Genomic DNA, 121,896 nt, shown 5'->3' with positions numbered 1-121,896 from the left:
ATAACTGGTAAATCAATCTCTTCCAGGCGGGAAAATGCGTCCGCCACTATATTTTCATTGCCTGAAACATGTTCAATGTTAGTGGAAAATTGTGAAATGAAGTCCAATTGTCGTTGTTGACGAGGAGAAGCTTTTTCAGCTCGTTTGCTGAAAGCATAAATAAAAGGCTTGTGATCTGTAAGAATTGTGAATTGACGGCCTTCGAGAAAATGTCTGAAATGCCTGATCGAATCATAAATTGCCAGCAGTTCCCTGTCGTAGGCGCTGTAACGTAGTTCTGAACTGTGAAGCTTGCGAGAATAAAAACCCAGAGGACGCCAGTGATTATTTTCGAGTTGTTCAACGACTGCTCCTATGGCTGAGTCTGAAGCGTCGGTTTTTAACCTCAGTGAAGCACAAGGAAGAGGATGAACAAGTAAAGTTGCTGTTGCCAAACTGCTTTTGCAATCTTCGACGACGCAATTAGACGACGTGGACGTTCTACAGTAGGAGGACCTTTCGTAACGATGTGATGATCAACTTGATGAACAGGTTGTGTAGTAACACGTCTAGGTGCGGTTATTTCAGGGAATTGAGAAAGGATTTTGCCGAAAGGATTATCTTTTTCCACTGAAGATAAATTAGCAGCGGTAACAGTAGGAATACCTGGTGAAGTAAGTTTGGTCAAACTATCACGCAGACATTGATGTTTAAGATCAATAAGAAGTCCGAAATGTCTCAGGAAATCTGCACCGAGAATTGGGCGTTGAACTTTGGCTACGCAAAATTGCCATTTGAAAACTCTACGAAGTCCTAGATCGACTGATCTAGTAATTACACCGTAAGTATCGATTGCTGAATTATTTGCCGCATAAAGTTTGTAATCAGTTGGATGAAGAGGTCCCTTACATTCTGCTCTAGGTAAAACTGATACGTGTTCCAGAAGTGCGATCAGTGATGAAAAGACGGCTTTTGTAACTAGGACCATCGTCCACCGTCTCTGCGACGGTCATCGGAGTTTTCCTGTGGTTTAACGAAATTACAAGATTGTTTGCAACGACGAGCTAAATTTCCAAATCTCCTGTGATAATAGCACATTTGGTGAGAATTCTGCGAATAATTTCTTGAAAATCGGCTTCTAGACGTGGAACGTTCTCTGCGCCTACCAAAAGGTTTATTACGAAATTGATTGCGACAAACATTGACGGTGAGAGCTTCGACCAAACGACGCAATTCAGCAACTTCATCTGACAAAGTATCTGGGGGGAGATTTTGACCAGAAGTTGTTGGCTTTGTATCAATAGCTGCAACGCTATTTGAGTGAGCCATCTTCAGAATTTTATCTGCTTGAAGCGCTAATTTTGTCAAATCCGTCATTTCACTTATCGCCAAAATTGTGCGAACATTTGACGGCGTCTGCTCCAAAAAAAGGCTACGTAAAATTGAGTCATTACACTGACCTGCACTGAGGTGCTTCATCTTCTGTAGAAAGACCGATGGCTTTTCATCACCTAGTTCATGACCATGCAGCAGTCTTCTAAGTCTAGATTCCGTGGTCTCAGCAAAGACAGTAGTAATCCTGTTCTTTATGGCTTCATATTTCCCGTTTTCAGGTGGCGATTCCAAGTTGTCAGAGAGTACAGGTAAAATTTCCTGCTCTAGATGCATGACCACGTACCTATACTTTGATTCTTCACTAACTATGCGAGCTACCGCGAAGGCTGCTTCCACTTGCTTAAACCAAAGTGAAGGATTTTCTTTCCAGAAAGGCGGTAATTTTACTAGACGGGCTGTTTCTACGTTGGCTTAAGGAGGACTTGGATAAATTGGATTTTGAAAAGTTGGTGGTTGAGGTACTGCCGCCTGTTCATCTGACTCCATCTGTAACTTTCTCTCATGTACCGGCGAATAAAACATTTTCTGAGAAAATTTTGATTTTTCTTCTTCCTTGTTTTCAAAATTGTCGTCGTACGTTTCCTTTTTTTTAATATCACGTCGGTTTTTTCCCTTTTGATCACGTCGGGGTCACCAATATGGAAGACTTATTCCATGTTTAAAATGAATGATTAAAGCTTTAATTGTGAAAATATGTATTTGAAAATATTGATATAAAGGAGGATACGTCTTTAAGTTTGAATTGATTTTTGAGGAATGAATAGTTACAAAAGTTATTCCAATTTGTTTTTAAAATAATAAATGAACAATAAACGAGACAGTAAAAGGTGGCGGTGAGAATTCGACAACAGCTGCAATCTTCCTTATCGACAACGGCCGCCACAGTGCCACACATATATACATATGTATGTGGAAGAATACATACAGTGAAATAACTGAAGTAGGGGAGTCATTGGAACGTTGTGGAGAGGGTAAAAATTTGTCCCACATCTCGCGAATTTGACATTACTGGCCGTAATACAGGGTGTCCCAGTTTTAACCGATCAAACTGAACCAGTATGTTCTATGAGTAAAAATAGGAAAAATATGTTATATAAACATAGATCTGACAACACTTTATAAAAAAGTTATAACCTAAGCTTAATTAACCTATAAATCATCATAACCGTACAGATATTTACACAATTCGATCTCTGCATTATCACGTTCAACTATTCCCAATAGTAAACATAAATAAAAGTAATCATAATAGATTTCATTAATGCCTTCGACTTACTGTTACATTCCGATGTACCAACAATTCTCGCTATTAAGCTTAGTCTATAACTTTTTTACAAAGCGTTTTCAGATCTATGTTTATATAACATTTTTTTTTTAGTTTTACTCATAGAACATACTGGTTCAGTTTGATCGGTTAAAACTGGGACACTCTGTATATATATATTGTGACCCGCAATCGCGTGGGTGCACTCTATATTTTACACACACAATGTTCGATATACAATTTTCGTTGGGCACCAGCCACTGGCTGTGGCAAATAAAGGAAAAGGGAAAATCGAGGGTCAACAGGGAACGGGTTACGCGGCTCAACCGTGGCCTACCGTTAAACTCACTACGCGAGGAAGTTCGCAAGGAGGATCGCTGAGGGAAGGGAGATCTCAAGGTAGGAAGGTGTTCAGGAAGGTTCGTATGTGTTACGCGATCGAGGGAATGACACAAGGGAACCGTACTCCAACGCACTCCTCACACACACTCACGCGCTACACTATAAACCGTTTTGAAAATCGCTATTCACTTTCTCTATATTCGCTAGTCTAACGCGCAAGGCTAATTAATGGCTCGTTGCCGCAGCAGCGATCAGACCGCCCCGTTACAACATTCAGGAAAGATTTCTTCGAAGAACTTTGTGAATGTGATCAGAAATCATTAACTTTAGGAAACAAGCAATCTGTAGAAGTGCGCGGCATTGGAAAAGTGAGAATAAAAAGTTGTGTAAACGGACCGTGGGAGTCAAGTGTAATAAATGGAGTGTTATATGTTCCCATCTGCGAAGAAACTTGTTCTCTGAAGGCACCATTATGCGAAAAGGTTATTCCATTGTCATGAAAGACAACATGACTCTGATTTATAAGGACAGCGACCTGGTTATGAGTACAAAAATGAAAACGAACAATCTGCATGACTTGAACATTAAAATAGTGATCTCAGAAACTTGTAACGTAGTGCAAGACAATCAAAATGACATTAGAAGATGGCATTGAACATGACACTTAAATATCCAGGAAATTAAAAACATGAGTGAGAAAAATGTAGTCGACGGTCTAAAAATCAACGACAGTAATTTTTAGAAGTTTACTTGTGAAGCTTGTGCTTATGGTGGGCAATGTCGTCTTCTCTTTGACAAGTCCAAAAGAGGAAAGCAGCAACCTGGAGATCTGGTATACAGCGATGTCTGTGGGCTTGCAAGTCAAGCACCAATCCGAGGCATGAGATATTTTGTACTGTTCAAAGATGCTACCACAAGCTATCGGCATGTATACTTCATAAAAAATAAGAGTGATGTCCTGGAGTATTTTAAAAGGTATAATGTTATTGTGAAAAATAGATACACGCACAACGTGAGGATCTTACATACAGATAATGGTCGGGAATACGTAAATAAGGAGTTTAAAGATTTCTTAGAGAAGGAGGGTATAGTTCACAAGTGCACAGCCCCGTATACCCCGGGACAGAATGGGCGTGCAGAGAGGGAGATTTGCACAATCGTAGAAAGCGCTCACTTAATGTTATACGTTCGGGACTTGCCACTGAATTTATGGGCTGAAGCCGTAAATTGTGCCGTCTACTTGTTAAATAGATCCGCATCGAGTCAGACTCCGAACATGACACCTTTTGAGTTGTGGACAGGTAACAAACCTCAGTTAGGTCATGCACGAGTTTTTGGCAGTGAGGGGTATGTGCATATTCCTAATCAGTCTAGAGCAAAGCTGGATAAGAAGAGTGAAAAGATGATGTTGGCATGTTATGACAACACCAATTACAGAATGTATGACGGTTGAGTTAGGGTTGACGGGGTAACCTCAGATCGGTCTGATTTTTTTACCATAGATAGCCCTTGAGATGGCGATCCCAACGGTGGTCATCCCATCTCTTAACTCGCGCCCGCCGCCCCGGTAGAGGTCAAAAACTAAAATCTTCCAAAAAGTGGTTTCTGCACTGATCTCAGTTAGCACATTAAGAAAAAAAGAAAGTGAAAAAAAATATAAAAAAATATTTTTAAATGTGAAAAAAATGAAAAAAATGAAAAAAAATGTGAAAAAAAATAAAAAAAAATCTAACCTTTTTTTTTTACCGTGGGGAAATCTTACATAAGATCCCCCGACGACCCTGGAGGAGGGCAGCAGGGAAGTGTCAGATTCCTACTGACTAAAACCCCGCGGCGACCTCCTCTGCGTTTGGCAGAGGCTCCGGGACCTGAGTGATATAACTCCGGAGCCTCCCCCGCCGTGCGCTAAAAGCGCCCCCCATCGGGGTCGCACCCGGTGCCGGCTCTATCGCGTGGGAACTGCGTGCAGTGGCGGCCGGGCCTCCCAGCCCGTACCGCCTGCAGTCCTCGCGCCACGATCTCCTCAGAGGCTACGGGGAGGAGCAACCCCCCGCCCGCCCGCGAGGAAGATCGGGCGTTGACATTCGCTCCGCCGGCTTCCAGGGCCGGCTACACCCCGGGTCCGCGTGCAATGGCGCCCGGGCAGGGCGCCCGCGGCCCGCCAAGTCGTCCCCCTGTGGGCTGCAGTGAGCCGTGGCCGATCACCCTCTAGGGGGACTCTCTTGGCTCTGCTGCCCCCCCCCCCCCCCCGCGGAGGCCAGCGCTACTCCCCACGTGGGAGGGACTGCCACCCTCCGCCCGGAGTCACCCGGCCCCCGGGGGCGGACGGAGAAGGGCTCCCGATTGAGAACGGGTTCTCCACCCGCCCGCCCCCGGATCCGACCGGGGTCCGGGCTCCTTTCGTCTGGGCTGGAAGGGTACACCGCGACCCTCCCACCCCCATAATAACCACCCCCGCGAAAATTACTCCCAGGAGATGGGAGGGCGCGCAGGCCCTCCCGCTCCACTACTCCATCCCGCATCCGTCGCGCCGGGGAGGCAAACAGCGAACGCCGCCATCGCCCCCCCGCAACCCTTACGGCGGCAGATTCCAGCGGCGTTGCGGCCGACGCCCGCGTCCTCTCCTTGAGGGCGATGACCTCCTCGCAAAAGGAGGTCACCGCCCTCCACTCCGTCTCGCCGGCACGTATCTGTCTCACGACGCTTGCCGGCGAGAAATCCTTCCAGATCTCCACCGTCAGTGGGTGGCGGGCCACCGCAAACACAGGACACTCCTCCAGCGTGTGCTGTGCGGTGTCCCGCGCCGCCGGCACAGGAACTCCCCGAACACCCCATGTCCGGAGAGCACCTGCGTGACTCGGAACGACAGGCTACCGTGGCCGCGGTCCCGCCACTCCGATATCACCGGCAGGACCGCCCCGACGGCACGGTTTCCGGCGGCAGCCCCCTCTGCTAGGGAGCTATGCTACCTGTCAAGAATTGAATTGAGGTGTTTTCCCGATCAAGGTTCTGGGGTAAGTGCCATGCCGTTCCTCATGGTCCTCCTACCAGAAGATGCAAGATCTTCCCCACTCCGTGGCCAGATCCTTCTAGATCAACCTTATCTTTTGACACGTGCCGTGCAGCACCATGACTTCGGGTCATCGGCCACACGCGCGTTCCTTCGAGAATCGGCGATCGAACTCTCTATCGCCGTTCCATAACCAAAACATCCGCGACTCTTAGAATTCGTCGCACCTCAAGTATCAACTACCGCCGGCCCAAGTCCGATGACAGACATATGGCTCGGGGTATCGATAACCTAAAGAATCCTAAGAAATCCTTGAAACCCAGGTCAAAGCCCCAAATGCATTGACCCTGCCACGTGTCAACCCTTCAACACGTGCTGACGCTAACATACCTTTCCGCCGCGACCAGCCGGGCCTGGCTCCGATGCTCCTCGACCGTCAGACCCGGCGGGTCCTCCCCGGCGGGTCCTCCCCGGCCTAGGGGAGGGCTCGCGAATACCAGTAAGTACTGAATTCGACCTCCGCCTGATACCGGAGCGAGATGAGACCCGCCAGGACCATCACCACCTCGTAGGAGATCGTGTAGTAACCCCGCACGATCCTGATGGCCAGACGGCCGTCCACCCGCCTCAACAGAGTGCAGCTGCGCCTGCTATCCGCCAGATCGCCGGCCCATATCGGTGCCTCGTATAGGGCTATGGACCGGACGATTCCCACGTATAGGCGGCGAACCCTCACGCCAGGCCCCTGAGGTTGGGCAAAAGGCGGCCAAGATTGCCCGCCACCCATTCCAATCGGGGAGCCAGGCGATCGAAGTGAACATCGAACCGCCAATGGCTGTCGAGATACAGGCCGAGGTACCGAAGACCCCGGCCGATCTCGATCCGGCATTCGTCGATCTCGAGGCAGAGCTGGGTCGGAGGGGCTACCCCACGCCGAGGCTCGAACTACCACATGGCCTCGGTCTTGTGCGGAGCCAGCTCCAGACTCAACCCCCGGATCGCGATGCGCACTAGAGCGACCCCCACCTCTGCACGGCGGCAGGTCCTCATCCAGTCCCGCCCGCTGGCCAGCACGAAATAATCGTCCGCGAAGACGGTGGCCCATACCCCGGGCGGAAGGTTCACCCGCAGCGCCGCGTCGTACCCGAAGTTCCATAAGGGGAGGCTCAGTACGGACCCCTGGGGCACTCCGCGGTCGACCTCCCTCCGGTGCCGCGCACCGGCCCGGCCCGTGAACTGGATTCACCTGCCATCCAGGAAGACCCCGACGATCCTCCGTAGATACGGGGGGACGTTGTGATGAACCAACGCCCCCCGTATAGTCCCGTGGAGCAGGGTGTTGAACGCATTTGTGACGTCCAATAAGACGCCCAGCGCCACCCCACCCCGGGACGTGGCCGACTCGGCGAGGGTGCACACCCGCTGAATAGCGTCTATGGTGCTGCGACTGTGGCGAAACCCGAACTGGGTGTCGACCAGATCGGGGCCCACGCTCGACAGGTGGTGGACGAGGCGGTTGGCGATGACACGCTCGAAGAGTTTGCCCACCTCGTCCAACAGCACGATGGGCCGGTATGCAGAAGGAGAATCTGCGGGTCGTCCGTCCTTACGCAGGAGGACCAGCCGCCCCTCCCTCCATATCGCAGGGAATACGCCCTGCTTCAACGCGGCGCTGAAGAGGCGGCGCAGCCTCGGACCCAGGACGCCGGACGCGATCACCCAGGCGCGGTTGGGTATGCCGTCCGGGTCCGGGGCGGTGTTCTTGGCCCCGAGCCTTCTGACGGCGTTGTCGAGCTCCTCCTCCGTGACCCCCAGGAAACCGCCCCATATAAGGGAGCAGAGGGGAGGAGTTACATTAGGTTAGGTTAGGTTAGGTTTTTTATTTTTTTTTCATTTTTTTATTTCTTTTTTCACTTTTTTTCATTTTCTCATATATTTTTTTCGTTTGTTAATTTTTTCATTTTTTTACTAAACAAACTTTTTTGTTTTTTCTTAATGTGCTCACTAAAATCAGTGCAGAAACCACTTTTTGGAAGATTTTAGTTTTTGACCTCTACCGGGACGGCGGGTGGGAGTTAAGAGATGGGATGACCACCGTTGGAATGGCCATCTCAAGGGCTATCTATGGAAAGAAAATCAGACCGATCTGAGGTTACCCCGTCATCACGAACCCAACCCCTGGAGGAAAAGATGGAAATCAAAGCTCGGACAGTGAAGACACGATGCTCCGTTATGACAGTAATGATCCTTTCTATGAACCATCCAAGAAGGTGAAAGATATAAGAAGTGAGCCTATCAATTTGAGACCCAGGCGTAATAAAAATCTTGAAGCAAACCTCATAGAATTTGCTATACCTTCAACATATGAAGAAGCAATGGAAAGCACCCAGAAGCAAGAATGGTCTAAAGCTATAGAAGAAGAACTCACCGCGCATGAAGAAAACCACACTTGGACACCAGTCAAGAGGACCAACCAAAGAACAATTACAACTAAATGGGTTTTTGCTATCAAGAAGGAGGAACACGGTAAAATAAAGCGTTATAAAGCTCGTTTATGTGCCCAAGAGGCATATTAATCGATTAAAAGGATTGGACTATCAAGTGACATTTATGCCTACTACTAGATATGATTCCATCAGAACTGTTCTTTCATTTGCAGTGTTACGTCCCTAGGTATAACCCATTTTCGTCTTTCGCCATTCCAATGAGGTCTTGCTCTGGAATCCGCGAAACATCAACGTTTTCTCGTTTAGCGACGGCCGCGATACGAATTCAGGGAACTCGCGGAATGCGATGGCGAAAACTCTTTGCTTGCAGGTTTTCGCAAGCAAAGAGCGTGACCTACTCCCCTTTTGGGAGTATAAGTTATCGGTGCAACGCAAGTACGCCAGTTCCGTGATAGCGTAAAGCAGAGACCGAAGTTCAGTCCGTTCGTGACCCGCAGTAGATCCGCGTTCAAGGCTACTCGAAACCAGGAAGATCATCGACGACGTGCTCGGCCGACGGTTCAACACGAGTGTATCGCCGCAATCTGAGATAGCAGATTCATAATTGGACCAAGTCCAGGAGTGCACCCGTGTGCTGTGCAGGACCACCACCAACCGCTTGTATCTCCAAGGTCGAGTCGTAGCCACGCGCCGCGAGTCTACTGTAACGTCCGAACCGCGAACACAGCGTAAAACGAGACCTCTCGAGTGAATGAACTGTGAGTGAATACAAGAACGAACGAGTGACGTACAACACCTGAAGTCAGCGAAGGGTATGTAACGACAAACGAGAATATATATATTATTGAAAATCCATACACGTATCAACAATTACTAAACGCCCTATCCTGCATCCATTATTACCCGCAAGGAAGGTACGCTTTAGCGTTTAAATCGGCAGAACCCAAAGATCAGAGTAACAGAGTAAGAACCACCCGTAAGGTGGGACGTAACAGAGACGATAACTTTTGGCAAAACAATATGGAGCCAAAATTAATTCAATTTTATTTATTGTGCATGTTACCGGAATTAATAGATAGCCGGTATAATAGGGGAATGGCCATTCGGGAACCTCAATTTATAACAGAGGACAGAGCAAGCTTAGAAAAGCGCAAAAGGTCTCTCTCGGAAAGTAGCACGAATACTGCTACTGTCGGGCGTCGCACTGCACTGTAAAGTGCAGTAACACTGACTCTGTTAGTGGTTCACAATTGCATGAAATAGCAATTGTACTCGCGGATCATACGATCTCGTGAGTTGCTCGACGCAAAAATACTGTTACTGTCCGGCGTCGCACTGCACTGTAAAGTGCGGTAACACTGACTCTGTTAGTGGTTCACAATTGCATGAAATAGCAATTGTACTCGCAGATCATACGGTCTCGTGAGTTACGCGATGCCATACTATATTTCTTAAAATTTGTTACAGATTTTCGAAGAAAGGATTCCCGAGAAGAGGTTTTTTGGAGCGAAGCGAGCGTAGGACTCTAAATTTATTTTTTCAGCTGAAACAATTTTTTTCTTATTTCCTTCATGAAATTATTAATGTCCTATATCATCTGTTTCCGTTAACTTTTTCTTTTTTCACTATTTATCTTCATTCATCTTCATTCATCTTTGCATGAACATTTTTGTCGTTGAGAAATTAAAAACAGTATTTTCCTTTTCTCGAAATAAATTAAAAAATTATATATAGGTATATTCAAGAAAGCATTACCTACCAGGACAAATGGACTGCAAATATGCTGTCTGATCACGTATAATCGGCAAGTATAATCTTACATAATTAATATTACGTTATCTATACATAAATAACTTTCTTCACAGATGGACGAGGAAGAAGAAGAAGAACAGAAAGAGGAAATGAAAAAGAAAGAGGATAGAAGAAACAGGAGAAAGAGGTATAAGGAACGAAGTCGGATAAAAGGGAAGAGAAAGGAGAATCCGAGGCCGTCAGCGTCGCAAGTAAGTAAAAGCGTTGATTCTTCTATGTAATAAATGTGGCAGAATTACATTTTTCGTGAAATGGAAATTATATCTACAACAGTAGCCACTGAATTTCCATGATTGCTTTTTCTTCTTATAAAACATTAATTATTATATTTCAGATAAAAAAAAATTCAATACCATAGCCATGACTGGGATGGCTGTCATGGTAATCGACGATGCAGACGCCGCGGAGAAAGAAGAGGCCGAAGCGAGCGGCGGGCGACGGGCGGCCAATTATTATTTATATACCTATATTGAAAATATTTAAATGAATAAATTGTATATATAGATCAATTTACATCTGTTTATTTTCCATTCCTTTTCTGAAATTATTAATGCCATGTAGTTTTTATTCGTATAAGTTTTATAGCCGCGTACGTTATGTGTACTACAGAGTCTCATCGAATCTGTCGTGGCGTGTGACTCGACATATGTATTTCTGCCGATCGGTACTACGTTGTTTCATTCATGATACTCCTTCTCTTTCTATCGCGCTGTCCTTTTCTATGTCCGTCTGGAATTAAAATCTCGCTAGGCTCGAGTGAATTCATTTTGCTAGATGGTCGGGATTGTCACAGGTGTGGCAACACCGCGACAGAACTCTCAAATGATGTGATTCGACAACTACGCCACCTCACTTTCGTTTATTATTCTGCATAATGACGTTAGATGTCACACCGTCAAATGTCAAATTTCTCAATTAAGTGTTTTCATGATTGGCCGATTCTTTCCAATGGCGCTTACATCGATTCGAAGGAGGCCTCGAAGGAGTCCTGTGCCCTTAAGGTCTTTCTAATAATTTATGTCGATGATGCCCTTGTCATTTTCTCTAATAAGGAAGTAATTAAAGAAATAATTGCTTACTTGAAACAAGCTTTTACAATCAAAGAGTTAAAGTTGTCATATTTTGTGGGCATGGAAATAGTAAGGAAGGATAGTTGTATTTACATTCATCAAAAAAACTACATCGAGCAAATTATTGATAGGTTTAATATGAGTAGTGCTAATCCTGTTGGTACTCCTGCGGACGTCAATATAATCATTACAAAGAACGTTGATGAAGAGACTGTGAACTTTCCTTACAGAGAACTTATAGGTTCATTGTTATTTTTGAATTCTATTTCGCGACCTGATATTTCTTTTGCGGTGAACTTGTTAAGCAGATATGTAAATAACTCTGGTCAACAACATGTCAATGCTGTAAAACGTATAATAAGATATTTAATCAATACCAAAGAATTATGTATAGCGTATGGAGAGAGCAGCGATCTGGTTGGGTACTCTGACTCTGATTTTGCAAGCGATGTAGATACTCGGAAATCTACTACTGGATATATCTTCTTAACCCCTTGCACTATGCGGAAACTCGGAAAAAGCCAGGCCAAACACGGGGCGCCCGAATGGTGGGGATAGCAGCCGAGCGGCGCAGACAGAGTGTCGGATTGCGAGTGAGAGAGAGACTAATTCGCAATCTCGATCACAAGTCAGACTCGTGATATTCAAGTTCGGCCTAAAATTTTCATCACGAGTCAGACTCGTCAAAATAGTGCAAGGGGTTAATGAATGGAGGACCAATTGAGATCCAGTCAGAAACAAAAGACTGTTGCCCTCTCTACAACAGAGGCTGAATTCGTTGCTGCTTGTGAGTCGGCCAAAGAAATACTTTGGTTGCAACGACTATTGACAGACTTGGGTCAAGTTCGTGATTGTACTGTATTACACGTCGATAACCAAAGTGCAATTAAATTGATCAACAATCCTGTTGTCAAAATCAAGTATCTGCAGAGTAACAATCAGTTAGCAAATATTCTAACAAAACCGCTGCCCACCCAAGCCCTTGTTTTTCTCAGGGATCAGCTTCTTGTGCAATTCTAGATAACCTTTGTATACCGCCTATCCCCATAGCGATATATTGTTTCCCGTTATGATCAAATTGTTTTGGTTTTAGAAAGGTAAAATTTTAGTCGGAGTGTTAAATAGAAAATTTTCTCCCTAGACAATACGTCATGTTTTTCAAATGTAAAGTTTAGTTTCTTTTTATTTTCTTTAATCCCCCGCTAGAGCGCCGGTGTGCTGTAACGGAAAAAGCCATGTCCTTCTTTTGTACGTAGTAGCTAATAAAAGCAAGTTATTCAGAAAATCTAAATTTATTTCCAAGCAGAAACCATAACATTTAATAGTAATATTGTCCTTTTTTTCATAATCATACAGGTGATTATGAAATTAACATTGCTCTTTTATGTGCAGCGTAGCATTGATGATAATTGGTATATTGAAATATATTTAGACAATAAAATTTGCTTAATTAAATTAGATTAAATTCATAAATAATTTCATCGATTTTGAAATGTTAATTTATTGAACTTGAAACCCAAGTGACGGTACGAATCACTATGTCAAGTGCAAATGCATGAACCTTTCCTTCGATGCAACGGTAAAGAACAGACAAATTTTTCGGATGGGCCTATAGCGTATCTCCGTATCAAAGGAACAGCGCGCAGCAAACCGAAACTCCTCGCCTATAGTCGCCCAGTCCTATTGCCGAACCGTTTCTTTCAAGAAACAAAGAAATGTTGAACGAGCCAGCTGTAACACGCTGTAACATGCTACGATGCACCGCCTGCCTCTTCGAAAGGATAGGCAACGGTAATACGATACGGGCTTTTGGCATTGGTGGATACCCGACTTAAGGACGCGTCCGCAGCGCGGTTGGCAGATTTTTACGGAACCACGATACGACGATACGCTTACGATTACGATACGATACAAACAGCTTATGAACACAGAATACAATTACGATTACGGATTACGATTTTTATGTACTCTGGCGCGTGAGTGTGTGTGTGTTTTGTCTGAACTCTGTATCGTTTTTTTTCTTGTTTCTCTGTCCTTCTAATAAACGGATAGATAATAAAACATTCTATTTCTATAGTATTGTACGTTTATGCGTAGATGGCACGCAGTATTATTCCGCGGTAAAACGTAAGTATTTAGAATAAGGGAGCCACCTCCGATTTCCGTTCATTAAGGGGGTAGACACGGCACGTGATCTCTCCGATTCGAGACGTCGGTATTACAGCAGTTTTTTCGTTGGGCCTGGTGGAGCCACTTGCGTGGTCTGTTACGAATTTGATAGGTTTAATTCTCAGCTAGCTTGCGCGCAACACGATCTAGGAAGGCAACAGCGCCTCAAGTATTTTTACAAACACATTCAAACGCTCATCTGCATCGCCAGAGGCATCGCGACAATACGGCTGAAGAACAAAATCGAAACATTGACGCGTGTTTAGAGTGAGATGTACGGTAATCATGCTATCCTTCTTTGAACCTAAATGATAGAATTGTCCCGCTCCGGTAAATTCTAACTGACTGAACGCATGGATTTTATATAGCGCACCGTAGCACGCCTCGCTGCTGAAAAATACATACATATATGCCTACTCTGAAGAACCGAAGGAACGTGCAATCTGAGAATTTTTTTAGAAAAAGTTATTAGCTTCTTTAAATAAATGTTTTTTAATTCACAAAAGCATACAGCGTCACGCAATTGGGACAGTTTATATCTTGAATTTGGTAAGAGATAGGAAAAAGCTGTTCATGTAAAAGTTCAATGGTATGATAATGTTTATTTTTCTGACTTCATTTTCTTCGTGAATGCAACGATGCACTAAAAAAATGCAGATGCGCTTTTTATTGATGTAAATAGAATTGCATTTTTTTCTTTACTCGTATCAACTCCTTGAAACATTCTGCATAAAAAAGTACTATTAGAACTAATAAATGGAGAGGCCTCGGCTCCTTCTCTCATCTCCCCTCGCTACTATTCCCTCTCACTATTTTGCTGACGCGCCTATATCTAACAGTACAATGTTTAAAAAACTAATATTTCGTGAGATATCTCATACTTTTCATATGTCTTACCATTCAACTTTTACATCAATAGCTTTTTCCTATCTCTTACCAAATTTAAGATATAACTCGTCCCAATTGCGTGTCGCTTGTATTTCGAGAAACCTATAGTAACTTTGTTTTTACGAAACTAATAAAAAATACAAAGAAGTCAATATTCTGAGTGAATACAAATAATTTAAATAAATAAATATCTCGTATACAACTTATATAAACGTTTGCAGAATTATTGCAAACAGGAGGTATATTCTTCTTTTGTTATACCTCCTCTTTGAGCGAGGTTTGTTATGGGGTGCTGTGAAAAATCCAGGCGGGCGTCAGTCAAAACCTAGCGAAAAGGGACAATCTCAACATTCAGAATGAGAGAAGGACACCATGACTGTAGTGCGTCTCACTCGGCGTTGTTGCCTTTTTCGCTTGCTTTCGCTTGCCTTCAGTCGAGTGACGTAACCAAGCTAACGCCTGATTTTGGCTACGATTCCAAATCGGCAGCCTTCTTAGTTAGACACCACCTTATAACTATTAGCTGAACTGAATTTGTCACATGAATTGCTCTGTATTATCCACAAAATGGCGGAACTGGTCTGTGAGAATGCTTTTACGGGCATCCGTTATTCGTCCTTATTTCGCAACAAATGAAGACAAAATAGATTTTAATTTACAGGTAAGGGTTGTGGCTAGACCGCTCAACTCATGATTTCAATCACCGCACTCTTTTAGTGGCCTAAAAATGCTTCGATTCCGCGAATGCATTTTGTCGATTTTTTACCTCTACTTTAAACACTTATATTACTAAACATCAACATAATCCCACTGAAACATGAGTTGAGCGGTGTGCATTGGACCTTCCTCTTTCGAATAAGCCCTCACCCAGCCCTAAATGTTCTCATGCAAGGACGAATAATGGAAGCGCGTAAACCCATGTTTATGGCCATTTTTGCCGGTAATGTCAACGCGCTACTATTGCCCGTGTCTACCCCCTTAATCCCCACATGTGTTTTCGAAGTATCTAAAAAAGTCCGTCCCAAAGGGGTTTGGGGTTATTGTCGTCGTGGGGGCTGGTGTGTTTAGAGAGCGAAGCCCTCCAAAACAACAGAGGAGATCCTAGTTGCGATTTATTCACTCTTGGAAATATTGACAGTAAAGCGCGTTATTTTCTTAAATATCTCGAAAACTAAAAGAGTCCGACTATTATATGTATACGAAAAAGTTGTTCAGAATGACCACCTTGACAACATATTTCAAGGTGATCGAAATCGGAGGTGGCTCCCTTATTCTAAATATTTTACCCAATGACGATTAGAGAAGGATAGGTTTACGCAATTCAGTCAATAGGACCATCATTTGTTTTTTAATGTAATTTATTCGTAAATCATTATTTTTCATTATAATTAAATGCTATTTAATTTGATTTAAAATAAATTTCAAGTTCTGAACATTTACGTATTTTATTCAAATTTTTTATTTAAAAAAAGGGTTCCTTTCTCCACCCTTCCCCGGTTCACGAGATTTGATAGCCCCAAGACTAAAAAATCTTAACCCCGTTGTACGCTCTTGACGTGTAAATTTCATGTTTATGGAACTTTTTCTATATCATTACAAATAACAGATATATATATATATTCAGGTGTTCTTTTTCTCGTAACTCATTTTATATTTTAGTAACGAAGTCTTATATTAAAAAGTTATCAGTAAAGACTTTGGAGTTTCTTTTGATATGGAAAATTTGCAGTTTCCATAATATATAATACATATTTTCTGAAACATCATGTACAATACAGAATCAAAATGTTTGAACTATCATACAAAAAAAGTATCGGTTCAATCAAGATTTTACAATTAGTATCCATTTGTTTTACAGAGGTTGTAATATAGCGAGTTAAAAACATCACAGATAAAATTATTACGTGTATATATACTTTTTACCAAAGTGTTATAGCCTAACAGTTATGAAAACTGTTACGTATTGTATATTAAAACTATTTCTAAATTTCTTTTACAAAAAGCTAAAAATTTTGTATTCAGGAATGATTTAATTAGATGTTGATTTTCATTACTATAGAAATATGAAATTTTTGTGAATACTTATGTTTCTGTTTCAACGTTTAATGTAATTTTGAACTTTTTACACAAATAAAGATGATAATTTCGTGATCAGTGATATATTAGGAAAATCACTTGGTCGAATAATTAACCGAAGGAGACGTTAGTCCGAAAGAATACTACACACACTGATTCAGAGATCGAAACGATCTATGCATTGAAACTATCTATACTTTAATAGAGTTAAAATTCACCCAGATCTGATGATGGACGGTTAAATATAAACGTACCGAAATGATTAATAAATAATAAGTGTTATTTTATATTATTTATTCTACGCTGTCAACAGCAGCAGTATCATCAAGAGTATGTAACCAGTTAAAAATCATCATATTTCTTTCGTATTTTGATAATTGATTTCCTCGTTCTCTTTCGACATCTTTAATGGTCAAAGCGTGATTTCGTTCCTTTCGCCCCGGTATCGAGGATCCAGTAGCCGCTGTTGCTCCGGGGACCAATAAAGTAGTTCCAGAAGTTGTTTGTGCTGCACTTGCTACAACTTCTAATTGGTCTAAATTGAATTCACTTTGTGAAAGTCGCTCCAAAGCGCGATATGTCGTTAGTAATCTGCAAAATACGAAAAGGCTTTTAATTTTTAACTTTCATTAGAATTAATTGTTTCTTTTATCAATTACATGCAGTAAACCAATAAACTAATTCTTTTTCAGGGTTATCTAAGTTAAGTGTTAACGGATGATCAATGTTGTCTTAAATGTTCTGTTCTACACAATGTCAATTTTTACTTATAGCTCATCCCGGAATTTATTACAATTGATTCTTATCGACAATGTTACTTGAAATGTCCATTAATCTTTTCTATTCATACTTGATTGTATAGCAGTTGCGGGCAGATCAAGTGCCCGCTGAAGATCTCATGAGCACCTGCGTGCAGGATACGAGCTGTGATAGGGTGATGAGATAGATGTGTAGGAAATAATTCAAATTGAGAAAGTGACAATGAGTAGAGGAGAGGGTGCAAATATGGGATAGGGTAGAAATACGAGATCCCAAGGTTTTAACCTGTACACAGTATTGACTCTTTTAACAAGGATTGTTTATCAAGTATTACGACGAGTAAAATATTCTCCTTTAACAACCATTGCTTATAGGTATCACTGTTTTGTTTAACAAACGTTTTAACTTTTGGCCGAAATAGAAAATTTCTATGTCTGCTGTTTAAAGTGAAATTTACTTTGGTTTATTTTGTAAATTTTAAAAAAGCAAAACGGTTAAGTTATACTATAATAATAATAGTATTAGTATATCAAAGTGTAACGTCCCGCCGATAATTTAGTTTAAGAGTAAATTATGATATTGAATTAAATAATGTTTGGTCGATAATTAATGTATTATAGTAAAACCTCGTAGCATTAGATGGCGTGCACGCTCGCGTTAGTAATAAGAGTAGGGAGGCTCGCGTTAGTAATAAGAATAGGGAGGTTTGCATTAGTGATAAGAGTGGGAATGCTTGCGAGGCACGTACTGTGCAGAGGTAAGATGTTGCGGAGGCTAAGGAATGCGGGTACGATTGGTCAGAGTTTTCTAGTCACCGCAAAGTCTAGTGGTGTGTGTGCGTAACAACGTTGGGACTAGGCGGGACAGACCGAGGAGTCACTCCTTAGCCTCCGCAACATCTCATCGGTGTACAGTACTACCCCCTCATTATCATTATTATAATTAAGGGACCATCCCGAAGTGTCAATTTCCGATTTTGATGAAACTTATGTATAATATAGATTTCGATAAAATATTTAACACGTATTTTTTTGTAGCTGCCAACATTCATGTTAAGGGGGTGAAAATAGCCTCCAAAGTGGAGGGTGAGAATCATATTTGGTCGAATATCTCGGAAACCAGCAAGGCTAGAGGGATGGTGTACATTGCAAGATTATGTATTTTTTTATAAGAAATCCAAATATGAAAATGGATTTCAAAAATTCGCATTTGTTTAAATAATATATTAAAAAATGGCACTTTTTTGTTAACTTTTCCGTTCAAAAATTAATGTATCTCCCTGTAAATTTCAATATGAAAAGTATAGTCGCAGGTACAAAATACGGATAAAATGGAATTTTCATTTTTATATTGTAAATATAGTTAACGTGGTCGAATTTTTATTCTTCATGATTTTTCTATTTATGACAATTCTGAGACTCTCTACATTGAAAAATAAAATGGATACCCCATATTCGTAACCTCTCCTTTACTCATCAGTGTCTGAAAGTGCAAGCCACTTGCACTTCCATACACTGCCACCCCTCCCGGGCGCATCACTGTTATACAGAAACGATAGAGACAATTAGAAACTACGATTAAACACATAATTTAGACTAACCTTCGACGTATGTAATTTTGGCGAACCTTTTTGTTCACGGACCTCACGAAATCGGCTCCAGTAAAAGGTGCCGGTGGTGGTGGCGCAGGTGGGGGCTGTGGAACCGATCGTGAATTTGAAGATTGTTGCTGATTTTGTTGTTCTTGTGCAGCTCCTCCGTGAGGACTAGGAAGCTGCGATGTATTGGCTACCGGTTCACCGATAGCAACCCATGTACTACAAGATCTTGAGGTATGATCAAGGCGTGTATGTTCCAAAAGTAAAGTATTTCTTTGAGCAGTATCGAGAGCCAACGCAGACATAGCGGCGCGCAATCCGCTAGGGCCTGATGCATCAGGACTCGGTAGTTGAGATACATCGCTTGTACTAAAACTTTTACGCAGACCGAGTGCCGAGGAAAGTACACCACAGCTTCGAATCAATTCGTTTTCTTCTTCGAACCAAAGAATTTCCGGTATATTCGCAGGCCTAAAAACAAAATTAACAATATGTTATACTACTTAAAAATATCTTGAAAAATTTATCGGTCAACGCATTTAAAAATTATAAGCAATTAAAATTTCCGAAAATCGCGACTTGTCATCTAAGAACGTGACTAGTTATGAAAAGTCGCGATTTTCGAAAATTTTAATTACTTATAACTTTTAAATGTGTTGGCCGATATTGATGAAATTTTCAGCACACACATAACTTATCTGAATCTACAAAAGAAATATTTTAAATTTTCATTATAGACTCACATAAAAAAGTTGAAAAATTACCATTCACTATATTTTTTCACGATTTCAACAAATTGTAATTTTTTAAAACGATGAAAATACATATTTTAGTGAATTAATTTTTATAGCTTCTCAAAAAACCTCAAGTTATTTAGTCCAATTTTAACCGAGGTATTCTATTTTGAATAGTGTTTACTCACTTTTGCCTCTCACTGTATATCGATACTTTGGTTATCGATACAATTCAGAAATATGCCCACCACTATCTGCGAGGAAATGAATTCTGGACGCCTCGCCTCGCATGTAAAAACACCAGCGATAGTCATTTTTTTAACGGTTTAACGGTTTAATTGCGTCGGGACGTTATACAGTTACTATTATATACAGGGTGTCTCATAACTCCTGTAACACCCGGAAATCGGGGATTGCTGAGGCGATTCTGAACGACTTTTTCCTTTACTAAAATGTTGGTTGAAGCTTCGCTTTTGAATTATTAACGAAAAACACTGGCCAATAAGAGTGCGCGTAGAGCGTGCACTCAACCACGAGAGCGTTGGCTCTCAATCGCGCTCGGTCATGGTCGTGAAAAAATGCATTGGCACAACGTGGATATCGAGGGAAACGCGCGACAAATGTTACAATTATTCGGATTATTAAATGTGGAATTATTCGGTATTTATGAATAACCCACTCTGTGCCAATGCGTTTGTTCACGACCACGACCGAGAGCGGTTGAGAGCCAACGCTCTCATGGGCTAGTGTTTTTCGTTAATAATTCAAAAACGAAGCTTCAACCAATATTTTGGTAAAGGAAAAAGTTGTTCAGAATCATCCCAGCAATCCCCCATTTCCTGGTGTTACAGGAGTTATGAGATTCCCTGTATATTTGTTACAATATCGATAATAAACCGAAAGTCTTATTTATTTACTTAAGCGTATCAACGAAACTAATAATAGTTTTTCGAACAGAACAATTGCGCATTTTGCGTCTCTTTGATCGTCTAGTACTTAAACCCCAACAAAGACTTTCGAGGTGTTTGATTTCTCATTCTTTTAGTACAGTTGCACTTATGTTAGGCCCAAACACAAACGTCAGACTCATGTGCAGCTTTATCACTTTATTTCGTTTGCCCTTCGCTGATTTATCTCCGATAGTTTATTCGTTTATTTGACATTATGGTGATCTCAATAACCCTTATGAAGGACGCATGAATATTTTTAAATAATCTTGTAGCTACCATTGAATGGTTTTTAAGACACTACCTATTTGTTTCTTTTGCATAAATCATTCCCGAAATATTAAATTTAAAGTTTAACATGTCGCTGGTACAGGCACCATCCGATGTAGAGTAAATCGAGATTAGAAGTAACAAGGCGTAAAAGTAACAAGTTACGCAGTTTACAGTGTACCGTAGACATTAATGCAAGTATTAATTACACGATGAAAAATTGCAATCAAAATGGCAATATTGAAAAAAGACAGATTTTGGCCTTGACTACGATAGAACAACTCCTTCACAGAACCTGTAATTGAATGAATGTATATCATCAATGAATCGCTGGTTTGCACTTGTGGTCCGTGTAGCAGAATTGGAGAAAAGAAAAATTGCCAAATTTGAAAGTAAGACTGTTTAAAGCATTCTACCTAACATTAGCTTTGTAAGATTGTAAGATTAGCTTTCAACTCGATCAATTGTAAGTTTTCCTCACAAGAAAGTCTTTGTGAATTTTACGAAACAGAGTCGTAAAATCTACGCACATGTTTGCTTTGGAAGCGGATTAATAAATCTGATTTTCAATCTGATAAATGAATTTCGCTGGCGATATTTTGTCCCAAATCGGCGGAATACAGTGCTCGTACCAACACAAGGACGTTCAAACACAAGGGGAAGCAAATATGTAGTATGCGTACGTTCACTAACTAAATTGTAACTTAGCTTCTTTGAATTTTACTTCGAATAAGGGTATTTTATTGAGCTATGTATAATACTATTCAATAGCTTCTCAAAAACACCCGTTGTACATATATCAAGTTTCAACCCTTTAGCTCAACCGGAAGGGTAGTTACAGGATAAGAAAGAAAAACTGGTTTTTGCCATATTTTCCCTATTTAATGGCATTTTAAACATGTTCGCTTATAAGTGTGAATTTTTTCAGACTACGCTAATCCTAGTCGTGAAAAATCAAAAACACAAAAAAAGAAAATCGAAAAATCAAGATTTCGAGTAGAAGCTCTTGAGACACTAGATTTTTACTTTTATAGTAATTAGATATTAGCATGACTGGTATCTTCAGAGTTTTTTAGTCTGGTGCGCCGTGTTTAAAAAAAATCAAAAGCTGATATTTTAGATATATTTCGTTCGATAAGACGAAAAATACTTTCAATTTTTACATTTTCTTTACACACTTATTGTTAGTGTATTATTTGCTTTTTAATATTTCTACACTGGACGAGACTGAAAATTAACTCGAGCGGACTAAAAATCTGCGAAGCTACTATAATATGTGCCTCATGAATAGAAATATCTCTGATTTTTTTCAGAATTTTTCATGCACAAATATAGGAAAAATCAAAATGGCAATATTGAAAAATTGACTACTGAAAAATTACTACACCCCAGGTGAGATACAGACCTGAAACTTGGCACAAATTGTTTTTTCTTGATAAGCTATCGAATGAGCCATCGCAAGTCGCATTTGGTTTGGGGGCACTTTTGCTCAAAATGATCTCAGTTTTAAAGTTAAAGTACTTCATCAACTATTGGTTTTCTGTTAATATTTTACCTTATTACTTTTACATGTTGATTTTCATGGTGGCCAGCGGTAGCTAGTGCCTCAAATTTTTTGAAAATTGAATTATGTACTAGAAAAAGAGTAGAAATGAGTCCTCAGCATTATACTAACAATGTAAAACAACAAATTCCAAATTTGCAAATTAACTGATCGTATGCTTAATAATAATTAGTGCTTTGATATGTCTAACTGCACAAGTTCATTTCTATATACGTAACGTGTTAATTTGGTTATAGAAAAAGTTGGCGGAACACTAACATCACTAAGGTTATAAATCCAATAATAACACATCTTTTATTCAAAATTATACAGGTATTACATGTTACATAACAGCGAAAAAAGGAAGCAATAATTTACAAAATATTATATTTGTAAAAATTGTAGGTACCAAACTAAACTAATTTTTTTATAAAACTTTCTTTGGCTGAAGTTCAGTATGGTGACAACGCCTTACAGGGGTATGACATATATTGTTATAAAGAGGGAGTCGAGGGGAGTAAAGATCCGAAAGTATTATTTTGAGGAAATGAACGCTTACCGAGATATTTGCAAAAAACTGCTACTACCACTGCATCGAGGTCTTACCTGTACGTGCACGTCCCTGGCAGCGCATGCGTAGGCATGGTGCTATCGCTTATGTATGTATGTATGTACACTCACAATCAGTCCCATCGAAGTTGTCGCACTAACCCATTCACGCCGTGTTAGTGAATGTGTAGCAAACTTCACTGCGACAACTTCGATGGGGCTCAGTCTACACTGAGTTGCAATGAACTTGTCGCAGTGAAGTTGGCTCCAGATTTACTGACACATTCACGCCGCGTCGGTGAGACGATGGGCGAGATCGACTCACCGACGCGGCGTGAATGTGTCAGTAAATCTGGAGCCAACTTCACTGCGACAAGTTCATTGCAACTCAGTGTACACTGAGTTGCATTGAACTTGTCGCAGTGAAGTTGGCCACGCATTCACTCACCGACGCGGCGTGAATGCGTTAGTGAATTTGTAGCCAACTTCAAGGCGACAAGTTCAATGCAACTCAGGATACATACTTAATGTCTCTGCACATACAACTCCGGCGGTTATTTCAAATGTTTATAAGGAACGAATCTTAAAATGTTTTAACTACACAAATCTCACATAACTGTTTATGTTCAAGCAAAAATCACAGTTTTTTTTATCTGTCGCAGTTGTTATCACTAAATGTTACTATTACAAGCTGGATATACTGTTTTTATGTCTTCTATTAACTGTTACAATGGATCGAGCCACATATAGGCACACATGTGTTCTGCAAGATCCTCTTTTCTATATCCTGCATTTGTTATCTTGTATTTCAAGTGCTTCCAGGACCCTTCAACCTTTTGTGTATTTGCGCCTGTCTCTTCATTTACAAATCGGCCAGTGCCCATTTGGCTATGATTCACCGTTTTATGCTTATAATTCATGCCGGGAATATTTTCGAGATCATTATATCTTTTCCAGCAATCGGTCCATATTTCCGTACCCGGTGCTACGTGCTTTGTAATTAAATTATTTAAAGTATCCTTATTTCGTTTATTGTCCGGACAGATTTCCAGTCGGTACCCAGCCCCATCCTTTTCAATCATTCCTAAAATCTAGTTGCCTTCTTTCGGGCGTCCTCGATTATACTTCCTTTTACCCACTAGCGATTCGTCGATTTCGACGATCTTTCCTTCGCCGCCGATTCGTCCTGTAACTTCCGAAGTAATATCTGTTTAAAATGTAAGGAGCCTGTGTGATCTGCTTTTCATCGACAGAATGCATTTGTGTGCCGAGTTTGTCATGAGGGTTTGCAGGGATGCACACTGTGTTAGTATCTACCATCCTAAATCTGTCTATGATATAGGGGCCACCGTGCAGGTACGGCTGTCCCTGCGTTTTCCTAGAAACGCACGAATGTTTATAACAAATGAATCAGACGACGCCGATGTACGGCATTCTCGATCGAGCGATTGAATAATAAAGTCTACAAATTTCAGAAATGGGATCAGAATCAGTTTATGTATAATTATTTATGGTTTAGTTCATGGTTTAGTTTATGTGTTTTAGTTCGAATGATTTTATGTGATTTAAAAACTTTACGTAACTTTATGTCTCTTATGCGACTTTATGTGGACATTCGTTTTACATAGTTTTACGTTACGGAAAATAGATATTTTACGGGAAAAGACAATTGTGAAGCGTGAAGTTTATTAAGTGATTTTAAGATGAATTCGAAATTATCGGTTGCTGACTTGAAAGAGAAGCTGCGAGGAATGGACTTGCCCACGTCGGGCACTAAAGCTGAATTAATGAATCGTTTGCTAGAGGCAGGGATTAACCCAGTTGATTTAATGATGGCAACAGTTTCGGGACGAAAAGAAAATGAACGTAACCCAGAATGCGTCCAAGAACACCAACAATTAGGTGAGAGGTCAATTGATTTTACTAATCAGTCAGCGCCGTCGAATTTACAAATATCTGAGATGGAATTGTTACGACGAGAGAGAGACGTAGCCGACCGAGAGATTCAGTTACTTAGAAGAGAATTAGAAATATTACGGTTTATGCTGCGAGAAAATAGTCACTCGCCAACGCATTCCAATTCAACGAAATGGAAAGATGTGAGGGATATGATCGGAATTTATGACGGTAACTCCTATGACCATGACATTTGAGAAAAGCAATTATGGCAATTGATTTATAATTACGCTCTCGACGACTGTCTGCTAAAGCATTGCTGTGCAGCAAGTTGACGGGAAAAGCCCTTAAGTGGTATCATACGCAAAGTGATTGTATCGAGATGAACTATGATCAGCTGTTGAGTGAAATAAAGAAAAGGTTTGGACAACGAGTGAACAGTTTAACCTTGCGACGCAAATTCGAAGCTAGAAGGTGGACGCCGGACGAAATATTCGCCGACTATCTGCACGATAAAATGATGTTAGGAAACAGGGTTCCTGTCCCTGATGACGAACTTATCGATTATATTATAGACGAGATTCCTAATGAGAACTATCGAACTCAGGCTTGCATACAATGCTTCCAGTCCACCGACGCGCTATTAACGGCTTTCGCTAAAGTATCAGATTTATCGAGTGAGCCGGCACGGCGCAAGTTTGTACAACAGAACGAAGTTCCCGCATCAGTAAGACGAACTGGTAAAATTGTGAAGGAGCAGAGGGACACTGCAACACCTCGCTGTTATAATTACAGCTCCGTGGGACATTATACAAAGAACTGCCCAAAACCGAAGAGGGAAAGAGGATCCTGTTATACATGCGACAAGTTTGGGCATCGAGCGCCGGACTGCAGCAAACCGAAGACGTCAGCTGAGAAGGTGAAAAAGACAATGAGTTCCTGCGCACCATGAGATTAGGTTGGAGTGGGAACGATGAATTTTGCATGTCGGTTGCTGCCTTATTGGATTCAGGTAGTCTTATTAGTGTAGGCTTTTTAACGGCGTTTGGAGCCCATGAAGGCACAAGGTTAGAGATAGTCCCTTCCGACCATGTGTTCGGGCTTACAGGTTCGTTACTTTTCGATCGTGGCCGAGTCATAAAATAGCGGGGACTCGCGGCCAGGCGACGACGGCCAGTACCTCTGAGTTTTTAGGGGGTGCAAGGCAGAACGTTTCTTGGGCAGTTACAGCGCAAACACGGAAACGAACGGCCGGCTCTTCAGCGAGCCGTGCTACCTTTTAAAAATATACATATAACCATATTATAGTAGGACTTGAAGTTTTATTTAGATCCTGACAAATTCCTAAAGATCATCCTCTCCTACATTAGCTTTATTAAACAAAACTGTTTATCTGAAGGCGCATGGAAAGCCAATGTACCGACGGCTGAGTTTAGCGGCATAAATAATAGCCCGTTAAAAATTTTGGGAACGGTTGATGCTCGCGTTGCTCTTAACAATTGCGAAAATAATATAACTTTATACGTTGTTACAAATAAAACTATGCGTAGAGGAATAGCGCTAGGACGAGACTTTATGAAAACCGCTAATCTTACGTTGATATGACGCGAAGTTCAGGAGATTATGAATATAGAAGTAGATTCGGAAATTAAGAATTTAGAAAAGCAAAATACAAATATTAATAAAGATTTGCCGATCAAAATAAAGGAACGCGCCAGCGAAAGGGTATAGCCGGATAAGATGGTCAAAAGTGTCCCCAACCCAAATTCGACTTGCGATGAATCATTCGATAGCTGATCAAGAAAAAACAGTCTGTGCCAAGTTTCAGCCCTATATCTCATCTGGGAGGGTACTTACGGGTAAAAATGTAATCGCGAAGTTTTTGGCCAATTTCTCCTATTTAATGACATTCGAAAATTCTGAAAAAAATCAGAGACATTTCTGTTTATGAGGCACATATTACAGAATTTTTTCAGATTTTTAGATTGAAAACTGAAGCCGTGAAAAATCAAAAACGTCAAAAAATGCTGAAAAATGGCGATTTTGTATTGAAGTGTATTTTTTTTTATAAGTGTATATTTATCACCCCCAGTATAAGTGTTATTTATATCACCCCTTCCATAAGCTTTTAGGTAGTTACCATCTCCTACACGAACCCCTGTATCTTTACTTAATGGTTTATACGATATAAACCACCCCTTTTTATTATGTGTCGTGTGGTCTGAAGCTCCGGAATCCATGAACCAAGTATCTACACTTCCTTCTTGCTGCTGCATAGATGCCAATGCTCTGCTAATAACCTCAAAACAAGCCCTGTACCATAGGCACCTTCTTTGGCATTTGCAGTATTGCTTCGGTCACGAAGGGGACACACCCTTATCCAATGACCAGGCTGGTGGCACTTGTGACACATTCCAGGCTTCGCGGAAACCTTATTGTTCTTATTATAGTTTTTCTGTTTCTTCTATTAGCTTGACGAAATTCTTTTATACCCAATCTAGCAATTAGATTCGATTTTATGCGCTCTGCTTTGACAGTAGAGTCCCACGCACTTACAAAATAATCATAGCTGGGTGGCAACCTTAGCAGAATTTTTGTCATTATCATATCGTCTGTGATACTCTGACCTGCAGCATTCAGCTTAAACGCCAGATCTTCCAGTTTGGCAATGTGAGTTCATCAGATCTATTTTTTGTTATTGTATACCACTTTTGGTGTAAAACATGTGTAGATGCATCAGATTTTTGGTCGTAGACACTCTTTAGCTTCTCCCACATGTCCCTGGAATTACTACAATTTATGATGTGAATCATGCAATGATGTGATATCGTCATTACAATAAGTTTCTGAGCTGCAGTATCTGCCTTGTTCCAAGCAACAACTTTCTTTTCATATGCACTTGTCTGAGCATGCGTCGCTTCAGTTCCCAATGTTTCAGGGCTAATATTTTTCCCTTCAACAATGTCCCAGGCATCATAGCCTTTCAAGATGACGCTTATTTGGAATTTCCAAAAATTCCAGTCATCAGCACCTTGCAATTTTATAATCGACGCTATGTCTCTCTCGATCTCCATTATGCTGGATTGAGGTTCATTTTTCCACTATTGCACGTTGCGGAAGAAACCTAATTTTCACTTGCACAAAAGTTCGAGTTCTTGTAATCACCAAAAATGTACATCTCACGACGCTATTGGCTCCATAACCTTTTGCGATTTAATTATTGTAATGAATAATTTAACGAGATGTATGCAGACATAAAAGATTTATTCAAGTACAAACGAGGCATTGACCATCACATAAAAGTAGGAGAAAAAACCGTTATAAACGAAAGAAGATCATAAAGAAGAACGCAGTACAGAAGCTCGATGTGACAAACATACAGTAAATAAAAACAGTTGGTATTACTGCTAGTATCTATGTTCATATGCTATATAAACATTATTCAACACTCGCATTGTTCGAATTTCAAATCCGTATCTGAATTTATTCAAACTTTTATAGCATTAGTATCTACATTGTTTTGGACGTAAACTACATTTTACACGTAAAACATAATAGTATTGTTAGATCAAAATTGATTCGGTGTTAGCTGGGCGAGAGTTAACTAATTGTAAGTGGACACCTTTGGATGAGGTTTTGAATAGAAAAAGGACGCAGCTTTAAAGAAAAGAAGATTTATTATTTTGTAAGAATAAAGAAACATATACCAGACCGGTTGTAAGCCACACATACGTAGTAATGAAACGAAAAATGTTGCAGTTCGCGCTGGTGAGAGAAGCTACCGTTCGGGTTCGCTAGAGTCGCGGGCGCCAAAATTTGATTTATAACCTTTTTCTTTTTCTCGATATCAACACTTTTAATACGTTGAGCGCTAGGGGAGTCACTGATAACCAGCACCGTACAGTAGATAATCCACTTGAGTAATTTAAAAAAAAAAGTAGAAAATGATATTTTGAATAGCATTACTATTAAAATTTGAAATTCAAAAATTAGCTAATTCTATTCTTAATAATTAGAGTTGAAGTATGTCTAAAACAAATTTCGGTACTTATTTACAGAACGGACATTATCGGTTTCGATGATTTTTAAATATTTTGTAGAAAACAGGGCTATATTTCTGAAAATTTGTCGTATACGATGTGGCTGAAATTTTGCAAATAACTTCATTTTACATAAAAATAATGTTCGCGAGAAGCATCTTTGGCGATTTGAAAGTTAAGACCTATAATTTCCCGAACAACATTTTACTACGGTAATCTCATTCTCTGCGTTCTCAATATAACTTAGAATAAAATTACAATACATATTAGTTAAAATAGAATGGGAAGGCTGAGTCTCCATGAGGATACAATAAGTTGACACATTGCACGCCGGTTAAATACCAGCCACTGAAAGCCTGAATGCCGGCCTCGCTTGCTTGTCTTTGAAAAATAAGTAGCTAAAGAAAATATTAAAAACTTTATACATTTTTGTAAAATAGTATATTTTGATTGAGTATTCATCATATACACTTTAACAAAAACGAAATATCCAACAAAACCGAAATGTGCATACACATCGATGTGTAAGACATGCATACATACAGACAAAATGTAATATCACGGGACCGACATGGCGCCGTGTGGCGGTCAAGCATTATTGCGAGGTCGGCGCGCAATGTGTTGATTTACGCTCAAGCTCTTTACAACCGGCCCGGCCGCCGCGCCAGTAGGAAGTCGGCAACATTTTTGGGGCTGAACTTTCTAATCGTTAAAAATCCTTCTCGTAAATATTGTTTTTATGTAAAATGAAGCTATTTATAATTTTTTAACCCAATCCAATTCGACAAGTTTTCGGAAATACGATTTTCAAAATATTTTTGAAAAATTGTCGATATTATTACATTAAATTCGTGGCAGTGTATGCGTCAGTTTGATTGCCAGCCGTCAGCCGTTGACAAACGAGGATCGTAAGTAACTGTATATACATACTTACGTATATGCGTGTAACGAGAATCAGGGGAATGCTTACGATTAGATAAGTAGTGTCACGCGCTCCTCAGACTCTCGGCGCATCCTTCCAGGAATGCTGGGTGTGAGAAGATTTCCCTCCAACTAAAAGTATCTCTAACAAAGAGATGACGCTAATAAAGTTCAGTTTAGACCAGTGTTTCCCAACCTTTCTTGTGCCATGCCCCACCTAAGCCTTTGTAAAATTCTTATGCCTTCTATCATATGTAACATATAATTTTTAACATTAAAAAATTGAATTGTTCACTGAAGAAACTTAAATTATAGGTTTTAGGAAGAAATCACTAGGAAATTGTTAAGGAAACACAGTAAGCATATTTTCAAAACATATCATGAAGAACTGAAATTCGAGTACGAAATAATCTATATATTAAAAACATTTATGAATTATATTCCGAGTTCGTCCGGCAGTTCTATCCGCCCGATTTGCATTATTTTTTTTTTTAAATGAAAGGTATTCTTGCATAGATGATGCAACAAGCATTGGAATACATCTACCTTTCGCCTCTCTTAAGTTATATACTCAAAAGTGATTTTTCTGGAATTTCTCTCCACTCAAAGCTTCTTATCTCCGGTTCTAATTGAGGTACGGTGTTCGTTTTTGTCTAAGAACACTCAGTGAATCAAACTCTTTCATTTGAGCTATTAACCAGTTACATTGGATGACTTGAATTTCAATGTTTCTAATAATCTATATAAAAATTGACGTTTGAATGAGAATTTTTCGCACGGGTCAACTAGTTTTAATGAAAGATTTTACTATATTATTTTAATTATTAGTAATTATTTATTACTTATATTTAGTGAGATCCTTGCGCTTGATGCTTGATGCAAAGTAACGACTGACAAGGAAGGTTTTTTAGGTGTCCGCCTCCGATTGTTCTGATTTTTGGATATGTTTTAAAGGACCGAAAAATAAGGTATACGTATTTTTTTATTTTTGCCCGTTTTCATATTCAGGGGGTGATGAAACGACCCCCTAAAGTTTCGGCTACAATAGGCTATCTCGGAAACTATCATAGATAGAAGAAAACTTTCGAAGGAAAAGTTTCAAGGTTTTTTATGAACATATAACAGCTGGTCATAAATTTTGTAAACAATATTTTGTTTATAACAAAAAATTTAATACATGGTAAACGCCAGATATCGTAATGGAAATTATCCGTACATCCATATCTGGTATAACCGCGACCCGGCGTATGTGCGCGATACATATTTAATGTTAAAATATGCAAAAATGTAAAAGGCAAACATAGCATAGAATACATCAATGGATTCAGAAAGAAATTCATGTTCTTTTTTGTTATTATGTAAAGTGTGATTACTTTTTGAAATAATGTTATAAACAAATTTTTTGTTATAAACAAATGATTTTTTACAAAATTTATGACCAGCTGTTATATATTCATAAAAAACGATGAAACTTTTCCTTAGAAAGTTTTCTTCGGTACAACTTAAGTTTATCCCCCACAAAAAAATGACGATTTTTATGAATGAAATCAATAAAACTAGGTTCAAAATGAATTTTAATCAAAAAAGTAATCCGCGGAAACATGTACAACATTAGTTTTTAGGTAAAGTCAGAACTGGTAATTATATTATATTATATTATATTATATTATGAGTAATTATGCAGATGATTGACGACCTCGCCGATTTTGATGACCTTGAAATATATTGTCAAGGTAATCGAAATCGGTGAGGTTGTCAATCATCCACATAATTGCCTATATTTCTTGGGGCGGGAGGCCCCCGCCTTAGAGTACGAAAATAATTATTTAAAAATAAATTGGTATTAGTTAGGGTAGTTGTTACGGGGGGTCTGGGGGGCGCAGCCTCCCAGTCAGCAAAACGAATTTAATATGTTACTGTTCAAGTCGTGAATGACGGCAGTAAAATTATTTTTGCGAATATCGGGAAAATGAAGAAGTCTAAAGTGGAAATGAGCGATGAGGAGCGGTCAACTGAAATTGATGAAACGGATGAAAACTGCGTAAAAATTAATATTGTATATCTTTCCGCGGATTAGTTTTTTGAATAAAATTCATTTTGAATCTAGTTTTATTGATTTCATTCGTAAAAATCGCCATTTTTTTGTGGGGGGTAAACTTAAGTTATTCCTTTTCTTCTATCTACGATAGTTTCCGAAATAGCCTATTGTAGTCGAAACTTTAGGGGGTCGTTTCACCCCCTAAATATGAAAACGGGCAAAAATAAAAAAATACGTATACCTTATTTTTCGGTCCTTTAAAACATAACCAAAAATCAGAACAATCGGAGGCGGATACCTAAAAAACCTTCCTTGTGAGAGTCGCCATACGGTTAACTTAAACTCTGGACGAGTCCATTTTCGAACTGCCACCCTTAACGATCAAATTGCCTCCCCCCTCCATGAGGCGTGGGCCCCACGTTTGGAAACACTGGTTTAGACCAGAATTACAAGGCGTGCTTTTGGGTGTTTATTCGTTAATAATTTTGTTAAGTTGTGTCGGCAAACCTCGCAACAAGTGTAAAAAATGTCTATTATAACTTATAACTCAATTAAAAGTGTGTATCAACAATGTATTGGATAGGTTAGGTTAGATTTCACTTAAGTTACAATATTCCGAAACTAAAGCTGAACGGCGCGGTGCGGCGATTATATGGAGGTACACTTTCTACATACAGGGTGTCTCATAACTCCTGTAACACCCGGTAATAGGGGGTTACTGGGGTGATTCTGAACAACTTTTTCCTTTACCAAAACGTTGATTGAAGCTTCGTTTTTAAATTATTAACGAAAAACACGAGAGCGCGTGCCTAACCACGAGAGCGTTGGCTCTCAACCACGCTCGGTCGTGGTCGTGAACAAATGCATTCATTATCCATGAATACATTGTTGCACGCTTTCCTCGATATCCACGCTGGGCCAATGCGTTTGTTCACGACCACGACCGAGCGCGGTTGAGAGCCAACGCTCTCGTGGTTGAGCGTGCTCTCTCATTGGCCAGCGTTCTTCGTTAATAATTCAGAAACAAAGCTTCAACCAACATTTTGGTAAAGGAAAAAGTTGTTCAGAATCACCCCAGCAACCCCCCTAGTTCCAAGTGTTACAGGAGTTACGAGACACCCTTTATAATTACCGAAAACAAAGTTATTTAAAATGTTGATTCCTAGAACGTACCTATTTAAATATCATCGAAACTAGTGATGCCATCCGCTTTATAAATAATTACCTAAATGTTTATAAGCTTACAATTAATATATTCAAACAATACAAACCTGTTAGTTTGAATTTGCCGAGAATTTGGTTTCGGTGATGGACCACGCCCAGCGAGATGTACATCAGTGTAAGAATTGAAAGTAACGAGTCTATTTGCTCCTCGTAATTCACTTGCTATCGAGGATACGCTAAAAAGAGAGAGATCTGTTGTGACGCTCTCGTGACTTGGCGATCGCAACATTCGTGATGTCACTTGGAGGCCTGGGCACTGCGTATCGGTTAAGTTATTACAACATTGTGTAGAAGTAACCAGCGGCATTGGCAATACTGATTTTGTTTTGCCTTCAGACATTTTCGTACCTTTCACTGTTTCAATTATTTTAAGAATTTTCCACAAATTATGAAAAATTGTTCATTATCGTCTTCATTATTTAGAATCACCATCATTTCAATCCGATAATATCACAATTATCAGCAAATTTTTCGTAACTTCCAATTAACGTTAGGAGGATCGGCTTTTCTATCAACTTGTAGATTAATACAATAGTTTATAGGTACCAAGGTCATTGATTTTTTTCTTTCTCCATGAATTTGCAACCAATTGCTGACGCAAATTTTAATCAGGTATATCACAAAAGTACTAAAGCCAATATTTCTCTGCAGCCAAGATATTAAACAAATGAGTCAAATGTTATTCTAAAGCCATATACAGGGTGTCTCAACAAAATTATTTATATTAGAGCAAATTTCTTTACCATTTTATAATTTGAACAGCTACATTGTAAAATGGTAAAGAAATCTTCTATTCGTTTTAACATGAAGAGTTTGCAATTTTTAAGTCATACAATTTTTCTGGAGTACCCTGCATATAAGCTTGTAACTTAACCCTAGAAAGACTATAGGGAGGAGGGAAGAGACTGCTTGTCGAATCCATGAGGTAAAAAAATATTAGAAATACATATATTATTTTTAATGTAAAGCAATTTCAAGAAAATATTTATTCTTGTTCATATTCTCAAGAAACGATCTTGATTTAGTAAAAATATTATTGAAAAGAGGAAGTGGTAGGCCGTGTTTCCACACGCGAGAAAACTTCTGTAATAAATGTCTGACAGACTGTCAGACAGCAACTAGCCAATGTAAACAGTACTGCAAGTGAGATTGCGACAGTTCCTATGCGCTCGCAGCAATTTGTCGCGAGAGCCGATTACATATGTACTTGCAGGCCTAAACACGTTCACATCGACTCGCCGCAATTTATTTCTCACACAATAGGACTGGTTTCGAATATCTCGCGCTCGCAGTGACACTTTTTTGTTTTGTCCATGAGTAATTTTGTTTCTTTCTATTACTGTGTAATAAAAGAGCCGAAATAAGTTGCTGATTCTTGTGAGGTTGATGCGACTTTAAAAATGAAATTAAAAAAACGAACCGAAAATACAATTTAATTAAACATTGCGTTTCTATCTGTGTCATGAACCATAAAAGCAAGGGACGCACAGAAATTGTTCTTTAGGCAAATTCATTCCCATTTATTTGTCGCTAGGGCAACAAAAGATGTATTTTACAATGTATTTTATTAGTCGAACGTGTTCCCGGTCGTTAAGATGAGTCTTTCTTTCGGGGATATTGAATCTTGCATCTGATTGTGAGTATCTTCTTTTTTATTTAATTAGGTGACCCATCTTTTATAATAAAATTTCTAAGTCCACAGCAATCATGCGAATTAAATTAAAATACTGTTGTGCGTCTTCCATTTGAAGTTCTCTTGATAAATTGCGGAAACCACCGAATTCAGGTCGTCTCGAGATCCATTGTCGGGTCCAAATAGATCTTTTTCTCTTTTTATTTAGTAATAACATTATTGCTGCTGCTACACATTCATGTGTACACGGTGTGGTATTTGAAACTGAAATGGCGATAAATCTACGATATCTCAAACTATTCTGTGTATACAGTACTGTAAGAACTTGCGACAGTATTCTCTGACAATCTCTCGCGAAACAATTATTTTTGACGATACAGTAAGTATAGACTCGTTATAAGCGAAACGCTCGGGACCGGACTGTTGCCTATTAGGTGTAGTTCCCCCATTGGTTTGTTTTCGCTCCGTCCTCTTTTTCACTCGAGATCCTTTTCTACGTTCGAAGCAGTCGGCAAACATCAAACAATAGCGGAACTACACCTTAAGACTGGTTCAGACACGGCTAGTAGCTTAGTCGAGTGGCGAGTAGTTTAGTATATGGATACTACAGTTTAGTCGAGTAGTTTAGTAAAACGGTTTAGTCGAGTAGATCCGTTTCATTGGATTTTTCTGGTCGAGTAGGCTTCCCCCACCACTAACTAGGCTTCCGAACAGACCTGTCCGGACCCATTTCTTTAGTCAAGCGATATATCTTGTACTCTCGATTTTCAAAGCTCAACTGTACTAGCCCGGACACTTTTCTATGCGCTAAACGGTTTAATAGTAAGTAGCTACTCCCCACTCGACTAAATTACTAGCCGTGTCTGAACCAGCCTTTATAGACAACAACCCAGTCTCCAGCGCAGCGCAGCGCAGCGTTTCGTTTGTATCGAGTCTATACTGTACACGGTAAATATGGTCCGAATTATATCGTGTTTGGTATCATTTTAATCAGAAAAATGTCAGAAATATCATGGCAAAAGTTTTATAAAAAAAAAAATGAAAAATAACAAAGTTAGGTCTTTGTACATATTAGTGTTGCCTCGCCGATATCTGATCCCAGATCATGTTACACTACTCAGCGAGCGAGCTTCACGGCGTCTCGAGGGGTATACATACCCCCCAGTGGTGGGGATGGTTTCTTCGGAAATAGCGTACAGATCTTTTTTTCCCTGATAACAAGTCTATACTATATTGCGGGAATTTACGTGCTAGTGTAAACGGTATTGCAAGTATTTTTTGTAAAACTTTCTCCAGTTTTCTCGCATGTGGAAACACGGCCTTAGAAACGAATGAACATGTACGCAGATAAGTTAAATTCTTAGAACTTTCTAACTATTTGACAATTTGAAAGAATAGTGTGCAAAGCACTGAAACACTGACTACTTTTTCCGCTTTAATAAAAATTAGATGTTTTAGAGGACGAAAATTACGACTGCTCTTTTTATGAACTTATCTTAAAATAATTTACCTTTTAAAAAATGATCTAGATGTTTAAACAAATAATAATGTATTGATGATATAAACATTGTTCAGGGTACATGGTTAAAGAAATTAGAAGCAAAAAGTGTAATAAATTATCTTTTTTTTTTCACAAAACGCGACGAATATACGGCATTAAGTGCATAAAGTTTTAATTAAATTAAAAAGTTATATGAATCCTATGAATCGTTTATCACACCATAGCAAATTACTAACAAATAAAATCAGTTTAAAAAAATTAGTATACAGTATATTAGGTAAATTCGGTTTAAGTATTCAGGGTGTCTCTTAACTCCTATAACACCTTGGAATGGGGGGTTGCTTTTACCAAAATGTTAGTTTAAGCTTCGTATTTGAATTATTAACGAAAAACACCGGCCAATCAGAGCGTGAGTAAAGTATTTCTTTTAACCCATATCAAACAACGAATAAAAGTGTTGGATGAATTCAATTTATTTATTCTATATGAACAACGACTCATTACTTTATTCGTTGTTCATGAACAACCAATAATTCGATAATATTATTCTTTTTTTTTCTTTATTCATTATTCGATACAATTTTTTCCCAACGAGTCCTATTATACCAACGCGTCGCGCCGGTGCACTTGATCACCACCATGCTTCGAACGCAGAGCATACCCAACACTCTCGCCGTTTAGCCCGTGCTATACGCACGCTCTGATTGGACAGTGTTTTTTGTCAATAACTTGGAAACAAACCCTTAACCAACATTTTTGCAAAAGAAAAAGTTGTTTAGAATCACCTCAGCAATCATCCCTCCACAGGATTTCCCCTAATTTTGGGACACCCTGTATATAGTGTCGAACAAAAGTATTGGCTCAAGCCGGAGCTTCGTATAAAATTCTCTGTAAATCTGTAAAATATACGATTTTTTATTTAATTTTTTTGTGAAATATAACTTTGAAGTCTAAGGTTTAAGTATACCATAAATCATAAATCTTAGTTGGAGCGAAGCTCCGCTATTAAACGACTGATCGGGATTTTTGTGACTTTTTAACTCAAAATCTAGATTATCAATCTTGACCATTCTTTGCAAGCCGATCACAGTGGTCACTGTGAGTGTTTACCATATGTAGAATAAAATCAGAGATCGGTGGTGCCCTTGAGGAATGGTCACAGAAACCAATACCCATGTTCAGTCTATGAGATAAATCGGAATTATGCCTTGTTGGATTATTTATTAATAATGCTTCAACAAAAATAAACGTTGAGAGACACTGTGTTTTGTGTACCTACGAAAACCTAACTGACACCATCAAGTCTAAGGGCCTGTGACTGTTTATCGTTAAAGGCCAGGGTAATAAATACGGTGCAAACGTAGTTTCTTTTCTTTAAGTGGACGGCAGATTTTTCTTTCGGGGTTTTGAGCGTTGCTTCAATTCTCGTTTGACTTTCATACAGTAGACATCCTTCTAAGCCAGTAAATAAAATTAAATGATTATAAAAAAGTATAATCATTTACCCCATTTCCAATCTGTTACTTTTTACATGCCACATTATCAACAATTAAACACTACTTTTAATTGCTATATTGTATCCAACTCTGTTAATGTTACTTTTACTGCAAATCAATCGCTTCGCCCCATTATGTCAGCCACGAAGCGGATTGTCGCCTAGTATAATAAAGCAAGATGGTAAGATACACATAAAGATCAGTTTTCAGCGGAACAAAAGTATTGGGACACTTACAATTTTGCAATAAAAATTTATTATAGCATATTAATTTAATACCTTGTATTTAATACCTTTTTTCTCTATTATTGTTTTCAAACGATTAGGTATTGAATGCACTAACTTTTTTGTGATTTCTAGCCCTATTTGCTGCCATTCTTCAAGGAGCACTTGCTTCAGTTCCTATTTCGACGTAATGTGGCGTGTTTTAATCCTTCTTCCTAATTCAGGCCAGAGATATTCAGTCGGATTTAGGTCTGGGAATTGTGGAAGGGTCGGTAACATAAGCGGAATATTGAAAATGATCCACCAACGAACGATATACGCTGTATGTTTGGGATCATTATCGTGTTGGAAGTACTAGTCTGCGTCTAAATTTAGTTTCTCTGTACTTTTTTTCAAATTTTGCTTTAAAATATTCAAATATACATGTTTGTCCATGTTATTTTCTATGAAAACAAGCTCTGCTACACCAGAGGAGCTCTTACACCGCCATACCATTACCCCACCTGTTTCTTTCTTCCAATTCTGTATTGGGAATTCGCCAAACTAAAATCCGACCATCACATTGAAAACTGTTAAATTTGTTTTCATCTAAAAGCAATACTTTGTCCCAGAATGCAATATCGTGGTGTACGTAAGTGTTTGCGAACACTAATCCCTTTTTTTTATTGATTTTGCTGATACATGTTTTTCGCCTTGCAACTCTTGATTTATACCCAGTATTTCTGAGCGATCTCCGAACTGTCAAGGGATGTAGCTCCATATTACATTCGTCTTTTAATATTGCAGCTGCTTCTGACGATGTAGTTTTAGGATCTCTTTTTATTATATTAATCATTTTTCTTTTTCCTCGATCTGTAAGCTTTTGAGGACGTCCGGTCCACTTCTTGTGGCGTTTATTGGATTTTCTTAGCTGAAAACCTGCTTAATTACACTTCTCACATCAAAACGACTTTTAAAAATAATTTCTCCTATTTCCGAATAAGATTTCCCTTGCTAGTCTAAATTTAATATAATTTTTCTTTCAGAAATTGTTGTTTCTCTTGTTCTACTTCCCATATCCACTTTTTCTCTCTTTTTCTGCAAAATGTTCTGACTAATATTGACAAATGACGATCAGTTTGAATGGAGGGACTTCCCGTGATATAACAGGTACACCAACATCGAAAATATTTAACTAGAGTACTGTATAGTAATAAAATTTTTACGAATGCTAATACTATTGTTCCGCTGAAATCTGACTTTTCTGTGTATCTTACCATCTTTATTATTGCCTTATTATATTTATGTTTAATATTTATGATTCATGGTATGTATACTTAAACCTTAGACTTCAAAATTATATTTTACAAAAAAATTAAATAGAAAATAGTATATTTTACAGATTTACAGAGAATTTTATATGAACCTCTGGCCTGTGCAAATACTTTTGTGCGGCACTGTATGTTGTCAAGAATAATATTCTAAATAAGTTTTCCCGATACGTGTACCTATCTGTGGTTCGGTTTTCAGTTTCCGAGAAATTCACGAAGGGTAAAGTTATAGATAATACACGGCCGCTGACGTATATGTACTCGTATAAGCGGAATTCAATGTAGTAGTAGTCACAGTTTTTCGCGAACAACTCGGAAACTAAACGAATCCGATATATAGGTTAGAGGAAAAAAGTTTCTCAAAATATTGACTTTTACAAAATTAATTGACTTTTAAAAAATTATTGAAATCGAAGAGGAAACACCTTTCTTACAACTTCACTTTCCAAAAAACTGCTGTTACTACCCCAATGAATCCTGCGCTGTTTCTCTACTGTTTCTACAAGCAACTGCTCATTTACATATGTATAGTACGTGTATATAACAGATAAACTTAAACATGAAATTCAACCAAGTTCGATGATTTCGAATTTTAATCTGCGTAGTTGGTTAAAATATTCATTTAGGCTAAATTAGCCTAATTCGCTGATTAGGTTAAGTTAGGTTATATTAATATCCTATGTAAGAGTACCGCCAGTTTGTCGCGAATATCTCGAAAACTAAAGCCGAGTGACGGTTGGATTCCTTTTTATAAACATTTACTAAAAATTTTATTGATATTGATACTTCTGCAAATAATAACTGATAAAAGAATTTAGATATTCTATTCAGTTTCTCTGATTAAATCAAACAACTTTCATACGAAACGTGTTCTCCTATTCACAATTAATAATTAATAAAATAATAGCGTGTAGTTATGCTGTTAACCCGGACATAGTGCATAATTTTTTATTCGTATTATTTTTGGTAATTAGGTATGCATAAAAGAGGCTGCCTCACCGATCTTGATGAAATAAAAAAATTTACACCTGATATGGATAATGATAGAACGTTTGTTACGGTGTTTGCAACTGTAATATTACACAAATGTATTTAAAAGAAACCTTTTCATCTTTCTAGGAACCATACTTTTATTATAATTAGAACTACTTTTAACTATTAAAAATGAAACATTGTAACCCCACATGTCCTGACTTTTGGATGGAAAAACATTCTGAATTATAAAAAATATGAACCGTTTGAAAGTACTCATAGGAAGCTATACTTAAGTTTTTGTTACACTAACAGAAGCAACAAGTAGAGACAACAAATAAAGTAAAAATAATTGTAAATCGTTCTCCTGTGAACCTAGCATAAACTAGTTACAATGTTGTTCGTATTAGGTGTCGATATGTTGTAAAATTCAACATTTCGAACAATCCCACCTTAAGAACGTGACGGAGAACTGTGACTTTACTTGTATTTTGTATTGTTACAGGCGTGAAATGCGTCGCGATATTGCGAGTAGCTTACGAGCGATTTTTTTGTCTATCAGTCATACCGGATGTCTTATAACTCCTGTAACACCCGGAAATGTGGTATTGCTGGGGTGATTCTCAACAACTTTTTCCTTTATCAAAATGTTGGTTGAAGCTTTGTTTTTAAATTATTAACGAAAAATATTGGCCAATTAGGACGCGTAGAGCGTGCGCTCAACCACGAGAGCGTTGGTCGTGAACAAATGCACTGGCGCAGCGTGGGCATCGGGGGAAATGTATGACAAATGTTACATCGTCTTAAATTAACAACAATGTGGAATTATTCGTTATTCATGAATAACAAATGCGTTTGTTCATGACCACGACCGAGCGCGGTTGAGAGTCAACACTTTCATGGTTGAACTCACGCTCTCATTGGCCAGTGTTTTTCGTTAATAATTCAAAAACGAAACTTCAACCAACATTTTGGTAAAGGAGAAAGTTGTTCAGAATCACTCCAGCAACCCTCCATTTCCAGGTGTTACAGGTGTTATGAGACACCCTGTATTTCGTCTGTGGCTCACCACTATTTGCGTGTAAACGCTTATTCTTATTTTTAAGTTTACAATACTAAACTTTACAATATTAAATAGTTAAAAGTTATATTATTTTTGTTTCTATACTAGTTTTTAAATATCAGTATCATCAAAATTAAGATTTTGAAAATTTCTGTTTCTTCAACATCGTCAATTTCCCTACAAAAACCTGATTTGATCGCGAGTGTACGCATACATCTGTGGCAATGTGTGCATAAGCACGCAATCATCGTTTATTTACTGTTTCTATAAACAACAGCGTGCCGGTGCTATGCATACTGCCGGTTTTACGTGTTTTTCGCTCGAATCTTTTAATGTTAATAACTAGAAAATAAAGCCGCGAACGCTATTTCGTTATTCTTGATTCTCGTCTCACCTATTATTGATCACCTTGTACAACGGATGAACTTAAAGATTAAACTTGACGGGCTTCAATATCTTTTAATTATGGTTTGCGTGACTGGCCGCCTTGCGCCGGGATATTAGTCTAGCCCAGAGGAGCTCCAGAAATTGCACGCAAGAGAACTTGAGTGCTGATGAACTTGTTATGGGCATCGTTGTCTCTACTACTACGATTTATCGATCTGCGATCGGTAGTGCAATCTCCTCACTTTTAAAAGACTCTCATTGGTCGAGATAAATAGGCTCCTAGAGCAAAGAGTAGGTATAACAAGAGGCGACACTCTGAGAGAGAACCTACTTGTAGAAAGAGACAAACTGATACAATCCATTTAAATGTCCATTCGGTAATCTTCGTTCTTGGTCGTGAACGCTCGACCAGTTTGTGCGAAGGTTTACGTATTGTTCACCGAACACACAAAGTCCCATGAGAATAATGGCCGATGTACACGGTGCAAGAAATCTCGTACGAGAAGCCCTCGAATGCTACTCGCATGCGAGCTTGTATCGTGTATGTAAGCACACGTTTCACGTGCGTGCACGTATATTAGCACGCACGAGCTCGAATCGGTTTCCAACATGTTGGAAATTTGGCGAGCTCTCGTTCGTGACACGCACGAAAATGAATTCGGGAAGAACGACAGGCCGGGCAGGCTATGTGCCTTCTGTCAGCGTGTTTCCCCTTCTTAAGGGAAAGTCCTTTAACTTGGGGGTGTTGTAAACAAAAGGGTATACAGTGGCCGAAAGAATGTTAGGTTCACCTTATTTTTGTGGCATCAAATACATATCTGATGTAACATTTTTGATTTTGTTTATCATAATTTATTTTTCCTAAGATAATTAGGAGAAAACATAATTTAGTTTCATAATATAACATAATAATAAGCTTTTTATTATAAAACATTAAAATTTATGTGGGAAATAAACATAGTTTCACTTTTGAGAATTATGTCCACTCACTCACATTATCGAATCTAAAGTAATCGTTACCACAATTATTGAAACAAACGCTAGTGAAACAATAACAAGCATTGTCATATATTTCCGAGCATGAAAAATAAGAAATTTTTATTCTGTCTGTCGTCGTGCAAGAATGTCAAAGTGGAACAATAATCAAATGATGACTTTTGTGCATCTGTATGAATCACACCCCTGTCTATGGAGATCTGATTTATCAGATTACATAAAAATCGTGACAAACGGCAGAGTGCGTTGGAAAGTATCGTGGCTGAAATGAATATACCGAATTTTACATTCGTCGATTGTAAAAATAAAATTAAAAATCTGCGTTCTCATTATTGTTAAGAATTCAAGAAAAATAAAAAATTCAATAAAAAGTGGTGCTGGAAGCGATGAAGTGTATAAACCTTCGTTACCGTGGTTCGCCGCTCTAGACAGTTTTCTACGACCACTTGTAACACAAAAAACAGTATCAAATTTGGAGGTAAGTAATTTATTATTTCATAAAAATTTATTAACTGACTTAAAAAAAGAGGTTTTCTGTTTCATTTGTTTGTATTGTGACCTTTTCGGGGGTCCACTCTGTGGCAATCGAAATCAAAAAGGGGGAAAGGGGTATTGGGAAATTCACAATAGAGGGGTCTCGGGCACTTTCGTCCGCACAGTTTCGGGGGGGATTACGCGAGGAGGAAATAGTGGGGGACGGGAAGGTGCAGGGTCGGGATGGCTTCTCTACGTTACGCGTGGCTTCCAAAGAAACACAGGGGTCGAAACGAGAAGGGGTAGCCGTTGCCAATACTCGAACAATACGGTTACAATAATTAATGAAAGGGGCTTACCAAACGCCTCACTCACACACAATACTCTCCAATCGCCTCTATAACCTTTCCCTATGACTCTCTACAAAAATAACGCTTTCTACACGGTAGTCTTAGGCTCATTAATGACGAGACCGTCGCGGGATATTTTGGGGAGGGGATAGGACTCGGATGGGGGGGCCTCTTCCGGCCGCGGGATGGATCGATTATCGATCTTCGATATACCGGTGATCGGGGTCGATGGGGCTGACGGACATCCTGCGGTGACGGGTGGGCTGAGGTCTTCAGGCTCAGCGACAGATGGCTCCGGGTGGACGTTTGCGTCAGTTTGGGCCGCTTCATCATAATTTCTGGAAATTCCACGTTGCCCCGTGTTTGTTGGAGGGGTGGATCTGTCGCCGGCCTCGAAGCTCCTGTTGAGGGTGATCCTCGATGGATCTGTCCGTCGCACAGTGGGACAAAACGGCTTTCGGCGATCAAAATTCGATTTTCGTGAATTCAAAAATTGAAAAACTAATTACATACATCGATAGAGAATAAACTGTAATTTAACGTAGTGTAATCCGTTTTTTCATATTTGCTTCCGTTTTGCCGTGGTTCGCACTCAAAGTCAGTAGAAATTCGTCAAGACGAAACGCTGATAATATTACCCGTAACTTCAATGTACGATTCTAATGAATTTTACTCGGAAACATACAATTCAAATGAATGATAAAGTTTACTAGGATAGTATAGATTCTATTCAGTGCATAAAGTAAGTTAAAATGTTAACAACTTTTTAAATAATAGGATCTGATTGAAACGAAGTATATTTAACTAAAATCTCAACTTTGAGTTTGATTTCAAAAAAATGCCACAACTTGCCACATGTTTAATTATTACTACATGAAAGAGTGAACCTTCCTCTATTAGAATCTGAAAAAATCGGTTGCACGTTTTTGCACTTTTTCAAGAAAATGGCGATTGAATGAAATTACACCCATCTTGGCCGATGCGCACGAAGATGGAAAAGCAGTAACAGATACGATTATTAACCAGTTGACTGCATTCCACGTGTATATTCGTCATCCAAAACTTTATTTCCTGCTTGCAATATGCCATAATAAATTTTCATAATTGTCAAAACTGTTTTCACGAATGATTTGGTATCGATCATAATAAATATAAATAAATATATTATAATAACACATGTCTTGTCATTTTTTAATTATTAAATCCGTTTTTCTTATAGTTATTAACAGTTTGGTGGCAAATTTTTGTTAAATGACATAAAATATGTCTAACAAAGTGAAGAATATTGAACGCGTTACAATTTATACGTGAATATTTTGACACCCTGTAGTTCAATATGATTTATATTGGTACAACTTAAGTACCATAATATAGGCAATAACTTCCCAAAATTTCATTAAAATATTTCCAATAGAACCGAAGTTACAGATTTTTGATCGCCGAAAGCCGTTTTGTTCCACTGTGCGTCGCCTCCATCGGCCCGACACCGGTGGGCATCAGGAAAGGGGTGAGGTGAGAGAAGGGTTTAATGTTAACGTTCGTTGGGAGTACGGGTGGGAGAAGCGCAGCGATTGTAACGGGGGGGGGGGGGGGCACGGATGTCACCACGTTACAGTATATATGTATATATACATGTTCGTAATTAACTGAAAATTGATACAAAAAATGGCGAAAGAATAAAAGAAAATAACAATAAATGAATTAACTTTAAATACTAATTTATTATAATCATTAAACAGAAGAAAAACAAAAGCATTATGTATACTGTTAGGTCTTAAGATATCGTTAATTAATAATTCTTAGTTGCCACGGCACTGTACCAACTCCATTAAAATATTCACAATACTCGTTTCGAATATTTATTGCGTGTCTTGTTGGATTATGTGCAAACCGATCTGCATGTACACTTGTTAATCCCCGTGTGATTTGTTTCCAATGACCCGAGATAATTTGTCCAAACTCTGTGTCTTCATCTTTTCAACCTTTTCTGGTTGAAGTTTAATGTCGTTTTCAAATATTCTAATAGTCTGGCTCTGCTAAGTCGATAATTGTAAACCTTTTCCGAGATATTTAAATCTCTTTTTTTGTAAGGCTTCATTATTCGGGTTGTCAACGGGAATGCATCATCTGCAACTATTATTCCATTTTCCGGAATATTCAGACTGTTTTCGGTGAGTGATGTGTAAAAGCTAGAATTCCGAAAAATTCCACCATCTGAAAAGCGACTTTTAGCTCCACCATCTATACATACATATATGTAAATCGATAGTCATCGTCCACAAGCGCCATTAGTACTATACTGTACTTTCCTTTATAATTATAATAATCTGATCCACTGCTGATGGGCATTATATTTACATGTTTTTCATCTAAAGCGCCAATTACATTTGGAAAATTCTAACGATGTTCGAATCCGTGTTGAATACGCTCCAATTTCTCAAAGAGGGTAGAGGGTACCTGTAATAAAGTAACATATTAAACATGATAAGAATATATATTTTTCATTTTTAGATTGTTGTTCACACAAATGTTACTGAAGACGACGAACGAAACCAAATAAAAAACGTTTCAAATCATACTACAATTGTTGATCTAACAGCATTAAATGAAATAGATGATAATGTTTTGGAGGAACTAGTAACCCAAGCTGGGACTATGTTTCAGCAACAATCAACGAGCCATGAATCAACTATTTACTCACAACCAACATTTTCTGGACACTCTAGTTGAAGAAACAAAAAAAGAAAAAGAGATAGTGACGAAGCTGATGAAAAATTTCTATCATCAGCCCTACATAGATTAGAAGCTATTTTAGTCAATGCAATCGCGACGTCGAAAAATACCGAATTTGATATATTCGGACAAAGCGTTGCTGCGCAATTAAATAATATGCCGTTGGAAGATGCGCTTCAATTGCAGTTGGAAATCCAACAGTTAATTACCAGAAAGCGTATACATTATCGTATGCAGCTATGAAGCAGACAATTACAGCGAAATAGTAATAATAGCCCTTCTCAAAACACATTTCACAGTCATTCTCCCGTTCCTAATTATGTAATGAGCAACACACCAGGAACTGCCAACACTACTTCCGATTTTTCTCAAGATTCTATCGATGATTCTATAACCTGCTTTCAATTACTTTAATTTTATATATTTATCAAAATGTTAAGAAATATTAAAATATTAATGTTATTTATATCATAATATTCATCAAATGAAACAATACATAAATATTATCATGTATTTTTTACACTTACCTGTAAATATTCTTTCAAAACTGTTGTCAAGGCATCACAAACTTCAGGTATAAAACGGAATATTGTAGTACTTATATTGTAGTAGAATATTTGAGTCACACGAACATAAATAACGTAAAGTAATTTCTAATTTGAGTTTTGATGATAGAGGCTCACGCATATTGTTCACTTTTTTTCAATAAGTGGGTGCACTTTTTGCAATAAAACATCAAATTGGTCTGGACTAAGTCTAAATATATTTCGAAATACAACCACATCTTTGTTTCGCAATTCTTTCATTAATTGATCAGAAGCTCCAAAATAGGGTCTATCGACCCAGTTTTTTACCCACACTCCTTTTTTTACTTTTTTTTTTGTTTGTATCAACTTTTTAATTATACAATCATTCAACATGACGCTAACTACAGCAACACCTTCATTCACAGAGTCCATTTTAAGTTCTGAGCTCGAAACGCATTGGAACATCCGATTTATTTCTCGAACCGTGTCAACACCTTCGAGCCTCGAATGCTTTTCACGCACGAGATTTCTCGCACCGTGTAGATACATCGGCCATACCGCAAGCTGATTGGACGCGCCCCACTTCAGCTCACACGTACTGTATGCCGATGGGATGTTGGCGAGGCTGAGGAATGCGGGTACGATTGGTCGTCGTCGATAAGCCACACCTCACGCACACGCATTCTAGATAGTCCCGCACTATTGGCCGATGTGATCACACACTAATCGCGTCACCTGACAAAGAAAAAAATGAGACTTCGCGACAAAGCGAGATGGTACGAAGTTAGCGTTGCGGCGAACTTTGAACGGCAAGGATCAAACGTGGGGACCGGGCGGAGCATGCCAAGTGCTCTCTTTGCCCCTGTGCCGTCCCTCTCGCCAACTTCTCATCGGTCTATAGTAAGTACTTTACATCTACTCATTAGTCAGGGGTTAGTATCGAATTTGTAAGTATTGTAATGTCCTTTAAATATATTATCCAAAACCTTCTCTCATCTTATTGTACAATTATGTAATTAATGTTTAAATACATTTCTAATACTATCATTTTATTATATTTCCTATTTTCCCACTTTTCAATTATGTAAAATTAATGTAAATACTTCGATTAATAATATACAAAAAAATTGACGACGCAAAAGGGTTTATAATTATTAGAGTGTAACGTCCCCAGTCATAATCTCATTTTCGTCTTTCGCTATTCCAATGAGGTCTCGCTCTGGAATCCGCGAAGCATCAGCGTTTTCTCGCCCGGCAACACCCGCGGCACGAAGTCAGGAAACTCGCGGAATTCGATGGCGAAAACCTTTTGCTAGCAGATTTCCGCAAGCAACGAGCGTGATCTACTCCCCTTTTGGGAGTACTAGTGGAACGCCCCGTGCTATGCACGGGGAATTAATCAGTTATAATATAAATCAGTTAAAATATAAATTTGATTTTGCCCACCATCCACCCCAAGCTCCAATTCCATGATATTAAACCAAATGAAACTTTTAATTAAAAACTTCGTTGTAAACTACACTGTGTTGTAAAAATGCATCAATTTGATTTGTTGGAAAATTTGTTGCGCAGGATCCGCGATTATCTCATGAAAACCTTGACCCCCTGCGCAGTCCTAAACCGTAAGAGATAGACATGCACAGTAAATTTTTACAGAGAAAGTAATCAAAGAAGAAGCAGCTGCAGCACTTTCAATGATGACGTAATTAATTTTTATGTATCCTTTAAAAAGTGTTCCTCACTTTCAAAAATGCATCAAATTGATTTGTTAGACAATATGTTGCGCAGGATCCGCTATTATCTTATGGAAACGTTGACCCTTGCACAGCTCTAAATCGTAAGAGATAGACATGCGAAGTAAATTTTTATAAAGAAAGTAATCAAAGCAAAAGTAGTCGAAGCACCCACAATGATGACGTAATTAGTTTTTATGTATCCCTTAAAAAGTGTCCCTTAATAAGGGTTTTACTATACTATCATTGTAAGAGTACAACGCTTGTTTTCGAGCATACGTACAACGTCTCAGCGTCACTCACGGACATGTTTCTGCGTTATAATATGATGATTATAATATGATAAGACACCGGTACAACGCAGAACCGGCTCTTCCTTGATAGCGTGAATCAGAGACGAAGTATTGTCCGTTCGCGACCAGCACTAGACGCGCGTCCTTAGCTCTTCGAAACCTGGAAGATCATCAATAGATGTGCTCGGCCGACGGTCAAACACGAGTGTATAGCCGTGGTCTGAACTGCCAGACTCATAATTGGACCAGTTCCAGGAGTGCACCCGTGTGCTGTACACGACCACTACTAACCGCTTGTATCTTCCAAGGTCGAGTCGTAGCCAGGCGCCGCGAGTCTAGTGTCGGTCCCGATCGCGACAGTCAGCAAAGAGCGAGACCTAGTGTGAGTGAACGATAAGTGTAGCCCCTTTTATCCGCAAGATAGGTCAAGGTGCGCTTTAGCGCTTGGAGAAACTTCCAAAAGGCCCTCCCCTCCTCACTAGGGCAGCTAAACTTCGGATTAATAGTAATTGAGGGACGAGAAAAACTAATATCAAAATCAAAGAATAAAAAGCTTTAAAATTTGTGTTGGGTTGCACGTGGGCCTTGATATAGATTATACACTTTCCCAGTTCGTTTTAATAAACATAAAACAGTACTTTATTAATTTTATACATAATGAATTATAACAGAAAATAAACATTGTTTTTATTTTTCACGCGATTCATTTGGATTTGCAATCCTAAACACAAAGCTTCTTTTTGCGCGGTATAATCATTCTTGAAACAAGAACGTATCTAATAATGTAAAAATTACCAACCTATAGAACACCTTATAATCTAGATCTACCAACTAAGGAAGATTACTCCCTAACAATTTGAACTAAAGTTCTGGTGGAAGAATGACGAGTGAGCATTCTGGTTCTGCTGAGGGAGCACGTGAGGAAGCAAGGGACCCTCCGAGGGAGCAAGAGAGCCATTGAGCAGCCTCACTCCCTTCTGCGCATGCGCAATCTGATTTTCAAGCCGAATTTGAGTATATTTCATATATCTCGAGAACGGTTTATTTGCCGGACTTGAAAATGGTCTCGTCCCTCAGTTACTGTAAATCCGAAGTTTGGCTGCCCTAGGGTGGAAGGGGCCTTTCGGGAGTATACCCGAGATTATCATGAAATGAAAGTATTACATCCAATTCATTCAAACTTCTTGCTCGTTGATATAACCCATTTAAAGGGACAACGAATCGACTTCAAAGATGCCGCCGGAAGTGGCGCCTCTTGTTATACCTCCTCTTTGCCTAGAGTTTGTAACAGTACACGCATGCAAATACGGGAGTCAGTTCCTAGTTTGTGAGTCCCTTATCGAGTCTAACTTAAGCTAATTCACTGATCCGCTAATTAACCAGTTTATTGTTTCTACAATGTTACTATGTATGCCATATATTCATATACCATAACAAGCTGGCTAGCTACATGATCATTGGAATAGGTTAGGTTAAATTAGAGCAGTATTTCAATCACCATTAGGCGACCAGTTACACAAGTCATAATTCAAAATCATTGAAATCAGTTGTCTTTCATCTCTAAGTTCACCCGTTATGTAGACTGTTGCTGGTCCTATGCTGTTGTTTATAGCAACACCAGATGAGCGATAGTCGCCCACTAATGTGTATGCACTGTCACGGTCTGGTTTACACGTATACGCGAAATTCGACGTAATAGTATAATAGAATAATAGTATAGTAATAGTATATAGTAATATCGACAACTAATTGTAAGAGTCCGACATTTCTGTAAGAGAGAAAAGTTCAAAAAATTCAAAATGTAGAATTTTACAACATACAGTGGCTCGGAAAAGTATTTGGACACTCTTTATAACAAAATACCCTATTTAAAATTGGACCAAATAACTTGAGGTTTTTTGAGAAGTTATACAAATTAATTTGCTAAGATATGTGCTTTTGTCGTTTTAAAAAATTACGTTCTTAGGTGAAAAGTCGCGATTTTCGGAAATTTTAATTACGTGTAACTTCTAAGTGCATTGATCGATCTCGTTGAAATTTTCAGCATACACATACATAACTTATTTGAATCTACGAAAGACATAGTTTAAATTTTCATTATAGGCTCATATGAAAAAGTTGAAAAATTACCCTTCACTATTTTCTTTTACAATTTCAATAAATTGTAATTTTTTTAAACGACAAAAGCACATATCTTAGCAAATTAATTTGTAAAACTTCTCAAAAAACCTCAAGTCATTTGGTCCAATTTTAAATGAGGTATTCTGTTTTAAATAGTGTCCAAATACTTTTCCGGGCAACTGTATTTCAAAATCGTCGAAATCAATGAAGGAGTAGCTAATCTGCAAATTCACCATTATGATAAACTTAAGTGGATGCCGCAATCCTCTTCGCTCCCTCTACCACTTTTTCATGGAATGGTTCGGAAATTCGTCTTCCGAGGGTTAATAAAGAGTTGTATCCAGATTAGTGGTCATATTAATTTCAATTTAAGAAATAGCTACATGGGTATTTATTAACGTAATCAAGTTTAGTTTGTACACAAAATCAGTAATGATATGCTTACGCCTAATCTTGTTTATATTTCTCGATATTATCCTTTATTTCTTGTGGTTCATTATAAGTTCCAAGAAGATAAATTGTAATTATAACAATAATCAACTATATGAATAATATTGTATAATTATTGTACTCTGGTATGGAATCTTTTATGTTTTATTTTGACACGTTAAATGATATCCTTAATTATATCCTTTTGCTTCTCACCAATAATCCTGAAAAAGAATTAAAATTCATATGTTACCAGTATATTAATTATATACTTACGTGCACATGCATGTACACTTCTTTAACTTGAGTCTGTCGTGCGCATCATTACTACTATGAAATGTAGATACTTATCGTTAGATACGTGTACAGAATGTTAATTAGCATGGTACAACATGAAACGATTTCAAGGTAAATATACTGAATAGTGGACCCAACTTCAATGACGTTGATCTTGACGTATATTATAGAGGTCACTCTTCTGAGTAACTTTTCCTTATAACTTAACCGGTTATTGTTTATTAAAAAGTTATCAATAAAGAAAGATTGAAAAATGTATCGTCATTTTTCCAAAAATCTGAATCTTTTTCGCATGAAGTGTTGCTATATTAGTTATACAGGATGGTTCGAAACTGGTGGTACAACTGGATATACAGTAAAGACTCGATAAGTGTTCGAATGGATCTATCCGTTAAGTGTTCGCGGTTTATCCCCATCACTGGGGGTTCCACCATGGAGCAAGCACAGGAGCAATGTGACACGTCGCGGCTTTCCTTTGAAGATCTATATGTCGCATTCATATCGGTGAAACAAATTAATGCAGTGATGAAATTTTGTAATTTTTTTTTTTTTCTTAACAACAGTTTCATTAATATATTGATAAGATTTTCCAGATTAAAATGAGACCAAACACGATACGGTTATAATAATTTTAATTAATCTGAATAATCTTAAAATAATCTTATGTTTTCTATCTTCCTACAACTTCATATGATTGTTTGTAACGTCTTCTGTACTTTTTTACAGTATGTATAATTTTGTAATTATTTGTAATTTATTGCAAGAATGAATAATTTGAATCAGAAAAATTTCATGTATTAATAACATTTTTATTTAGCAAACATAATGTATAAATAAAAAGATGTCTTTGTTGCATTAGTGTTGTTTCATCGATATGTAAGCATTTAATTTTTTACGATCATCTCGACTCTCAGTCCCTCTTTTCTTCTTTATCAAACTGTCTCTTTCTACGTTCGTCGACATCGGTAAAATACAAACGATTTGCAGAATCGAATCTTCTGTTCTCTAAATGTTCGTCGTCGGTCTCAAATTCTGCACACTTATCGAGTTTTTCTGTAGGGAAATTCTACGAATAAAAAATGAGTCGAAAAAGAAGAATACAGTAAAACTTGGATATATGCAACAGAAGTTTGTCTGGATATATGCAACATCGCTATCCCCTCCACTTGGGGGGATCCCCCTAAGCCGGACCGAGCCGCTCGGCGAGGAAACCGTGTAATATGATCCGACCGTAATATCGGTGTGGCTAATACTAATTGAACGATAAAACTTTTTTATTTTTAACTTTTTCTTAATGAAACTTTTACTAATTCATTTGTGAGATTTTTCTGATTAAAATGGTACCAAACACGATATAATTTGGCTACATATGTATAAGGCAGGCCGTACACCAAAGATTCATGAAACACGCAACATGCAACATGCAACACGTCGCATGTAGTGTACGAACGTAGAATAGGTAACGCGGCACGGTACAAACGATTTATACGGACGCAGAATCGACACCTCGCTTGGATATATGCAACATTAAATGCCCAGAATCGACACCTCGCTTGGATATTTGCAACGTTTAAATGCCCAGAATCGACACCTCGCTTGGATATATGCAACGTTTAAATGCCCAGAATCGACACCTCGCTTGGATATATGCAACGTTTGAAACCCGAGTCGACGCCGCAACCGGTTTTCATTTCCAATCCTCCTTTGCTTTTCGCCAACTTTTAACATCAATTTCACTATATCGTGTTTGGTATCACTTTAATCAGAAAAATTTCACCAATGCGTTAGTAAAAGTTTCAGTAAAAAAAAGTCAAAAATAAAAAAGTTTTATAGTTGAATTAGTATTAGTCACACCGATACGTTTCGGCTCTTTCCTTTGATCATCGGACCTCTCTCTTTCCACCACTGTCTGTCCTTTTCTACGTTCACGCTTGGCTGCTCGTCGCGTGTAACCCGAGATTCGACACCTCGACTGGATATATGCAACGCCTGGGTCCCAATGTTTGTTGCATATATCCAAGTTTTACTGTACAATTTTTTTATCCTACGCTTCGTTTTCGAGAAATTCTACTCTAAAGTTTTACCAAGCAGTGTATGTTTAAGTCAAATTCGACCATGTACTGAAATAATGGAAAATTTTTTGAACAATTTTTAAAGTAATAAAATTTCAATGCAGTTCATGATATTTGAAATGTTTATAAACACAAGCATTGACAATAGTACTTGACAATAGACTACTATCAGATAAGACTGGTAAGTCAAATTTTACTTATGTATTATGCTAGATAAAACTTTAAAGTTCATTTTCTCGAAAACAAAGCATCGAATGAACAAAGTTTTATTTCTTTTTCCACCTTATTTAAATAATTTTTTACCATTTTTTGTACAAAAAACGAACGTTGGCGTTGCAATAAGAATATTACTATTATTAATTATTTTCAAATTAAGATCAAAAGTCGAAGCCAACGGATTTATTTATTTTATGCAGTAATTACAAGCACTTTTAGGTGACTCCCGCTTTTTATCGGGTCATAGATTGGCGTCGCCTGAATTAGGATCTTCCTAGTAGATAAAAAAAGCTTTCAATTTTGCGCCGTCTCCGAAAAGGTTGAAATGTATTTAGTATACTATTTAACGATTAAATAGGTTTCATTAATAGCTGTGGAGTATTGGTATAAATGAAATAGAAGTTATTTTATACCTTTTACCGCATTTTGTTAATGCAGCAAAAGGTTTCATTAATAATTGTTACGCAGTTGTATAAACGAAATATAAATTACTTTACACTTTTTAGCGCTTTTTAGTGGAACGAGCAGTATTTGTAGGATGCCGTAAGGAGGTTTACCATTCTTATTGGTTAATTGCAATAACGATAGTTATAAACGATAATAAGTTCCATACATTTTTGCAACTGGGATCATCGTGGAAATATCTTCTATTAGATGTGAAAGGTTTCATCGCGATCGGTACATTCCTTGCAGAGTAACACTAAGGAATAGGAATGCTGAAATTGTCCCTCTTCGCTAAGTTTTGACTGACGCTAGCCTGGATTTTCCACAGCGCCCCATAACAAACCTCGCTCAAAGAGGAGGTATAACAAGAGAAGAACATATCTCCTCTTTGCAATAATTCTGCAAATGTTTACATAAGTTGTATGCGAGATATTTATTTATTTAAATTATTTGCATTCACTCAGAATATTGGCTAACACTCCTTTGTATTTTTTATTAGTTTGGAAAAACAAAGTTACTATAGGTTTCTGAAAATACAAGCGTCACACAATTGGGACGAGTTATATCTTAAATTTGGTAAGAGATAGGAAAAAGCTATTCATGTAAAAGTTGAACGGTAGACTTATGAATGAAAAATATGAGATATCTCACGAAATATTAGTTTTTTAAACATTGTACTATTAGACATAGGCCCGTTAGCGAAATAGAAGAGAGGGAATAGCAGAGAGGGGAAAAAAGGAGATATAGATACGAGCAAGGCGCGGCGGAACGAAGCGATTTTAGTTATGTTAATTATGTTAGGATCGCGAGCGAGTTACGATTCTATATTTTTATGTTTTTTGGGAGAAATAAAAGGTCTTGTGTTAAAGAACTTGAATTCTGAATTCTGAATTCTCGGTAGCCAAGGCTCCTCCATTTATCAGTTCTAATAGTACCATTGTACTTTTTTATGCAGAATGTTCCAAGGAGTTAATACGAGTAAAAAAAATATGCAATTCTATTTAAATAAAAAGTGAATAAAGTCGTAAAAAAATAGACATTATCATACCATTCAACTTTTATATGAATAGCTTTTTTCTATCTGCTACCAAATTCAAGATATATCCCGTCCCAATTGCGTAACGCACCCTCTATACTTTTATCAATTAAAAAACAAAAACGAAAAATCGTGATTGCATTCCCACAGACCAGTTCGCCATTTTGTAGATAATACAGAGCAAGTCACGTGACAAATTTAGTTCATCTAGTAGTTATAAGGTGGCGTCAAACTAAAATGGCTGCCGATTTGGAATCGTAGCCAGAATCAGGCGTTAGCTTGATTACATCACTCGAACTGTGTCTACACTTTCGTTCTTTAGGCATACCGTCGCGGTGCCTCTGGTGAGATGAACGATTGAATGAGTTTGTAAATAAAAATACTTGAGGTGCTGTTGCCTTCCTAGATCGTCTTGCGCGCACGCTTCCAAAATGCATATGGCACGACAGCTGAGAATTTGTTCTTTCAAGTTCGTAACAGAACACGCAAGTGGCTCCACCAGGCCCAACGAAAACACTGCTGTAATACCGACCTACCAAGTCGGAGAGATCACGCGCCGTGTCTACCCCTTTTAACCGTTGTTGTAAGAGTATCCTAGTTTCGTTTCATTTTTGGTTTAACATTATATATCAGTTTTTTTTGGTGTAATTCCTATTGATAATATTAAACATAAACTGAAGATTATTGGACCTTCCTTGTGCTTTTTTTGTTAATTGACAACTTTTAAAATAAGAAAAAGTAACATACTGTGTATGTTACCATACTAACAAAAGTAATGGCACAGGCCGGAGGTTCTCTGTAAATCTACAATATATACGATTTTCTATTTAATTTTTTGTGAAATATAACTTTGAGTATAATATGAAGTTTAAGTATACCATGAATCATAAATTTTAAATATAAACATAATAAAGCAACATGGCAAGATACACATAAAAGTCAGTTTTCAGCGAAACAAAAGTATTGGCACTTGTAACAACTTTTTTACTGTACATATAGTACTTTAGTTAAATATTTCCAATGTTGGTCACAGGAAGCTCCCCTCCCCCCGGTTCAAGGTGATCGTCATTTGTCAATATTAGTCAGTACATTTTGCAAAAAAGAGACAAAAAGTGAATATGGGAAGTAGAACAAGAGAAAAAAAACAATTTCTAAAAGAAAAATTATATTAAATTTTATGCGGAAATAGGAGAAATTATTTTAAAAAGTCGTTTTATTGTGAGAGAGGTGATTAAGCTGTTTTTCGGCAAAGAAAATTTAATAAACGTCACAAGATACGGACCAATATCCTTAGAAGCTTACAGATCGTGAAAATAGAAAAATGGTTAATATAATAAAAAAAAGAAATCCTAAAACTACATCGTCAGAAGTAACTGCAATATTAAAAAACGAATGTAATGTGGAGATACATCCTTTGACAGTTCGGAGATCGCTCAGAAATGCGGGGTGTAAATAAAGAGTTGTAAGGTGCAAATACTTATGTACATCACGATACTGCATTCTGGGATAAAGTATTGTTTTCAGATGAAAGCAAATTTAATATTTTTCAATGAGATGGTCGGATTTTAGTTTGGTGAAGCCCCAATACAGAATTCGAAGGAAGAAACAGGTGGGGTAATGGTATGGGGGTGTAAGAGCAGCTCCTCTGGTGTAGCAGAGCTTGTTTTCATAGAAAATAACATGGACAAACATGTATATTTGAATATTTTAAAGCAAAATTTGAAAAAAAGTACAGAGAAACTAAATTTAGACGCAGACTAGTACTTCCAACACGATAATGATCCCAAACATACAGCGTATATCGTTCGTTGGTGGATCATTTTCAATATTCCGCTTATGTTACCGACCCTAGAGCAAGTGATCTTTGAAGAATGGCGGAAAATAGGCCCAGAAATCACAAAAAAATGAGTGCATTCAATAACTAATCGTTTGAAAACAGTAATAGAGAAAAAAGGATTACATACAAGATATTAAATTAATATATTATCATAAATTTATATTGCAAAATCGTAAGTGTGCCAATACTTTTCTTTCGCTGAAAACTGATCTTTATGTGTATCTTACCATCTTGCTTTATTATACTTATGTTTAAGATTGATATAATCTTAAAGAAAATAGAAAAAAAAGAAAATAGTATATTTTACAGATTTACAGAGAATTTTATATGAACCTCCGGCCTGTGCCAACACTTTTGTTCGGTACTGTATATGTATGAAGAATAGTATTCGATACATTCACTTTTGATGTCAAAATGTTACCAAAGGATATTGTATGATTTTCATGAATAAGCTTTTTAAAAGCTTACCTTTTTAAAAGCTCCAAAAATGACTTATTTTCGTAATACATATTAAGTTCAATGAAATTTCTTTTACTGCCATTTTTCATCACAGATAACCTTACATATTAATTTACATACATTTTATGCACAAAAACCCTTAACAAACCAGTATGCTTTTATATCATTTTTCGAAATTTGTTAAACTGAAAAGACGTAATTTTCTTTTAAGAAGCTTTGGTAACATAATAATTTTGGAGATAAATTAGGCGAAGTGATTTCGCAATAAAATGAAATCTGATTCTGTACGTTAATCAACTTGAAAACGTGTCCATCGGACACTACTCGATTGTTAAGCGTTGAAACAGTTTAAATTATGATTCAGATTTTAGGAAGAAATATAAAATTGGAACCCACACTACCACCCCTTCTTCCACATGGATTAATAAGTATGTACTCTAAAGTGATGTAAACAAAAATATGTAATTCTTTTTTAAGAAACAGAACTTGATCATCATACATATCTTTTAAAATAATAACGTAAACAAATTCGTTTTCATCAAAATATACTTTCCATTTAACTATGTAATTTTCATATAAACAATTTTTGGTACCATCATTATTTAGTTATGGAATAATGGGACTGGAACACTTTAACGTAGACACCCTGTGTAATTGGAATGCAACTGCACTACAGGGCTGTAGTATGTTATGTCAGGTCTACACTGGATAGAAATGTTCGCGAACAGCAGTGTAAACCAAGCATTAAAGTAGAATCAAAATTAACAAACTGACTTTAGAATACGAATTCCTAAGAGCTATTACACTTATCAAAACAATGTTTATAATACAAACTTATACACACCCATCAAAATTAAAGTCATAACAATTTAGTTTTGCGTTAAATAGTATCAAAATTATGAATAAAAAATGGAAACAAGAGAAAATATTCCAGCCTATTATTTTTATCGTGGGTCCTTCGGTTGGAACACTGTACGGGGCCGATAAGTAACATGACTTTAATTTTAAATAATGTAAATATTTATTCAATTCAATTATAATGAATAAAAGGGAAATAAAATATTTGTGTCTATAAATAAAAAAAGTAAAAAATAAAAGTAGGTCTAATAACTTGAACTATAAGATTTGCATGCCATTAAGGATTATTCCATTCCGTTTAGTGCATTCTTCCTGTTTTACTAGATTTGATTTACTTGTATTGCATGGCTCCAGACACACAACAAGGCAACAATATTTTTTATTTTCTTCATCGCTGTATTCGCAATAAATGTAACAGTTAGGTACTTACTGCTGCAGTGGTCTACGGCCATGTTTCTGAACTTTGACTACAAACTTATGTAAATACATGCGACTAAGAATTGTAATTTGAGTATTTAGAACAAGTCCTATTCAAAGTATTCTACGTATAACTGGTCACCTCGTTCTTAAGACAAACAATCACAATTCCATTATGTACTTCGATTGAAGCTTTCGATCAGAGGATAAAAGATTTTGGACAAAAAACTTAATATTATATTCACTGTAATAATCCGTAAAAGATATTCAATGATTCTATCCTGGACTTTATACAATGTAAACGTGAATACTGAACACATATGTAAATTACTAACTAAGAGTATGAAACATTTACAGTAACACAATTACACTGCTAAAATGATTTAAAAAAAAAGATCTTTCAGATCTTTTCTTCTGTTAAAATGCAATTTGGTAGGTACTTTTTTTTTGTAACATTTCTCCGTTTTTTGGTAAACGATTACTTTGTCTCGTTATTTATTGTATATTCAAATTTTAATATTTTAAATGCACTTACGTGCCTAAATGATGCCGCTTTCGAAGCATTATAGCGTTTCGCCACTTCTTGGATAAATATTTTGCTAGTTACGCAATTTTTTTGAGCGGTCGTGAAATCTTCTGATTGGCTGAACATCGTTTTTGTCTTAACTTACTTTGTGGCATTTTTATAAAATCATCTGAAAAATTTATTGGATTCATTAGAATAATTATTATAAGTTCTATTATATTATAAATATAGTCAAACATTTTTTGGTACTTATTTACAAAGCGAATTTAGTGGCTTTGAAATATGTTGTTAACGTCAACATTCTGAATAACTTTTCTCGATACATCGTTACCGTCATTCGACTTTAATTTCCGAGATATTCATAAAAAGCTTGAGTTCAATATATTGTATAATACGTTACGATTACACGTTATTCTGCTATAGATGAACACACCTCACGGCGTCCGTACTTTTTTAACCGACTTCGAAAAATAAAGAGGTTATTCAATTCGATTAGTTCTTTTTCCCTATAACGTATCTATAACGTTATCGCAATCAAATCGTTATTTTTAATTTTCGGGTCTTTTTAATTTTGCGCCGCCTCCGAAAAGATTGAAATGTATTTAGTATACTATTTAACGAGTAAATAGGTTGTATTAATAGCTCTTGGGTATTTGTATAAATGAAATAGAAATTATTTCATACTTTTTAGTGTATTTTGTTGTAGATGTTACGTGGACGACGGCTAGGCAGCGCGTGTGGCTAGCGGAGGCTTTGGGATGAGAGGCCGCGTAAGTTATATTATTTAAAGTCAATACAACCCGAGCGGTTAGATTGTATTGTTGTGGGAACTGTCACTAGTTTCACTGGGTTTGAAGAAAGATGCTAATGTGGGGTTGACAGAGTAATGTATGTATTTTACAATTCAGTCTATTACAATTGTTCTTGTCGCGAATATAGGTGTGTAATGTGTATATTACCTATCTCTGCAGTATGCTCGGTTTTGACGCACTGGCAATGCGGGGTGTTGTGTGTGTGTGTGTGGTTGATTATAGGTAATGCCAAATAGAAACACTGACTCGATTTCGCGGATTCTATAAGGTTAACTTTGCTCGGAGGGGACTTCAACCCGATTTCACTAACTCACTAACCAGCTCACGTTCATACACGAGGTTCTCGACACAAGATGACATTAGGTACTGACCGAAGAGCGGTGGTACGAACGGGTTTATATACTAATGAGAAAGGGTGATCTGGTTACTACTTAGATAATCGGGCTGGGCCCGTCTGTTCGGTAATATTTAGAGTGGTTGCATGTGCTGTGCGATTCTGTTATTGCTGGGCCTGCTGCTTATGTCAAGAGCAACTGGTCTGTTTGCCAGAGGGTTTTCCTTTCCAGATGTTAAAAGTTTATTTGAAAGAAGGCATGTTAGATAAAAACGGTCTGCCTACGTGATATAGAAATGAAATATAAGTTATTTCATATTTTTTAGTGCATTTTGAAGTCGGTTGTATTTTTTGTAAAAAATTATTTTATTTCAGACTTTTTAATAGAGCGAGCAGTATTTGTAGGATGCCGTAAGGTGGTTTACCGTTTTTATTGGATAATTACAATAACAATGGTTATTAACGATAACAAGTTCCTTACATTTTTGCAAGTGGATTCATTGCGGAAATATCTCCTATTAGATGTGAAAAGTTTCATCGCGATCGGTACATTCCTTGCAGAGTAAATAGTTATTAACAATAACAAATTCTACAAATTTTTGCAATTGGGATCATCGCGAAAACATCTATTAGATGTGAAAGCTTTCATTCTGATCGGTACATGTCTTGCAGCCTAAACGCCGAAAGATATAAATGAAACATTACATTTTTTGCGATAAATGTAGTTAGGAATGAAAAAATGCAACATATTCTTTTTACAAGACCAAGTGAGAGAAATACTCTACAAGATGCAAAAGGTTTCGTTTCGATTGGTCCATCCGTCTCGGAGTAATCGACGAAAAAAAATAAAAACACTGAACGCATTGAGTAACCTCCTCCTTTATCGAAGTCGGTTAAAAATAATAATGAAATTAAGAAACTGTACAGTCTTGAACACAAAATCAAACTTACAATTGGAAACATAAAAAAAACGAAATAAAAAATTTAACTCTTTCTATTGATTATGATTCCTAAACAATATTAAATTTAAAATTAAATTTTTGAATATTTATAATAAAATTAAGAATTCAAAATCATTAAAAATAAATTAAAAGTAGCTGTAGCAAACTTATTAATTATTGAAAATTGTGAGCGCGATTTGCGTATAAATTAGGATCACAGTGAGTACAAGAAGTATTTTATTATCAAAAGGGAAAAATGGGAACACGCGTAGACCGGTAAACAAGAGAAAATACACAGATACAAAGAGGACGATCGCAACGCATGCGCAGTAACGCACCATCTACAAACCCCGCAAAGGATTGAAAGATAATAGTTAATCACAACAAAAATCATTAAGTCAGCAGTCTTATCGTTAAAAAATCAATTCGATTGAAAAAGTTAGAATTTTATTAGTTAGTTGTCACACGTGACAACTTGACCCCCATCGTTAAATAACTTAAACTATCCACTCATTTATTACGATGTTCGAAAAATGCAAAACGATCATAAGAATAAGTTACATAAACCTCTAAATTATCGGATTTTAAAAACGTTTATATTGTTCATATATTCTATAGAACATATATTCTATTGAATAGACAACATATTGCAAAAATTTACTTCAAGTATATCAAAACTAACAATGACCCGTCGTGTATACTGACCTGGATACATATCTACAGCGATCTTAGTGATCTCGGGGGAGAGGCGACAATATGTCCACGCGTTGCTATGAGTTATTAGTACATTTCTATTGTTTAGCTTTTTTGTTATAATAATTGTGACAACCGACCCGTGTGACAATCATACCCGGTCTCCCTTACATGTAAACAGGACTGGCTCAAGGCCTTTTTCAAAGCGAGCTATTTTTCATATTTTGCGCCCTCCTATTATCCCTACTTCCTCCACCAAACATAACTAACAATAAGATTAAGGAAGAATTAAAGAATTAAAATGCGACACTCCATCACTTTATTATAACTTAATTAATACAAAGTTTATTTATATCACTTGAATATAATTATGGAAAACTGAAATATATTGTTAAATTCAATAGAATAACACAATTCAAAAATTAAAATTGTTGCTTACGAGCTTTCACTTCAAATTTTTCAATTAAATTTTCTAAAGCTAACTTTTGTGCAATATCCCGCTCAATTGAGATTGTTGCCAAACCATCTAGTCTACCCTGTGTCATTCTTGTACACAGGTACATCTTGATTAACTCTAATTTTATTTTAAACAAAATTCACGATACTCCTCTTACTATTATTATTTGTAATTATTGATATCTCATCAATCCCACCGATTTCGCTCATTTTTTAATATGTTGTTGGGATGATGATTCTAAGCAACTTTTTTCTATGCATATAATCACCACTCGGCTTTAGTTTTCGAGATACATATTTGCAAAAGAAAGTTTCTACTATTGCAGTGTATTTTGCGCATACCTACACGTCCGTGGCGGTGTGTGCGTCAGTATAGGACGACTAGTTTCTGTAAACACAGCATGGAAATGAACACAGGTGGAAATGAAAAGTTCAATTTCTCATCAACTACACACTAATCGTAAGTTTATGTTAAATAACGTATAACGGCAGTCATTTTTCGAATTTCGTCATGCGTGGCTGGCCACCTGACGGCGGCCAGAATATTAGTTTAGCCAAACCTAATCTAATACAAAATTAAATCAGTGAACTTGTTAATTAGTGAATTAGGTTAGGTTAAATTAATATTCCGGCCGCCGTGAGGCGACGTATGCCAAAATTCGAAATCATTGAAATTAGTCAAGTTCGATTTTTTAGTTCACCAGTTATACTCCTTGGATTTCGGCCACCGCAATTTGCTTATTCCCGTGCTGACGCACACACCGCTACGGACGTGTAGGTATACGCAGAATTCATTGGTATTGTGGCAATTTTCGTTTGCAAATATCTCGGAAATTAAAGTCGAGGGGCGGTGTTACATATGTAGGAAAAAGTTGCTCAGAATCATCATCCCAACAACATATTAAACAATAAGCGAAATCGGTGGAGTAGATGACATATCAATAATTACTAATTAAAATGTGAGATGGCCAGTCACGTAAGTCAAAGTTCAGAATCAGTTATGTTTGACTTTTAAGCTGACCCGTTATATGGATGGTACCCGGTCCACGTAGTGCTGTTGACAGAAACGGTAGATAAGCGAGGGTCTCTTGCTAACGCACACAGCCGCGGGTGTATATGTACAGGCGAAATTCAATATAGTAGTATTCATTGTTTTTTGCGAATATCTCAGAAACTAAGCGAGTCGATCATATAGGTTAAAAGAAAAAAAGTTGCTTAAAATGTCGAATTTTACAACATATTTAAAAATCATCGAAATCCGACGAAGAGGGGCAGCTTTTTGATCCGACTTTGAAAAGGAGGAGGATACTCAATTCGATCAGTATATTTTTTTTTTTTTTTTTTTCCTGGCTTTGTTCACCGATTACTCCGAGATGAATGGACCAATCGGAATAAAATCTTTTGCGTCCTGTAGGATATGTCTTCCGATTGGTCCCGTTATAAAAACATTTCACATTTTTTTATCCCGAACGGTTTTCATTATTGCAAAATACATTCTGGTTCAAGGAATGCACCGATTGCGATGAAAGTTTTCACATTTCGTAGATCATTCCACGATGATTCCATTTCCCAAAATTTATGTAACTTCTTATTGTTAATAACTATTGTTATTATAATAAAAAGTCTATTCTTTAGGGTTACCCTCCAAGGAATATACTGATCGCGATTTTTCAAAGTTGTCCCTGCAAGTAAACTTCGTCAGTTTCTTTACCAATTGGTTGCTAATACATTCTCCTTCAAATACTGCTCGTTCCACTAAAAAGTGTGAAATAAAATAATTTTTAACAAAAAAAAAATCCGACTTCGAAATGCACTAAAAGGTATAAAATAATTTCTATTTCAATTATTATATCTGTATTCCACAGCTATTAATACAATCTACTTAATCGTTAAATAGGATACTAAATATATTTCAACCTTTTCGGAGACGGCGCAAAATTAAACATATAATTTTTTCTTTGAAAAATAATAGGAATTTCATGATATCGTGTATCTTTACCGTATCATCATCGCTTATCAATTATCGTGAGTAATATATTTCTGTCCACCATTTATATGATCGGAAATTAAGAAGCAAGCTGTAGAGGAGAATCTAACACGTTATTAAAAATCTCCCTAGACCTAGTGAGCTGCGCAAGTTAAGTATGGTCTCTCGTGAAATGCAGTATAGATGTACATCAGAAGTGCTACCAACTTCTGATATAATCGCTACAATTACAAATCTTTTCTGCCATATTTATAACGTTTCGAATATGTTTTCTTACGACTTATTAATTACCAAGTTTGCCATACCGCAATCAAATCGTTATTGGCAGAATCGTATAGTCAGGTACTTTTAATTTTGCGCCGCCTCCGAAAAGGTTGAAATATATTTAGTATCCTATTTAACGATTAAGTAGATTGTATTCATAGCTGTGGAATACAGATATAATAAATGAAATAGAAATTATTTTATACATTTTAGTGCATTTCGAAGTCGGATTTTTTTTTTTGTTAAAAATTATTTTATCTACAAATTCACTCAAAATTGGAACTTATTCATTTCTTACTTTCGTATTTTATTTTAGTATACTGTTTGTTTTTTAAAGAAAAAGAAGTAACTTTAAAAAAATATGCAAAAGACACTACACACAGTCCTAAAGTGATTATGACATTCATACATATTTTATGCCAAGTTCTCTACATTGTACCGTAAACAGTAGGACAAGGATTACGTTAAAAAAGCGTCAAGCCAAACCGAAATAGAACTAAAACGGAAGAGACTTTTAAGAGCGAGTAGAAGATTTTTACGTGAAGTTCTTACGGTATACACTGTAGAGCAAAACTAAACCATCATGTTGTTTTCTAACATGAAAAATTATGATCTACATATTATAGACATATCACGAGATAAAAAATTCAACCCGCATATTAGATATTTTGTAACTATTTCAGCTTTAGAAACCAATTTGGTTTTTAGCTTTTAACCCCATTACCTTCAGTTTGTTAATTATAATATTTCATTTTTGAATCAATTTTTGAATATGTTTAATATCTTGTTAATTGATCGCTAGTTAAAAATATAAATATGTTTGCTCAGTGGGAATCAATATTGTAAAAATATTGTAAAAACTTAATAATCATATAATAAATAAATATATTTATAAATATATAATAAATCAACACATCGTCTCTTAAGCTGAAATAGTTGCAAAATTATAAACAGGTTTAGCTTTTCGGTTAATTTCTACCAATATATAATTATAAATAAATAATGATTTTCTCAAAGAACGCTTTCATGGGTTCAGTTTTGCTTCTCCATGTTTATCTTATTGACTTTGCTGGGCTTATGACAGTTTAGGGTGAGGCACCTTCCACTAGGTATGGTATACCTAGTTAAAACGATTGTGGTCTTCAATCAGTGGGTGACATCATATGGTTACGGTTATTTTTGCTAACGTTTTTATAAAATTTCGTGAATCATGATTTAGGACTCAAACCCGTGGCGCGCACAGTGTTCTAAACCATGATTCACGGAATTTTATAGAAATATTCGCGAGAAAAAGCCATAATCATATGAAATCAGCTGCTAATGGAGAAGCTTGTGGCCGCAATAGTTTGAACTAGTATTGGTTAATTGACAACCGACTTTGAAATGATGTGCACCAGTCATTTTACTCTTTACTGAATGAACTATCATAATTTTACAAGCAAGCGTCTATCCGGGAAAATTTTGTTGCCTGTCGAGTTGTTTGTCTCGTGTAAACTAGTCATAATGTGTGCCAACTTTCGAGCATTATAGCGAGTGACGAAGTCTCCCCTTCCCCTGTATGTATTACGCAATTATACTATAATGTAGAACTTATGTCAGTGTTTACTACTTACTGTAATATTACCGCGATCTACATACGAACCTACAGCATAATATTGCAATAATATTTTATAAACACACGTCAAATAAAGATATATAATATATTTCTTTTTATTTTATTGGTTGATTCTGAAATTATCTGTCAGCATAACTTATATTACTGGAGATTTAGTAGAATTATTGCTACTTGTTTAACCTTTTGTTGTATAATTTTTTTAATCATCAGAAAAAGTAAGAAAATAACAAAACAAATGTTTGTCTATTGTAGAAAGTTACTTAAAGACAAATTATATAATACATTACAAATTCACGACGTTATCTGAAAGTAAACCTAAAAATTGTAATTACAAAGGATGAGAGATATTTTTGATAAATTCGTTAATGATAAGATATGCAGTTTATTTATGTTTGACAAAATACAGGAATTTCGTGTCCTGTTATTTTATGTAGCGTATTTGCACAGAATGCAACGAAAGATTAAAACGTATCTCTATATGAAAACTATATTTTTTATATACAGGGTGCCCCGCGACTCATGGTCAACCGATTAAGAGGTGATTCTACGCGTAAAAATGAGTCGAAAAGAAAGAATAAAATTTTTTCCTCCGTGTCTTCGTTTTCGAAAAAATCGAAGTCGAAAATTTACTCAAAAATTACTTGCTTATTTCGAGGCAATAATAACACTGCACGAACGACAAACTACCAACCGAGGTGATTACTATGTTTTTAATTAAATACAAATAAGATCCAAAACAAGAGTGTATAGCGAGATGCACGAAGTCGACATATTATACCGAGTGCACACGTACCGAGTAAATTTTCGACTTCGATTTTCTCGAAAACGAAGACACGGAGGAAAAAATTGTATTCTGCCTTTCCGACTCATTTTTACATGTAGAATCATCTCCTAATCGGTTGACCATGATTAGCGAGACACCCTGTATATACATAATAAAATAAGGGAACAATAAAACGTCTACTTATATCTTTTTAATGGATTCTAAAATAAATATAATAAAACAACATGCATAATGTACATAATATCACTTGTATTGTGTTAAATTCTGTTATTACATTTATGTAACATAATATAAAATGTGATAGTGATAGAAATGATAAATAAAAGAAAAGAATTGTTTGGTGAATAGTTTATAACAAAATACAGAAAACAGATTTCTTACGTACATTAAAAATTCTTCATCCATATACACCAGTACAATTAAAGTACCTATTATTGGTACCTTTTTTTTAATTCATAAATTATATGTTCAGAAACTGTATCCACTCATTTTGCAATTGTATTTGTTGCACAGAGTGAAAATTCTTTTAAAATATAGGTACGTTTCAATGTATCTTACTTTGATTTAAGGCTGTATTGCAGCTCCGAATATTCTTCGTTTTTAATCCTGTTCTTTTCCTTCTTCCCCTTTAATCTTTAGTAAACAAGCGTAAACTAACACTGTGATACATGTGAATATGAAAAAAAAATTAAATGAGTTCAAAATAGCACAAACTGGTCCGAAACGAAAGAAGATCGAACAATGATTACTTCCCCTGGACTATGGTCGACGGTTATGTCGAGGTCGCAACACTGCACAGGCGTCGATCGATACGAACAAGAAAAGTTGCCCTTGCGACTTGAGAATAGGGGAGGGATACAGGATACACGATGCTTTCTTACAATTTTTGTCTTGTTATTGTCATATTTTTGTTTCTCTTTAGTTTCCATGTTATGTTCTTTATTATTGAAATAGGTAAGAATTATTTAAAATGTGTTCAAATTCTGTAATAGGAAACAAAAGTACTGTAAAGCTGCGTTCTCAATGCGTCGGCAGTAATCTGGAGTATAGATGCAGCGGCGAATTTTTCTACAATGTCAAGCACTGAATTCATATTCTCTTGATAGTTTCGACATGATTTCTTTTGATATTTATCGATATCAATCGGTAAATCAATGGGCATGGCGATCGGCTTTTTAAACCATGTAACACAAGCCAACGCACAAGTCCATAAAACATAGTTTAGCATTGCCCAGCAGCTTTGTCAATTCTAATCAGCAATTTGCCAACAACCGATTCCAATGTATTAAGGATGTAGCTTAATGTTATAACGGTTATGATAAACAATTGAGGGCCCGAATTTCATAATGAGGAGGTACGCGCGAATTTTGGCACACAAATATTGTCGAAATGTATCCGATTTTCATTTTGAATTATTGACAAGAAATGAAAAAGTTTATGAAACGAAAAAATTTCGTAACTTTTTATATTTATCTCGCCATAATTTGGTCGGGTATTGATATTTTTTGTTGAAACTTGGTCACAACATTCTTTAATATATTTTACGAAATATGGAACGTGTATAAAAATTTGAAAATGTTCCAAGAATAATTACAGAGTTTTTAAAACCTTGAATGCATTCTCGTTCAATTGTAAACGTTATATTACAGACTTTCAAAGTTTGGTTTCTAAATATCTTCAGTATGAATCAAGGAATTTTTTTTTTATAGCTTCAGATCTTCAAAAGTTATAGCAGAAACGTATAAACGAGTTGCATACTAAATACTAGTATATTTCTGTACGAATAAATGTATGAAGTTCTATAACTTATAAAAAAGTATGGCTGGTATTATTTTTTCTTGTTTGATTTTTGTGATAGTTTTGTTCTTATTAGCGAATCCATCAAATTCTTCCCACTTTCCGTTGGGGCGCTAACATATTGTTGTATAGTGTCCAATACCTTTGTCAGTGCCTACATATCTTATGATTGCGTATAATTGTCTTTTTTGATTTTCTATATTTCTTAAATATTGAGGAATTTCTTTTATTGTATATTTTTCTGTAGTTACAATATCTATTACTACTAAATTATCTCTAACATTATATAAAAATAATTATTATCTGTTATATTATACATATATATACATATATTATACATATCTTTTTATTTTCGTATCTTTAATGTTTTTTTTTACTTACTTAGCTCCAAAAATTTTCTTCTTTTTATTCGACTTCGAAAAGGAGGGGGATACTCAATTCGATGTGATTTTTTAATATTTTTTTTATGTATGTTCACCGATTACGCCGAGACGGATGGACCAATCGGAACGAAACCTTTTGCATCTCGTAGAGTATGTGTCCCGGTTGGTCCCGTTAAAAAAACATTTTGTATTTTTTCATTCCTAACGACTTTTATCGCAAAATACGTAATACTTCATTTATATCTTCCGGGGTTTATGTTGCAGGAAATGTACCGATTGGGATGAAACCTTTCACATTTAGTAGGAGGTATATCCGCGATGATCCCACTTGCAAAAATTTATGGAATTTGTTAATAACTACTGTTATAGCAAAAAATCTATTCCTTCATGTTACTCTGCAAGGAATGTATCGTTCGCGGTGAAACCTTTCATATTTAGTAGGATATACAGGGTGTCATGCGACTACCTCGACAGCCGAAGAGGGATGACTGCTAAGGTGATTCTAAACAACTTTTTCCTTTGCCAAAACGTTGGTTGAGGCTTGGTTTTCGAGTTAATAACAAAAACCACCGACCAATCCAGACGCGTATAGCGCGCAGTCCCAGGGACTGCAGTGTTGGGTACGAAAACCGGGCCTGACGTAGGTCGCTAACGAACGGCTTGGCACCCCGTTGGCATAACGCAATAAAAAAACTGAACTGGTGGAACATTTTTAGTCGTTGTTTAGAATGAATACGGAACCTAATCTCTTGTCGCCTGTCATAATGTAAAAAAGGAAATTCTAAGGATTCTAAACAACAAATAAAAATGTTTGAAGTGGATTAATTAATAAACGTTTGAATTGGGGGCTACGTTAATGATGAAAAATTTGAAAACAATTTAAATGAAACTTATCCATTCGTTTCTAAATGTGATTACAAACATAAGGGACAAGCTGTGGTTCCATGTGTAACGACCCAGAGTGAGTACGTCACTGCACCGACTTGTAGGGAGAGCGGTTCCCTTAGAAGGCGACTCGTATTAATGTATCAGGGATTATAGGTTCGCGTGGTGTGCGGTTGAGGAGTAAAATCCAAACATCAATGTATCAGACTAATAGTAGTTTGTTTATTCGATTCAAGAAGGTAAGTGCTTGATAATTGACTTATGATAGTTCTGAATATAATATAAAATAATATCGCTGATATAACAATAGATGCGGCTAGAATAGGAATACAATAAGAAATTATAATAAATTCGCCCTAGATTGGAAATACAGTGAAGAATATATGATTAGTAATAAGTATATATAAAATTAGAAATTAAAAATTAGTAATTAGTAATAAATGATAATTAATTATAATAATAACGCGGAGCTGACTATAGGTACAGCCAACATCTCTGAATAATGACCAACTACGCTAAGTACTGGAAATTATTAATAAAAGCAACTTGTACGGTACTTTCAGACACGAGCAGACTTTGCCTACAGGTCGCAATCGGTTTCTGGACTGGCCAGAGCTGTGTTAAATACAGGCCGTTTCAAGGAGCTCCGCTCCTCGCTAGCTCTTTATACTTGAGTATGGCTTAGCAAAAACACCTGGTTAACACGTTGCGCACCATGAGTAGTTTGTCTGCAGATCCGAAGTAACTTGTACTTGTCACTGAAAGGAATTTAATTTAGCATCGGTTACTCTATCGCTATATTCCTACCTAAGTGGTTCAGCGCTGAGCAACCGTAGCTTTTCCTCTAATGTTAGAGTGGTAGCTGCCCTCGACCTAAGTCGAAGTCGAGCTGAGCATGGTCGAAACCAAACTGATTTTTCTTCTCGCTGTACGCCTCTATTTATAGTCAGACTTTGCTGACTTAGCGCTTTTTTTCTATGTAGGATTCCTTCAGATTTCTGGAATTCCCCATCACGTGACGGCCGAGTACCCCTGCTCCTTAATCTACGCGGCCTCCCTACTCTAGGACCTTACCCCACCGCGGGATCATCGGGGTTGCTGGCGCACACGTGGTCGCACGTCGATAATTTATCGATGATCTAGCTTACCGGCTGAACGTTTATCGACTTGATTTAATTTTACGACTGATTTTTAAATTGAGGTACCGCTGGGACGTTACACATGGGAAAACATACGCTGCTACGGACTTGTAGACAATTTGGTGATTTTTTCTTCTATTTTGCTTGTTGTCCTCTATATGTATTGTATATGTATATTCGATTCAGTCCGGAGCGGAGCTCATTCTTCCTTCGACATTGAGACACATAACCTTACTTTTGTCTTAATAAGTTGAGTCAGCTTGTTAGTTGTATGTAGATAATTGGAAGAGTCTTTTTTGTTTATCCCTTCTAGTAATAGATTTTTGTTCTGAGCACATAAAGTTAGTGCGATCTTGTTTTTTTCCTTTATTTCGCATTAGAGTTCTTTTCAATCTTCTTGTATCATGCAATTCATTGATAGTGAAAAAGGCAAAAAGAGGTTGTTGTATAATGGATTTTTATATTATCAAGACCGAACAGTAGCCGAAAGTACGTATTGGAAGTGTTGTAATTATCAAAAGTTACGTTGTATGGGACGTGTTATAAGTGTTAAAGATTCTGTGAAAAAAGAAACAGCGCATAATCATCCCGGCGATCCGATCCGAATGAAATGAAGCATGAATCATCGACTAGTACCAGCGGGATTCATAATATTGTTGTTAACGTAGTGGGAAGTGTTTCTGATAATATTGCAACTGTAATGTCGAAAGTTTCTTCATTAAAAAAAATATTAAGACGAGTCAGAAACAAAACTCATGAAGATCCTCGAATACCCGTTTGTCTGAAGGAATTAAGTGATATCCCAGATAACTTACGTTATACTGAAAGGGGTAAAGTATTTCTAAGCTTTGATTCGGGCGCTGACGATCCCGAAAGAATCCTTATTTTTACAACAAGAAGAAATTTGAAAATTCTTGCCACAACCGATCATTGGTTTGGAAACGGTACTTTTGACAATTGTCCAGTACAGTTTGTACAAATTTACACTATTCACGGCCTTTTCGATAGTACAGTGGTTCCCTTAGTCTACGCGCTTCTTCCGCGTAAAACAAAAGAAACATACTGTCGGTTTTTAGGAGCATTAAACAATTTTAAATCAGTACTATGCCCTAGTACTTTTATGATTGACATGGAGATTGGGTTTGTAGGTGCCATAAATGATATATTCGCAGGAGCAAATGTTCGTTTTTGCTATTTTCATTTTTGTCAAGCAATATATAGAAAATTAAGCGATTACCATTTGAAAAGTCGGTACGATACAGATGAAAACTTTTGTGTAAGAATTAAAACTTTGATGGCATTAGCATTCGTTCCCGTTAATGATGTTGTTAAATTATTTGAAGAATTGGTTTGTATCAACTGTACAGGAAAAGATGAAAATGTTGATGAGTTTTTCATGTATTTTGAAAAAGAGTACATTGGGACCGTTAAATTGAAGAAAATAAGAAAACGCCCGAGATTCCAAATTAGTTGTTGGAATCAACATGATGCAATATTAAACGATTTGCCCCGTACAAATAATAATGTTGAAGGTTGGCACAGAGGATTCAACGAATTAGTGGCAAAACAGAATGCAACTATTTGGCATATATTAAGATGTTTAAAAATGGAGCAGGCCAAAAATGAATTTATGATTTCCCAAATTCGATCAGGAGTTGAAGTAAGCAAACCATTAAAAAAATTCATTCGGTACAGAGATCAGTTGAAATCTGTAGTAAATAAATATAATAGTAGTATGTATATATGAAGAAAAAATTGATTACGTTTATGCAGTGGCAAGAATTCTTTTAGTTTAAAATATGTATCTGGAATTTAATTTCATACTTAGATACTAAGGATAAAAAAATAAGTTAATTTAAAAACAAGCAAATTGTAAATGTAAAAAAGACGATATTAAACAAAATAAAATAAAAAAAAGCAAGCAGACTCAAAAATACAAAATAAGATCAAAAACATTCGATGAATTGTCTCATTCGGTGAAATGTCCGTTCCGTGAAGTGACATTTGGTGAATTGGTATACGGTGAAATGTCCATTCGATGAATTGTACATTCGATAAATTGTCCATTCGGTGTACTGTCTTTCGATGAATTGTCTTTCGATGAACGGTCCGTAAACCGTATAATTAATAAGTTATGAGGTTAATGATACTATTGTAGAAATGATTTCCGTTTCCCGAATAATGTAACTGTACCACATTTATTACATAGAAAAATCAACGTTTTTACTTACTTGCGACGTCGACGGCGGTTCTTTTCTGTTCTCTACGTTCTTTCCTTCTTCTTTTTCTGCTTTCTCTACTTTCTTTGCTTTTTCTGCTTTATCGGCTTTCTCTTTGGCTTTTTCTTCTTCTTTTTCTTCTCCTCTCTTTTCTTTCCTCTCTTCCTCTATTTCCATCTATAATGAAAGTAATTTATGTGTAAATAACGTAATATTATTGATATATTCTACTTGCCGATTATACGCACCTTGTCTTCAGACATGTTGAAGCTCGACTGTCTTTTGTTGTTGATGCTGAAACCACTCGCATGGTGGTAGGGATCAGGACCGTGTTCACTGTTTTATAAAATAGACCCTTTCCTAATTTCTAATTTCTAATTTTACGGATTATAATATTATAAATGAATACAACTTCAAAACTTTTTTTTTAATAAATATCGACGTCATTGTTCTTTATTTTTCGTAGTCCTGAGAAACACTCCTCACCACGGTGCCCTATGTTTCTCCGTACTGTATTTTACGTCTTCGCGACAGTTTTCACGATAGTTGCATTCGAAGCAAGAAATAGATTGCATCATTGAATTTATTTCAAACCTTTGAAAGTGTGAAGTGAAGTGAGAGGGGAATATTGTTGTGGGATAGTGACAATGAGTGATAGTGAAAATATTGTCATGGTTGAAGATATGAGAAATCAGTATGAGGATCAGTGTTTGATAATAAAATAATTTTTAACAAAAAAAACATCCGACTTCGAAATGCACTAAAAAGTATAAAATAATTTCTATTTCATTTATACCAATATTCCATAGCTATCAATAATATCTACTTAATCGTTAAATAGGATACCAAATACATTTCAAAGTTTTCGGAGGCGGCGCAAAATTAAAAACTTTTCCTCTACTAGGAAGATCCTAACTCCGGCGTCGGCAACCTATGATAAATCACCCATTTGATAGTTTCAAGTAATCAATATTCAACGGGAATCAACAAACCCATTGCGAATTAACTATACTGCAGTTCACGAGTGACCGCACTTAACTCGCGCAGCTAGTGACCTACTGAAGTCTAGGGAGATTTTTAATAGTGCGTGTGATTCCCCTTTACAGCGTGCTTCTTACTATGCGTTCACATCATTTTTTTTGCGACAAATAATAGAAATTTCATTGTATCGTGATACTTTACAATATCATCACCGGTTATCAGTTATCGTACGTCATATATTTCTGCCCACCATTTATATGTTCGCAAAGTATAATAAGAAGCAAGCTGTGGAGGGGAATAACACACGTTATTAAAAATCTCTCTAGACCTAGTGAGCGGCGCGAGTTAAGTATGATCTCTTGTGAACTGCAGTACAGTGCATGTACATCAGGAGTGCTGCCAATTTCTCATATAATAGTTACAATTACAAATGTTTTCAGCCGGACCTATAATTTTTCTCTTACGACTTATTAATTACCAAGTTTGCCATACCACAATCAAATCGTTATTGGCAGCATCGTTTGTTCGGGTATTTTTAATTTTGCGCCGCCTCCGAAAACTTTGAAATGTATTTGGTATCCTATTTAACGATTAAGTAGATATTATCAATAGCTATGGAATATTGGTATAAATGAAATAGAAATTATTTTATACTTTTTAGTGCATTTCGAAGTCGGATGTTTTTTTTGTTAAAAATTATTTTATTTCACACTTTTTAGTGGAACCAGTAGTATTTGTAGCAAAGTGTAAGGTGATTTTAGATTTCTGTTGCTTAGCTAATAACCATAAACAGAAAAAAAATTGACCGAATTTAAGTTGTTAAAAAACAACAAATTTCATAAATTTTTGCAAGTGAGATCATCGCGGATAAACCTCCTACTAAATGTGAAAGGTTTCATCGCTATCGGTACATTCCCTGCAGCATAAACGCCGGAAGATATAAATGAACTATTACGTATTTTGCGATAAAAGTCGTTAGGAATGAAAAAATACAACCATTTTTTTGCAGGACCAATTAGAAGATATACTCTACAAGATGCAAAATTTTCGATCCGACTGGTCCATCCGTCTCGCGGTAATCGGTGAAAAATGTAAATCAAGCATTACGTTCTTGCAAAAAAATCGTTAGCAATGAAAAAATGCAAAATGCCTTTCTGACGGGACCAAGTGCGAGATATACTCTACAAGATGCAAGGAGTTTCGTTCCGATTGGTCTATCCGTCTCGGAGTAATCTGCGAACGTACGGCGCACGTACATGAAATAGTACGTTTTTCTGCAATAAAAAGCGTTCGGAATGAAAAAATATAAAATGTATTTTTAACGGGACCAATCTGCACACATACTTTAGAAGATCCAAAAGGTTTCGTTCCGATTAGTTCATCCGTGTCGGAATAATCGGCGAACATACATTTAGAAAAAAATGTCGTTAGGAATGAAAAAATGCAAAATATTTTTTTACGGGACCAATCGGGAGACTTACTCTACCAGACGCAAAAGGTTTCGTTCCGATTGGTCCATCCGTCTCGGAGTAATCGGCGAACATACATTTAGAAGAAGAAAAAAAAAAAAAAAAAAAAAAAAAATACACATCGAATTGAGTATCCTCCTCCTTTTCGAAGTCGGATAAAAAACAGAAGTCGTCGGCCAAAATCACCAATTAGTACAATAAGATATTCAAAAAAAGAGCATGTCGCGAAAGAAGACGACGTTTAGCCCTTCAGAATATTTCCGAGCCGTCAACATCCGATGGACAAAAATACACTCCCGAGAAAATTTACTTGCCATTGGATGAAGAAACAGAAACGGCAAATTCTACAGAAATGTTTGAAGAAACGACGGAAGAATTGTTTGAAATTGAAGAAACAAACAATACAGAAGATGGGATAAATATGGAAGGCACAACTTCCGAAAATGAAAAATTGATGATACAGAAAATTGTAACGAACGAGCCTGAAGAACAATTCTGTCTACCATCTTTTCTGAATTTCAAAAAATAGGTGACTATGCTAAAAACAGGGAAGACTGTGGAATTAGACACCTGAAAATAACCGGCATGAAACGGTCGGACCTGAGGACCACCCTCAGTGTAATATGCGATATGTGCAAATATAAAGGTGAAATCCACAGTGAACCTGACGAAAGCAATAAAATGGAAACAAACCAGTGTGCCGTTGCTGGAACAATTGTGAGGTTCCGGCATTAATCGAGACTTACCTGTATACTGGTTTCTAGTCGACGCGATATGTGTATAGAAACAGTAGAGACAGACGATTGCATTCTGACCCATACACCGCCAGAGTAGGCGGTAAAATACACGTAGGCATACGTAGAATTCAATGTAGTAGTAACAATAGGTTTTCACGAATATCTCGGAAACTAAAGCTTTCAGTTGATTATGCATAATAAAAAAGTTCTTCAGCATCATGCCCCCGACAACATATTAAAGGGTCATTGAAATCAACCTATGTTGAGATTAGAAACTTTCTGTTTTTTGCAATAATAATCCTGATTTTATTCTATATAAACACTCATAGTGACCACTGTGATCAGCTTGCAAAGAATGGTCAAAATTGATAATCCAGTTTTTGAGTTAAAAAGTTACAAAAAATGCCTATCAGTCGTTTAATAGAGGAGCTTCGCTCCAATAAAGTCGATAATGTATTCACAGGTTTGGAATAACGTACAACAAATTTTGTTGAATCGCAACGAGGCAGCCAAACGCCAAGTATAAATATTTTGAAAAATATATATAACTCAATACTTGGCTGGATTTGCATGATATCCATTACTTTTTTAGAAAATTCACAAAATATGTACCATATAGTGCCTAAACTACTTGGCGTTACCTTTTTTTTACATGTAATGTACTTTTTGTGGGATATACATGTATAGGCATACGGGTGGCTATTTCTATGAGATACGCATTTATTAATCACATTAAGTAATTATTCGCTGCATTCCGCGTTATGTCTGTCTAACAAAGGCTGGTATTGAGATATGCAGACATTACGATAACAGAATTATTATCATGTACTTACCATACGTATCTTTATACGCACATGTCTGTGCGGTAAAGAACTACCCATAATTTACGCAAATTACAAATAATTGTTAAAATCGCTTCTGTTGAAGATTGATTAATTTTAATTAATGTAATTTAAGCTGCGTTTTGTAAATATCTAAATATCATACGGGCATAAAATATCAATTCGTGGTAATACGATTGAATTTCAGAATAACGTTTTAGGTAATCTTACTGTTTTGCACACGAACACTTTATGCTAAATGAAGTCAGATAATTGTGATACCGGGTACACAGGATATGTAACTGTCAGTGAATAAAATATTTATCAAGAAATGTTATTTGCGTGCAATAACATTCTTATTTTTTACCTTCTACCAAAGTATAAAAAGATCGCGCAATTCGTTGTACTGCAGTATTGGAAGTAACGTCGTCCGTTATTTACTAGCCGTGCAACCATATAATGGTAAATATTAATCCGATTAATGTCATTAATCATCTGTTTGTTACTTTTTGCACCAATTGTTAACCGGAAAGTCCGATCTTTGATGCGGAAATTCAATTAAAAGAGAATTTGGCAGAGATTCTGCGTAGTGCTATAGAAGATAATTCATTTGAATGGGAACAGTTCAATCAGTTTGTAATGCCTGCGTAATGCGCGGATCCAGGCAGTCAAGGAAGAAAGGGTGAAACGGTAGGAGTGGGGCAGGTAATTGGGAGAGAAGGGCCTAGCCTCACTTCTCTCCCGAGATTTCTTCAGGGCACGTGTGAAAAGAATAGTTAGTCCGTTAACAGTATCGGGTTTTATTCAAAAAACGAAGTGAAGATTCGATCATCTCACTCCTGACAATCGAAGTGCCGCCAATACTCAACATTACGATCAATTGCCATATCAAAGATAAGTATTTATCAGAAGTATATGTACAAAGGATAAGGAGTCTCTGTCGACACGTATGTCACTCGATAACCATTCGTCCATTCTGAATTTCTTGTTTAAATACTTTGACGATTCCCGATTGACCAGCCGGTCAGGTCTGTTGGCCGTTGATCCGGATCACTTTGATATTTTGTATAGTAAGAGCCGTTCAATCAACAATTTATATATAATTCTTTTAGATGATTGCAGATGGACTAGCCGGTCAGGTTTGTTGACCGTTGATTTAGTATTGCGTATAATTTATATGTATCGTTGAACACGATCAGAGATTTCGATAAGTGAAAGATTAATTAAAGTTATCCTTTATAAAAATTTATCATACTCAATTCCGTTGGAGAATTTTCCTGTCAAGATTCCTCATCGGAACGAAGTTTTATTCTTGATGATCAAATCGGAACATTACAAGTTAGATGATTATACTTTTCGATTACGATGTTAATCTTCATTTAAGAAACAATATTATTAAGCTTCAATCTCTGACACACAATCAGTTCTCTTCGCCAGGATTTACAGACCTTTTCAAATTCTCGTGATTTAAGAGTGGCTATATAGATAAAATAACTTTTAACAAAAAATACAACCGACTTCAAAATGCTTTAAAAAGTGTAAAATAATTTCTACAGGATGATTCTCTCGCTACTTTCCTCAACGGAAGTGCCGTCATACCAGTATGAATGGACCCAAGCCCTTGTCTGTCGTCGATATCTTGACGGGGATGCATATCGTAGCTGTATCCGTGAAAATGTGTGTAACAAGAAGGAAAGTCCTATTTAAACGTTGCGGAAAACAGAATAAGTTTGTGTGCATTTACCTTATGTACCTAATGTACACAAACTTAGGCCAAGCAACGGGGCAAAAAACAATATATTTTTCGCACTTAATACTACCTATAAACCGATTGCGCCAACATGAAAAAGGTACTTAATAGTTTAATTATGCCATATTTTCGACTCCCAAATGCCATTGGTAAATTTTTTATTAACGATTTACACCCAGAAATCGTATTTTTTTAGTTAATTTAGTTATAAAATAAAAACTAATGGAACGTATATAACATCACGCTGGCCGCTTGTATTACTATATATACATATACGCTGCTCCTACCTTCCATCTCCCCCTACCACACTGCCAGTTTACGGCGCTCGGCCGATTGTAGCCATGTTTGGATCTTTTTTTAATGTATTTCAAAACATTTTAATGAAAAACCAAGATAGATGTTCTGTTGCCCTTTACTTGTAGTTTTTAAATCTGCTTTTAAAAATAAAATCGGATCATCCATATCGATAGCAGACATTATGCAATAAATCGCATGAAATTATTGAAATTGCAATAACGCAAAAACTAATTATCTCACGGCTTCAGTTTTTTTACAAACTCAAACAGCATAATTATTATTACTGTTCCACCAGGCTCCAGCTCTTCAAATTGAAAATTAACGGAGATATTAATTTAATAAGCAAACGTCGAATTTTCTGGGTTTTCCGAGTTTTCTCCGCCCGTAATTATCTGATCAGGTCGAACGATAGCTCATTTTCTTCGTAATTTAATTATCTACAAAGTTTCTATTGATGGCATGAAGATTGCTCCATTAGTTTTTATTTTATAACTAAATTAACTAAAAAAATACGATTTCTGGGTGTAAATCGTTAATAAAAAATTTACCAATGGCATTTGGGAGTTGAAAATATGGCACAATTAAACTATTAAGTATCTTTTTTATGTTGGCGCAATCGGTTTATAGGTAGTATTAAGTGCGAAAAATACATTGTTTTTTGCCCTGTTGCTTGGCCTATTATACCAATGCTCCACAGCTATTAATAAAACCTATTTAATCGTTAAATAGTATACCAAATACATTTCGACCTTTCCGGAGGCGGCGCAAAATTAAATACTTTTCGTCTACTAGGAAGATCCTAGCTCAGGCGTTGGCAACGTATGACAAATAACCCATTTGATAATTTCAAATAAACGATATTCAACGGGAATCAACACACCCACCGCGGATTAACTACTGTTAGCACAGGAGCAAAGGGAGCACTTCGCACGCCCCGCCCTATCCCCACGTTTGATCCTCGCGTAATCCATACCATTCGATTTTAGTGGCACGCTCTTACATAAGCGTAGCAATTCCGTATTTCGGAAGTGACAGTGCTATTGTAGATAGAATTCTATAATACGAGTCTACGCCCATGGTTTAAAATTCACAGCAACGCAGACTTCGTATTATCTCACTTTGTCTCGAAGCGTCTTTGTCAGGCGACGCGATTAGTATGTGCAACTGCATCGGCCAATAGTGCGTGACGATCTAGAATGCATGTGCCTGAGGTGTGACTTATCGACGACGACCAATCGTACCCGCATTCCTTCCGCTCATCATCATCTCATCTCTCTATAGTAGTACATCAGAAGTGTTGCCAATTTCTGATACAATCGTTACAATTACAAATGTTTTCAGCCGTATCTATAACGTTCCGTATTTTTTCTTGCGACTTATTAATTACCAAGTTCGCCATATGGCAGTCAAAACGTTATTGGCAGCATCGTTTATTCGGGTATTTTTAATTTTGCGCGGCCTCCGAAAAGGTTGAAATGTAGCTAGTATACTATTTAACGATTAAATAGGTTTTATTAATAGCTGCGGAGCATTGGTATACATAAAATAGAAATTATTTTACACTTTTTAGTGCATTTCGAAGACGGATTTGTTTTTTGTTAAAAATTATTTTATCTCTCCTACATATCTAACACTATTTAATTATTTTATAATTTACAGTTTTCAATCTACGATTAATTGAATTCTTGAAGAACCCTAAACCAAAATGGCGACATATTTGGAAATTTCCTGCGGCTTCATAGCAGTCTTTCTTGCACTTTACTACTATTTCACGTCGACCTTTAATTATTGGAAAAAACGTGGAATTAAAGGTCCAGAACCCATACCAGTGTTTGGCAATATTATGGCACCAATGTTAGCAAAGCAGTCATTGGCAGACTTCCTAACGAATCTTTACAAGAAATACAAGAACGAACCAATGATTGGAATATTCGCAAGAAGAGAACCTATTTTAATTATTCTTGGTCCTGATATCATCAAGGATGTCCTTATTAAAGATTTCTCCAAATTTGCAAACCGTGGCTTCAAGATACATGAAATAGTAAGTAATAAACGTACTTTTTTATCCGACTTCGAAAAGGAGGAGGATACTCAATTCGATGAGTATATTTTTTTTTTTTTTTCTGGCTTTGTTCACCGATTACGCCGAGACGGATGGACCAATCGGAACGAAACCTTTTGCATCTTGTAGGATATGTCTTCCGATTGGTCCCGTTGAAAAAACATTTTGCATTTTTTTCATTCCGAACGCTTTTTATTGCAAAAAAACGTGCTATTTCATGTACGTGCAGTTTATGTTCACCGATTACTCCGAGGCGGATGGACCAATCGGAATGAAACTTTTTGCATCTTGTACAGTACAATTCCCCATTGGTCCCGTTAAAAAAATATTTTGCATTTTTTTATTCCTATCGATTTTTTTTTCTAAAAGTACGTTCGCTGATTACTCCGAGACGGATGGACCAATCGGAATGAAATCTTTTGCGTCTTGTAGGATATGTTTTCCCATTGGTCCCGTTGTAAAAACATTTCGCATTTTTTTATTCCGAACGGTTTTCATTATTGCAAAATAAAAACGGGAAGTTTGTAATCTCAACATAAAATGACTTCAATGATCCTTTAATATATTGTCGGGAGCATGATTCTGAACAACTTTTTCATTATGCATAATTAACGGAAACCTTTAGTTTTCGAGATATTCGTGAAAAACTATTGTTATTTTTTCTGCCTTTGTTCGCCGATTATTCCGAGACGGATGGACCAATTGGAACGAAACCTTTTGCGTCTTCTAAAGTATGTCCCCCGATTGGTCCCGTTAAAAAAACATTCTATATTTTTTCATTCCGAACGGTTTTTATTGCAAAAAACGTACTATTTCATGTACGTGCGGTGTATGTTCACCGATTATTCTGATATGGATGGACCAATTGGAATGAAACTTTTTGCATCTTGTACAGTACAATTCCCCATTGGTCCCGTAAAAAAAATATTTTGCATTTTTTTATTTCTAACGACCTTTTTTTGTAAATGTGCGTTCGCTGATTACTCCGAGACGGATGGACCAATCGGAATGAAATCTTTTGCGTCTTGTAGAATATGTCTTCCGATTATTCCCATTATAAAAACATTTCGCATTTTTTTATTTCGAACGGTTTTCATTATTGCAAAATACGTTCTGGTTCAAGGAATGCACCGATTGCGATGAAAGATTTCACATTTCGTAGATCATTCCACGATGATTCCATTTCCCAAAATTTATTTAACTTCTTATTGTTAATAACTATTGTTATTATAATAAAAAGCCTATTCTTTAGGGTTACCCTCCAAGGAATATACCGATCGCGATTTTTCAAACTTGTCCCTGCAAGTAAACTTCGAATACTGCTCGTTCCACTAAAAAGTGTGAAATAAAATAATTTTTAACAAAAAAAAAAAATCCGACTTCAAAATGCACTAAAAAGTATAAAATAATTTCCATTTCATTTATATCTGTATTCCACAGCTATTAATACAATCTACTTAATCATTAAATAGGATACTAAATATATTTCAAAGTTTTCGGAGGCGGCGCAAAATTAAAAATACCCGAACAAACGGTGCTGCCAATAACGATTTGATTGTGGTATGGCAAACTTGGTAATTAATAAGTCGTAAGAGCAAAATTATAGGTCCGGTTGAAAACATTTGTAATTGTAACGATTGTATGAGAAATTGTCAGCACTCCTGATGGACATGCACTATACTGCAGTTTACAAGAGACCATACTTAACTCGTGCCGCTCACTAGGTCTAGAGAGATTTTTAATGACGTGTGTTATTCCCCTCTCCAGCTTGCTTCTTATTATACCTTGCGATCATATAAATGGTGGGCAGAAATATATGACGTACGATAATTGAAAAGCGGTGATGATATTGTAAAGTTTCACGATGCAATGAAAATTCTATTATTTTCCGGAAAAAAATGATGTGAACGCAAAGTTAGAAGCAAGCTGTAAAGGGGAATCACACGCACTATTAAAAATTTCCCTAGACCTCAGTAGGTCACTAGCTGCGCGACTTAAGTGCGGTCACTCGTGAACTGCAGTATAGTTAATTCGTAATGGGTATATTGATTCCCACTGAATATTGTTTACTTGAAATTATCAAATGGGTCATTTGTCACTGGTTGCCGACACCTGAACTAGGATCTTCCCAGTAGAGGAAAAGTTTTTAATTTTGCGCCGCCTCCGAAAACTTTGAAATATATTTAGTATCCTATTTAATGATTAAGTAGATTGTATTAATAGCTGTGGAATACAGATATAAATGAAATGGAAATTATTTTATACTTTTTAGTGCATTTTGAAGTCGGATTTTTTTTTTTGTTAAAAATTATTTTATAAAAAGATTTAATTCTATACTGAATTTTTGCCTATACTAACAATTTTGACAACTCTTTATTACGGTATGTACTATTATTTGTTATAGATAGATAACTTTATTTCTTGCCTTTCGGCTTTGAAAGGGGGTTTGACTCGTGATTGCGCCTACAATATTTTATAAATTATATACAATAAGATGATACAATATTGCCCGTAAACTTCAGGTCTTCTGTCTCTGGTTGTTACGCGGCATAGTACACCGCTCGCGGATCCATAATAGCAGTCTTATACTTTTAACAATCTTACGGGTTTAACTATCGAGTGCAATAAACTCACCGTAAGATATCGTCCGTTTTGCCTTCTATGTACCTGGTAAAAATGGTAACAACGGTAAATTCATGAACCGATGAATTTACTACATCAATTTAGAAGCACGGTCAGTCATGTTCAATAGCACATTGTCTAATTGCTAGAAACCTTTCCAAGCTGGTCGGAGTAGTATTTTGTCTGGTACCGAATCAATCACCATGAAGCTTCAAAAGGTCCAACAGTAAACAGACCTTCTACAGAACAAGGCCCGTAAAGTCAGAACGTTTATTTCCACAAATGCTCGCGACGAGCAGTTTACAATCTTTTACGAGGTCTTGCCATTCACTTTACTTAAATTCTAAGTTTCTCTCCGTGTCTTAAACGGACCCTATGCCGTGCATGTGTCCTGTGAGTTCTACCAACCCCGACAGAGTTCGAACCGTCTTCTGTGCTCTGTCCCAGGCACCACTCTATCGTTCGCACCTGGATCACTACCGGTTCGGGTTGTAAAACTCCCGAACCATCGAAGCCGCATACTCAGGTAGCACCGGTCACCAAGACCATCTGGGCCCACAGTCGCTCTTGCATGGGAGATATTACCGGTTCTGTGCAAACACGCACCTTAAGACTCCCACATGCACCGCAGCTGCTGGGTTTTCGGCTAGCTTACATGGGAAATGTCCAGCAAGATGATTTGCTAAACCGTCAGCCTATGGCCATTAGTCAAACTCCAAACGTTTGCTAATTGGCCACTTTTCGTCAACACCTCCCTCGTTGGACTACCTCTCTGCGGCTCCTTGCTGACCGTTCGTAAGACCCAGGGGAGGGAGAATACAAAACTTGGAACGAGACACCGAGACTCGAAGTCACTTCTTGTTGATCCTCACTTCGTCAGTATTCTTAAAGTCAATTTACACGATCTTATCGATACGCTCCGACACAGCTTCATAGTTCAGCTTTGAGATACCTCTGAGGTACTATCTTACATACACTAATCAAAGACATTTGTACAACATCTACGAATTAAACATATCTATAATTCAGTGTTCAAACAATTTATTCTCCTTACAACGGTAAAAGGTTGTAAGGAAGTACGCATCTTCCAGTGGTGGAATCAGCGTTACATAACGGCATCCTCTTCCGCGAACGCGTACTGAACACTGGTCTATCTCCTTCCTTCTTCGGTTTATTTCCCTCATCCACTTTCTCCCGTGTTCTTGTCCCTGCAAAATATTCCACCTTGTTAATTTATTATCCCTTCCCACTTCCCTACATTCTTTCAACAAGTGTTCTATTGTCTCCTCTCCTTGTCCACACATTCTACAGACGTTGTCCTCTTTATTTTTCCAGCATCTATTGCCTCTTTCTTCATTTCTACATCTGAACCTTGCAATCATTGACTGATCCCTGCCTTTATATTTTGCTTTCAGATAATAAGCTCGACTTTTCTCCCTTATTCCTCTGTATTCTCCATTATACCTTCCTACTAGTATTATGTCGTAAAAAGATTTGCACTGTTCTGCTCTGTCTAACTGTTGCAGATTTTCTGATAGCGTTAGGTCTCCCGTACATCTAGATTTAACGTCCTGTATCTCTATACCTTTCTCTTCATAGTATTGACTTCTCTGTTCTTCCCATTTCGATCTTTTTCTCTCGCAGTTTGTATCTACCTTTTTCCAGTATTCCAGTATTATCTTGTTTATTCCTTTCGTCCTTATTTTTTCTTCGTATCTCACCGCTCTCCTGCCTGCTTCTATTCTTATTTTGTCCTCTTTTGTTTCCTCCATTACTATATATGTTGGTGTGTTGAAGTCCAAACCTAATACACATTTTATGTACTTTATATGTTAATTTCTCGAGTCTCTCCGATTCGCCCCATCCCCATATCTCTGCTGCATACATCACGACGCTTTTCACCAAACTTCCATAGATCTTCATTCTTCTTTCAAAGTTGTTTTTTATCCGACTTCGAAAATGAGGAGGATACTCAATTCGACGTGTACGTATTTTTTTTTTATGTATGTTCACCCATTACGCCGAGACAGATGGACCAATTAGAACGAAACCTTTTGCATCTGGTAGAGTATAATTCCCCATTGACCCCGTAAAAAAATTATTTTGCATTTTTTCATTCTTAACGACTTTTATCGCAAAAAACGTAATACTTCATTTACAGTAAAACTTGGATATATGCAACAGAAGTTTGTCTGGATATATGCAACATCGCTATCCCCTCCACTTGGGGGGATCCCCCTAAGCCGGACCGAGCCGCTCGGCGAGGAAACCGTGTAATATGATCCGACCGTAATATCGGTGTGGCTAATACTAATTGAACGATAAAACTTTTTTATTTTTAACTTTTTCTTAATGAAACTTTTACTAATTCATTTGTGAGATTTTTCTGATTAAAATGGTACCAAACACGATATAATTTGGCTACATATGTATAAGGCAGGCCGTACACCAAAGATACATGAAACACGCAACATGCAACATGCAACACGTCGCATGTAGTGTACGAACGTAGAATAGGTAACGCGGCACGGTACAAACGATTTGTACGGACGCAGAATCGACACCTCGCTTGGATATATGCAACATTAAATGCCCAGAATCGACACCTCGCTTGGATATTTGCAACGTTTAAATGCCCAGAATCGACACCTCGCTTGGATATATGCAACGTTTAAATGCCCAGAATCGACACCTCGCTTGGATATATGCAACGTTTGAAACCCGAGTCGACGCCGCAACCGGTTTTCATTTCCAATCCTCCTTTGCTTTTCGCCAACTTTTAACATCAATTTCACTATATCGTGTTTGGTATCACTTTAATCAGAAAAATTTCACCAATGCGTTAGTAAAAGTTTCAGTAAAAAAAAGTCAAAAATAAAAAAGTTTTATAGTTGAATTAGTATTAGTCACACCGATACGTTTCGGCTCTTTCCTTTGATCATCGGACCTCTCTCTTTCCACCACTGTCTGTCCTTTTCTACGTTCACGCTTGGCTGCTCGTCGCGTGTAACCCGAGATTCGACACCTCGACTGGATATATGCAACGCCTGGGTCCCAATGTTTGTTGCATATATCCAAGTTTTACTGTACAGTAAAACCTGGATAAATGCAACGAAAGAATGCTTGGATAAGTGCAACATCGCTATCCCCTCCACTTGGGGGGATCCCCCTAGGCGAACCGAGCCGCTCGACGAGGAAACCGTGTAATATGATCCGACCGTAATATCGGTGTGGCTAATACTAATTGAACGATAAAACTTTTTTATTTTTAACTTTTTCTTAATGAAACTTTTACTAATTCATTTGTGAGATTTTTCTGATTAAAATGGTACCAAACACGATATAGTTTGAATTATATTTATAAACAATAGTAATAGAATAAACAACATAGAATTGACACCACGACTGAATATAAATGATGTTGGCTGAATACAAAAGATGTGTACGGACACAGAATCGGCATGTCGGCTGAATAGAAAACATGTGTACGGACACAGAGTCGGCATGTCGGCTGAATAGAAAACATGTGTACAGACGCAGAATCGACACCTCGCTTGGATAAATGAAACATTAAATGCCCAGAATCGACACCTCGCTTGGATAAATGCAACATTAAATGCCCAGAATCGACACCTCGCTTGGATAAATGCAACATTAAATGCCCAGAATCGCCACCGTGCCTGGATAAATGAAACCTTTGAAACCAGAGCCGACACCGCGACTGGTTTTGATTTCGATCTCTGTTGCTTTTCGCCAACCTTTAACATCAATTTTAGCAAGTAATTATAATTGAAACTATATCGTGTTTGGTACCATTGTAATCAGAAAAATTTCACCAATGCGTTAGTAAAAGTTTCAATAAAAAAAAGTCAAAAATAAAAATGTTTTATACTTCAATTAGTATTAGTCACACCGATACGTTTCGGCTCTTTCCTTTGATCATCGGACCTCTCTCTTTCAGCCACTGTCTGTCCCTTTCTACGTTCACGCTTGGCTGGTCGTCGCTTGTAACCCGAGATTCGACACCTCGCTTGGATAAATGCAACCACTGGGTCCCAATGTTGGTTGCATTTATCCAGGTTTTACTGTATATCTTTCGGCGTTTACGCTGCAGGGAATGTACCGATTGCGATGAAACCTTTCACATTTAGTAGGAGGTATATCCGCGACGATCCCACTTGCAAAAATTTATGGAATTTGTTAATAACTACCGTTATAGCAAAAAATCTATTCCTTCATGTCACTCTGTAAAGAATGTATCGTTCGCGATGAAACCTTTCATATTTAGTAGGATATACTGGGTGTCACGCGACTATCTCGACAACCGAAGAGGGATGATTGCTAAGGTAATTCTAAACAACTTCTTCCTTTGCCAAAGTGTTGGTTACGGCTTGGTTTTCGATTTATTAACAAAAAACACCAACCAATCCAAGCGCGTATAGCGCGCGGTCTCAGGGACTGCAGTGTCGGCTACGAAAACCGGATCTGACGTAGGACGCGAACGAACGGCTCGGCACCCCGTTGGCATAGCACAATAAAAAACTGAACTGGTAGAACATTTTTAGTCGTTTAAAATGAATACGGAACCTAATCTCTTGTCGCCTGTCATAATGTAAAAAAGGAAATTCTAAGGATTCTAAACAACAAATAAAAATGTTTGAAGTGGAATAATTAATAAACGTTTGAATTGAAGGCTACGTTAATGATGAAAAATTTGAAAACAATTTAAATGAAACTTACCCATTCGTTTCTAAATTAACCTGCTACGCTGAAAGCAGATATAATTATCACTGGGAAACGAGGAAACGCGTTCGGTGAGTTAGTCTTACGAAATATTATGTCTCTACGTATTCCCAAAACTGCTAGCCTGTATTGCCGAAGGCCCGTAGGGCCTGAGGCTTCCCTCTCCCAGTTGACTCCGTTTTGCGTTGTTACCTTTCTTGTACAGAGATTGGTGCGAAACTGGACGTTACCATGCAGTCATCATTGGTATCATTGGAAAGAACACGTTTTGAAGTTGTACAAAAATTCTTGATTTTTCAATTTCTATGACTAAATTTTGAAATAATCTCAAAACCATTTTAGCTGTGTTTTTCGCTATCTTAACAGCGAAAACAAAACTTTTATGCGAAAATGGTTGAGAAAAAATAGAAAAAAATGTTGACTATTCCAAATATCTTATTTGGTCACTAGCGCGCCAAAAAAATCAGAGTATTGTTTTTCCTCAAATTTTGTCTTTTTTTGCTCTAATTGCACTCGTATGGTCGACCTGGGCTGCGATTGATAATGCTGAACGTACAGGCTTGCTTTTGTACGGGCTTTCGGCATTCACCTGGAGTTTAGCCTGCTTACTCTAGGTTTCCTAGTTGTGTAGATCTGCGACATTCCAAAAACCTATCAACAGTGTCTTATTCATTACCCGCTGCTTGGTTTGTACTTTCCGTTTTCTTTTCTTGTTCTTTTTATTATTGTAATTTCTCTCTCCTCCCCTGTTCATCTTTCCAGACGCGGAAGGAGTGGTACTTATTATTAGAACCTTATCTTCTGTCGGCTCAAAAATTTTGCCTCTTCAATCCCTACTCCTTCTTTCCATTTGAAAATCCTGTGATTTATCTTTCTCTTTCTGTATCCTATTTTCACGAGTGCTCCCTGCTCTCTCTCCGCTTTCGTAATTCCTAAAATTACCTTCTGAGTTTCTCTTTCGTTTTTCGTTAAATCATTATCAATGTAAATTGTCTTACCTTTCAATTTGCCCTTCTTCATCATTATTTTCTTTTTTTGTTGCCAATTTCTTAGCTTTGTTATCAAAATGCTCCCTCTCTTTCCCTTTCTCGTCCAGAAAGCATCTTCTATTTCCACCTCCACTTGTAGATTTTCTGCTATTACCTTTACCGTTGTATCTTTCGGTGTTTCACCTCTTGGTAGTTCTTCTTTCAGTGTAATATTGTCTCGTTTCGCTCTTTTTTCTCTTGCCTCCTCTTTTCGGTCTGTCCGGTTTATTCTTTCAATTAATTCGTCCGAATTATCTCTTTTTATTTCTAGATTTTTAATTCTCTTCTGTATTTCTTCTTTTTCTCGCTCCCACGCTTCTTGCTTTCTTTTCCATTCTTCTTTTAATTCTCTTATTTCCTTATTTATGGCTTCATTTTCTTTCTTAATATCTTGTGTGTCCTTCTTCACTGTCAGTACAAGCTCAGTCAATCTGTCTAACTTGTCCATTTTCGTATCTTTGGGTTCGCCTTCTGTTCCTTCGCTTTCTGTTCCTTCTCCTTTCGTAGCTTCGTACGGTGGTGATCTTTCTACTCTTCCTGTTTCTTGGAAATTTTCAGTCAGTTCTTTCTCCACTTTTCTTCTTCCTTCTTCTGCTTCTTCTTCTTCTCTTTTCCTTTTAAAAGAATCCAGCAGTGATCCTTGGCTGCTTAACCTATACTTCCCAAGCTGTTCAGCTAAGGTCGCCCTTCCTCTTTTTCCGGAATCTTTTGGGCTCCCATCTCTTCTGTCCTACTCATTTATGTTTTCCTCTACGTCTGTACTTCGCTATGTAATTATCCCAAACTGCAAGTCATACACCTCTCTGTGTTCGCTTCTGTGCCTATGCTTCACCGCGTGGCTGCGCCAGATTGTAAATGCGGCCGCTCTCGTCTGCCTCTAGATGTCGTTACCTTCGTTTTTCTTTATCTTATCAGTTTATCAGTCAATCGATCTACAGTTATCGACGTATTATTCCACGTAGTTTATCAATCTTCAAGATCGACTTTTTCCACGTACAGATAACCCTCCTACAACACGGCATCCTATAACACGGTTTCGCTCTAACACGATAGGATAAATTGCGGGAACCCTCGTGTAGCACTGCAACCTATAGCACTGTTTCGCTCTAACACGATAAGAAAATTGAGAAAATCTTTATACAACACTGCTCTTCTACAGTACTGGATAACATGATTTTTGTTTAACATATTTAATAACTACATCACTTAATAATAATAACGGGAAGGAATAATGAACTATAGTGCCTTTACATGAAAACATAAATAAATTATAATTTACTCATTTATAACTCTATTCCGATGTTATAGCGGAAAGCGTCATGCACAGTTTGTACGCCATCCGCGGCGTGATTTGCCGTCTCATTATATTATAAGTAGTGACGAGGAAGAATTTTAATAAATTAAGGATACATTAAATGAAAATAATATTTTTTGTTTTTTTTTCGTTTTGTGTTATATTTTTAATAAAAATTAAGTTGCTTATATAGAATTAAACAAAAACAATGTTTGTTTTTAATAAGTTCTCGGAACGTAACCCCCCTTTTTGTATTAGGTCTGGGTTTCATATAACACGATTTCACGCAACACGGCATTTTCTAGGAACCTATCTACCGTGTTATAGGAGGGCTACCTGTAGCTCATTAGTCAATCTAACCTCATACCTCTTTCGTCAGTTTCATTTTCTTTAAGTAACTTATTTCTATGTGCCTTTTTAATGGTATTTGCTCTTTCCAGCGGTTGTTTTTGCACCACTATCCGTTAAGATTTTCCTTCGGAATAGGATGATTTTTGTTGCACTTCTCTCCGACACATATTGTCTCTATAACTATCGTCACGTAACCCCCCTATTATTATATTTGTTATATTTTCAAGAAAATTTTTTAAAGTTTTCTTTTTTTTTAAATTAAAATTATTTATGTCAAATTGTTACTATATATAATATAATTGTATTTAATCAAAATATTTTCCATCATCTTTAATGATTTAATGACACCTCTCAAATAATTTATGGATTCCATTACGAAAGGATAATGTAGCTTCTAATATAACGTAGCCATTAATGATTTACAACTTATTATTATTTATACTGTTAAGAAAGATACTCAAAATATAAAGGTTTTATCATATACAGGGTGTCCCAGAACTGGGGTTGGAGCCGAAGAGGGATGATTGGTGAGGTCATTCTAAACAACTTTTTCCTTTGCCAAAATGTTGGTTAAGGCTACGTTTTCGAGTTATTAACGAAAAACCCTGGCCAATTAGAGTGCGCCATTAGCGCAGGCCGAACCACGAGAGTGTTGGGTATGCTCAGCGCGGTCGTGATCAAGTGTAGCGGTACTGCATCGCGTCGGTAGAATAGGATTCGTTGGGCAGAAGTTTCATCGAATAATGAATAAAACAAAGAAAAGAATCGAATAGTATCGAATTATTGATTGCTCATGAACAACGAATAAAGTAACGAATTGTTGTTCATGTAGAATGAATAAATCTAATTGATTCAACACTTATTAGTTGTACGATAGGAATTAAAAAAAAAAAATACTTTGTAATCATTTTTGAAAAAAATATGGAAAAACAAATACATGATTTGGAAACAAAAAAAGTTTCCACATAATAAAAAAAAGATTGAAATGGATACTAATAAACGTGTTAAATTGGAAAACATTCAAAATTAAAGCTGTAGTTCCGAATACGACCGGTCGCCGATCAAGATGAAATTTTGAGGGGCAGGGGAAAGGGGGGAGGGGACCCCAAATATAAAGTGGTATCTTCGGCTTCCTATTAGTTTCCGAGATATTAATTAAAAACTTTCATACAATACATAAAATTTTTCCTGTACAGATGTAACTAACACAACCGTCTTCGCTGTAGTAAGATAACATCGTCAAGTGTCTAACAGCCGTTGACACAGCGGGGATTTCAACCTGACTATCTATAGGGTGTCCTATTCAAAACGTTGGAGATACGACGACTGTTGTAGCGTTGCGGGCCGCCGTCCGGCGGCCGGAAATTTGTCTGTCCGGACCTAACCTACGTATAAATCAAATGTGTTTAATTCCTTAAGAATTAGTAATAAAATATAAAACATAACGTAATGTGACTAAAAAAATGGATTTTACATGGAACACCCTATAGAAACGGAAGCCAATATCGTTATGGTGTGAACGGCTGTTCGACACTTGACGATGACGATTGCTACAGCGAAGACGGTAGTGTTAGTTTCATCTGTACAGGAAAAATTCGATGTATTGTACGAAAGTTTTTAATTAATATCTCGGAAACTAATAGGAAGCCGAAGATACCACTTTATATTTGGGGTCCCCTCCCCCCTCCCCCTCAAAATTTCATCTTGATCGGCGACCGGTCGTATTCGGAACTTCATCCAAAATTAATGTAAATAAAACTTACTCATTCGTCCGTAAATGACCCAGTTGAAATGAAAATGGTTTGCTGTCACTGGGTCATTGTGCTGATCCTGAATATTCGAGGAGAGAACGCGTTACGAAGAATAGCTAATCTCTAAACGGGATCATTGAACTCACTCAACCACACGGTCACTATCACTTTTCACAGAATTTCACTACGTAGTCCGAAAGGGACCGATTCTTTCAACTAAATAAACATTTGTATTCACTGTCGCGTTGCTATTGCACTGTGCACAAATGAAAAACGTAATATTCCGCACTACATTGTAACGTTTTCACGACGTTACTGGTCTTCCTTTCCAACTTCAAATGGGACTGCTAGCCTCAGCGTCTGCGAAGTCTGTTTCTTGATAAATCTGTTATTCTCGGTAACCGAGAACAAGCGAGAGAGGCTCGTATCGACCCTTTGAATATAGCCGAACGTAGAAAAGGATAAACAGCGAAAAAAGAACCTCGCAGACGCTCAACCTAACAGTCTCATTTGAAGTTGGAAAGGAAGATCAGTAACGTCGTGAAAACGTTACAATGTAGTGCGGAATATTACGTTTTTCATTTGTGCACAGTGCAATAGCAACGCGACAGTGAATACAAATGTTTATTTAGTTGAAAGAATCGGTCCCTTTCGGACTACGTAGTGAAATTCTGTGAGAAGTGATAGTGACCGTGTGGTTGAGTGAGTTCAATGATCTCGTCTGGAGATCAGCTGTTGGGTGTGTTTCCGAATGGCCCCGTTAGAATTGAGAACTCGGGTTCGGCATATAACCTAAATTGACTACCAGAAACCGATTAAAATTGGTTTCAGAGCTGGATGTCTTACCGTTTTTGAGATATCGTGGTAAGAAGTTTTGTAAAATTCTGGGACTAAGTATGTATGCGCTATTCGATATTGACCATGCGCAATTCACTACTGCGCATTCGGGGAACGTTAGGCGCATGCGTATTGAGGCTAATAAAGCCATATAGACGATTCTCGCGCATTTTCTGATCATTACAGTTCAAACTTTGAAGTGAATTTCAAAGCTTCGATTATCTTTCCGTAATTTCTTACATTTTTTTTATAATTCCATTTGAGGTTTATTAATATAGCTTTTACGTTTATTAATATAGGTAGGTTAAAAATTAATACAGGTTGTAATTAATATAGATTGTAGATTGATTGTAGATTTATTAACATAGGTTACAAAATGAACGACAATCTATTGAATGGTCAGTGGAATATGTCCCGTATTTTTCGCGAGATAATTCCAAATCGAGAAACTTTGATACACTGGTGCCAACGTGTGGGGTTTCTCCCAATTCGGCGGTTTTGTCCGAAAAAGCGGAACAAGTTCCGAAGCCGGAGCCCCTCCCCCGCCCATTTGTTCGACAATATGATGGAATAGTGACGTGTTGGCATGTTAACGTTATACTATAATCTGGGTACGGCTTCGGAACTTTTACCGTTGGATCTTCCGTACCTGAATACAATGATTGGTATCCATGAGTTGATAGTTTCTCCATTTCCGGTGACACTTGAAGGGTGGTAGCTGCTGGGGAGTGGATTTAATAGCGCAATGCGCTCTTTAATAGCGCTGGTATATGTAAGTGTTAACTTGGGAACGGTAGAGCAAGTTATGAACCCCACGAGGCTCACAAAACAATGAGGTTAGGTTAGGTTCCGTGTATGCGCAGTATCGAATAGCATATGTTCAGTATCGAATAGCACATGCGCACTAATGAATTGCGCATGGTCAGTATCGAATAGCGCATACGTAGTCCCGGAATTTTACAAAACTTCTTACCACGATATTTCAAAAACGGTAAGACATCCAGCTCTGAAACCAATTTTAATCGGTTTCTGGTAGTTAATTAAGGTTATATGCCAAACCCGAGGTCCCAATTCTAACGGGGCCATTCGCAAACCATTTTCATTATAACTTGGTCATTTACGGACGAATGGGTAACTTTCATTTACATTAATTTTGAATATTTTCCAATTTAACACGTTTATTAGTTATCCATTTCAATCTTTTTTTTATTATGTGGAAACTTTTTTTATATCCAAATCGTGTATTTGTTTTTTCATATTTTTTTCAAAAATGATTACAAAGTATTTTTTTTTTTTTTAATTCCTATAAAAGTGTTGAATCAATTCGATTTATTCATTCTACATGAATAACAATTCGTTACTGTATTCGTTGTTCATGAGCAATCAATAATTCGATACTATTCGATTCTTTTCTTTGTTTCATAAACATTCAAAAACAGAAATCACTTTTCCAACACATACAATTTTTGTAATGAATGATTTAGATCATTAATTGATCTACATAAATACAAACCTTATAGCTTAATTTCCAATGCTGTAAGATTTATTGGAATCTAGAATAATGGTATTAAGATAATATTATTAGAATACAGAATAACATTATTATGTTGGGGGCACTTATAATTAAGGCGATGAAACTGCTATCTTTTTTTTTTTTTAATTATAATATTTTATTTAACATTTTAACTAACCATTCCTATTCTTAATCCCAAAACTTCCAAAAACTTCCAAAAAATGTCTCTTGCACCCCTTTTGTTCTAAATGCTTTATTTATGTAATGATTATTCAGTTTCAAATCATCAGCAGTGACTTGCGCAATATCGAGCATAGTAAGCTTCCCCGGGGAGAATGGTGTTACAGGAGAAGCAGAAATTCTTGATACTTTGATTTTGACGATATTAACATTACAAGTGATTTAGAAAAAAATAACATAATTAAATGTTACAAAATTTAGTATGTAACTGAAAAGTACGAAAAACAAAGTAAATATTACTTCAAACTTTCCCGGGTAAATGCTTATACGCAAATGGCAGAAAGCTGTCGCAAATTTGTACAGTGTGTCCTAGAAAAAGTGTTAATTCCGTGAAAGAGTGATCGCTGAGGTGGCTCCGAACTACTTTTTCCTCTGCCCAGATGTTAGTTAAGGCTAAATTTTTAAATTATTAAAGAAAAACACTGGCCAATTAGAGCACACGTAGAGCGCGGGCTGAACCGCCAGAGTGTTAGCTACCGATTACGATCAAACTGTTATGTGGTCATGAATAAAGAGGGCGACAGCGCGTCGTCGGCACAATCTGCTGCTTAGTTTTCGAGGTGTAAGGAATTGAAAATTGGAATATCAAATTCTGAAACGCGTGTTTCGCTTTCGAACAGTTGACAGTTGAGCAGTTGGCCTATTCTCTGGTGTCCTCTTTGTCCGGACACTGACCCAGCATCTGCTCAACTGTTAACTGTTCGAAAGCTGAACACTCGCTTCGGAAGTTGATATTCCAATTTCGTCTCCGAGGACGGACAGAATTCCAAGGAAGAGGAAACCTCCGGAAAGGACTAGAAACCTGAGAAAAGAAAGGCCTACGAGGAGGGTCAGAAAGTCGAGAACCCGTGAAGTCTACAGAGAGGGGAGGGGTGACCTTGGGACATAAACATTTTCCTTAGGGAAACCTACTTTGCTCGACACTGTACATTGACATAATATTCTACCATGTGAATGATAAATCAAATTATTTAATGAATATAGGCAGAACCGTTATCTCAGCACCTCTTTTTTCTGGAGGTCGAAAGGTGGCGTCCGCTAAGAACTCAACTCTCTCCAGTATTTACATCTAGCAAACTCAAGGGAATCTTTTCCCTGATTCTTGATTGTGCTAAACATCTGGAAAAATATATGGATACTTTAGTACAGAAAGGAGAACCCATCGAAATCCGAGAAGTAGCAGCCCAATACACGACTGACGTGATCGGTAGCTGTGCATTTGGAATTGAAATGAACTCGATGTCGGAAAGTGAAAGTGAATTTCGCAAAATTGGCAGAGAAATCTTCTCTACTAACCTTACAACATTTCTGAAGTTCAAAATGAAAGAATGGATGCCACAGTTATATAATTTACTTGGTTATGTACTTCCTAAGGATAAAACAATGGCATTCATTGAGAGAATCACTATAAGTACGATGAAGTATAGGAAGCACAACAACATAGTTAGATCAGATTTTATAAATACACTTTTGGAGCTGCAGAAACATCCTGAAAGAGTCAGCGGTATCCGTAAGTTTTAATGTTTCAAATTCTCTTGGATCAGTAATTAAAGTATAGTGATTAAATTATACTGTTCAACACCTATTTTAATTTAGCGATATCGACCGGTGTAAGTAAATAGGGGACTGGATGAGCCTACCTCTTCCCCTCAAGTGTGAATTGGTCTATCTCCAAAAATGTAGAGTCGCCTCTCACACTCTAGCATTTTAAAATTATAAAAATCCAAAATTCCGAAATTTCAGAAATTCAAAATTTCCAATGATGTACCCCAAAAAATTGCTGGTTGAGTTAATGAAGATATCTGATAAGCGTTTCACACAGGCGATCCTGAAATCATCGAAACTATTACATTCTGATAAAATTCATTTTTTATAGCACATTTACATAAAATGTATGGTTCCAACTCTCCAAATAATTTGAAGATTCGAATTCTTATTAAACATTGCGAAATATAAAAATAACTAAAATTTATTGGACAGTATTAGTTAGGGTTTGATGATCAATGTTTCGCTATAGTAATATTTTGATCGAACTACATGTACATACAACTGATTTGACTTGATGTTACTATAATTCGACGTGATTTTCTTTAAGTACCATACACTGTATTATTCCTTTTTTCTTTAGAATTGACGGATACTTTACTGGCTGCACAAGCGTTTGTGTTCTTCGCAGCTGGCTTCGAAACTTCATCGACAACGATAGCCAATGCCATTTATGAATTGGCTCAAAACCAAGAGATACAGGACAAATTACGAGAAGAAATTAAAGAATTCGACGCGAAAAACAACGGGGAATGGAAATACGAAACTGTCAAACAAATGAAGTACCTGGATAAAGTTTTCCGAGGTAAGTATTATTTTATTTCAATTGAAAAACAACTTGCACACTATTTGACTGTAGAATATTTTACACTTCAACAGAAATAGAAATATAATAAAGTAAGTTTTAACAAAAAATACAACCGACTTCAAAATGCGCTAAAAAGTTTAAAATAATTTCTATTTCATTTTTACCAATGCTCCACAGCTATTAATAAAACCTATTTAATCGTTAAATAGTATACTAAATACATTTCAACCTTTCCAGATGCGGCGCAAAATTAAAAACTTTTCTTCTAGTAGGAAGATCCTAGCACTGGCGTCGGTAACCTATGACAATGACCCATTTGATAATTTCAAGTAAACAAGATTCAATGGGAATCAACAGACCTATTGCGAATTAATTGCATGTATGTACATTAGAAGTGTTGCCAATTTCTGATACAATCGTTACAATTACAAATGTTTTCAGCCGTACTTATAACGTTCCGCATTTTCTCTTACGACTTATTAATTACCAAGTTCACTACACTGCAATCAAATCGTTATTGGCAGCATCGTATATTCGGGTATTTTTAATTTTGCGCCGCCTCCGAAAACTTTGAAATGTATTTTGCATACTATTTAACGATTAAATAGGTTTTATTAATAGCTGTGGAGCATTGATATAAACGAAACAGAAATTATTTCACACTTTTTAGCGCATTTTGAAATCGGTTATACTTTTTGTTAAAAATTTTTTTATTCCACACTTTTTAGTGGAACGTGTAGTATTTGTAGGATAGCGTAAGATGATTTTGCGTTTTTATTGCTTAGCTAATAACCATAAACCGAAAAAAATTGACCGAATTTAGATGGTTAATAAACAACAGATTCCATACATATTTTTACAAGTGGGATCATCGCGGATATGTCTCCTACTAAATATGAAAGGTTTCATCGCGAACGATACATTCCTTGCAGAGTAACATCTAGAAATAGAGCTTTTTACTATAACAGTAGTTATTAATAAATTCCATCAATTTTTTATCCGACTTCGAAAACGAGGAGGATACTCAATTCGATGTGTATATATATATATTTTTTTTTTTTTTTTTTTTTTTTTTATGTATGTTCACCGATTACGCCGAGACGGATGGACCAATCGGAACGAAACCTTTTGCATCTGGTAGAGTATGTCTCCCGATTGGTCCCATTACAAAAATATTTTATATTTTTTCACTCCGAACGCTTTTTATTGCAAAAAAACGTACTATTTCATGTACGTGCGGCGTATGGTCGCCGATTACTGCGAGGCGGATGGACCAATCGGAACGAAACTTTTTGCGTCTTATAGAGTATAACTCCTCATTGGTCCCGTAAAATAAATATTTTGCATTTTTTCATTCCTAACGACCTTTTTTTCTAAATTTATGTTCGCCTTTTATTCTGAAACGGATGAACCAATCGGAACGAAACCTTTTGCATCTTCTAAAGTATGTGTCCCGGTTGGTCCCGTTAAAAAAACATTTTGTATTTTTTCATTCCTAACGACTTTTTTCGCAAAACACGTAATACTTCATTTATATCTTCCGACGTTTATGCTGCAGGAAATGCACCGATAGCGATGAAACCTTTCACATTTAGTATGAGGTATATCCGCGACGATCCCACTTGCAAAAGTTTATGGAATTTGTTAATAACTACTGTTATAGCAAAAAATCCATTCCTTTATGTTACTCTGCAAGGAATGCATCGTTCGCGGTAAAACCTTTCATATTTAGTAGGATATACAGGGTGTCACGCGACTACCTCGACAGCCGAAGAGGGATGATTGCTATGGTGATTCTAAACAATTTCCTCCTTTGCCAAAATGTTGGTTAAGGCTTGGTGTTCGAGTTAATAACAAAAAACACCGACCAATCCGAGCGCGTATAGCGCGTAGTCCCAGGGACTGCACTGACTGGTGCGAAAACCGGGCCTGACGTAGGTCGCGAATGAACGGCTTGGCACCCTGTTGCCATAGCACAATAAAAAAATTGAACTGGTAAAACATCTTTAGTCGTTTACAATGAATACGGAACTTAATCTCTTGTCGCCTGTCATAATGTAAAAAAGGAAGTTCTAAGCATTCTAAACAACAAATAAAAATGATTGAAATGGAATAATTAATAAACGTTTGAATTGGAGGTTACGTTAATGATGAAAAATTTGAAAACAATTTAAATGAAACCTACCCATTCGTTGCTAGATTAAGATATACGATACAATGAAATTCCTATTATTTTTATTCAACGAAAAAAATTATTTGATCGTAAAGTAAGAAGCAAGCTGTAGACCTAGTAAGCTGCGCGAGTTAAGTATGGTCTTTCGCGAACAGCAGTATAGATAATCCGCAATGGTTATGTTGATTCCCGTTGAATATTGTTCACTTGAAATTATCAAATGGCTCATTTGTCACAGATTGCCGACGCCTGAGCTAGGATCTTCCTAGTAGAAGAAAAGTTTTTAATTTTGCGCCGCCTCCGAAAACTTTGAAATGTATTTGGTATCCTAGTTAACGATCAAGTAGATATTATTAATAGCCATGGAATATTGGTATAAATGAAATAGAATTTATTTTACACTTTTCAGTGCATTTCGAAGTCGGATTTGTTTTTTGTTAAAAATTATTTTATAATAACTTTAACTCGAACGCGGGCACCGACTTTCTCTCACGCCTCATGACTCGCTTGTTACGTTCCTCTACTCGTGCGGATTCGTGAGAATCCGGTTGATACGAGAAATCGTCTTAGGTTGTTCATGGGCACAGGAGCAGTCTCGGAAGCGAGGCCAGAGCACGATGTCTCGTAGCTGCTGGTTGGCTTGCGATGAGTGCGGATATGTACTTCGACTGATTTTACTTGAGCTGAAAGTGTGTCTGATCGCATTGAGGTCTCGACGACAAGTGCTCGTTCTGCAAATCGGCAGACACCTCGCCCGGTGCTCCCGGCAGCGAAGGGAAGTCTTACGCTTGCGCGATTCGTACTATGACATGATAGTGGGGCCGGCCCTACGAGCCCCTACACTATGTGACGTATCGATAGCCTAATCGATCGGTTACAACCTTCTCCTTTTTCGAAGTCGGTTAAAAATATACTGATCGAATTGAGTAACCTTCGCCTTTTTCGAAGTCGGTTAAAAAGATTTCATTTCGATTGGTTCATCCATCTCGGAGTAATCGGTGAACATACGCCGAACGTACATGAACTAGTACTTTTCTGCAATAAAAATCGTCAGGAATGAGAAAATGCAAAATTTCTTTTTTAGAGGGCTAATCAGGGGACATACTCTATGTTGCCTCGCGGACCCTTCAGATCCCGGCAAACAACCATCAGGTAAAAATGATACCAAAGGCCATAAAACCTACGCCTGGTCGACTACCCTTCAGTGGGGTTGCATACCGTTAGGCGCTCCGCAATTGGAAATTAAGGAAGTCCCAAAAATTATGGAAAAACCCACGGCAACTCATCGACTGCGTCACTTCCACTCATTCACACCTCCCACCAAATTTTCTCCACCAATCAGCAATAGTTTTAGGCATAGAGTATTTTCCTTTTATACACGCACACGAAAATGCGCTAGTCAGAACACTGACAACTCTCGTAGTAACAACACCTCGAAAACATACTCACTATCATCTTGTATCAAACAGTTTGTTATTGAAATATACTTCATATCAAACCAATTAACTGATTCAATCATTTAACATAAAAACAATTTCCGAGTATTAATTTACTCGAGAATAACTGGGACGTTTGAGACTTAAAACAACGGTCTCAAGTCACAGTATTATACACTCTATAAGATGTAAAAGGCTTCCTTCTGATTGGTCCATCCATCTCGGAGTAATCGACGAACATACATTGAAAAAAAAAATTTTTTAAATGAATATGTATACTGATCGAATTGAATAACCTCCTCCTTTTTCGAAATCACTTAAAAAAGAATTACTGCAGGATTATATTCACTGTTTTTTAGTAGATTGTTTCTTGATTTGTTTACAGAAACTTTAAGGAAATATCCGCCCCTGTCATTTCTAAGCAGAAAGGCAACGGAAAATTACACGTTCGAAAACCCGAAGTTGACAGTCCTTAAGGATGCAAAGGTATGGATACCTCTATTTTCAATTCACAGAGATCCGGAAGTTTACCCATATCCAGACAAATTTGACCCCGAAAGATTCTCAGAAGACGCAGTGAAAGTCAGGCACCCCATGCACTACTTACCCTTCGGTGATGGCCCAAGAAACTGCATCGGTACGTATAAATGAATAATTTAATTATAAGCTCGTGATAGATAACATATGTAGTATCTACAAAAATGATATTCATTAATCGTATCATGTTTCAAAAGGTGTAGAGTATCGAGCAGAGTAGGCTTCTCTAGGGAAAATGGCGTTAGAGAGCAAACAGGAATTCTTAAAATTTTAATGTTGGCGATATTAATACCAAAAGTGATTTTAAAACAGATAGCACGATTTTTTATTGTTAAATGTCATAAAATTTAATATACAGGGTGTTACCTGTAACCACCTGACAAACAAAAATTTAGAACAAGAGTTGCAGGGTGTGAAGTGCACAATAGATATCGGTAAAAAAATTTCAAGAACAGTTTGTTTTCATAACAAAGTCGAGGTCACCTTAGGTTTTACAAATAGGACCATATATTTTTTTTCTTTACCATATTTAGAGGATATCGAGACTAATTCAAAACACATATTACATGATATTTTTACTAACATATTACTTGATTTACAGAAGTGGAAATGTGAAATATTTAGCTTTTCATCGTATTTGACTTTGACCGTGTAAACATTATTTGACTCCGAAGAGATTACTGGATGTAAACACGGAATGTTGCTTCGTCGCAATTGTTATTTTGTCATTGCAGTTCCTTCGTTAGGCTTTTTTTGTTTCCACACAAGATCGTACTTCCAATATTTGGTGCAAAGTAATCGTTTGCAACAATGTGTTCTTTTTATAATTCCGAGAGAGTTGAAATGATGTCAAATAAAGTGCACTTTTCTTATGTTCTAGTCGTGTGTTCACATTCAGCAATCTTCTTCGGGGTCAAATAATGTTTACACTGTCAAAGTCAAATACGACGAAAAGCTAAATATTTCACATTTCCACTTCTATACGTTACAGAATAACGTTACAGGTAATGTCCTTTATATTAAGATAATATGAATAATGAAATAAACTTGAACTTTATGCGTAAATGGTGTAGCTGATCTAGAGTCGCCACTGCAGGTGAAGTGGCCACTTGAATTTTTAATTGTACAGTAATGCATCTGACGTTGTCCATAAGCTGGGAAGCGGAAATGGACAATACGGGTAGAACAGATACTATTTCTCGAACCTCACGGCCTAAAAACCGTAACAGCTAACAAATTAACAATAGTTTAACTTTCCTATTTCTAAATTTTTCTGCATGCAAAACATATTGGTACAATTTTTTTGATTAAAATGAGACCAAACATTGCATAGTTTGGGGATGTTCCCTTGTACATAATATAAGTAAATATGATCCAAATTATAACGTGTTTGGTCTTATTTTAACCAAAAAGGTATCAACAATATGTTAAACAAATTTATGGGTAAAAAAAGTAAAATTAAGAAACTTATATGTATTGCTTTATTATAAACTGAACTCTCATCAAAGAAGCCGCGTCGCGTGTTGCGTGACTCACTCCAATGAAGAGAACATGGACGTCGGATGCGATATACATAGGCGTAGGAAGAAATCAGTGGACAAAGTACTATGCAAAGATGAGAAGTTGACGGGCGGAACGGCATATTTGATCCTCGCGTAATCCATACCATTCGACTGTAGTGGCACGCTCTTACATAGGCGTGGCAATTCCGTATTTCCGAGGAAGGCAGTACTATTGTAGATAGAACTCTATAATACGAGCCTACGCCCATGGTTTAAAATTCACCGCAACGCAGACGTCGTATCTTCTCACTTTGTCTCGAAGCATCTTTGTCAGGCGATGCAATTAGTATGTATGACCGCTTCGGCCAATAGCGCGCGACTTGAGAAGTCAGCGGTCACATTGCATAGGCGTAAAATTTCCATATTCGCGGAAGATACATTTAACTATATAAACATGCAATTTTTTCTGGATATTAATGGATTTTTTATAATACTTGTTCTTGGCAACAGTTGTTATTATGCAAAATTTATGGAAATTACATTATTTGTTAATAATGTTTTCTTAATACAGTAAAGACTCGATAAATGTTCAGAATTTGGGACCAGCGAGAAACATTTAGCGAACAGAAGATTCGATTCTACTAACCGTTTGTATTTTGCCGACGTCGACGAACATAGAAAGAGACAGTCTAATAAAGAAGAAAGAGGGACTGAGAGTCGAGGTGGTCGTAAAAAATTAAATACCTACATATCGGTGAGACAATACTAATGCAACAAACAAACTTTTTTATTATTTATAAATTATGTTTTTTAAATAAAAATGTTATTAATACATGACGGCTATTCATTCGCCGTTAATTTAGTATATAAAGTGAGCATTCACAAAAAGTAAATTATTTTAATATTATTCAGATTAGTTAAAATTATTATAACAATATCGTGTTTGGTCTCATTTTAATCAGGAAAATCTCACCAATATGTTAATGGAATTGTTATTAAAAAAAAAGGTAAAATAAAAAAATTTCATCGCTGCATTAATGTTGTCTCATCGATGCAAATGCGACACAGATCTTCAAAGGAAAGCCGCGCCGTGTCATATTACTCCCGGGCTTGCTCCGAGGGGGAACCCCCCCAGTGGTGGGGATAAACCGCGAACACTTAACGGATAGATCCTTTCGAACACTTATCGAATCTTTACTGTAATGTAAACCCCGAATCTACGTCTACGTCAATGCGTCCGAATCGTCGCTCGCTATCGCGTCATCTCATTCTGTTTCAATGTCTGTCATTAGAGACGTTCGCCACGCGATAAATCTGTGGATGTAAGGGCCTCGGCCAATAAACATAATACGTGTGACTGGAGGTAGGCCAACGAATTTGATTGAACGGCAACTTACAATAGTGGTGACGAACCGAGCGATGTTCGTCCCTACGTCGCGAACAATTACCGGACTTCTCGTCCTTCCGAGGTTGTAAATCTCAAAACAGCCTCGATGGCTTACAGTATTGCGCGACGCGTGTTGTTTCGCCAAACTAATTTTGAAACAATAATTAATATTTCTAAATCACGAACGTTTGACCGATTGTAGCGTGTGGAAATTACGTTGTTGCTCGTCGAAGCGTAAAAATGTAAGTGTCGTTCCGTCGTCGTTTTTCGTCAAAGTTGACTTTTCCCGTCTCAGGGAAACACGCATCCGTCCTTCCTTGCGCCCTTGACGCGATTTTGGCTAGGAGAGGGTAGGGCGATACTCGAGGTCCGCGAGGACTTGGTGACGCCGGGGTTTTTCCGTCTAGGTTGACCCTCGAAGGCCAGGTACCGCTAGTCGATCGCTGTCGAATTACCCTTCAGGAAGACCCAGTTTATGACATGATTTTAGCTATTGAGAACGAAGTGAAAATTAAAACTAAATCCATTGTACGAAAAAGGTAAACGATTATTGCCGGCAATATTAGAAAGTTTACTCAAAAATATCTTTCCGTCGCGAACCGTCATAAACTGACTTTCAAAATCCTCGTAAAACGTGTTCCTCGGTACGGAACAATAGACTCGCGTTATATTGCCACGTAAGCGACTTGACGGTCACATGAATTGTAAAGCATACTAACGCAATCTTTTTCCACCATTATAGTTTATGAAAATGATACATTTCTATCCTCTCTCCCTCCCTCCTTCAAATGATAGCTTAGAAGCTTGACAGATTTTCCATCCCTACTGTTTCCTCGCCGGCAACATAACGATAGTCTACTATACTATAGTACTTTTTACTGCAATTTGTTGAATTAACATCGTACTATATGTTCATCAAATTAGCAGCAGCCGTTAAACAATAAATGACTTTCATTCTAATCCATTATTTTTTGTAAGTAACAACCAGCTATTTTGTGTTAAGAAATGATAGAAAGCTTGTTCTACATATAATTTTCATTGAACTTTAAGTTAGTCAATAATTGATTAAAAAGTACTTCGATTGTTTATTTTTGATGTTATTACTTTGTATTTTCTATTCCAGGTGCACGATTTGCAATTTACCAATCAAAAATTGGCATAATAACTATTCTTCGTAATTTTAAATGCGATATTTTAGAGAAAACTGAAATTCCTTATGAATTTGACCCAATTGCATTTGTAATGTGCCCGAAAAATGGACTGTATATCAAAATAACGAACCTAGAAAGTTAGTATCTACAACAGGTTGTAACTTTATACAATCGAGATATTGTTAACATTGTTGAAATATTGTCAATTTATAAATGAATATTACGTATTTACAAGAATTTATAGAAACAATGGAGATACCTTTTACAAAATATTGTGAAACATTAAATATGATTGTGCTCATTATTTAGAAAACTATTTGTCAATTTTTTTATCCGACTTCGAAAAGAAGGAGGATACTCAATTCAATGTGTATATTTTTTTTGTGTGTATGTTCGCCGATTGCTCCGAGACGGATGGACTAATCGGAACGAAACCTTTTGCATTTTGTAGAGTATGTCTACCCGTTAAAAAAACATTTTGCATGTTTTCATTATCAAGGATTATTATGGCAAAAAACCGGAAGTTTCTAATCTCAACATAGGATGATTTCAATGACCCTTTAATATGTTGTCGGGGACATGGTGCTGAAGAACTTTTTCATTATGCATAATTAACTGAAAACTTTAGTTTCCGAGATATTCGTGAAAAACTATTTTTACTACTACATTGAATTCTACGTAGGCCTACATGTTTCTACCGCCTAATCTAGCGGTGTATGGGTCAGCATGCAGTCGCCTATTCTCTACTGTTTCTATACACATATCGCGTCGACCGAGAACCAGTATACAGGTAAATCTCGATTAATGCTAGTTCACATAGTGCGATATTCGATTTAGTGCGAATTTTAAAATGATACCAGGTCGCATTTAATGCGAACAAAAATTCAGTTAATGCGAGGCTTTTTTCGATCCAGAAATGGATCGAACCATGCAAGTTAATAGAAACTTGGATAAAATACTGCGGGTTTATCATCACATATACGAAGATACGAAAAAGCAGAAAAAAGTGCAATCAACACTGTTAAAATAATAAACATGTTTATGCTATTATAATTTAATAATATACCTATGAAAAGTATATTTTAAAATTTTAATCGTATATTTTTTTTAACTAAGAACCAATTCCTATATTTCAAATATTCGAATAGTACAAATTCAAATAATGCGAGACAATTTTTGGTCTCGAGACCTACCTGTACATATTGTCACGTCCTGTGACGCATTTCTTAAAAGTCTTTCCATCATCCAAATTGATCGTTTCTCAATTCTGAGTGAGCAGTTTATTTGGGCCGGTATATTATGAAAATGCTGACAACCCAAATGAATATGTGTTCACCAGGGTTAGCAAATCAACCTCATACCCTTATTACCTCATTTGAGTGTTCAGTCTCACGTCTTACGTCTTCAGTCTTAAGTCATAATCCGAGTTTGTAACTCATACGTGCGGTAACAGTTCGCAGATAACAATACGATCCGATCGTAGTCATCGCCGCGCGCAGTTTGAAATCCGGCTGAAGTACTCATTCTAAAATCCGCGAACATTACGCGAATTACCGTTCAACTCTGCTACGAAGCTCAGAACTTCGACAGAGCAAGACTCCGGTAATTGTAAAGCCACTAGCTAATCAAAGACTGTATCAGTAGTGAATAAACATACTTGTGATTTGTAAGTGCGTGATCTTCACTAAAACCATCTACCCTACCCTTCCAACATCTGGACAACTCATCCTCGATAAGTCTATTAGCCAGGGGAAAGGTAAGTGGGAACCTCCAGCTAGCTAACAGCTCTAACATTTCATAAGCAACACCAAGGACTCAGTGAGAGAGAAAACTCGCGACGTTACAATAAGTATATAATAACTATTGTTATTGCAAACTCCTATTCTTTAGCGCTACTCTGCAAGGAATGTACCGATCGCTATGAAACGCGATATTTTCGCGTTGTAAAAATTGTAAAAATTTGTGGAATTTGTTATTGTTAATAACTATTGTTATATCAAGAAACCTATTCGCTGGTGCTACGCGGCGTAATATACCGATCGCAGAGGTCTAAGGAAAAGAAAAGAGAAAGGAGAGGAGGCCGTCGACGTCGCAAGTAAGTAAAAGTGTTGATTCTTCTATGTAATAAATGTGGCAGAATTAGATTTTTCGTGAAATGGAAATTATGTCTACAATAGTAGCCACTGAATTTCCATGATTGCTTTTTCTTCTTATAAAACATTCATTATTGTATTTCAGATAAAAAAAATTTCCGTAACACACGACTATGGTGGTTGTCATGGTAACCGACGATGCAGACGCCGCGCCGCGAAGAAAGAAGAGGCCGAAGTGGACGGCGGGCGACGCCGCGACGGGCGTCCAATCATTGTTTATATTTATTGATTATATTTCAATGAATAAATATTGTATATATAGATTAATTTACATGTCTTTATTTTTCATTCCTTTTCTGAAATTATTACTGCCATGTAGTTTTTATTCGTATAAGTTTTATAGTTTTATAAACGATTTGCGTTAATTAATTTGCGATCATATAAATGGTGAACAGAAATATATTACGTACGATAATTGATAAGGGATGATGATATGGTAAAGATACACGATATAAGGAAATTCCTATTATTTTTCAAAGAAAAAATTATATGTTTCAATCAAAATTATATGTGTGTGGATCAAATAGTTATGTGTAACATTTGACAGGTATAGGTTAGGTTGAAAAATATCTGGAAATTGAATGCAACTGCTTTCTTCCAAGATATATCTAGAAATATGTTTAAGGTAAAGAAATATTAAACCTTATTTTCTTTAATACATTCTTTATTTTAAATTAATGTTGTTGAGTACAATGTATCAATATATAATATCATTACTTTTTCTATATTTTCAGCACCTGTTCAGACATTGATGCGGAAATTACAACCAAAAAATTATGGAGTAGAAAAATTGAATAGATCCATTAAAGAAATTAAACAGTGTGGAATGAAATACTAGGACAAATAACAATAACGTACTCTGAAAACAGATGCAATTACTTTCTCGCAGGATATATCTGGAAATATGTTTAAGGTAAAAGAAATATTAAACCATATTTTCTTCTATACATTCTTTATTTCAAATTAATATTGTTGAGTACAATATATCAATATATAATAATATCATTTCTTTTTCTATATTTTCAGCACCTGTTCAGACATTGATGCGGAAATGTCAACTAAAATATTATGGAGTAGAAAAGTTGAATAGATCCACTAATGAAATTAAACAGTGTGGAATGAAATACTAGGCCAAATAACAAAAACGTACTCTGCAAACAAATGCAATTACTTTCTTGCATGACATATCTGGAAATATATTTAAGGTAAAGAAATATTAAACCTTATTTCCTTCAATACATTCTTTATTCCCAATGAATGTTGTTGAGTACAATGTATGAATATATAATACTATGATTTCTTTTTCTTTATTTTCAGCATTTATTCAGATATTGATGCGGAAATTACAACCAAAAAGTTATGGAGTAGAAAAGTTGAATAGATACATTAAAGAAATTAACCAGCGTGGAATGAAATACTAGGACAAATGTTGAGTTGACGGTATAATTCCGAATAATCAGTCTTGATGTTGAATAAATAATTGGATTTATTAAGGAGATCCTTTACATAGGAGAATCAACGAGAAGGATTTTAAAACAAGTGAAGAAAGGGGACGCCTAGTAGAAATGATATCAACTATAAGAATATTTCTAAACATAAGTAGACAACTTAACAGATAATCATTATTAACACAAACTAGAGAAACTAAATTAAACTAAATTAAAGAAATATTCCTAACACTCCCCCTATTGCTTCTGTTACGCCCCGGCGGAAATTTTGAAATTTATCCGCCTTGCGTCCCTTATCAAGCCCTTTGGGGTTCCGAGAATTTCTCATGTAAGGGTCGTGAGGTGGGTGTTTCACTTTTCCGCCAATCTTTTTATTCCTCCTCTACCTTGTACATCCTTGACAAGCCTTTCGAGGTTCCGAGGATTTCTCATGCAGGGGTGTGCCAGGAAGAGTTTGAGTTTAATTCCTTTCTATTTTTGACTTCTTCTATTGCTTTCTCTTCTTTATTCTATTCTACCCTGGAATCGTGTATCTTGTCAAGCCCTTGGGTTCCGAGAATTTCTCATGCGAGGTACACGAGGAAAGGTTATTTCTGTTTCCTTCTTTACAATAGTTTACGTGACCCTCCTTGAAACTATCGTCGCCAACCATAGATATATAAGACAGTTTACGATCGGGTAACGCACAAAAACTCGCGTTAGCTCGTAAGAGAGAGAGAGAGCCGTTAGCACAACACCAGCGCTACGCAGTTATCCAGTGCTTCGCATTCCGGGAATTTCCCTTGGTAACTGCGTAGAAACGGGAAAACCGTAATAACTTCTTTGTCGAGGAAACTCTTTCCCTCTCATTTGCACAAAGCGTCAGCCGGTCCAATCAGGATCATTATTACCTGACCGAATGATAGTGTGAAAGGAATGGATGGATGAATATGAATTTGAACGATGAAACTGCGGTAAATGAGAACCTTTACAAAACCTAACGTCGCGAACGTTCGACCGCTGTTCGAAAATCAAGGGTCGTTCGAAGCAATAAACATCATTGTGCTCGAAATTCTAAGAACTACCTAGCGACAACGACGAATTTTGAACAAAGGAATGTTCTGGTAGAAATGTTTAAGTTCATCGCTAACGAAATGCCGGTTCCACCGAAGTAATTATGCGAAAGATTGTAAATGAATGCATAATCGGCATTGCGACTATCTCGAATGCATCGTCCGCTTTTACACTGATAAAATCTTTATTAATCAGGAAAGACAGATAATTCTGATCCTGTTAAGGGAAAGTGAACGGATCACGGTTACAATTGTTAGATTATATTTATACCGATTTCAAGACCATTCATGTTCAGTCAAATTAATAGTATCATTTAACAGTTTAATGTTTGCATGATCAAATCAAATCAATAGCTGTAAATTGGCAATAATACATTTAAAGGAAATACTGCGTAGTTTCTAGAAAACCGTTGAAACTATCATGGCGACGTATTAGAAAGAAAAAGGAACACCAAAGAAAGGGGATGAAGAATCTTCGTCTAGCTCGCGCGTCTTAGCCAATCACCGGGCACGCGACACTTCCGAGCACGTGCCACGATTCGTCAATCCGTCCCCTCCAAGGACGATGATCGCGCGACGGGCCCTTCGCCCGTCGATCTCGCGCAAATTTCGACACTCTTGATCGATCAATCGTCGAGGTACGTGATCTTGAGCCCGTGTGTCCGAGAGACAGAGTTATTCGGAACTTCGCGATATTTTCTCTGCGGTAAAGTCCTCCGCGTAGCGAGGCAGAGTGCCGTGCGAGTTAAGATAATCAGAATTCTGAATAAGGACTCATAGACGCGCACGTTAAATTTTCCTTCTACCTAAATTTCTATCTTTCTTTCTCGTTTTAAATCGTTTGCTCGCGTAATCAATCGCATTAGCTTCATTCCGCGTAATTAAATATTTATTTGCTCTTTTCCTGTTCGTAATCGCTTGTCTCTCGTCGACGTACTCGTCCGTTTAATTCATTTTCCGACGCGACAAGTGCAGTGATCGATATTTTACCGTTCTTTGGTGTTCCAGATTAACCAGCGAACACTATATAGAAATCTACAAGCGAATTTATTATCTTGTAATAACTAAACAGCATTTCGGTAAGTCGATTCTGTACCATTTTTGAACACGACGACAAATTACTGGCAAAACGGGCGATCTGTCCAGCCCTTCTTGGGTTCCGAGAATTCCTCCGGTCAGATCGTTCCAACGTTTGAGGTATCGATAAAAACGTTCAATTATTATCGTGCTGCGATTTCGTTTTCTATAATTTCTGTCATTTCTTTTATTAAATCAAAGGGGCATCCTAGTCCTGCCCTTTCGAGGGTGCCGAGAGTATCTCAGGCTGGGGTGTACCCTTACGGCGAAATACGCCGAATTTCGAGTTAATTCAAGCGAAAACGAAATAGTAACAATCATTTTTCCCGCGACCGTCAAAAATCGTAAACCTCCAAGTGTGATCTCAGCGCGCGCATATCATTATATTTTTATATTTTTATATATTATATTTTTGTTACTTTTACGAATCATCTTTACCCTTGTTAACAAATACGTATAAAACTGGTATCCTCAATAACGAGTTTCAAAATTAGAACATCTTCAATTTTTGGCTTTCTTTGTTCTGTTAATTTCTTGATTATTATTCATAATTAAACCAGTTTCACTAGTTAAACAGTTTCAAATTTATTTCAAACACACCAAACACATTTCTTTTAGTTATACACGCCTACCATTACATACAGATTCAAGGAGGGACCCGTACGGGACCTAAAGCGCTGAACGAACCCAAACGAAAGATTAAAAAGTTCAAATTCTAAATTCTAACATCTTAATAATTATCTTTCGTCTTTTAATTTGTCGAGAGCGTTAACCCGCTCGAGACTGGTGGCAGCGATACCAACCATCGCGCTCTGAATAGGGTATAAAATATTTTTCAACAAAAAAAAAACCGACTTCGAAATGCACTAAAAAGTGTAAAATAATTTCTATATCATTTATACCAGTATTCCACAGCTATTAATAAAATCTACTTAATCATTAAATAGGATACTAAATACATTTCAACCTTTTCGGAGGCGGCGCAAAATGAAAAACTTTTCTTCTATTAGGAAGATCATACTTCATGCATCGGCAACCGGTGACAAATGACCCGTTTGATAATTGAAAGTAAACAATATTGAACGGGAATCAGCATACCCATTGCAGATTAACTATACTGCATTTGAGTGTAGACCATACTGAACTCGCGCAGGTTACTAGGTGTAGGGACATTTGTAATAACTTGTGTGTTTCTCCTGTATGTACACTCAGTTGCATTGAACTTGTCGCAGTGAAGTTGGCTACAAATCGGCTCACCAACGCTGCGTAAATGCATTAGTGAATTTGTAGCCAACTTCACTGCGACAAGTACAATGCAACTCATCGTACACCTTGCTTCTTACTTTACGATCATATAATTGTTTCTTTGAAAAAAAATAATAGTAATTTCATTGTATCGTGTATCTGTACCATCTCATCATCGGTTATCACCTATCGTACGTCATATATTTCTGTCCGGCATTTATATGATCGCAAAGTAAGAAGCAAGCTGTAGAGGGTAATCACACACGTTATTAAAAATCTCCCTAGACCCAGTGAGCGAGTTAAGTGTGGTCTGTCGTGAGTTGCAGTAGACATGTACATCAGAAGTGGTAGTAACTTCTGATACAATCGTTAGAATTAGGAATGTTTTCTACCGTGTGTATAACGTTTCGAATTGTATTTCTTACGACTGATGAATTATCAAGTTTGCCATACCGCTGTGAAATCGTTATTAGCAGGATCGTGTGTTTTGTTTTTTTTTTAATTTTGCGCCGCCTCCGAAAAGGTTGAAATGTATTTAGTATCCTATTTAATGATTAAGTAGATTTTATTAATAGCTGTGGAATACTGGTATAAATGATATAGAAATTATTTTACACTTTTTAGTGCATTTCGAAGTCGGTTTTTTTTTTGTTGAAAAATATTTTATTTCACAGTTTTTAGTGGTACGTTTAGTATTTGTAGGATGTCGTAAGGAAAAAATAAAGGAAAACAATCGGAATAATATTGGTTGTATTTTTATGTATTTACAATATCTTAAAATAAAAAGAAATAGAAATAAAAAAAATTAAAATTAAAAATACTAATACAAATGAAAAGAAAAGAAAGAAAAGAAAAATAGAAATATACAAAATGAAAATCAAAAATAGAATGAAAACTGTCATGAAAATAAACAAAAATACAAATATAAATAAAAAAAGAAAATAAACAAAAATACAAATATAAATAAAAAAGAAAATAAACAAAATACAAATATAAATAAAAATGAAAATTAAAAAGAATAGTATAAATAAATAAAAAATGAAAATTAAAAATAATAGTAGAAATTAAAGTTGACTATAAAACAATTAAAATAAGGTAAAATAGTATTTATTGGGGGCGCCCCTACCGCCGCCCATACCGCCACCCATAGCGCCACCCATACCGCCACCCCTACCGCCACCCCTCCCGCCCCGCGGCCATCTGCCGCGGTAGGCACGGCGTTTCTTCCCAGCAGCCGTTCCTCTTTCTGTAACGTAAAATGTTCAATGTTAATATCGTTCACCCATTGTACAATTAATTTGGTTTATTACTTGAGACGGAAATGTGTAAATTATTTTTTCGATGATATCTGTGAAACTCACTTCGCTGCGGCTTCACATCGGCCTCAGTTTGTTGAGGTGGTTGTTCGCTGCGGTGGTGTGGCGTTTCTTGCTGCGGCGGTTGTTGCTGCGGCGGTTGTTGCTGCTGCATTTGCTGTTGCTGCAGCTGTTGCTGCAGCAACGCCACCTCGCGGTCCCTCTCCTGTTGCTGCGTCTGCATGTGCTGCAGCTGTTGCTGCAGCTGCAGCAACGCGTTCATAATTTCGGTTTCTGAAAGAAAAAGGAGGTATGTAACATGCATGTTTTTGAATCATGCAGTATATTACTTTTTCACTGAAATTGGAATTATACTTACGTTCATTTGTTTGAACCGTTATATCTTTCATATTTCTGTGAGAAAAAAAGAAGTTTCATGAATAAAAAAGGAAATAATCCGTTCGCATTTGTGGATGAAGTTCGGAAAAATAATCACCCCCTATTTCTTTAAAAGTCAGTAATGTTATGTGTTTTATACGCTGATTACTTATATCGTTGGCAATGCTATCCAACTGTCTTTACCAGCTGTTAACGGTTACATGGAATTTTTGGATATATCATATTGAATGAATATCGTAGTGAAATTTCGCGACAACTTGATTTGCATTCCGCAAAATAGAAAATCCGAATATCCTGAAGTAATAGAATAAACGGATGTACGTTTATCTTGTCGCGTCGCCGCCACAAGAATTTGGAAGTAACAATGTTGTTGAAATAATTTCTTATTTTTTCGCGCAATAGTCGCCAATTTGTCGTTATGATATTCGTAATCAGTGTATGAACAAACGTAAGAATACTTTTCTTTTTTAATCCAAAAAAAGGGGGGGTGAGTGGTTTTTCGAACTACACCCAAGTAAACCACGAACCATTGACGATGAAATTAATATATGTTATATGTATAATGTATATTATATAAAGAAATGAAATATTGCTTGTTATTTGGTACTTACGTCTGAACAGCAGCTCGTTCGGATAGAAAATGAACAAAATCTGTGTCTTCTAAAGGAAGACAGTTGGTGGGGCACATTTCACGATCGCATACAGAAACAATTTTCGCTGTGCGTCGTATAGATGCACAAATATCATCTAGTTCCTACATTATTAGAAGTTTGCCGACTGCGTCGAACGTAAAGAAGGACAGCGATTGAAAAAGAGGACGGAGCGAAAACAATCGACTGTATGTCTGTCGAACAATACTAATGCAAGGACGAAAATTTGTTATTAATAATTGTTTTGGTTTCAAAGTGTTATCAACAGATTTGTGATATTTTTCTGATGAAAATAAGACCAAACCAGAAGTAAATCGGACCAGTTTTTTTATTAATCAGTTTAAATTGATGAGGTCAATCATTACTAGCCAATGAAAGTCAAATAAAACCGATTTGTTTCGTGTTGGTACTCATTTTAATCGGAATAAGCTGAACAATCCATTGATACTATTGTTTGGAAGATAAGACGAAAATTATTATAAATGTAATGTTTGTTACTGGATCGTGATTTGTTTTACTCGCGGCATCCCTTTCGAATGCCTCTATCTCGTTTTCTCTCGTAATACGTATTCTCTTTCCTTTTTTATGACGGATTCGAAGCTCTGCTGGGTTCCAGGAAATTGTCAGTAGGGGAATGTCACGCAATTTTATCGGCCAGCGTAGGGGAAATGAGGGATCCGTTGCACACACCGTCGTTTTCTTAATTGTTTACACGAGCCAAGTCAGTAGATGTAGGTGTTTCGACCAATAATATATTACGGCTGCAAGTCGTGTGAGCAAAGGCGGGGCACGACCAATCCTACCCAAATTTTTGGCGACGGCCAAGTTACGAACGGCGAACAGCAGTCAGTTTCAATTAACACCTTGCAACGCTGCTTTCCATTGAATTTTTTTTCAATATATTGTGTTGTGAGGTAAATTGTAACAATTATTATTTTTTTTTTTTTTTTGAATGTTTTTGTAATAATTGATAAATAAAGAAGAGGGTCCAATTTTGCTTCCAGTAAGTAATTGTATTTGAAAACAAAGGGACCAAGTCTGCTTTAAGCGACTTATTTGTAAAAGAAGTGTGCTTGAAGCGACAAATTGTTAAAAGAAGTCAGCTATAAGCGAGCATAAAAGAAGTCTGCTTTAAGCGACTGATTGGTAAAAGAAGTCAGCTTGAAGCGACTTATTTCTAAAAGAAGTCTGCTTGAAGCGACTGATTGTTTAAACAAGTCTGCTTTAAGCGACTGATTGGTAAAAGAAGTCAGCTTGAAGCGACTTATTTCTAAAAGAAGTCTGCTTGAAGCGACTGATTGTTTAAACAAGTCTGCTTTAAGCGACTGATTGATAAAAGAAGTCAGCTTGAAGCGACTGATTTATAAAAGAAGTCTGCTTGAAGCGACTGATTGTTAAAACAAGTCTGGTTTAAGCGACTGATCTAAAAAAGAAGTCTGCTGTACGCGACTGATTGATAAAACAGGTCCGCTTTAAGCGACTGATTGTGAAAATAAAAAAAGCGCGGCAAATCCTTTTTTTGAATCCTTCATCTTCACTGAAACCAGGTACGTCTGGTATATGAAAGTATGGGTAGACGTACAAAAAGTGCATGCCGTATGAGACAAAGTCGTGCAAATGAATCGGATGATGCCAAACAATTACGTCTTTGTAAAAAACGTAAAAGAACCGCAGAGGCACGGCGTCAAGAAAGTATTGATGAACGCCGTGCGCGATTGTCTGTAAAGCGGAAATATGCTCATTCGAAATTATCGCGCGAAACGGTCGCTGAAAAAAAACGGCGGCTAAGCCTAATTTCTCAACGTGTACAGAACGAATCTGCCGAGCAACGGTCACGTCGTATCGGATTAATCCGCAGACGTTTAGCGAACGAATCTGCGGAGAAACGATCACGCCGTTTCCGATTAATCCGCAGACGTTTAGCGAACGAATCTGCAGGGGCACGATCACGGCGATTGCGATTAATCCGCAGACGTTTAGCGAACGAATCTGCCGAGGCACGATCACGTCGTATCGGATTAATCCGCAGACGTTTAGCGAACGAATCTGCGGAGAAACGATCACGCCGTTTCCGATTAATCCGCAGACGTTTAGCGAACGAATCTGCAGGGGCACGATCACGGCGATTGCGATTAATCCGCAGACGTTTAGCGAACGAATCTGCCGAGGCACGATCACGTCGTATCGGATTAATCCGCAAACGTTTAGCGAACGAATCTGCGGAGAAACGATCACGCCGTTTCCGATTAATCCGCAGACGTTTAGCGAACGAATCTGCAGGGGCACGATCACGGCGTTTGCGATTAATCCGCAGACGTTTAGCGAACGAATCTGCCGAGGAACGATCACGCCGTTTCCGATTAATCCGCAGACGTTTAGCGAAGGAATCTACTGAGGAACGTTCGCAACGTCTGATGGTTATGAGAAATCGTACGCGAGAAGTACTACAAAGTGAACGTACCGAATCACGAAATACGCGTTTAAGGAATATGCGTGAACTAGCGAAAAATCGCAGAAAAGAACTTCTCCTTCAGGTAGAGAACTTTAAATCGACTATTAATATTTTTGCTGATGTACCATGTGCAGTGTGTTACAAGACTTTATATCCGCAGCAACGTTACGCTTTGCACACGCGGCCTTTGTCTGGTGTAATTCCTGCAAATCTAATACAATCGGAGAAGATAACAACATGTTCTCGTTGCCTACATCATCTTAAAAAATGCAAAGTGCCATCTCAGGCATTCTGGAATAAAATGGAACTAATGTCTGTACCTCATGAGATAGCAGATTTATCGGAAATCGAGAAACAAATGTTGTGCAGAATAGTACCGTTTCTTAAAATCATGAAAATTCAAAATCGCTTCAGTCAGGATTGGTGCAAAGGTCAGGTAGTCCTATTTGCCCGCGATGTGTTGGAAGTAGCCGAGCAACTTCCACTTCGATTAAACGAAACCGGTATAATGATTGTAGTGGAAAGCCTCGAAAATTTTGAGCGACAAAGACAATTTGAAATAGACGTTGGCAAACTTCGAGTAGCTTTACAATGGCTATTACAAAATAATGCTTTATACAAAGATGTGCGACCATGTTTTTCTAATATTCCCAATAACATTTTGGAAATAGCTGATGTCGTTGAAGAGCCTTGTATTGTAAGAAACGAAATGGAAGTTACAGAAAGAAATACTGAATCAAACAGTCGATTTGTGACTGTTGGACAGAATGTAGCTATCTTACGAGGCTCGTGCCATCAAGGTAGCGATCGCTTCAGTATTGAATCTCGCGGTAAGCAATGTACTGGCATAGCTGCAGTTGCTTGTGTTGCGTTTCATTTGCTCGACCCTAGTACGTGGTGTACTAGTGATGTCGATTATGTACTTTTAGTAGGAGATAAATATTACCGTGATTGCATTGAAGCGCGAAGTAATCCTGACCCCAGAGAAGTGAATGTCGACTATTTAGCCGTTACCGAATTATTGCCACACATATCATTTAATAACAACAGAGTGAATATTAACATTGGCTATGAAATGGCTGTAAATGGTCATATTAATATTGATAACGGCGATGAAGGATTTCCAAATTTAAAGAACGCTTTGATTACGTTTTTCCAACAGTATACGTACGGAATTCTGACTGCCAATTTTACATCAGTAGCTGTGTCACGCGGTAACCAGTCGGAGAGTACCTACTATTGGTTGTATGATTCCCATGCAAGAGGTCCAAAAGGATATAAAGCATCGTCACGGGGCGTCTCATGCTGTATGAAATGTACTAATATTGATGATTTACACATCATCTTGCGTCGTAATTTATATGCTAAAGGAGGCAATAGCAATGTGCTAAATATCTATTCACTAACACCTGTAACAATAGCACCCGAATGGAATAGATCTCCTGAAATAGAAAGGATACAACAACCATCTGTTGCGACCGCTCGTAGAGAATCCGGCGCAACAGACATTATTTTCGCTACAAGCATGTTACGTTCGACTGACGAAGATGTTCCCAACATCGATAGTATCCTCTCTGTTAGTAATAATAATAATAACGCAGAAAATGACCCGATAAACCTTGCGAATATACATAGAAAAACAGTGCCTCCTTTAAACCTAGAAAGGGAGAGAAGGATGGAAGAACTGTGTTGGTTCTTCCTGTTTCCGGATGGTAAAAATGGATTCGGAGAGCATCGAGACATCTCAATTACACCACTGGATTACTTCCAAGCGCGTATTCTGAGCAATGACAAACGATTCCAACGAACAGATTATTTGTTCTTCGCATTATCTGTTGTTGAATACTACCGCGCAAAAGCTAGCGTTTCAGTATCATGTAGAATGCGCCAAGGGGAACATACTCCACAGGGTTTAGTAGATAATATGCACCTCACGATGAGAAATATAAGAGGATCGGCATCATACTGGAAACGATGCTGTTCGGAATTAATCGCCATGGTCCGAAGTCTTGGACCGCCCACATGGTTTGCTACGTTCTCTTGCAATGATCTAAATTGGCCAGATATGTTGAAAGCATTACTACTATCCGATGGTCGCCCCGTTACCGAATTTGAAAACCTATCTTTTGCAGATCGACTAAAGTTGGTTCAGAGATACCCTGTAGTTATTGCAAGACAATTTACGTTACGTGTAAACGCGTTAATGCAGTATTTAAGAAACTCCGATTGCTTAGGTGGCGTTGTTATCGATTTTTGGCATCGAATAGAATTTCAGAACAGGGGAAGTCCACATTTGCACATGCTTGTTTGGTGTGCAAACGTACCTGATTTCCTTACCAACGAAGGCCGCAACGTTATTGAGAAAGTTGTATCTTGTTCATTGGAAGCAGAAAATGAAAATATGAGGGACATAGTTCAAAAGGTCCAAATTCATAAACATTCTGCTACATGTTACAAAGATCGTAATAATCGTTGTTGTCGTTTCGGATTCCCGAGACCGATAAGTGAAAGAACGATGTGCTTAGGTCCAGATGACACACTTGCGAATAATGGACGTTTCTGCGTACTTAAGAGAACAGAAAATGAAATTATGGTGAATAATTACAACCCAACTCTTTTAAAGCTTTGGGAAGCAAACATGGATATTCAACCATGCGGAAATGTTACAGCTGTCGCATATTATATTGCTAAATACGCAAGTAAATGCGAGCCGCAGGACGCAGGAAATACTATTAAAGAAGCCATTTTACGAGCGAAACGCCGGAGCGGAACCGTCCGGGATCAACTATTTTCGGTATCTATGGCAATTCTGTCTCAACGTGTGGTTAGTGCTCCCGAATGTGCTTATCGGTTATGTCATTTGCCTCTGAAAATGAGCTCGCGAAAAGCTGTATTTATAAATAGCTGTCGGCCTGAGCAGAGATATAGAATTTTGCGATTCGAAGAATATGAAACATCATTTTTCAATAACATATTCGATCGTTACGTAAAGAGACCAGACAATCTAGAGGATTTGAGCTTAGCGGAATTTGCTGTCCGATATGAAACAGTTTCCAGTGGTATGTGGACAGAAGAGGATGGAGACGCAGAACTTCGAAATGACGATGAAGAAATATCAAGGTCGAAATTTATCAAATTAAAGGACAATACCCGAATGCGAATAAGAAATAAACCAGCTGTACTTCGCCACCGATATTATACCCTGAACAGTGACAGAGAAGGATATTTCTATAACTTAATAGTGTGTCACATTCCATTTCGTGATGAAAGTACACTTATGTCCGAAAACGAATCTTCGGAACAATGTTTTCTTCGACGGCAACACGAGTTGAAACCTCTGATGGGTAACGCAACCGTCGAACAATTTACTCACGCAGAGCAAATTATTGAAGCGGCGCTCGCCCAGG

General features: G+C 37.2%; 6 protein-coding genes and 1 long non-coding RNA gene across 17 annotated transcripts; 3 read left to right on the top strand and 4 right to left on the bottom strand.

The window, feature by feature from the left end:
* Window positions 1-957: 957 nt before the first annotated feature.
* Window positions 958-1,647, bottom strand: LOC123989256. Its single transcript, XM_046289976.1, has one exon. It carries the CDS (start codon window positions 1,645-1,647, stop codon window positions 958-960), a length of 690 nt encoding a protein of 229 aa, XP_046145932.1.
* A 7,579-nt stretch (window positions 1,648-9,226) lies between these two features.
* On the top strand, window positions 9,227-10,434 carry LOC123989183. The gene is made up of 3 exons (XR_006830474.1): window positions 9,227-9,249; window positions 9,905-9,954; window positions 10,172-10,434. It is a non-coding gene; the product is annotated as an uncharacterized LOC123989183 (long non-coding RNA).
* Window positions 10,435-16,725: 6,291 nt separating this feature from the next.
* Window positions 16,726-68,031, bottom strand: LOC114881094. Of its 6 annotated transcripts, none has more exons than XM_046289879.1 (7): window positions 67,819-68,031; window positions 59,384-59,543; window positions 54,411-54,640; window positions 51,229-51,436; window positions 33,018-33,615; window positions 18,812-19,279; window positions 16,726-17,043 (listed from the first exon to the last, which is right to left on the bottom strand). In XM_046289879.1, the coding sequence occupies exons 5-7, from the start codon at window positions 33,308-33,310 to the stop codon at window positions 16,746-16,748; spliced, it is 1,059 nt and encodes a 352-aa protein (XP_046145835.1). In that variant the 5' UTR covers window positions 33,311-33,615; window positions 51,229-51,436; window positions 54,411-54,640; window positions 59,384-59,543; window positions 67,819-68,031; the 3' UTR covers window positions 16,726-16,745. The 6 variants fall into 6 exon arrangements, with proteins under 6 accessions (XP_046145835.1, XP_046145839.1, XP_046145834.1 ...); XM_046289883.1 differs by lacking the exon at window positions 54,411-54,640 and having other exon boundaries at window positions 33,018-33,226; window positions 33,319-33,615; XM_046289878.1 differs by lacking the exon at window positions 54,411-54,640.
* LOC123989255 lies at window positions 42,848-46,541 on the top strand (the record flags this gene model as incomplete). Its single annotated transcript, XM_046289975.1, has 2 exons — window positions 42,848-43,419; window positions 46,121-46,541. Coding segments are annotated over 2 exons (804 nt in total), but the record flags the coding sequence as incomplete, so codon positions are not given.
* LOC123989254 (ribosomal biogenesis protein LAS1L-like) lies at window positions 52,420-73,946 on the bottom strand. Its single transcript, XM_046289974.1, has 3 exons — window positions 73,932-73,946; window positions 73,696-73,860; window positions 52,420-52,575 (listed from the first exon to the last, which is right to left on the bottom strand). The coding sequence occupies exons 1-3, from the start codon at window positions 73,944-73,946 to the stop codon at window positions 52,420-52,422; spliced, it is 336 nt and encodes a 111-aa protein (XP_046145930.1).
* A 4,100-nt stretch (window positions 73,947-78,046) lies between these two features.
* On the top strand, window positions 78,047-107,034 carry LOC114881718 (cytochrome P450 6A1-like). Of its 6 annotated transcripts, XM_046289874.1 has the most exons (7): window positions 78,133-78,153; window positions 79,248-79,368; window positions 81,398-81,779; window positions 97,164-97,689; window positions 98,308-98,529; window positions 102,527-102,778; window positions 106,691-107,034. In XM_046289874.1, the coding sequence occupies exons 3-7, from the start codon at window positions 81,444-81,446 to the stop codon at window positions 106,858-106,860; spliced, it is 1,506 nt and encodes a 501-aa protein (XP_046145830.1). In that variant the 5' UTR covers window positions 78,133-78,153; window positions 79,248-79,368; window positions 81,398-81,443; the 3' UTR covers window positions 106,861-107,034. The 6 variants fall into 6 exon arrangements, with proteins under 6 accessions (XP_046145828.1, XP_046145832.1, XP_046145833.1 ...); XM_046289872.1 differs by lacking the exon at window positions 79,248-79,368 and having other exon boundaries at window positions 78,047-78,153; XM_046289876.1 differs by lacking the exons at window positions 79,248-79,368; window positions 106,691-107,034 and adding an exon at window positions 103,559-103,728 and having other exon boundaries at window positions 78,047-78,153.
* Window positions 107,035-114,778: 7,744 nt separating this feature from the next.
* On the bottom strand, window positions 114,779-115,544 carry LOC123989253 (mediator of RNA polymerase II transcription subunit 15-like). Its single transcript, XM_046289973.1, has 3 exons — window positions 115,368-115,544; window positions 115,055-115,282; window positions 114,779-114,939 (listed from the first exon to the last, which is right to left on the bottom strand). The coding sequence occupies exons 1-3, from the start codon at window positions 115,396-115,398 to the stop codon at window positions 114,779-114,781; spliced, it is 420 nt and encodes a 139-aa protein (XP_046145929.1). The 5' UTR covers window positions 115,399-115,544.
* Window positions 115,545-121,896: the final 6,352 nt, after the last annotated feature.

This window comes from Osmia bicornis, unplaced genomic scaffold (genome assembly GCF_907164935.1).
Source record: "Osmia bicornis bicornis unplaced genomic scaffold, iOsmBic2.1, whole genome shotgun sequence".
NCBI lineage: Eukaryota > Metazoa > Arthropoda > Insecta > Hymenoptera > Megachilidae > Osmia > Osmia bicornis.
This window is presented reverse-complemented; position numbering and strand designations above follow the sequence as displayed.

Excerpts from the sequence above, each read along its gene's own strand:
- LOC114881718 (XM_046289872.1), top strand. The coding sequence starts at position 81,444 with ATGGCGACATATTTGGAAATTTCCTGCGGCTTCATAGCAGTCTTTCTT. Across the intron at positions 81,780-97,163 it reads GCTTCAAGATACATGAAATA|GCAGAACCGTTATCTCAGCA; the intron begins GTAAGTAATAAA and ends TAATGAATATAG. Across the intron at positions 98,530-102,526 it reads CCTGGATAAAGTTTTCCGAG|AAACTTTAAGGAAATATCCG; the intron begins GTAAGTATTATT and ends ATTTGTTTACAG.
- LOC123989253 (XM_046289973.1), bottom strand. The coding sequence starts at position 115,398 with ATGAAAGATATAACGGTTCAAACAAATGAAC. Across the intron at positions 115,283-115,367 it reads AACGGTTCAAACAAATGAAC|AAACCGAAATTATGAACGCG; the intron begins GTAAGTATAATT and ends TTTTTCTTTCAG. Across the intron at positions 114,940-115,054 it reads CGATGTGAAGCCGCAGCGAA|AAAGAGGAACGGCTGCTGGG; the intron begins GTGAGTTTCACA and ends TTTACGTTACAG.
- LOC114881094 (XM_046289879.1), bottom strand. The coding sequence starts at position 33,310 with ATGTCTGAAGGCAAAACAAAATCAGTATTGCCAATGCCGCTGGTTACT. Across the intron at positions 19,280-33,017 it reads CGGCAAATTCAAACTAACAG|GCCTGCGAATATACCGGAAA; the intron begins GTTTGTATTGTT and ends TTTTGTTTTTAG. Across the intron at positions 17,044-18,811 it reads CAAAATTACATACGTCGAAG|ATTACTAACGACATATCGCG; the intron begins GTTAGTCTAAAT and ends CGTATTTTGCAG.
- LOC123989254 (XM_046289974.1), bottom strand. Across the intron at positions 52,576-73,695 it reads AACCGCCGTCGACGTCGCAA|AATTTCCCTACAGAAAAACT; the intron begins GTAAGTAAAAAC and ends TTTTATTCGTAG.
- LOC123989256 (XM_046289976.1), bottom strand. The coding sequence starts at position 1,647 with ATGCATCTAGAGCAGGAAATTTTACCTGTACTCTCTGACAACTTGGAA.